Here is a 114,115-nt window from a genome sequence, read left to right on the forward strand (position 1 = left end):
TTAACCGTAGTAGTAGTAGTATTTGTTGTATTTGTTGTTGTTGTTCTTGCTGCTGCTGCTGCTGCTGCTTTTACCTCACTGCCTCATGCTACTTACTATATGTATGTTTCTTGTAGGTCTTTTTTTTTTTGCATTGTTCACCTTTTGCCTTTCTTCGTTTTGGCTTTAGTTGTATTTTTTTTTCCTTTTTTCGTTTCTTGTTTTGTTGCTTCGTTTTATTACTTGTAAATTAATAATGTTCCGGTTTTTTGTGTATTGTGTATGCTTCAGTTTTGCTCGCCTCTCTTCCAGCGCCAACGCCAACGTCACTTTGCCATTACACCATTTTTCTTTTATTTTCCGCTGACGCTCTGACCCGGCTCCTACTTGTAGCTTTCAATTGATGGCAGAACAACTTCCGTTTAAAGCAGTTAACTAACAAATAAATACATAAGTAACCGAGTTGGTCAAAACATGCACTCGAACTCTAGGAGAGGTGCAGTAATCGTCTTTTACACAGCAAGCGCTTCGAGAAATTTACAGAAAATGCGAGTAAAGAAGTATGCCTGACAACTGCAAAAACAGCAATTTTTTATTTAAGTTTCTCATCCATAAATGTCGGATTTGTCGCATGAATGTGCAATGTCCGACCTTATTAAAATAAAATTTAGAAAAACGCCTATAGACTAAAAATGACCTTAAGTATAGAAAACGTCTTATGTATGAAAGCCCTTGCTCCAAATCTTAAAAAAAAACACGTCTCTGTTAAATGTAAACAACGACAATTCTTGCATAAACTTAAGGCGATTGACCAAATTTGTTCTAGCTTTTGTGGCGTAACCTTTGGATGGATTAACATACAAATTTCCAAAATTGAGTTAATTTCACTTTGAAACCTAGGAACAATTTAAAAATGCTCTTTTCTCTGTGCAAAATCCGACGTTATTAAATGCACCTTAAACAGACATACTTTTCATTAACCTTTCGTGAAGCTCTCTACCATCATTTGCGTTTGATTTAGCTGTTCATTATTCGAAAAATATTTATACATAGCTGAGGTAAAAAAATTGCACTATTAACATATACGATTCTGTCTCTGAAACTCTTGTAATCTTCCATATAGCAAACCAAGCAACTTCTTAAAGTATCATTAAATAGAAGCGACCAATTTCAAAATGCAACAGAAAGGTATATTTATTTCAAAAGAAATAATTGAGCATAAAGGGGTACTACTTGAATTTCAAAGCCCTCGCACTTATCGTTGGTGAACCAGCCCCAGGACTTCTTAACTACGACATAAAGCTTCGTGTTGTTTCTTGGCTTTTGAAGAGAAAAATCTTTAATCGCGTCATCATACAGTTTTTATTATTGTATTCCGGTTGACTTTATAAGTGAAGTTGGCTTGTTCTCGAACCATTTAAGGGACTTCTTGCTCGTATGATTTTGATCATTATCTTGTTGGAAGTCCCATATCTTCTTCCGCATAAGATAAGTAGCATGCGTTTCTAGATCAATTTAGGGTGTACTAAAAAATTCAAAGAGTACAAATTTATAGGTTTATTAAAAATAAAACACAGAGATAAGAATTTTGCGCAGGAAGCTTGATAACAATTAATTATACTTGTAGAAAGCTTAGTTGTAGGAGGCTAAGTTGCCAATGACTAATATAATATTATATGATAAGCATTTATCACCCATCTTCCTGCAAGCAATTTAATTGTTAAGTTCCGCTGACCTCATTCCTTGCCGTAACATTAGAAAAATATTAACATTAAATACCAAATGTAGGCGCAGCAAAATTTCTTTGGAAATTCCCGCAGAGTTTACGCCGTAACTATAAATATTCAAATTAGTTTCTACACTCAACAAATAATTGCAATTTTAATTATAATATAACATGTCTATACTAATCTTTCCCAATAGATCATGCTTTAGTTATTTCACGTTTACTCATCCAAGATATTCAAAGATTCAGTGATGTACTATATGTTCCTTTAACATGTGGTATGCCTTTCTTTGCTCTTTTCTTTTCCTAAGGGAGAGAAGTGCACGAAACAGACACATTGGTAGTATATCTACTCGTCTTATCATGTTGGTCATATATATATATGTACATATATATACATAGTTTGTACTATATGTTCCAAAAAGACGTGGTCTATCATTATTTTAAATATTATATTATTATTTCCTATGGATATTAAAAACGTCTACACAAAAACCTATATATACAAGTATATATATATATATAGTTACTTGTATGTACAATACACCATATTCAGTGAAGGATATAACATAAATGATATTACTAGCAGTAATAAGCACAAACTATGTAGTAAATATTGTCAAATAATTTTTAACACTTATGTAAGTTGAAAATACATTTCCTACATCAAAGACAGACTTTAATAATTGTAGGACAGATTTAAAAATTTCCACAACATTTATTAAGAATTATTGCCGAAATATTTGAAACTCATAAATAAAATAGGTATTAAAATCCGCTTCTAAATTAATATAGCGTGTAAGAAATGAAAGCAGATCGCACTGCAAGGAAAAGATGATTTGTTATTAATCTGATTCGAAATATTGGCTAGTTATTCTTCAAGTGTAGAGTAACATTTAGTTTCTCGCTTGATGCTTCTATTGTATTGCTCCCGTTTTTGTTCCCGTTATTTGCTCAACTCTTTCGCTAGCATTTTTCTCGCACGATTTAAGCTAAAAATATTAATAATAACAACATTGTTTGATGAGCTACCTCAACACCTGAGCCCAGAGATATTGTCTTGCTTTTTGACACCACATTGTGTGAAGCTGCGCACACCTCGTACACCCTCTACTGTTGACTCTTGCGACCGCATAAGCGGTCTATTTGCCCAAGGAATTCGCACTTGTTCTCCGTAGCCATATGGCGTGTGCAAAAAGTCCCTTTTAGGCGGCGAAGTTCAAGCGAAGAGCAAAAGTCGGTGCTGCTTAATATGCACCTTTATATTAGGCGCTAAAAAGTTGTCATTTGTTTGGATTCTGATTGATTGATTGATATATTGGGCGACTCAAAGTGCACCTGCTGCCCCCTGTACTCTCTAATTCCCTCCCTCGTGCAATCTCATTTTCTCTCTATATGGCTACAAAGTAACGGATATTGCTCAAAAGCTGCCTGTGTGGCTGACGGCCTAGCATTGTAAGAGGCACATGATGTGAAAGATCGAATGGACATAAGCAGCCGCCACAGCAACTGTTGCTGGTTCGTAATGGAATGCAAAGCGTAGCATAATTTTAACAACAGAGCAACAACAACAAAATTCAATAGGAATGAACGTTGAAGCGGCAAAGATATAAAGAAAAGGCAAAACGCCATCAACAAGATACACGGAACCAAATTAAAGATGAAGAAGCTGAGGCAGAGACTAAAAACTGAACAACTGAAGAACTGAACAACTGCCACAACCGGCCACAAAGAAGCTGAGCCAGCATCAACCTCAGAGCAACCACAGCCGCAGCCGCAGCCGCAGCGACAGCCACAGCCACAGACGAGCGGCAAAATGTCTTTGTGTTTGTGAGCTCATGTCTATGTGGCTGCCACATAAATTTTCATGTAGACTCCGTCTGCATATAAGTATGCATGTAGTTATATACACGGCTCTCAATGTGTGGATGGCTCATTATCTATATATGTATATATAGTGTTTGGATGTATGTGTTCAGTGTGTACATGGGGCGGAGCTGCTTCAGGCGCTCATTTGTGAATGAACACAGTCGAGAAATCGTCGGGCCTCAAAGAAACGACCAGACGCGACTAGCAGCACCAACAAACAGATCTGAGCATTTGATGCCAAAAAAAATCGACTTAATGAGCATGAATAAATGGCAGCAGCAGCAACTATAACAACAACAATAACAAGTGCGGCATTTGTGGTCCAAACTGCGCAAGAAATCGAGTAAATAGTGTTGATCATAATGATGCTGAAATATCGCTTACGGCTCTGCCCGAACAACAACAACCATCTGGTACATATACTTCTTTTTGTTTGGCATCATTACATTTATTTTGGGTATTTTCTTTTTGGCTCTTTTTGTTTACAGCCATAGAGATAAAAAGCCTGAGATTAAATATTAATTAGATTTAGATTTAATGCTTGCTTTAACTAGCCCCATAGATTTATGCTAATATTAATGGACAGCGTTTAATGTAAGGCCATATAAAGTGTACTCTAGTTTTAATGGCGGCTGCGCCCGTTTCTGTAATACATATGCCTATGCCTCTGCCTGTGTCTGTGCCCAGTTCCAGTTCCAGTCCATCTGGCGGCTTACATCCAAGTCCAAGACCATGTTGTTGCGGCAAAATTCCAATAGAAAACCGGAAATGTTTATACCATTCGTTGGCGTCGTTGTCGTTGTCGTCGTCATCGTCCATTGTTGGCTGTGATTGGAAAACGGCAGGCCAATGTCTACATCTTCCCATCCGCCTCCCTCCCTGTCTCCGTCTCCATCATTATAGTATTTGCGCCTGCGCCTGCGCCAGCGTCGACGCCACCGAGGCACTTTGTACGCCATTTTATGTGAGCTGCGCCATGGCGCGTCCAACGTTCAACATTCAACATCCAACATCCAACGGCGTCGTCTGCTTTTAATTTCTTTTAATGGAAGTTGTTAACATGGCTGCTGGCTTCTCGCACAGCTTCCCACAAACGCCACGGGCTGCTCTCGCTCGCTCCGTTCTTGCCCCGCTGCTTTTCGCTTTTGCTGTTTCGATCATAAAACTTCGATATGAAACTTGTATTTTTGATACGCTGTCGAGTCGAGAGTACAATAAATAATTGATTAGATTGGGAATCCCAAATCTAATTTATATAGTATATGCATATTATGTATAATGCTATGTTACTGCCGATAAAGTTAACCGTTCTGTTCTGTCCGACACCTTTATTGCGTCCTAGTCGGGGGCAGCAGGAAACGAATCTCTAATCTGATCAATCAAAAAACTTTTTAACAAGGCGGTGACGTCTTTCTTATAAGGTAGTTTATTTCACATGTCTCACTCCCACCACATATTTCTAGCAGTCCTTAAATAATGATACGAAAGAATTGCAAACCTTCAAAATCAACTGTTTAATCTTTAAAATATAAATTGTAAGTATATTATAAAAAATGTAAAAATATATGTACGTACTTTCATAAGAAGAAGAAGAACCGTTTTTAAAAACATTTATTTATTTCCAATATTTTTCAAATTCTAATAATTTACAAATATGTATAATCAGTCACTTTTTTGGACACTTAGAAATTAATCGAATAGTTTTAATTGCATTTATTCTAATTTTTGATGAATTTGAACCAAACTATTCTGAACCTTTTGTATAAGCGCTTTCACTTATATAATTTACAGAATTGAAGTTGATTTTTAAGCAAAAAATGCAATATAATCGAAAACATTAATGTATGCAGTTAGATATTAAACGTTCGATAGAAAATTTTTAAATACTATTATTAAAATTTACTCCTTAAATAAAAACCAATAAAATGTATATATAAAATGTATGTATATTTTTAATATTTTAAAATTTCAAAATAAATATAAATAAAAGTACGTCTAAAGCACGTGTTATTGACCCTATACTAACCCTTATGGATCTTTGCATTAAGATTAGTACAGACTTATTGCGAAATTGTTGGGAAAATCTGTCTATTGAAACACATAATTCCGAAGGGACAAGAAATGGTTAAAATTTTGACAATTTTGTTTTTTTTGTGCTTTTGTTTTGCTTCAGACACGATTTAATGAAATTTTTGAATTATTTTTTATTTGCCTGTGATTGAACGTTTTTTGAACTGTCGACGTTATGGATGCATCGAAGCCATACAAGAAGTATGCTAAAAATTAATTCATGAAGTATTTCTTGAGGAAAATATAACTCTGAAGCATATAGTAGTCATGCAAGCTGTAGTTAAAGTGTGAAAGAGTATCTCTTTAGATTTGTAAATTTGACATTTATTGATATTTTATTAATGTGCATTTAACTATGAGCTGCCTTGTGGGCCTTTTCTGTCCAACCGACATATGAAATAACGAGAGATGCCTAGGAAAGAGTGCTTGATATTCATTAAATTATACATGTATGTATGTATTTTTAACTTGCTGTACGTATTCCCATTGTTTATATACTTAGTGCTTTATGGGAATACGCGGTGCCGTGCTTGGTTTTTTCTTTTTTTGTTTACTAAATTGTTTATTTTGACTGCCGCACGATTTGCGCGAATTGGCATTAACACTCATAAGCGGTCACATAATTAACAACTGATGGCCATAGCGCGTGTGTTAACTTGCCGTACCGGTTTTGGCAGACGTCGAATTTTTTGTTATCTCGCCGGGAAATTTGACATCTAATACTTACTAACTAATACTTTTAGTGCCTATTTAGGCGACATGCGGAATGGATTTGCCCGCAGCAGGTTGCGTTGGGCTAAAACCAACTACTGCTTGTATTTGCATAGCGTGGCAAGTGGAGGAAATGCCCAAAAGTAATTGAGAAGATGTGCGCAGTTGAATCCAAAATGTTTACAAACATTTCCCCGGGCGCAGTTCCAAGAAGCCAGCACTCAATCATGTGACTCTTTTTCCCATACCTTTGGCCGCATTTGCGGCATTTGTAGCGTGCGACAAATGCCACTAACGGCATTGCTAGTCGCTCTAATGGATGTTGACATTTACTGCCCCGGCCCGGCCCGGCCCGGCCTGGAGGAGGCTGTTGTCATTTAATTCACATAAATCTAAGTAAAATGCCATTGGGGAATTGCCGAAAGCATAGAAATTAGGCAAATGGCTGCGGCGCAGTGTTCCAAGGAATTTGCTACCACAAGGTAACACAGACAATGCTAAAAATGGGCGACAACAAAGCCACAACTGAATGGGCCATGTGAAAGGGGCAGCCGGCAGGGGCTCGGGGCATGTAACATAAACATTTACAAAAAGGGTCGCCCAAAACAGCAATCTGTATGAGTGTGTGTATAAGTGTTTGAGCCTCACAGTTGCATGTACAAACATTTGTTAACTGTGCGCCTTTTGATCCTGGCCGGCTAGAGAGACAGAAGAGTGGCGGAGTAGGCCATAGAGAGAGAGAAAGAGAGAGAGAGAGGGGCGATGTGTAAAGTCAAACAGTCGTCGTCAGCGGCATAGTTATCATTGTGCATTGGCAGGGCATTGTGTTATCAGCTGGCAGAGATCGTATCTGGCTGGCACAACTGTGGCTAAACAGCAGCTACAGTCTCAGCAGTGGCAGCAGCAGCAGCAGCAGCAGTGGTTGCACTCATGAGTAAGCACTGACAGCACCAGCCTAAGCACAGTGGAACAAATGAAGACAGATGTAGGCCAAAATTGATCAACTTAGATACTCATATATGTACAAAAATAAACTACTCCAGGTTCCTTTCTTAAATTATTTGCTTAAGTAGATCATGAACTTATATTCGAGTCAAAACTGTGACAGCGCTCTCGATCTTATAATTGAATCATGATTTCCCAATCCATTTCTACCAAAACGGCTAACAATATCATTATACAAATCCTTTTTCATAATTAATATGTTCAAAAGGGAGTAAAATATGTACTCCAGTGCATACATGACAAGAAGAGTGGAGTTGTCTGCAGGTACGTCTTAAAGATTGCCGGGATTTTGAAAAAGATTTCATCGGCAGCGATCAAACTTAGTAAGCTTAAATTGTTACAAAAGTTACTTCTCAGTACTTACAAAGTACAAAGTTACTTATTGACTCTTCGACAAACAATGTGATAATGCTTGTATGGTACAATTCTGAATTATAGTTAAATGTATTAATTAATTTTCATTACAAGCGAATTTTCTCAATTTATAATAATAGTATAATAATAGTATTATAATAATAGTCTAAGAATCCAATCAAATTTTAAATCAATACTATATTATCAGATATATATTATTTATATGTTGTTTAATTTATATACATAGCTCAGCTTAAAGTCAATCCAGTATCAGTACTGACGTTTTAAAATTGAATTGACATTTGTAGGACTCATAAATGCAACAATTTTAAAAATTAAAAAAAAAAAATAAGTAGATAAATATTATAAAATACAAACAGACCGACAAATAATCATATCTTTCTTCTTTATAGTATTAGCATAGAAGAAATAGATAAAAATAATAAAATAGTAATATTTATAATAATAATAATAATTAAAGCTAAGGCAATAGTAAAAACCTAATTGATAATTGTAATGTTCAACGTTGAATAAAACTAAATTAAATTAATTTTGTAATTAAATTAATAATTAACTGAATTAAATAGAATAATTTAAAAGTAATCTGGTACTTGTAACACAAGGATAAGTTTATAAATAAATAAATAAAAATAAATATATTTGTACATACAATTTCATGTTCTTGTCCCATAGTACAAAGCAGTTGTTGCTGTTGCTGTAGTTGTCGTTGTCGTTGTCATCCGTGCCCATTGAGACCGCACGCGGAGCGTATTTGGCAAAACAGTTTTTCCTATACTTGTCAAGACCGCAAAAATTCATTTGGCCGCGTGACATTTGCCATCGGTTGCCCGTGTTTTGTGGGCTGTGTCGCTTAGAACGCCCACGCGGCATGATTTGCAACAATTGTTGCTGCTCGTCGCAGCAGCAATGGCAGCGACAGCAGCGCCACCTAGTGCGCCAGAGCAGGCAAATTATGCAAATCAGTAAAAGCGAAATATTATTCAACACAAAAACACATGAATAACATGAAAAGTGCGCGGTCAACAGCAACAACAGCAACAACAACAACAACAACAGCAGCAGCAACAACAACGGGAGCAACATCAACAACAGCACTTACTTAAACTATTAAAGCAAGTTGAGTGCCGACGAAAATGTAAAAAAAAAGAAAAAAATCAACGCAGTCGAGAGTGCCAGCAAACATTTAAATGTGTATCATGGCGTGCTGCGGTCAAGTGAAGCGCATGCGTTGATGGATTTGAATTATATGCGACTTAAGCTTCGACTCCGATCGCGCAGCGACAGCCACTGCCATAAAAATTAAAAGTCATTATGGCCTGAAACAGCATTTAAGCCGCACCAGGCATATTCCCACAGTCAGAGTTTTGAACTGAATGGCTGCCTCGGCCTCTGCCTCTGCCTGTGCTTCTGCTTCTGATTCTGCCTGACTGCGCTCAAGTAGTGGTTGTTGTTGCTGGCTGCTGTCGCTGCAACGTCGCGCGCCTGTCAGAAAGTGCCATGAGTAGGTGCCCAGGCACCGTCAGTGGCAACGTTGACTTGGAGTGGGTTAATATTTGTTTGCTTTATAATTTTGAATTGACAGCCAAGTGGCGCTTCTTGCCTTGTTGTTGTTGCTGTTGCTGTTACTGTTGATGCTGCTGTTGCAGCTCGGGCAAGTGTTATGAGGCCCGCCCGCTGCTTTAGTGCGCTCAAGTTGTTTGTTGTCTGCGCGCCAACGATTATGGAAAGTCGCCTCAATTGTCGTCGTCATCATCCTCATCCTCATCTTGTCTGAAAGGACAGTCTGAACTTTGAAGCTTGGAAAATTTCAATTTTCTTTGCCAAAGTTTTTCCATTTTTAACATTGCATTATCTATCATATATATATGCCGCTCGTGGCAGCGTGGAATGGTGGCCACAAAAACCGCATTACGGAATGCCACAGCACTAAGGAAAGGACAGTGCCAGGCCTAGCTAAGAAAGGGCAGGCTGCCAGCAACACTTCGTTAACTTTAACTGAACGTCAACGCCTGTTTCAGGGCTCATGCCAGCTAAATAGATTTTTGGGTCTCGCTTTTTATGCTTTTGCGGCTGCCTTTGTGCTGCTGCTACTCTTAAAACTAGTGATGGGCTTATGACGTGAGCAAAACACATCTTAAAAAATTATCAGGAGAACCGCCAGAAAAACAGAAAACTTCTCAGAAGCGACCTTAAACAAGAAAATTAAGTGCAATGAGATAAACAAATCAGTCATAATTTATTACTAAAAATAATTATATACAAGTAGAAACAGCGACTAAGAAGGAAAACAACAATAACAATATTATTAGATATATATCTCTTTGTTGACATGTTACTTGCGCAGTCTCGTTAGCTCAATTGGAAAACAGTGGAAAGAAATTATGCCGGCGGGTGGAAATTTTAGTTAATACCTCATAATTATCTATATATGTATAATATACTTGTATATAAATCGAAAAGCATAAAAATCTTGCCAATACAAGTATATCCAAAATGCTTACACTGGCATTATTTGAAAATAGTAACATTCCCACACAGGAAGCTTCTACAATATGTAATTATTATTCCTATAATCATTTGGGTTTCGACCAGTGGACGTTCGTAGTTGGTTATATAGTTGTAATATTCAATAGCTATGCAATTTGATAGATGTTTCCCCATTGCAATTGAATTTTTCACGCGCCCATCTCCAGCTGTGAGCAGGAAAGCCGCCAGGCAAGGGTAACAGGAATGGAGGCTACCTGACTGGCTGCAGAAAATTGGAAATTGATTTTGCTGTTGTGTGCTTCGTCTCCTTCTGTGAGCATGTGTTTGCAGGCAAGTTCGTTGCCTAAGTCTTTCGTTTTGGATGACGCATTTTGAAGGCAAATTGAATTCCCACATAAATTGCGCGTATTGTCAAATTAAAAATGCCTAATGAGATGTTGTTCGCAGTCAGAATAGGCAGCCAGCCAGACAACCAGTCAGCCAACACGGCAAAATCAGCAGCAGCCGTGGCAGCAGCAGCAGCAGCAGCAGCAGCAGCAACAGCGGCTTTCGGAGTAGCATCGATGCAGAAGAGCAGAAAAATGCATTAGAAGTCGAGGCCCAGGCAACGGCGAGCCGCGGCAAATGTATCGTGTTACAAATCACAGGCGATCACATTGCGGGCGCAACCGAGGGCAGGCGGAGGCCGAACAAGCAAACAAGTTTCGAGTGGAAATGCGTGTTGCGTGCAGCGTGCGAAACACCAGAACATGAAAGGATGCTCTTGTACATGTCGTTGTCGTCGTCGTCGTCGTCGTCGTCGTCGCTGTAGTCTTCGTCTTAAACATCGGATCGGATCGGATCGGCATCGGTATCGGTATAGTTGCCGCTCACCCGCAAAACCTTGCGTTTTAAAAATAGTTGCATTGGGGCTGCGGCAGTTTTGCAAACATGAAAAATGGCAACACTTTTGCACTCATAAAAACTATTTATACACGCTCTAAAGCATCGCGGGCACACACAGGCGTACAAGTATACCGACCTAGGTATGCATTGTACATGATGAGTTCTACTCGCGCTCAACAGACCACAACTTCGCAGCTTCCCATGGTTGCATGCTGAAAGCCATTAAAAGCAAATAACTCCAAAGTGAGCAACAAGGCAGCAGGAGCGGCCGCAGCAACGGCAACAGCAGCAGCAACAGAAATCAATAAGCCAGGCTACCACCAAAAGCAGCCGTCAAAGCAGCAGTCACTCTGCTAATATGCCCGCTCGTTTAAGCTGCAGAGCGCTTGCAATGCGCAGCCTGACGCGCAGGCGCGTGAGATCTCCACGCAAGATCACAAGAGACACAAGGCAGGCAGTAAGCGACTGGCTGCTGCTGCTGCTGCTGCCTCTGATGACGACGCCAACAACGGCAAAGACGAAGCCAACACATCCACACGCACACGATGCTGCACACAAATGTTGTGTGCGGCTTTTGTGAACTAGTCCAGTTAACCAACAGCTTCGTGAGTCTTTAGTAAATTTCACAAAATTCCAAAGTCATTCTGTGAGACAAATAAACATCCTCTTTATTGGATTGCTTGCTGATGCAAATTTGAACCTCCACACATGACTTATTTACACATTAGTAAGCAAGTGCTCATCTATTACGCTAGTGTGAAATTCTCAGAAATTCAGGCACGCTCTGATCCATTGAAATCCCAACACTCGCCGCAGTAAAAACAAACAAACAAGCTATATGAGTATGTAAGTGGATTCATGGACGTAGGGACATTAGGGAGCACAAAAACAGAGGTGAGGTGGGCCTCACTCTCATGCTATGCTAAAGATAATCCAAAAGAAATTGGCAATCCCTAAACAAATGCTGTTCCCTTCAAGAACTCTCAATAATAGCGGGAAAGTACAATGGAGAATTTTCGTTGCAGGAGATAACTTCCTTTTTATGGTATAAAAAAATATCTGAAAATATTATTATTCCTTGAATGGTATTTTTTATTTTTATATACTGTTTAAGTTGACAGAAATAGGCTGTCGAGCTAGTTAATCAGAAATTGCTGCTCTATCTTAATAACATCAACATAACATGTCATGACATGATAACATTTGGCTGTGAATCGAGGCATATGGCGAATAAAATTCCCCCAACGTGTCGTTAATAGGCATTATTGTATAGGTATTTTGTAGGTTTTCTTAGCTTTGAGGTTGAAATTGTTAAGTAATATTTTATTTCATCATGTTTGCTATAATTGTCAATAAAACAAATACAAAATAATGCAGACGTACAGAGTATAAGTAGTGCAATGGAATACTTTAGACTCTAAAGTTTAGAGTTCACGCTGGGTACGCATGTCAACAAAACACATTTCAATAAAAAGAAAACTGAACCAAATAACGTGAAGAACCGAAACTTTGAACCAGTTCTCATTGACTTAACACAACTCAACTCACAATCAGTCCAGTTTAAAGCAAAGCCAAGCAACAAGCAGCCAAAGTTCCAGTCTCGGCAGCAGCAGTCATGTGAAGCTGTGGCCGTGGCTGATGCTTGGCTGCTGCCACTGCTGGTGTAGCTGCAACTGAAGCTGGATCTGAATCTGAGGTCCGGGACCACACAAATACAGGCACGCGTTCGCTGACAGAATAAAAATTGTTGCGCTTGTGTTTAACGCGCGAACGCGGCGATATCGCATTGGGCCTTGTTTCAAACTGGCTCCCTTGGCCGCTCTCCACGAGGAGGCTAAGGTGGCAGGCAGGCCAGACTGACTGTATGGCAGACAGTTGGACTGACGGACAGACGGTTTGGGTATTGTCGGCTTGCTTGCTATCACTGAACGATTATCGTGCATTTTAAAATTCTTACGAGTTTCTGCCGTTTCTGTCTTTTAGTCTGAGCCTGAGTCTGATGATGTAGTCTCTGGTATGGCCAGCCTTTATATATTTTTCTACTCGTATTGCCCTTTTTCTGCGCCTCTTTGTGTGTGCCATGCTTTTCAGATTGGAATCATGCATGGGAACGCTGCCAATGTAGCTAAGCGCCTTGGCTTTTGTCTCATCGACTGACTTGACTCTTGGTACTTTTGTTGTTGGCTGCTGTGCAAAAGTCGCATTCGAATGGTTCGGTTTCCGCTCCCCTTCCTCCCGCTATACTATATAGAAAACGCAGACGATTTTTATGAATTTTTATTGTAAGTTGTATTTATCAATTTGTTAATTGCATAGTTTACATAGCATAGCATAGTTACCATATCTTCACACTATCCTCAAGATTGATCGTTCAACATAAGTGTATTCTCTTTCATTTTTGTTGTTGTTGTTGTTCTATAAATGTCATTTTGGTTTCATTGTTTTAACGCTTTTGCTTTGCACTTGAACATTTTATTTCACTTTTTTATTCCATAATATATTTTTTATTGGTTATTGCCAAATAGCTACAATAACTACACAAATTAGTAAGTAATGCTAGATAATAATTATTCGTATATATACTTTCAAATACAATAAATCCATATAATTTCTGCTGTTTCTCATTCATTTTTGTTGTCATCTGTCATTGTTTGCAATGCAAAACTAGTTAAATATTGAATTTGTCGGTATTTCTATAGAAAATGCTTTTTCTGTTTTGCTAATTCCCTTCAACTGACGTCGCGCTTCTTGGGGTTTTTGTTGTCAACTAATTTTTTATTTTCATTTAAATGTGTTAATAACTAATTTTATTTACTAAAACACACACATTTGTGGGTGTTTTTCTTATGTCTCAGATAATTACTATTTTAACATTTCGTTTACACTTAGTTTTTGCCATATTAGTTGTTTTTGTTTGGGTTTAGTTTTTGGGATAAAACATACATAATTAACTACAAAACGCTTTCAATTTTAACTTTGTTCATTCAATTTAAATACTATATGTGCATACAAGCCACACACAACTGCAAGAAATTGTAAAACAAAAAATGGGAAATGAAATAAAAAATTAATTGTGAGATGAGAGATGAGCTGAGAATGCTTCAAAATGTTCAAATATCTCCATATACTGGTTGCCTGTTAAAATATTTAATGTGAAAAAGAAATTATTTCATAAAGAAAATTAAAATAATTGCAGTCTTTAAATATTCTGAAAATTATAATCATTTTTGTAGTTATACATTTAAAAGTCGAAATAATATAAATAAATCAAGATTATTTTTGGCACATTCCTAACGCATAAACAAATGCGATTTAGCAAAATGAAACATTTCAATAAAAATAACAGGCTGTTATCGTTAGTATTATATCGTATTTAGCAGAAACAAAAAAACAAAACGTGTTAACAGGACTTCAACCAAATGTCTTCCACTCCCGCTTAGCATAGACATCAACCACATGTGGGAACAGTTTCGCACAATAATGATAAAATATTCTTTTGCTTAAATAAAAAAAAAGTGAAAATTGCTTGTATTTGTGTGTGCGCTTTCTTCGCGTACGCAGCATACAATTATGTTATTGTATATATTCTATATATTTTCATATCCGCTATAGTCTAATTAAAGGTTCACATAGCAGATGTCTACGTGTTCTCAATTTTTCGGCATTTTGTTTATTATATTAATTCACATTAAAAATTGCTAATAAATTTTAATAAAGACTTCTTTTTGTTGACACATAAAAATACATGCTTTTCGTTTCTTTCATTGTTTCCTTTTGTTGCTGCTGTTTGTTTTTTGTTCAATAAAAAAAATTATTTTTAGTTTGCGGGCTGGTTAGCGCCAACTGACAAATTCGTTACATACATACAAATGTACCTAACCTCTCTGTATAAATGTGTATAATTATTAAATTTTGTTGTATTGTAGACATTTTTAGACTACGACAGTACTTTTAGTTGCAAGTTGCTCTGTATCTTATGTTTCAACAAAATTCCAGTTCGGTGTTCATGTTTGTTGGTTTTTTGTTTCGTTTGGATTTATTTTTGTAAGCAAGTTAACTTTTAGGTCTGCAGCAGTTTTTAAATGTGTGAAACAGTTTGTTTTTTTTTTTTTAACTTTGTTGATATCCGCCTGCGCTTTAGTTTATTGTTCTAGTTTAGCATTTACCTGTTTATTATTATTTTCCCTTTAATTTCTCTTTTAATGTCAATTGTTCTTTGTTTATAAAATCCTATAACTAGCTACTTGATATTTTAGACATTTAGTTGTGGCATTTGTTAAAATTAATTTCGTTTTGTTTTTTTTTTTATCAATTTCTAGTTGACTTTATTGCTTCGTGTGGTTTGCATTTGCAAACATTAAATGTGTGTTTATGTTGTTTTTTGTTGAGTTAGTTGTTTTTAGTTTTTAAATGGAGCTGGAGCTACTCGTAACATTGTTGCATGATTTTTTAATGGTTGTTGCTGTTGTACATAAAGTTAAGTTTAGTTTCAACATGGTGTATATGTTACTTGTTGTTACATTTTGTTTGTTGCTGTTGCTGTTGAGAGCTTGCATATAAATATTTTTCTTTTAAATATTTCTGGATCACATATTCAAGTAGTTTCAAAATCACATAAAAATCACTCTTACAGTAGCGTATACAAAATATACATACATTTTCTTTATATATATATATATTGTACATATATGCACGTACTACATATATAATGTACTACATTTTCGTTTTGTCAAATATTTGATTTACAAGTTGCTTTTAATTTCTTGATGGCATGAAAAGGGTTCATTCTTTGTTGTGCTTGTTTTGAGATATTTGAATAATTGCTTTCGATTGTTTTATGTACTCTTTATGATAAACATATATTATATAAGTAGGTTAACTATTAGATTAGCAGTTGTTTCATAATGTGCCCGAAATTTTATAGAGGCTTTCATCAAAATAGAGTGGGAGGTATGTATTAGCTTTTTGCAATTTCGCACTCAACAGCTCCATTTTAAAACCTTTATTAATTTCATAGTTGCGTTTTCGTATCTAGTGTAAAGTTTAAGCAATTGCTTAGCATTTTACCAATTGTTTACAGCATAAACTATTAAAGCATTTTTAATTTAACACACATACAATTATATTATTTATAACTATTACTTGTTATTGGCTACTACATACACACACACACGCACACGAATGCTTTGTCCTGCTTTACTAGTTAGCTGTAAAATGTATGTATATATATTTAATGTATGTATATAGTATTCATATCATCATTGTTTTTCAATAAATGCCTATATGCTGCTCCAACAACAATTCAAAGTTCACCATCATATGCGAAAACGATTTTAAATACATAGCTTACTATAATGCTTTTTGATTAGTCATTAACTGTTCGCCTTCATCACTATAATACCTTCGAGTTCGATCCGTTTTTCTGTATATTCAACTTTGTCATAAAGTACAATTATTTATTAATTATTTGTTGGCGCAAAATGTGTTGAAGACGGTTTTACATAACATTGGTTAACGTTCATTGACTGTTCATTACTATTCGCTGTCTTGTTTTACGTTTATTGTTTATGCTTTCACATCACACACATTAATTTGTGTCAATTGCTATATAAATATCTATATATATATAGTTCTCTATATATGCGTTCTTGTACCATATGCCAAATGCTAATTCCTTTCTCTTACATTCCTAATATTTCACGATGACTTTGTTTATATATATATATATTTATTTTTTACTTCTAGCTTTACGTTGGAAGCTTTGTTATTGACAAGTTTAAGTAAGAAAATTAAATAAAATTTAGCAGCGAAAAGTACTTAAAGCACTACCAAAATCACATAATAACCTAGCAGAGTATAAATTGTTGTATACCAGAAATTTATCAACATAATAAATTGCTAATACATACATCATTATGATTGTTATACAAAAAATAAAAAGTCTATATATCCAGTAACACAATAGTGATTCATAATTTCATTGCGCCTACCAGCATTAAATGAAATATATTTAAAGAAAGGATGAAAAAAGCAAGAACGAGCTATAAAAAATACAATCTTATATATAGACGTATAACAGAAGTGACCAGTATTTGTGATAGTGCTAGATTGAAAAACTATTGTCCATCACAAACAATGGTCACATCAGCGATTATTTTGTGCGGTAAATGTGTAAATAAAAGTTTCTGATGTGCCTTGGTGGACTCGTTGCTTGCCCTTGCGCTCAGACTCTTATTTGTGTTTAACATATCTATATAGCCCTATATAGTAGTACTTAGTCATGTTGAAAATCGGTTTATATAAAATCACTGGTGGTGTTTGTTGTTTTTTGTTGCCATATGCAACAATAAAATTCTCATCCTTTGTGTTACAAAAGTGTGTCAAGTATTTAGAGTACAATTTGTTGTGGCTAATAATTTGTTAAGTTGATTAGGTCAATTACTAAAATGTGGCTACATGAAATCTTTTTCTTAACAATAATACTAGTGAGGGTGCATACGCATTTTTGAATACCATATTTAGAGAGATACAGAAATTTATATATATATAAAAAAAAAGATATATTCAAAATTGCATATTAAAAAACAAAAAGTAAAACAAAATGAACAAGTTAAATTGAATTAAAACAAATGAAATGAGTTTTCTGAAAGTAAACAAAATAAAAACATGAAACGCATTTTACAATTACAAAATTAATTTAAGCTGCGTATACATATGTTAAAATGCAGAGCATCAAGTAATTGTTTTCCTTCTATATCCGTCTGATATCCTAATATATATAATAATGAAATAGTGTTTAAATGTAAATCATAATCATGTTTTGCCTCAACCTATGCGGTAGTTGAACAATTTCTAACATTTCCCTTAAGTCTAAATTTAGTTTGTATTCAAAGAAGCCAAAATGTTGTCATTACTGTAGATTACAGGCCACTCGTACTCCTAGGTGTGCGTCGTCATTACAGGTACCTGGCAATACGGGCACTCAGTGACGGAGCCGGCGCATGTGTTACAAATGGACAAATGATTGCAGGGCTCCAGTGTGACCGTGCGATTGTTTTCTTCACAGTTCATGCACTTTTTGGCATTCTCTGTATATAATACTTTTTCCACCTCCTCCAGATCGGTGCGCAGCTTTGACTAAAATTGGTTTGCCATTAGACATTTTTTAATAAATGCTAGCTCTTTACTTACTTGCAATTGCTTTAGTTTTTGTATGGAAAGATCGCGTAGTTCATTGGGCAAGTTTAATTGTATTTGCGCTAGATCATAACGATCCTTCCATTCTTGAGCATCTTTCTGGGCCTTCTCACGATGCAGCTCGGCGTATTTATACTGAATATAAAATAATGATTGATAGTTCATTTAAGTTTTTTCAGCTTCACACATTTATTCAGGCCTACCTTGCAGACCAGCTCGTCACATCGACTGGATAGTTTTTGTATTTGTGCATTCTTCGTCAGGAGTTCGTTCGTGAGGCGACCCAAGTCGTTATTGCTCTGAGATTGCAACGATTGTAGGCTGTATGCATTCTTGGCTGTATTCAGATTATTTTCAAAGATATTGTTGCCCACAGAACTGCTGTTGATGTCATCACGTATGGTATTCATTTCCGATATTCGAACTGAAGGGCTTATGGACAAACCGTCGCCATAGCCGGGCGATATGATGCGCGATGGAAAGAATATATTGTTGCTATCATTTTGGGTGGCTGCCGATAGCGAATTGCTTAGCTTATTGGAATTGGAACCATAGTTGAAGTCAGATACGCCGAAGAGATTTGTGGGACTGTAGGTGAGCGAACTGGGAATGTTGACAGAAAACCCACTAGAGTTGAAATCTGTAAAAAAAAAAGAACAGAAAACACACATTAGCTTTTTTGTCTGACGAATAGATAAAGTTTCACGACTTACCGTTAATTGAGTTATTTAATGGCGTATTAGGAATGTTAATTGGCGCCGAGGAACGTGTTAATAAACTAGTATTGGCTAGGCTTGCCGACAATGAGTTCTCGCGTGGATCCTCCAACGAGCAGGCTGTGCATTATAGAAAATATATGTTTTATATGATACTACAATTATGAACGAAGAGGGCGTATCGCGTTTGCTGTTTGGTTTGTCCACAACCATTGTTCTAAACATATGGCATATTTTTGCGACTAAGACTCTTATAATACTCACAAAGTCTATCCAGGGGTAGTGTGAAATTTAAAAATTTGCTCGAAAGTGTAGCATTTTCCAAAGCATCTACCAACATTTTATTTGCATTATTACCATCAATATTTAATAACTATGGAGAAATAAAGAACAAACAAAGAAAAACGAAAAACTGAATGAGAGTAAAGCTGCTTAGCTAGCCGCCTTTGTAAACTGTCATCAAAAGGTTAATGCATGCACAGGGATCAGACTATTTGGGTGTTAGGCTTGATTAAAGGATGTATAAATATGCACGTAGAGAAGGGCACACATATATGCAATAAAATCTTCCGAATAGGTCTAGGATTCTCTTTTGCGATTCTCACACCAATCACAGTGATTTGTGTTATTCGATTTTAGAACTGAAGGATTTTCATCGTGCCCGTCTCTAAATTAGAGTAAATTTGGGTGATGGGCGTGAAAGGCAATATATTCGTTATTTGTTGGGTGATAGGCGATAGTTAGTTGAATACACACACGTAAGAGGATGCACACATTTATGAACTATGTTTGTTTCTGCTCTGTAGTTGTTGTTGTAATACGTACGTTGTCGTTGATATGCATTAATCCCGGCGGCAGCTTCGTTTGGCCGACCACTTCCCTCGCCTTATTGGGCAAAACACTGGCAATGAGTTCGCCGAGTGACAGGTCATGATCCCGTGCCTTCTCTTCGGCCTCTGCATGATCTTTGGTTTGATGGTAAATAAGCAGCGGCAGCAGCAGAGCAAATATTAAATGTGGTTTTATGCACGAATTTTAGGCACACAATTATTATAATTATTTTGTTTTTATCATTTTGATTGATGAGCACCCATAATGCAGATATTTTTTTGTTTTGTTTTTGATTGTAGTCGAGCAGTGAGTAAGAAACATAAAGTTAAAAAACGTGTAAAACAAAACGAAACCAAAAAAGAACAAGGCGAATAATATGTGTACGTATTTATGTAAGTTTTAAAGAGACAGCAGCATTGCCCTACATGGTTGTGGATAACAGCACTCAAAGCACTTTGGCAAATGTCGGACCCACTTTTGAAATCTTGTAACTTTCAACTTACGTTCTACGTGCGCGAAGGCGCAGAAGACGCTACGTGGGCAGTAGCCAGCCTGTTGGACATCGTTGCATTTGGTGGACTTATAAATTTCCGGATGAAACTGCTGTTCCGTTCGAGTGTGGCAATATTGGCAATTGTCGCCAGCCTCGCAATTGCCTGGCTCGCCCCACTCCTCGCCGTGCTTCACATTGGGACAGGGCGTTGATCTGCAACATCCAAGAGGAAATAAGTTAGCTAAGAAAATAATAGGGTTAAAATGTTTCAGCGTACCTGTATTTGTACTTTCTTGGCGATCGGCGCTTGTCCTTGCTATTGTGATATTGTGGGCACGCATAGCCTTGACGACACAAACGGGGCGGACGCTTGCAGGGCTCAGTTTTGTAGTTAGCCAGTACATAGTTGGTATCCTGCCACTTGGGATCCTCGTTCATTAGATTACGCTCCTTATCAAGGGCATTTTGTGCATTGGTGCCGTCCAGTGTGATGTCTGCGTTCTGCAGTGTCTCCAACTCCTTGATGTCATAAACCGGAGGACGCTGATCCTGCATGCCATGCGCAAAAGCGCAGTGCAGGCCATTTTTAACACAATAGCCCCGGCTGTCCGTGTCATGGACGCACATGCATGTCTTGTAGTAGCGCAAGTGATAGCGACGTTCCGTGTCCCCGGCTGTGCGATGTAGAAAGGGACATCTGCGAAGCAAGAGTAGGAACAGAGTGTCAAACAAAGCAGTGACGTTTATAGATACATATGTTAAGTACGCGGGCTTTAGCTGTGACGCTATAAATAGCAACACAACATCACCAATACATGCATACAAATTCTTCTTCGCTTAGAACTGCTATGTGAATGCGTCTACTGTCGTTTTAAGATACAATATTCTTAACCTAATACCTACAACGATTGGACAACTTTTATTATCTTTATGCACAAACATTTACAATATTATTATTTGCGGTGGATAAAAATGGGAGAAAGTCCATACATACATGTGTAGAATAAGCCTGAACTTTAATTTCTTTTTCTTGTTATACAAATTTGAGTTGCAGAAACAATGCAATACGTTTCAAATTAACGTACGAAATCATATAAATACATACGTAAGTATACATACATATAGATTGTATTTCCATACATATATATGTATGTGCATGTGTGTATATGGGGCTAGCATAAGGACAAAGGGCAAGAACATTTGCCTGGGAGACAAAAATTTGTTGCTGCACTGCTAAAAAGTAATTGCGTATTATTTTTTGCCGCCTTCTGCCTCCCACGGTCGTTCGCAGCGCTCATGAGAGCTTTGGTGAAAAGCTCATAATAACTGTACATATTCAAGCTGCACTACCCGCTCTCCCAGCTTGGCAGGAAAACCAAAATAAAACGAATGAAACGCGCAAAAGTGAAACGCAATAAAAACAATGACGCACACACTTGTAGCAGCCTGTTAATACATGTGCGTGTGTGTGTGTTGAATTAACAACCACCACCACCACACCCGACTGACTTGAGCTTCCGATTAGAATTGTGCGCACTAATTTAAAACACAGCAACAAATTCACTTTCACTTTCCATAGAATCTTTTACGTTGTAGCCGACTTGGCGTAGGGCATGGTGTGGCCGCCCATGTAGTTACAAACACACAACTAAAATGTAGCTAGACGCTGTTCCCCCCTGTTCGCCCGCACCAAAGTTTTTGTTTGTAAACACGAAGCCAAGAGATACACACACATCGCAAAGAAACAAAACCCAAAAGCAAAACGAAAAAATACTACGCCGTTGTTGTCGTCGCAGCAAGCGACTACTACCTTATGCGGACAGACACAAATGAATTTTCACGATTTTCACCAGGCCCCCAAAATACTTACTCATCGCCTTCTGGACAGATACCCGTGGTCTCGTCATATTTTGTGCAATAATTATCAGCACTGTAGTTAAAAGTACCGTCCCTCTTGCGTACTGGTCGCCGACGACGCTGGTTTTGAAAGTGCCAATTAAAGCATACAAATGGCCGGTGCTGGTTGCATTTGTGCTGGAGGAATGACTGGCACTGCTCTACACGGAATTCCTTCAGGTATCTGTGCAAACGCGAATCGGAGATTTACTTAGAATTTGGCGAGTTGGAAAAAAAATGCATTTGGTTGGAATTAAGATTGGTTTGGCTATTTACGTGTAATGATTGGGCTTTTCTGGCTGCGAGGACAAGGACAGCACCGCAGTCATTGAACTCATGGTGCGTGTTTTGGTCGCTGTTTATTTTGATGTTTTGTTTTTGTTTAATTTGCGTAAAAATAAAAAGTTGGTTTCTTCTCTTTGCTTGCGTTTCTTGACAGACTGGCGGCCATTTTGCATCCCAAGAAGAGTGTGACCACAAGCGGTTGCGGAAAAACTCCCAAAAACACCACAAATTGTATATGTGCGTCAAAATAGTACCGATGAATACAAACGGGAAACGTTACTAAAAAGGCTTAGCAGTGTTAAATATTTCCGATTTGTTGATTTTGCTTGACTGTATGTATTTAATGTAGCGAATGAACGAGGGTCTTCGATATACGTGAATTTTTCTTTTTTAAACTGGTACAGAAGAATATAATATATGTAAGAGACAATTAAGGGCGTAACATATCCCCAAAATATATAAAAGTATAGACAGGCTAAGAAATAGGCAAGTTAAGGTATTTTTAAGTTGTACTACTGTGTGAGAGGATATGTATATTGAATTTATTTCCCCTCCATCGTACGAATCAATTGCTATCAATCGTTGCTAACTTGACCTACTGCTATCGAATATCATTTAAGTATGCGAGGTTGTTCGATAGTATCGGTAGATTATTCGGTGGTTTTCCAGCTCCAGTATCGAACGGGACCGCCCAAGAAATCAGCTGCGGGATTTATAATTGTGAAATAGCGTGGATTATGGAATACCTGTCGTACTTGCAAGTGAGGTGTCATTATTTGATCCCGTTTTGCATTTATATTATGAAGTATTTTGTTTACAGAATTCCGAAAATGACAATGTTACAATTGCGGAAGCACATGATTTACTTAAAAAACTGGTCTCCCTGATCCATGCGGAGTCAAGCAAAACAGAGCTTTCAAGCATCAATCAGGCTACATTAAATGCTGGATTTCGAATATATTATCATATTCAGGAGAAGTTTGAGTTACCCGACGACTTCGCAGATCTGCCACAGCAGTTGACTGAACCAAATGCGTTCCTTCAGCTGTTCGCAGTTCTCCTGACCTCTCAGCATGCTCGCCTGGATGCGGAATTGTTAGAGACGAAGTGCGTCGAGGCTATCCTAAGAGCCCTCCAGCAAAACAGCTTGAGTTTGGTACCCGTTCTGAAGGCCACTAGCCAGTTGGTGCAGAAGTTTCCCAAACTTAAACTGCAGCCGCTGAAGCTGGAGCATTTCTATCATTGCCTACAGTTACAGAGTCAGACGGGATCGCGTGAAGAAACCCTCACTCTATTCAGTCATTGCTGCAAGCAGCGGGACCGCGCCTTCTTCTACTTTCGCGTCATTGTCGAGTTTTGGCCTTGGACTAATCGCAATAAGTATTACCTGCTAAGTGGCATTCTTAAGTCGCACTCCTTGGCCGATTTATTAGCAGTCAGTGGACAGAGTGAAAGCGAATTCTTTGCCGGACTGAGGCTTAGTCTGAGCTATAAAGGTTTGTTGGCGGCCAGTCAGTATCCGGTGAAGAGTCTAAGCAGTCAATCGTCATCTGGTCTACTCGCCTTAGCCGCAGACTTGCTCTCTAATGGCAGTGTCGCAGAGATCCAAAATTTCTACTCGCAATGGTTTCTTCGAATTAAACAGCGCGATGAGCTGTTCATGCTGGTGGCAAAGCCGGAGATTGTGGAATTTTTGCAGAACACAGATGCGACGCGAGGCATAGACGAACAATATCGCCTCATACTTATCTTCAGCATGTTTGCCAAGGAGATTTATGCCGTCTCCAAGCTGCACTTTTTTAAAATCAGCACCGAACTTCTCACCAATTGCAGTTCTTTCGAAACAGACGCTCAACTACTGATTTTCAAGTTTCTGGTAAACAATTTGCCCAACTTTGCTGTCGAGGATTGTCTGGAGTTCTTTTATAACTTTATCGAGCGGCATCGCAGCGTAGAAAGCAGTGAGTTTCGCAACACGCTGCTAGGCAAGATGCCCACGATAATCAACCATACTGCCAAACACTTTAATAAGGCTGTAAAAGGTAGGGACAGCGCGGGCAGCGATGCTCTGGCTCATAACATTGAACGCTTCTTTCGACAGCTGCAACTTCTTGTAGAGCAAGATGTTCAATCCGACCTCTACCAGCCCAAAATTTTTGCACTGAAAATGCTGGATATTTTAAATAAGTCGCTGTATGCTGAGAATGTATCAAAGAATGCTAAAATGTGCAGCACCGAGCAAAATAAGCAGCTCGGCCGTTTTCTCCTCGACCAGAAAGTGTTTCAACCGGAATTGGTTGCAGCTCAACTCTTTAAATTGCTCCTAGACCCACAGGGCTTCGACGATGCACTAGAGCTAAACGTGGAGCTGTTGCTCCAACTGGGACATGTGAACACTGATGATTGTGTGGACCGTCTACTGACACTGTGCGCCAGCCATGAAGTGGATGAGTGCGCACTTGCCACTTTCTATGCCCAACTGGCTGTGCGTAATTTTAATAAGGAGCAAGCGAGTGCATTGTATGATAAGTGCTTCAACGATTTGTCTGCAAAGCTAAATGATTTTGCAAAGGATCCACTGCAAACGGCAAAAACTTCATCTGGCCATCTTTTTGGCCATCTATGTGTGCTGGAGCACCTCGTGAGCTCGGGTTATGATGTCCACTTGCCGGGCTCTGAACTGTTGACACTGCTAGAGCGCATACTCAATCTGGTACTGGACTTTCTCAATGTGGCCAACGCCAGGAAGGCTGAGGAAGCCCCAGCGATAGGCACTGTCGCTAGTTTTCAGGACATGGACGAGAGCTTGCAATTGCTAGTGCAGGAGAGCTCGTATAAGACGTTGCCTGAGGAGGCCGAGGAGTATCGCAAGTATTTGCTCTTGAGCTTCTGGCTGACGTTGAAGGTAAGTGTCCTTTTATTTTGCAAACATTGAGTGCGGAATTAAATAGTACTCCTGTTTATAGGGATGTTGCGACTTGGCCACAAGCGTGGGTTGTACTTTACTTTGGCAGGCTGGAGCTTCTAATGCTGTGCCGCTACAGCGATGCCTGCAAATAAATGTGGCTGTGCTTACACGTTGCCGTCACAAGGGCGCCATTGAAGCCGCAGGTCTCAGCATCGGTAAGGGTTCACCTTCATTAGCTGTGTGAATAATGCTCTTCATAACTTTCTTTGTCTGTGTTGTAGGAAAGTTGACGCGCGCCATCACAAACGGTGTGTCCAGCGACGCATCCGCTATCCAGATGCTCCACGACTGCCTGGAAAGTGAACTGCTCTCTGGAAGGCGTCAGGTGAGCACCACCAGACGTGGTGCCGGATTTTCCATCATGTTTCTGCATGTGGTCAAGAACGAGAATCCACACGATCGGCGGCTGCTTAAGCGAGTAATGGAGTTGATTCTACATCGTTTGAATTCGAATCAAGCCTTCATCGGCAGCGATGAGTCGAGCTTCAATCTAGATCGTTGGGAAGCCTTGATGCTGCATTACCTTTGTGTGCTGGTGCGGGACACGGAACTGCGCGTTGCCATGTCGAAATACTACAACGAAATTATGCTACTAGCCATGGCTCATATCGAGCACACCGAGTGGACAATTTCCAATGCTGCCCTACAGCTTTTTGGAGCACTTGTGCCGAAACTGGTGGGACAGCGTCAGGCCACACAGTTCGACACTCGTCCACCTTGGGAGCCGAGCGAGCTCAATTACGAAGAGCTGTCCTGCCTCTTGCCTAAGGCTTGTGAGCACATGCTTCGCTATTGCAACGAAAGGCAGGCAACCTCATCTATCATACTCTTCCTCGGCTTCCTGTCCAAAGTGGAGCACTTGCGAATGAGCGCCCAGTCCCAAGGAGTTAAGGAACAGCTGCTGTCACGCTTTCGCAAGCTCAGCTGGAAACATTTGCAGCATAAATGCGAGGAAGTGCGACAACTAGCAGCTACTTGCTTTGTACGTGCCCACGAATTTCGTTGCGATCTGCCGGCAGCATTGCTGAACATTGCCAAGCTGGCTGCTCAAGTAACGGATGACAACTTCTACGAAGGCCTCATCTACACACTACACGCCGGCGTGCTCAAGCTGGAGCATGAGGCACGACATGTGTGGCCAGCAACGCGTTTATCCAGTTTTAAGGAACAGTTGCTGGTCGCTTTACGAGTCACACAAGATGGGATCAAGCATTTAAAAGATTACACTCTGCGTGTATTGCTGGAACTTTTGGAACTGCTGCAGGCTGAAAAGGAGTTGGAAATTGTGCATCAAGTGCTGAGCAGCAGCAATCTTGAGGCGGAGGAGCATGCCATGCAGGCCATCACAATTAAGTAGAATATAAGATTGACAGCCAGACAGCCTTTGTGCCTACTGATAGGCAATTCGGTTTGTAAAGGAAACTTGCCCTCGCCAAAGTTTATTTATGTGCACAGAAATTGACTAAGTAGTGTAATTCTAACAATTTAAACCAATTAAGTAATTAAAGTTTTTAGTTTATACTACTTACGGTAGCATTAAACACAACATTTAATTATTCTTTGCATTATAAGAATGAACTGAAGATCTCAAAAACAAAACTTTATACATAGGGTAATATTTTATATAAACATACTCTAAGAGATAACCAAACCAAAAAGTAATCTGTAGTTAATGTTCTTACGAACGGATTTACGATTTACAACTGTTTAAATGGCGCATTTAATATTTGTACGTGAAAAAACCGATGGCATTTACCTAGTAAATGGAACAAGAGTTTAAAATGAATCAACTAAATCCCTCTGTTGTCTCCTGATCCATGGCCTGCTGCTGTTGCTTGTCCAGCACCTCCTGCGACATTTGTTGGAGCGTGCGACTTAAAATGTTGCGCAGAATGTGTGGCTTGCAGTGCTCCTCTAGCCAAGGTATGACACCACCGGTCAACTGCTTGAAGTTGTCCATCGGTATGTGCTGGAATGTGTCAAACATTTCCTGCATTATCGCTTGAAACTTGAGAACACAATGAGTGGAAAATGGTGTGTATTAGCTTGACATTCACTTAATTTTGTTAATTGCATTCTTACCACTTGAAATTTGGCCTCGTCTGTAAGCCGTTCCTCCTCAGGCCCGGGATTCGCCTGCTGATGCTGCAGCATGTTTTCATAGCCGTTTTGTATTATCCGTAGAGCCGTTACTTCCTTCTGCAGTGCGGAACTCTCCTCTTCCTGTTTCATTTTCTGCTGATTCAGATAGACAATGTACTCGATGGACTTTTGCAATATCAGCGCTTTGCTGAGCTTGTAGCCGGAGGAGTCGTTGGGCTGGCAACGTGGCACGAGCTCCTGAAGGCTATCGTAGCCCTTTTTGATGGCATCTCGTCTTTTCTGCTCTGCTTGTGTGTGCGCCTCACGACGTCGCTCTTTATAACTTAAAACGTCTGGCTTGCCGCGACCCGCATCGCCGCTATCATCGTCATCGTCTGGCCATAAAATTGTCGTTATGATAACGAACTCAAACAAAACACCTCATGGCACAATGCCATAATAATAATTACGTGTATATGTATATATTTACCTGAATTGTGAGCTGAGGAATTCGGCGTGTGTGTGCTGCCCGCGCTGCTACAGCGGGAATAATGTTTATTGCCCAGCTCCTGGTCGTGCTCCATTTCAAATACTTCCTCTTTGGTTATTGCGTTGTCGCTCATTGGACAAGTTTTCTTTGCTTTTGTTATGCGTTATTATTTGTGCAAAGCTTGGGGTCACACTGTTCGATGCCTGAGTAGTCGTGGCAGGTTATGAGTCCGAGTACTTTATGTAGCGTACACGAACCAATCTTACAAATATACATTTTTTTTATTATCAATTTAAGGTAAAGCAGCCATTTAAAAATTAATAGCTATTGCTTTGTTACGCGAATACTCAGGCTTTTGGGCACTACTGAATATTAAACATATTGCTTCAGACATATGTACATTAGCTTACGATATTGGCTTGAACGTTCTGCGGCCTCCCTAGAAGTGATTGCAGCTCTGAGCCGGTGCGATGACTTTTTGTTTTAGTTTTTGTTGAGGTTGACACGTCTTTGGATTTTGGGCTGTGCCGTGGTTTCTTCATATTTATTAAATTGTTAAATTGTTCATGTTAGTTAGTTTAATTAAAGCAGCACTATGGGTCTGTTGCGCGCGATACGTGTCAGGATCATGAGTTTCATGGTTTTCTTTCTGATTATTATCCTACTACCCGGTTTGCCTCCTCGTTCCACCTTCCCATTTAAGGAATTTATGTAAGTTCAACTCAGTTTCTAATACATATCTTCTATTTGGATACAAAAGCTTGTCTCCGAATAAAGGTAATGGTCCTATCTCAGTGCTATTTCTATTGTAAATGCAAACGACAATTTGGCAACGCATAAATATTAGGCTATTATCATAAATTGTATACATATGCATACATGTATTAAACTAAACTATTCCCACCCCCTTAGTGTTAAACCGCCCAATGAGCTGAAAGGTGCCCTGGAACCCAACCAGCACCTGGAGGGTGCGGAGCGTTTGCTGGATGGGCGTGTCTATGGCCCTGAGTGCCTTATTGTACGAAACAATGAAATATATGCTGGAATTCATGGCGGTGAAGTCATTAAAATAACGTCTAACCATGTAACACATGTGACTAAATTCGGCCAGCCTTGTGGTAAGCCCGTTTAAAAATGCATATCATAGTGACTTGTTTTTACATGTTATCTATTTGCGATATCTATTTGCAGAAGAGATATTCGAAGAGTCACGGTGTGGTCGACCCCTTGGCCTGGCTTTCGATACGAAGGGCAATAATTTAATCGTTGCCGATGCCTATTACGGTTTGTGGATGGTAGATCTGACGACGCATAAAAAGACTTTGCTGGTTTCGGCAGCGCAGGAGCTTGCGGGCAAGGAAATTGCGCGTCCAGCTAAGATTTTCAATAGCGTTGCCGTTTCCAAGCAAGGCGAAATCTATTGGACTGACTCTTCCTCGGACTTCGACATTCAAAATTTGGTGTTCACATCGTTTACAAATCCATCGGGCCGGTGAGTTCATTTCTAATTTACGTTGAGCTCTTAAACCGGTTTTCTACTTCAGCTAACAAGCTTTCCTCTTGTTTACGCTTTGTCTATTACTGTGTTTACTAACGGGTTTCAATTTCTGCCTTTTCTTCACAGTCTCTTCAAATACAACCGTGCCGAGAATGTCAGCGAAGTGCTGTTGGACGAGCTGGCCTTTGCAAACGGACTTGCGCTCAGTCCCAATGAGGACTTCATTGTAGTGGCCGAAACGGGAGCTGCACGCCTTACCAAATATCATTTGAAGGGCCCCAATGCCGGCAAACATGAAGTTTTTGTTGATGGGTTGCCTGGTATTCCCGATAATCTAACACCCGACGACGATGGCATTTGGGTACCCCTCCCACTCACAGCCGATAGCGAGAATCCCAATGCATTCGCAATGTTCTCACGATTCCCCAGCATTCGTCTTTTCTTCGCTCGTATGCTCTCGCTCTTTGAGTTGCCCTTCCGCTACATTTCGGCCATATATCCAAACAAATTTACGCAGCCTATTGTGCACTTCATTGGACATGGAGAGAGTATCATGCTATTGGCGCCCAAACGCGCCACGGTGTTGCGAGTGGACTGGAATGGTAAAATTGTTGGCTCTCTGCATGGCTTCGATCGCTCTGTTGGTGGAATTTCGCATGTGTTGGAGTTCCAAGATCATTTGTACCTGGGCTCGCCCTTCAATCGTTATTTGGGACGCGTCAAGTCTCCCAAAGCGGCCAAGCCACCAACCGTAAAGGTCCGAAATGTGCGTGTTGAGGGCGCTGGACTGGAACCGGCTGTTAAAGCCCCACCGCCAGCCGCAACCGCTACCAAGCCGACGGCAGCACCTACAACAACTACTGCAAGACCTACAACAACAACCACCACTACAACGACACCTAAACCGACAACAACAACTACCCCAAGACCAACAGCTGCTCCAACCGCTGCTCGAACTGCTGATCCAACAACAACCACACCCCCCACTGCAAGGCCGACCGTTCAACCTACGCCTAAAGCAACTGCAGTTCCAGCCACACCTAAAGCAACGGCAGTACCGCCACCGCCTCAAGCAACGGCTGCACCACCCACGCCAAAGCCAGCAGCAGCAACACCCCCCAAGCCTGCGGCAACAGCCCCACCTCGAACGGTGCCCCAAAATCCGGCACCAATTAAGGAGAATATTCCCGGTGACACCCAACCGCCCAAGACTGAGAAGCTGAAGGTCATCAGCCAAAAGGGCGAGCATCTTGAGCTCTAAAATAGAGGTGTGCAGAGCTGTGAAGCTTAACCAGCGTTAGGTTTAACACGGCATTCCTGTCATTTCAATACATTCCTTGCATTTGCATTTGTCGAGCACATTTGGCAGCTTTTTATATGACATTGTAATTCATATAATTCAGTTTTGTCCATAATTTTGATTGTAACGATACATTCCTTTTCCCTCGAAAATTTTCGTTAAGCTTAAAGTTTCCGCACATTCCACATAGTGTACTAAAAAAAAAATAACCAATCGTTTAGAACAATGCGCAAATTGTTAAGCAAACGAAAGAAAAGCAAAAAAAAAGGAGCTAACACATCGAAACATTTCATTTAGTACTGAACCATTGAATGTTGCTCGTTTCGTTTCATTAAAAGCGTATAAGATTAATTTTTGTAAAAATAATAACGTAACTTTTATGAAGAACGCTTGTTTATGACTAAACTGCATATCAATGCAAGAATGACTTAGAGATTACACATTAGGTTAAACTTATATAAAGGGAGTGAGTGAGTGAGTGACTTTGAGTCACAGTGGATGGATTTAACACTTGGGCCGGCTTGGTGGTTCCTTGAAGTCCGTCCAGTTCCATTCTGTGTAGTGCACACAGCGTCCCAGCTCCTCGCTATATAACTGCGATTGTGGACAGCGCTGGAGACGCGCCCGCGTGCCCTGCTTGTCGCATACCCAATAGGCCGTCGGATCCCAGAAATTGCGGAACATTCGATTCACTTCCTCCAGACCTTGGCAGCCTGGCTCGCCATTGTGGTCGTGGTATTTCGATTTTTGTACTGACATCTGTGTACTAGCCATTGTGTGTGTGTGTGTGTGCGGGAGTAACTGTAAAAAGAAAAGGCGGAAATGATGAACTACTGTTCGAGCATATTTAGACTAGCGAAGGCCCTGGCACAGTTTATAGATGTCGGAAAATATTTGAGCTAATTAGACACATTTCTTTTTGACTTACCTTAAATTTGTGATTTTTATAGATCAGCACGTCGCGAAATATCTTTATATTATAAGTCGCTTTGTCGGACTCTATATATTTTATTTTGCAATGAAATTTTTGCTTCTGCTGCCGTTTGTTGCCTCTTTCACAATTATTTCGTTTCTGATTTGTCATACCGAATCATTTCGCGTTTAAATACTTTTTGACGAGCACCGCCAACAACAACAAAAAAAAAAATGCGCGCACACACACACAAGCGTAAGATTAGCGCCGACGACGACGACAACAACAAACATTGCTTGCTGATTTCTATTAGTAATGTCTGGCTAAAGCGAATTTTTATCTGAAATTGTTTAATGTTCGGCCCGCCGCTGCCTTGATCTTGTATATAGCCAGCCGTTGGACGCCCGCTGCTCACGTGTAAGGCCCGTGTTCGGGGAATACGCTTATACACGCTAATAAGCGGAACGAAGTGGCGGGGAAAAGGCGCCTGGCAACAGAAGCAAATGCAAAAACGACTAACAGTTGGTTGTTGGATCAGTCAACAAACAGCAGCTCCAAGTCTGGTCTGGCTTCAGACACACGCGTGCACAGACACACACATACATATACATACATATATACATACATCTGCGCCTCTAACGTCATGCCCACATCATCATCGAGAACATCGCATATTATCAGCAACATGCGGTTCTAGCAACCGCGAGTACTGTCTGAGCCAGAGATGTTGGTGAGACGTAAACAATTCCATTCTGATCGCAGATCACGTCACAAGCAAGTGCGAGCCGGCGAGCCCCCGATTTTTTGTTATGGTGTGTGCTTTTTATACCCTGTACCCAAAGGGTACAAGGGTATATTAGTTTTGTGCGAGTGCACATGGAACACACAGAAGGAGGCTTGGTAGACCCCACAAAGTATATATATTCTTGATCAGCATGACAAGCCGAGTCGATATAGCCATGTCCGTCTGTCCGTCTGTCCGTCTGTCCGTCTGTCTGTCTGTCTGTCTGTCTGTATGAACGCAAGGATCTCCGAAAGTATAAGAGCTAGAATAACCAAACTTGGTATACAGATTCTCCTGAGACCGAGAAAGGACGAGTTTGTTCATTTTTTCTGATCCACCCCCCCACTCCCCCCCTATTAACGATTTTCTATAACTCCCGTAATTCTTGGAATTTTGAACTAAAATTTGGTAGACACATCCAGTTAGTAATTGTATATCCGTATACCAAGTTTCATTATGATAGAATGATCGGAAAGAAAGTTATAGCCATATAACCAGGCCCAATGCACACATACATACATATGTACAAGTACACAAACACGCATAAGGCACGATTCTGATGTAAATGTAAATGTATCTATGCATGCATGGAATATTTAGTTAATTAATTAAATTAATTTAGTTAATTAATTAAATTATTTTAGTTAATTAATTAATTAAATTAATTAAATTAATTAATTTAATTAAATTAATTAATTAATTTAATTAAATTAATTTAATTACTTTTTTGTGGGGTGGTACAGGGTATTTAAGAGTTGAGCCTGCTCGACTTTAGCATTCCTTTCTTGTTATTGTTACTTTGGTCGCAAAAATTTTCCCCTCTGAGAAGTTCCGCCGGCTTATCAGTTGACACTCGAAGCTAATGAAGTGGAAGGCGTACATTATTCTGGCCGGCGATTTTTAGCTCACGTGATCAGCAAATGGCACAGCAGTGTTCGCCGTCTATGGGGCCTATCTATTGGGCCCAGTCTGACGGCTTATTAGGAGAAACTGTAAGTCTGTCAGTTGTGTATGTGTGCGAATAATTAGAAACCCGTGCCATAGCACACGCAAGTAACACGTGTCGTTTACGCAAGATACTTACAAGTACATATGTACATATGTACATACATACATACATATGTCTTGTGTATATATAGCTGATCACCTTTGCCTTCTTGTGGGGCCACTGTGGGGCAGACTAACATTTGTCTGGCAGCGATTAAACAATAATATTTGAATATTTTGTAGCCAAATATAATTAAAACTAATTAGATGTCGGTAAATAATTTTTTATAGCCCATTTATATTGCTTTCCCTGTCAAATGACTTACAACATATGCACATATTATAACCCTTTACTTCAGTGCATTTTTAAGAAAAACCACGTGCTTGTCTATCCGACTGTTTGTTTCAATTTTTAATTGTGACATTATCTGTCTGTCTACTTATTAATTGGTTCTATACCCTTCACCGTAACGTATAGGGGTGTTGGTTTCTATACCCTGTACCCAAAGGGTACAAGGGTATATTAGTTTTGTGCGAGTGTACATGTAACACACAGAAGGAGGCGTGGTAGACCCCACAAAGTATATATATTCTTGATCAGCATGACGAGACGAGTCGATCTAGCCCTGTCTGTCCGTCTGTCCGTCCGTATGAACACCTGGATCTCAGAGACTATAAGAGATAGAGACACCAAATTTTGCACAAAGATGCCTTATGTGTGTATTCTATACGAGTTTGTTATATTTTTTTGATTTTCCCCCCCACTTCCCCCCTATGGGGGTTTTCCCGATTTTCCATTCGTATAATCGCCTATATCTCGGAGACTATAATACTTAGGAACACCAAATTTTAGTCCCAGATGCCTTATGTGAATACGCAGAAAATGTATATTTTGGAATTTCCCTCCCTCCCCCCTCTCGATCAATTTTTTTTTTTCTCCTACTTTTTATAGCCTGTACCCAAAGGGTGAAAGGCTATACTAGTTTTGTGCGCATGTATGTAACACACAGAAGGAGGCGTGGCAGACCCCACAAAGTATATATATTCTTGATCAGGATGAGAAGACGAGTCGATATAGCCATGTCCGTCTGTCCGTCTGACCGTCTGTCCGTCTGTCTGTATGAGCGCAAGGATCTCAGTAAGTACAAGAGCTAGGATAACCAAAATTGGTATCAAGGTTCCTATAAGCCCTAGGCAGAACGAGTTTGTTTATTTTTTCTGATACACCCCCCACTCCCCCGCAATTCGTATTTTTTCTTATAACTTCCGTAATTCTAGGAATTTTAAAATCAATTTTGGTAGGTACATCCAGTTAGTACTAATGTGTCCGTGTGCCAAATTTCATCATGATAGGTCAATTCTGAAGAAAGTTATATCCATAAGTAAAATCGCTGCTCATGCGCTGCCTGCAGCTCTGTCGGCAGCGCTGCTCGCAGCTGTTGTTGTTGTTGCTACTTTGGTTCCACTTTGTGCTGCATACATACACGCATATAAACACGCATAGGTACGTGATGTAAATGTATGCTGTTTAAACTGAACATAAACATGTATTCTAATTTAATTTAATTAATTATTTTAATTTATTAATTCATTCATTTTTTTAAATTTTTTAATTTTTTTTTTTTATTTTTCTTTTTTGTGGAGAGTACAGGCTATTTTACTGTCGGGCTTGCTCGACTGTAGCGTTCTATCTTGTTTAGTTTCTATAATTATTCTAAACATATGTACAGAGTATTTCAAAGTCGGGACACCCGACTTTAGCTTTTTTACTTGTTAATTGTGACATTATCTGTCTGTCTACTTATTAATTGGTTTTATACCCTTCACCGTAACGTGTAGGGGTGTTGGTTTTTGTAATTAACTTTGTTTTATTTTATTTTATTTTTATACCCTGTACCCGTAGGGTAAAAAGGGTATATTAGGTTTGTGCAAAGTATGTAACATACAGAAGGAAGCATCTCCAACCCCATAAAGTATATATATTCTTGATCAGCATGACGAGAGAAATCGATCTAGACATGTCCGTCCGTCCGTCTGTCCGTCTGTCCGTCCGTCTGGATGAACGCAAGGATCTCAGAAACTATAAAAGCTGGAATAACCAAAGTTGGCATCCAGATTCTCCTAGGTCCGAGTAAGGACGAGTTTATTTTATTTTTTTTAATTTTCCCCCCCTTCCCCCGCTACAGAATTTCGTCAATAGCGTCCACATTTCAAATGCTACCTAAACCAAACTTTGCACACATAATATATATATAATTGTCTACTGTTGTTCAAAATTCAAAATTTATTCAATTCGGTCAATTCTAAATAAAGTTATTAGCAAAACAAATTTTCGCCAGTACAACCCCACCAAACTGCAGCAACAAGATCGCTCTTCTTCTTCCTCTTTTTGCTGCTGCTATGGGCGCATATAACTCAGTGACGCAAGTTTACATGGGTACAGGGTATTACACTGTCGGGCTTGCTCGACTGTAGCGTTCTCTCTTGTTTTATTTTATTTTATTTAAATCAATAAGTGGATCTGTCGATTTATTCAATAACAATATATAAGTATTAACATTTTATATATATATTAAGATTTAAAATTACAAATTCAAATATGATTAATATAACATAGTCTCAACTTAAAAGATAAGAAAGCCTACGAAAAAGCTGTACAATAACGTCTATAAATGCCCCCGACACGTTGGGGGAATTTTATTTGCCAGTTGGCCAGCTATGCCCCGATTCACAGCCATATGTGGTCAGAGACATTATAGACCTGATGTAGTATGTAGAAGATGAAAATTAATTCTACGTAGGAGCTAATTAGAAAAAGTAAGGAGTAGAAGGAGACAGAGGTAAAGAGGGAGAGAAAGGAAGATAAAGAGAAAGGGAAGAGACAAACAGGGAAAGAGAAAGATGGAACAAGAAAGACAAAGGGAGAAAGAGGGAAATCTCCAACCCGGTGGGGGAAAGTTTAAAGCCAGTCCGGCCAGCTATGCCCCGACTCACAGCAGTATGTGGTCAGAGATTTCCACGGAGATAACTATAAAGAAGAAGCTTGTTACAAACATAAACAACAATTATAGATTGAGTGTTATAGGAACACAAGCACGACGAGAGCATTCCAAAAAACGCTAGAGCTGTCGCTTTATAATGAATGAGTACAGATACACTATGACATATGTATAATGAATGAGTACAGACACACTATGATATATAGAACTACATATGTATATGCATAGTTCGCGAATCATGCCAAAAGTAGAATAATTATTTATTTGTAAGGCACAACGAGGGGAATAAATGACCATCTGGTTGTACCCTACTCTCAACACTAAGAGCCATCGCACTGAAACGTTGTCCCGAGGCTAATTTCTGAAATACATTGATAATATCTCGAAATAGTCCATTGTTATCACGGCCATATCACTTGTCATAAAAACGATGTGAAAGACATTTCGTGTACAAATAAGATAGTAATAAAATTATAGAGTCTAACATGTATTTCATAGTTCCGCACTCTCATAATTACTTAACATGTTTTCGAATTATTTCAATAGAACCGATTTAGTCGAAATACGCTCGGAACTGATAGCAAATTTATTTTTGTTAGGAAACCTACAAACGTGCTGACTCATTATGATTCCGGTATAGAAAGTCTTATCGTTTGTGTTCGTTGCCCGTCTATGATTAATTTGTATTGAGAAATTGCTCTGTGTTCCCCATATCCAGTACGTCAAAATATCGTTAAGTTTGTACCGTGAGTCACAGTTCAAGTAAAAGCACTATGAATATACATTTATTTCTCAATAATTTGAGCACAAAGTTGTGCTTTTTATTGGCTGCTAGTCCTAAACGTAACCGATACACAATGGAAGCAGCCAAACACAATGCGAGGTGCAGGTGCAGGTGCAAGCTTCTAAGGTTTGGGCGGCCATTTTCTTTTATTTATGGCTGCAACAAGAGTGCAACGCCACCCAGAATCCAACGGGCTGGGCGTTCGCGCGTTTTTAGATTGAAAGTCCACACATAGGTGTTGCCACGCGACCTGAGGGTGAACATATATTGAAAAGTCAAAGTGAGAACATATATGAGTATAGGAATATTCCTTTCTATGTACCTGGTCTTGTAAAGTGGACACTCATAGCTGCGTTGTGATTCTTGTTTCTCCTGAACAATCGACTTAATGTAAACTACTGGCATGGCACAAAGCAACTCCTTGGGTCGTAGGGCCACAATGGAATTAAGCTGGGTATCCCAGCTGGCGCCATCCAAGTACAGTTCATGGACAAAGGCGCCTTCGATTGGTGGCAAGCTTTTAATAATTGAAAATAATTGAAAAAGTTCAATGTGTGTAAGTGAGGTTAGAAATAGGGTCCCTTAAACCAGGGAACATAATTAAAGAAGAGGAAGAGAAATAAGAGCAAATCTTACGTCACATCGTCCTTCTCTTTTTTGGTCACATCGCAGTTAAGACACATGCGGTCCAACGGCAGATCATGCTTTCTTGCACTCTCCTGCATAATGGCGGTGAGAAAACTTTGGGGATTGAAGAGTCCTCCTAGCCAAATGGCGCAGGGCAGCTTGAAATCATTTAGCCAGCCCGCCAGCTCCTTAATGCGATGAAGCAAGTCTGCAAACCAACCCTGAAGTCCCAACATACTGGGATAAGCCAACATAGCCCACGCAGCCGGCACATGATCATAGAAAATTGCATGATCAAGGCGCTCCATTTCCTGTGTAATGGTAAGTTCGCCTCTCAAGCCGAGCATCAGTTCGCGTAGGGAGCGCTTAATCTCGCGAATGAGTGCATTCATGCGCTCGCACTCCTGGAGCGCTACGACAACGAATGGCGTTTTTCTTTCTACACGATTAAGGAGAGCCTGAAGATTGAACTCGTCTTGTAGCTTGTCCAGAAAATCGTCGATCATTATCTTGACCAGTTCTTCGCGTGGAGCACCACAGTGGGTACTCAGTTCAGACTCGCGAGGTTGCAGTTCGAAAATAGTTCGCAGCAATTGCTCTGAAGCAGTGGTCAGAAACCCGATCTCAGCATTCGGATGCAGTCCATACAGCATAGGAGATTCATCGGGCAGCATTTCGTTAATGTAGCTGTGATAGCCCTCAAAGTCTAAGTTAGGTGGTGCAGGAAAACCCGGACAAAGCTCGAAGTCCCCATCAATGAGATCCTGTTGCAAAAGTTCCTCTAGATAGGTCTGGCAAAGTCGCCGATCCCAGTCGTCCGTAATATGACCCCCATACATGATCTCGCCAAAGAGATAACGCAGGTCTTCCCACGGTATGCGATTGCTGCCCTCTAGATAATTATGCAGCACATTGGCCGAGATACTGAGATCACCAATGTTGAAAGGATAAACCTTGTTCCAACCCTGCGGCTCGAACTTCCGGCGTTCCCCGGCAACAGCATGGAAATAACAGAGCGCAAACAGTATAGACTTGAACTCAGCTTCCTGGGTGCACGTTTCAAGTATGTCTTGCGAGAAGTTGTCCCAGGCCTTGTGTAAGTTAGCTGCCATGCCAGCCGGTGGTTCGTTTACCACCTTAAGTGAGGACTCAAGAATGCCTTGAGGTATGATATGGTATTGGGGATCAGGTGCCGGTTCGGCGCTGATGAAAAGCCGAAAGTTAGAGTTGCCTTGTGACTCAGCTTCGAGCACAATGCGCTCGATGAGTTTGTCGAGTGTGGGCAGCCAATTGACGACCAAATGAATGTTTTGAAGTACGACCCACTGTTGGCCCGATAGCAGTGCCTGCTGTATGGCTTGTTCTGCCAGCACCTCCTGACCTTGTCCCAACGAGATATTGATAAGTGTGCCGGCCTCCGTATGGTAACCCTGCTGCTGTCCAAAGCGCTCCACATCGCGTATGGGATCCACACCCGGTGAGAGGATAAAAAAGGCGGGCGTGGCTGCATTTAGTTCCTTAAAAATGGCTACAAAAGGAAATGTTTGCACCTCCGCATAGGCGCGTCCCATGGTCTGCTCGACAAACTGGCGCATTGCGTAGCTGAGGCGATCCGGTCGGAGTGCACGCACAATGCACAATTTCTGGAGAGGTGTGCGATGCTTCCATTCGCCTGGAAACTGTTCCCGCTCTGGGGCATCACTGGCCATAAATTTCCGCCATCGTTTTGTATAGTTCTCCATATCCTTGTCCAGACCATAGAAATGCTCGATCAACGTCAGAGATTTGATGCCACCCCATGCACTGCGATCTACAAAATCTAGTGGTGACAGAGTATTGGGATCATGTGGATAGCGCAGCAGAAAGTCTGTTTCGTCCTTGGCCACCTGCTCGGCGGCAATCAAAATGCGCAACGTCATGTGTGACGTGAAGGTAAGCTTATCAGCCTCAAAGAGGCCGCGCAAGGTGTAACGATAAGTTTGCAGCGTTATGGACTCGACTAAATGCAGGACTCGCTTCTCATAGTTTTTTGAATCCGGTGCCAACGAAATGGCCTGGCGGAAAACGTGCATAAACGATTTGAGCGAAAATTTGTAGATAGGATTAATTCGATTAAGATCTGTGAGTACAAAATATAAAATAGCTGCGCGCTTCGCAGCCGCTCTATAAATATTCCGTGTATCGTCGATTTGTAGCGTCGTGACACGAGCCTCACGCACCTTGGCTTCTATCTCATCCACCGTGCGTTTCGTGTTTTCTAAATTCAAGACCAATGCGTGATCGTCCAGCACGTTTTCACCGGCCGATGCCAGACGGGCCAACAGCTCGTCCTCAAGAGCTTTTAGCTCGATCTTGAACTTATTCTGCTGCACTGTGACGTCCGTTTTCATTTTCTCCAAATCCGGTCGCTCAATCTTAACCACTTCGGCCAGTAACTGCTCCTCCAACCCATCTGGCGTTACCGTAAAATTGATAAGTGTCGTTTGCGCTTGCATTTCCGGCTTGTAGTGCGGATTGGCCAGCTTGGTGTGTAAAATGAGCCGGAAGTTAGGATTGAACTCAATTTCCTTGTCGCCAATACGCAGGTAACGTCCCTTTTTGATGAGTGCACGGCTCAGCAGCGGCTCCAGTACTGTGTCCATAGTCTCCTCAATTTGTTCAATGAGCACCGTGCTGCCCTGTGAGATACATTTCTCTAGTGCCTCCAGCAGGCCACGCTGTGACAGTCTGACTACGACCAGAGCGTCGCCAAAACGATTCTTTATCCACTTGATGCCTTGACTGCAAGAAAAAGTGAAAGCAATTATTAATTATTATTACAAGTAGTACCTGGTTATTTGGCTGATCTCATATTTTAGGAAATGCCTGATAAAGCTCTGATTTGAAACACAACTTATTGTGAGAAAGTTGGGACAAACTAGCTGGGCTGTGAGACGGGGCATAGCTATAGCCGAAAGGCAAATAATATTCCCCCACCGCGGCGGAGGCGTTTATTAGATATTATTGTACTTAGGCTTTCCTAGCTTATAATTCTTTTTCTATGTTTGTTGACATAAATTTAAATAAATAAATAAAATTTAATTAAATATCTGGATCCAAAATAAAATATAGAATATAATTTAATTAAAACTAATGTGCTTTGGACAAAATAGGCATTTATGTAAAAACTCGTGAGCATCTAAATGAAAAGCCTCGTGCTCAGTTTAAACAGCCTTCACTCCTAAAAATATAAGGAAGGTCAACAAAATAAAAATATTATTCGAAAATGAATTTACTTGACGGCTTACAGTTGTGGGTCAATCATTAGGGGCCAGCGCGTCGAGTGCTCCAGTATAGTGGCATTCTCTGTGGACATGCGGTCCATCGGCAAGCCCTCATTATTCCAAGTGGCTATTTTTGCATCGTCCGAGAATAGCGCCAACGTGTCCACGCCTTCCGTGTGCGGTATGAGTGGCTATGGGTGGCCGATATATGTAGAGCAGAATTTTAGTTAAAGCCTTGATCCTGGGGCCAGTGGCACTTACATCGATTTTGCGAAAGTTCGGCAGCCACATCTTATGTTGCAGCTCCTCACGATATCGGCGCGTAAAGCAACCCACGTACGACAGGAATGAGGAAATTAAGAGTATATCGCCAGGCAGAGTGCCAATCTTTGCCTGCAAGCTTTAGACAAAAGAGAACACGCGAAAACTGAACGTCAGTGGTTGGTGAAAGGCTGGGCAGGGGGGTGGGTGTGTTGCCTGCAGGACCAAATCGTATAAATTACAAGTGAGGGAAGCCAAAGGTTGTAGGACCTATGGCCGTTGTCTGCAGCCTCAGATGGTGCTCGACGAGTAGCTGCTGCATTTAAATAACGGGAAATTGAAAAAATAATGATGTCGGCGATGATGTTGTTGCCATTGCTGATGACGATGCGGCATCTCCAGCATCAGCAGCATCCGAAGGCTTGACAGCAAGAACAGCAGCAACAACAACAACAACAGCTTGTGTTTTTGAGCTCTTCATCGCACAGAAACAGCCACTTGTATAGATTATTAGAAACTGCTGCATGCCAACTATTATTGAAATATTTGAGCTTATAATAAGCACCGACAGTGACTTCGCTGGAAAGGAGGTGAAGGAGCAGTGGCAGCTGCTGCTCCAGCTTTGGATAAGTGCATTGGCAGGATGTCTGCTTTTGGCACGGACTTGATAAGGGGAACCATGTTAAATTGCCAAGCTGGAAACGCGTATTACAACCAATTACAAGACCAATTAACTTATTTTATTCTCGCACAGAGTGCATTGCGTTTGCTCTAATATTTGTGCGGGACAGGAAAGGAACCGTCAAAGAACCAATATTATACTTGTACTTGTATGTAAATATATCAGTATGATACGACGAATCAATCCATCTGCTTGCAAATCAATTGATTAGTCTTATCGTACTGATGCATTTCAACTTATTCCACCAGCAAGCAGATAATTTATCAAAATGGGCCACAATTCATATATTATATCTATCTATTATATATATATCAACCGAAGTGTAGATATTTTATAAAATATACGTATTATAAAATATCTTAAAGACGCCATGAGAGGATCAGGTTTTTAAGAATGTTTCTTTGTGGCGTGAAATAATATTTTTTCTGATCAGTACAGATGTGTCGATATTGCTAACGAAGGGTGTTCCATTTCAAATATATTCATCGTTTAAAATTCTTTTCTTTTTCCTTTTTTTTAGGTTTAAAATATAAACAATGAATATGTTCTAGTTAATTGTTTCGTTCGAAAATATTTTGTTAAATTTTTTAATTATATTTTCTTAAGTTTTATTTGCTTTATTTCACTTGAAGTCTATAGATAATATTATTAAGTTTTAATTAAGTTTTTGTTAAAATATGTTGAACGGTTCAGTTGTTATACTATGGAACGTAGTGTAATTATTTGGCGCACCTTATGAGGTGTACATAGTCTGTGACGCTTCTTCATGGGTGTAACAAACTTACACACCAAAAACAATTATCAGTATATTCTGCATAAGAAAGGGGCAGAGAAGTCAACTCACGAAAAAATCTCAAAACTGAAAGAGCAACGAACTTGTCCATCCGTCGACACTTTGCCAATTATTTTGCATGTTGAATTTTTCATATATATAGTAGCTTACGCTTAAATGTCGCATGATTTATGCCAGAACATTTATATGAATTTCTATATTTCTATATTCAAACAAATGTTTGTAGGAGCTGAGCACCTGTGCTTAATTGAATAAGCCAAGCTCAACACCAGCCACAACCAGAACAAAACAACAACAACAACACAAGCAACAAATACCAAAATCACCAAAATTGCAGCAGCATGATATAAAAGCCGCAATTGTGCCTCAATGTGGGTTCCTGCACGTGCTTATGTGTGTGTGTGTGTGTGTGACACGTGTTATTAAATGTGTAATAATTGTTTTTGAAGAAATATGCTGTTAAATGTGGGAAAATACCTGTCAAGTGGCATAAGAGCATTCTCTCGAGCAATACGGACACATTTTTCAAAACAGCAGCTTCACTGCAACTACATATTGAAACAACAACAGCTCGCACACACTAACCCACACCCACACACACAACCAACAACCCCACCCACGCACAAGACTTGCGCAAAATATACAAATATTGCATAGACATGAGTGCGTAAATGTTGGCATATAATGCCATGGCCAAATATAAATTTATATGCAAGTCATATCACACACATAGCCATATACATGCGAGTACACACACACATACACACATATATGTCTACCACAATCATACACTTCTGTGTACGCTGCTGTTGTTGTGCGCAAATTATATTTTCATAAATATCTGAAAAGAGTTTCGATGCTGCATTTGTTGCTCCTCCCTAACGTCCTGCTTGGCTGTTGCTCCTTTGGCAGCACATTGTAGGAATCACACACACACACACACACACACCCAACCAGCAACAACAGATATAGTTGCGTCTGCCAGTTGGCACATACAGTCCGACATTTTTCATTTTTCATAATTCAATACGTTTTTCATATTCATTTATGTTCATGCGTTCCCTTTCGCTTTAGCTGCTGACGTTGGCCCCCAAAGTGCCTCAGTGGCTGAATGCCTGACTAGTTGGTCGGATGTTGGTCTGGTTGGCTTGGCTGTGTGTGGATTTTTCAGTTATTTAGGTGCGAAAAATTTACCATGCTGTGGATTTTTCAGCTTGGCACGTGCATTCAATTGAATTGAAATGCACAGGTGTTTTTGAATATCGCAAGAAATACTCGTTTGATGAACATACATAAGTCAAAAGTGTCTAGGGGCAACTCATTCAATGAAATGCCATTGACAGTTATATTAATTCAATTCGTTTGTATTTTTACGAATACTTGCTTTGCAACTATCCTGCACTGATTACATTAAACGTGGCATTGAACAAATTTACAAATACCCCAATTGAACACAGAATATAATCGTAATAAAAACTATTAAGGACAAAAGAAACGATTTTGCAAAGTTTGAATGCGAAATTTAAATAATAGCAATTAGACACAGAGCGAACATACAATGACAAGTTTCTTGGCGCTAGTAGCTTGATTCCAGATTCCAAGCAATATAATTGACTTGCGACGCAGATAAAATAATGGTGCTTAATGCAACATAACGTTCTGATGCGGGTGAAGTGCTTATCATAAACTCCTACTGAAAACGTTCTTTTTTTTATCGAAAAAAAAAAATTTCTTAGCGTTAGCTGCTGGTCACTTGATATCAGACATTGCCCTCACATTTTGGATAGCGACAAAGCTCAAGTAACTAAATGAAATATTATTGAAATATTTTTCTCCTTTCCAACTTCGTTAGAAATTGTCACACATCGATGGCAGAATATTAGCTCAGCTGTGTAAATGTTTGAATAAGATACTTATTACACAAAGGGAATTTTTTTAGATAACAAAATGTCTGACACTATCCGGGGAAAGCCAGCAGTAACTAACCAAAAATAAAATATTAAGTTTCCGGATATTTTGTTTAAACTTATTAGCACTGGCTTTGGCAGAAAAATTTTAAATTCTGACAAGAACTGTAATCTACGTAACTAAATCTACAACTTTGCGTTCAAGGATTTTCAAAATATGTACACATCTATGTATGTATGTATGTTCATTCGTCTTGCACTGACAGAGCAGGAAATGTTAATTAATTAAAAATTCTTTAACATTTTTAAAAGTAATTTTTTCTTTGTTTAGTACATTTGGCATGTATGTATGTATGTATGTATGTATGCATGCATGTATGTATGTATGTATGTATGTATGTATACATTGGACAGTCGAGCACTGTTGTTTGATTGTAATAAATAATGTTCTATGGTTTTAAATCAAATTTTTAAAACGAAAAACAACAACAACTGCAAGTCATTGGCTCGCGCTTCTTCTTTCGTTTTGATCATTTACGCCTGTTAATTTAAAAGGCAAAATGCCAAAAGTATGTATGTTGTATGTATGTTTGTATATGATTTGTTGTAATTGATCTCAATAAATTATAAGATGTTATTATTTAAATTTTCTGTTAATTGCATTCAAACTTCAATGGAATTATTGATTGTATCGACGGATTCAACGATGCTCTAGTACATAGAGCATCCGACACATTCCCATCTCTAGCATCTCAGCTGATCGCATTGTTAGCTAACAACGCTACAAATGTATTCTGAACAAATCTAAGAGCCATTTAGCCTGTTAAGCCTATTTTGTGAGTGTATTCATGCGATTTACGAAAGCAGAAACACGCCTTTTACAATAATATTTGGAATTGAAGACACAAATTAATGTTGAATTAAAAAATTTAATACATACTTATATATGTATGTATATAGGCGGAAAAAGCCTGCATGAAAAAATTATGTATGAATGTATGTACATATCAGCGTTGCCGAACGCTCAATTTTGGCGGGACGTCCTGATAATTAAAAATTTAATGTCCCGCGTTGGACTTTTCGGGGATAACTCGATCGTGCGTACAACGTGCTGAGGAAGTACACAGTTAAGTCAGGACTGGCATTCCGCCCGGTGCGTAACGAAGATATGTATGTACATATGTATAACCATATATAGTACTTATTGTACTATATTTGCTATTTCGAATATAAACTCTTTAAAAAACTTTAGAGAACGTCGAAAGAAGAATAGCATATAGTAAATAAACTTATAATTATAAGCACATTTTACTTAGCCCAGCAAAGACGGGCAAGACCTGCTAGTAATTCATAATAAGAGAAGAAATTAATTGGCATATCTGAATCACAGGAGGCATATCATATCAAGTCACTTAAATAACAACTAAAGGTAAAATTTTAAGTGAAATGAAATGTTTTATCAAAAAGTTATTGTTATTTATAACAACAGCCTAAAAGTATGCAGCGGAATTTTTTCACAATTACTTTTCCCTACTTGGAAGTAGACGAAAAAGCGCTTAAGCTTTTTTGTTATCATCAGAATCGCTGTTTGTTATTTTTATACCCTGTACCCAAAGGGTAAAAGGGTATATTAGTTTTGTGCGAGTGTACATGTAACACACAGAAGGAGGCGTGGCAGACCCCACAAAGTATATATATTCTTGATCAGCATGACTAGCCGAGTCGATATAGCCATGTCCGCCTGTCTGTCAGTTCGAACGCAAGGATATCAGAAAGTACAAGAGCTGGAATAACCAAACTTAAAAACTATAACTCCCGTTATTCTTGGAATTTCCAACTAAAATGTGGTAGTAACATCCAGTTAATTATATATCCGTGTCCCAAGTTTTATTAAGATAGATTGATTAGAAAGAAAGTTATAGTATATAACCAAGACCAAGCTCGGTCCGCAGTTGTATTTGTTGCTGCTTTCACATAATTATGTAATGCACACATACATACATATGTACAAGTACACAAATACGCATAGACACGATTCTGATGTAAATTTAAATGTACAAGTATGTATGCATGTATGGAATATTTTATATTTAATTTAATTAATTAATTAAATTAAATACATTTTTTTTGTGGTGTGGTACAGGGTATTTAAGAGTTGAGCCTGCTCGACTTTAGCATTTCTTCCTTTTTTTGTTTGTTTCTGTGGTTGCTGTTATCTGCTATTCTGTTTCAAAGTGTTTTGGCAACTTTCGCACTTGTCAACTGCAATTTTTGGCTTGTTAGGCGACACTTGCACGCTAACAGCGCCGGCGCCACACAATGTTGCAATTTTCATGCTTCATGCTTCGACCCACAGCTCACACCTTACACTTCACAACTCGTCGAACACACGGACGATGGCAAGTTTTTGTGGCTGCAGCTTGCTGCTGTTGCCTGCCCGAGTCGGGCCAAGTTAGCTGTATCAACACGTCGCAGTTGATGTCGCACTTGATGAGCTTAGTCGGCACTTGGGGACGAGTCTTCTTCAGAGCCTGTTTGGCATATTTTGTCTGTGTGCTGCACTTTAAAGCGGAACAGCATCGGTTTTTTTATTCTCTGTCTGTACCGTGTGTGCCGCTGGTGAAAGTTCAAAGTGCACAGCTCGCGCACTAGGGAGCGTTGCTTAATTATTTGCTGTCGCAATAAATAGCTGGTAGTTCATTGGCTGCGACATTGCGCCATTTATACAATTCGCACACTGAGAAAATTTACTACAATGGGACTTGAATAAAATAAGTTTAATGTGTTTAAAACGTTGTCTACAAACTGTTCATGTACTATATAGAGAGCCAATTAGCTTTTGCATGCTTCTATAGAATACATTTGGGAAAAATTATTTCAAAAGTGATGAGAATCCGAAAATGCAACAAGTTGTATTGATAAGTTTATAGAAATGATTTGCCGTTTACTATAAATATCATTTTTGTCTAATTCAATGTTTCAACCCAGAGAAAAAAACACTAGCATTTCGTGTACATTTTGCAATTTTTTTGCCTTAATGCCCATTTTTTTGAGTGCAATTGGAAAATGGAAGGTGGCAGCTTTGTAGAGTTGTTTGTGTAAGGCTCGCACTGCGCCAAATGAGCGCAAGTAAATAAAATTTACGGCCTTTTGTTGTGTGGTCGCCCACAAGTGTGCGAAATTCTGGCTTAGTTCGTTCAACTGCGAGCACAGAACTGTGTAAAAAAGAGGCTGGGCAATTAAAGCGATTTCGCGCTTACAGAAAATGTAAATTAAATTTAATAATTGATGGAATATAAATGTTGTAGACTTGCCTCTGCACCGACTCCCTCCAACGGACATTCTCGTTGGCCAGCCCGTTGACCAGACGATGGGCTAAATCGATGGTAAAGGCAGTTTTGTCTGCTTCGCGTTGGCATTTTTGCTTCTCAGCAACGGCTTCCTCAAATTCAGCTTGAATGTCGGCCAGCTTAGCCTCCAGATTATTGATTTTTGATTTAAGATACTGTAAACGCTCACGCGCTTCGAGCAGCTCTTGCTGAGAGTCCTGTAGAGCCTGCTGCTTGGGCCCTACAATAAGAAATACCTGATGATACCGATACAAATTGATAACCCAGGCACAAAGACCGGCAGCTGCCACAGATTTTTGCACCACCTTGTCCGGATTGAATTCGGGATCCTGAAAACGGTAGTGATATATTTTTTATATACTAAAAAGTTAATTGCTTACTTTTAAGTACTCCTGCAGCGTTTCAATTATGTTCGGATGAATGTTGTCCTTGCCGTAGTTGGTCAAATCGTTCAGAAACTGATCGACGCGCACCATCATCAATTTGGCCGCTTTCCAGCTGCGATCGCGTGGAATTTTTCCATTGGTGGCGAGCAGAACCATAACGGCGGCACACACATTAATCACGGCCTTGGGTGGCGAACCGAAGGATTTCAGCTCCGTCAAATTATTTTTATTTAGCGTATTGAGTGCTGCCTGTGCGGCTACTAGCGCCGGCTCAGCCTGTCGTAGGTCCTCTTCGCACATTTTGGTTTTGATGGACACATCCTCCTCAATGATGCGCACACGTGACTCTTCATCCGAGGCTATGGAACGCTCACGCTTGACCTTTTCACTCTCGGCACCCACAATGACGATAAGTTTGTCAGCAGCTTCATTTTTCGCTGCCAGTTGCACTTCTTGTATGGCCAATTGATGCTGAAGTTGAAGCAAAGGTTAAGACCGTAATTAAAAATTTGAAATAATGGCTACAAAAAGGATAAAAGCAACTGAAAGAGTTTGTTTGAAAATTAATTAAATTAAAATTAATTAAATTAATTAATTAATTGTAGTTTCACTTAATTTTACTTTCGCTGCTTAATGAACATTTTGCTGAGCGCATAAAAGTATGCAATGCTTCTGTACCACAAGTGTGAGCGACACCGGAAACCGGAAGCGGCGCTCTGAAAAAGCAAAGAATGGTGTTACCTATTCGCCTACACCATGTTGGGAAATGTGCAGCAGATTTGCTGCAACAACAGTTCAATTAAGCTCACTAATTGAATGCCGGCCATGTCGTTCGCAAGAAAAAAAAGGCGCACTCAAAGTCAACACGTTGTGTGCTTCGTACTACATATTTATGTAGTAGTGTCTGTATGTCATGAACTGGCCGCCGCCACATGCATTTCATTTGCTTTTGGACACTCGCTGGTATTTGTATTTGGACAGGCAGAACAAGCTGGTTCTTAAAAGTTAAATTACAAGTTCAGTCCGAAAGTTTATTAATAGTTTTTTAATCGAATTTATTCCGTATTTTAAGAAATTTCTGAAGAGCATTGCAAAATCATTGAAAATAGGGCAAGAAACAAGCTCCCTTTTTTCATATTTAGGATTTAGTTCATTGATATTACCGACAATTGTTCCTGTTGATGTATAATCCCTCGTATTTCTAAAATATGCGGCGCAATATTCCGGCGAATCGGAAACCAATCGAGTATAAATTGTTTGTTGTTTATAGGCCATAAGGAAATATATCGTTTTCCTTAGTAAGATCGTATAATATTATTATATCTGCAGCATTTACTGTACAGAGCTAATGCGATTTATGTTTGGGCTCCAACTCACCTTCAGCATATCAACCTGACGAGCACACTCCGCCAACTTTGCCATTCCGCTCTGGAGGCGTGAAATGCGTTGGGAAAACTCACCGGTTTTGTCCACCAACAGTTTGCGGTAGAGAAAAATATATTCGAGAAATGTTTTGGGGGTCGTGTAGTTGTAGCGTTTTTCATTTTGAAGATAAATTTTCGATATCTGATTCACAGTGCCGTGTACAAAGGCCATAAAGCAGCCAATGGGAGGTATCAGTGTGAGCTAAGCGTTGATAAAGGGTGCCAGATACAGAGTTGTAGTTGTTGTTATTATTATTTAAATCGTGAAATGTTGTACATACTAACCGGAAAAATGTCGCTGATTTCAGTAAGAAACTTTTGCGAGACCGATTCTAGTGCACTTTTCGGCCACTCATGGAACCAATCGATGGCCGTCCGACTGATGATTGCTGGGAATTTACGAGCTCGTACGCGTAGCGTTTGGCCAACGGGCGAAAAGCAGAGCACAACTTTTAAAAGGCGTCGCACCTTCTCTACAAAGAAACGCCAGCAATTTTCCTTAGTGTCCAATGTGCCGCTTTGCTTGACCTCATTGCGTATGCCATTGACAATGCTGTCTAGCTGATCGTCATTAAAGAGCTCGGGTATTTCACCAGAAGCCAATAAATCATTGATGAGCATTAGTATAGACTCATCGGGTATTTGCGCATCCGATATGAGGAAAACTGAGGCGACATTTTTCAGGCCCACCTTCATAAACAGGCCAGCTATTTCTTCCTTCATGTCTAGCAGCCCAAATCCGCGTTTAATTTGGATTTGTGAAACACTCAGCGAAGAAATGAAAGCGGCAAGGCGTGCCAGTGTTTGTTTTCCCGAGCCCCCGACGCCAATGAGCAGGGCATTCCCCCGTGGATTTTCCAGAATGCGATTAATACTGTGGAGAAAAAATGTAAAGATTTATCAAATTGTAGAGTTATTAGGTGGAGATGTCCTACCGACACACATGTATCATGGCATCTTCGAAGAGCACAAGATTCATATAACCCACAACCTCATTGTAACTGGCCTGGGCCTCCAGAAGCAGTTGATAGAGTGTTTCCCAGTTCTTAAGCGGCATATATTTTTGATCAACCAGCGACTGAGCAAAGTGGCTGTAGATCAGTGGCTCGGCAAACACAAAGTCTTCATCAAAGTCTTCAAAGTCTTTCTTAAATATATCGCGTATGGACGACTTAAACGACTTGATGTCATACTGATCCATCAAACGATCGTGGTAAACACGAAAAGCCTCATGGACATATAGACGCATCAGTTCGGCGGGCTTGCTGCAAACGGTCCCGCTATAGTTGCTGGCAGCAGCGCCTGCCGAGACCGGAGCACCCGCACTATTCATCAGACCCTGATAAATGTTGGTAAGGTCACGCAAGTTGAAAACGTAGTGGAATTTCAAAGCTGTGGGTAGGAATGCATATTCTACCCGTCGATGTAGAGCAATGCCCACGCGTACCAACAGACTGCCCATAGAACGTATTTCTTTGCTAAATCCCTGAGCCGGATGCTCAAGATGACTACTTAATATGCTGCTATAGATAAAGTGTAGGGTATCTTCGGCTGGCGGGGCCACGGAGAACACGCAAAAGTGTCGCTGTAGACGGGGGTCTATGGTGAAGGAGCCAGCGGTTGGATTCATGCACGCCGCAAACTGACAGTGGTGTATGTCCTTTAGCTGCAGGCGCTGGCGATCGTACCTATGAACAAGTAATTAACATTTCATCCTCACTGACTTCCTCGCAACCCAGTCCCTTCCTCTCCGCAACTCACCACTGCCTGTAGTCCATGAACTGTCGCATAATAGTGTGTGGTTGCACGGTGCCATAGGCATCAACCTCTGGCATGTTCAGGTCGTTGACAAAGTAGATGAGTCGTCGCTTTGGGCCGCTAGGCGCATAGCAACGCCCCGACTTCTTCTCCAGTGGACGGTCGAGCATTTTCTGGAATATCTCCGATGTAGTATAGTAGTTAAAGTGTGTCGTCTGCACAGTTGTCAGAAGCGGCGTAGGCGAGGACGATTTGCGTAGCACAGCAGCGGGGGATGGCGACTGGTTGCCAACTGAGTTCGGTGCTTCGGCATTGTTGCTGACAGGTGTCACAGCGATTTCGAGCAGCTCCTGTGCCCTGGCATATGTGCTGAATAGCTCACGAAAGATGGCACCTTTGCCACAGCCAGAAGTGCCGACCAGCATGCAGGCCAGATTTCGGTCAATGAGCAGCTTGAGAAAATAGACAAGGCGTGTGGTTTCTGCAGTTGAAATTAGAACATTCTGAGGAGAAGAAGAATGCTTTAGTTCCCAAATGCGCTTTAACAGTAACTATTGGGCAGGCGCACCTGAAGTGGCAGTTCCGGATCAATGTTGTCTACTTGTTCGAGCGCGGCTAACTCAGACCAGCGCTGAAACTTCAGTGTCTGCACATTAAGCTGATAGTCAAAGACGGTGCCCTGAGCAGGCAACTTAATGTCCTTGAATTCGCCCACCCACCATTTATGGAACTCGCGGTGCCAATCAATAATCTGGTCCTGATGCAGTGCTGAGCCGAAGCTCCACATAGTGACGTACACAAATATAGTCTCAAGTGCTAGCTCAGCGGATTCATGAGAACGTTCTCCATGATGAAGAGTGTGCGGATTGGAAGCTCCAGGTCCGCCACGAGCATCGGTGGCACAGCCAGTATCTAGAAGACACTCGAGCAGATGACAAGTCATCTGTATCATGGCCATGTCGCTAATGGGAGTAATGCGGCGAAACTCCCGATGACGCACTATGATGGTTGGAAAGTACTTTTCAAATAATGTGGTCAAAATACCGCGCTCGATAATATCGACGCGTGTTTCCAGCCACGAAGATACGTAGCTGAGAGTAATAGGAATAAACAAATATTTATTAGAAAATGGAAAGGTGAGATCAGAAGTTATGTTATGATTATGTGTTATTCACAACGAAGCTATACACCTTTTATTCTGCCATTATCATGTACTCTACAGTGTCTCTACTATCTAGTTCATCATGCATTATATGGCACCCTTAAAATATATTCTTTTCAATTTTAACATTTTTTATTCAAAAGCCTGTGAGCCACATATGGATGAACGGACAGACAGACACGCCGACAATCATGGTGATTATACCATACAATGTGCTCTTCCCTTTTTCCTTATGGCTGTTTTAAACATAAGCATTTAATAGTTTGAAATTGTGGAAAAGAATTGAAGAAATATAATAGTTTGTGCGAAGCGAGCTGAATAGGATTGCCTTAAGTAACACGGATTTATTATAAAAACAGATACAAATGAAAGAATAGCCAACAAATTAATAATTTTTACTTACGGGGACCAACCAAGATCAAGTGGATTGATATATAAAATACCCGCCCGTGAGACCGTAGCAGGCGTGGCCGCCTTCAGATGCCCCACCTCGAATAGTAATCGCATTTCACGCTTCAGCGAGATCCGTTCGTTGCTCGCCAGAGTCAGTATCTTATTGTCGTCCATTAGTGTGTTCAAGCTCTCTATCCACATGGGATCGATGTCACCATCTAAAACTATCCACTTTGGATTGCCCGGTGGCATATTAGCCTGCTCTCGCATTATGGATGAGAAGAGCCCATCTTTCCATTCACGTGTTGTCGGATTAACAATGCCGAAAAGATCATCACTGGTCAGAGCCTTTGGATTGAGCACATGACAGACTGGGTTCAGCTTTTGTATGCGATAAGTTTCGCGCAGTGTTTGCCAAATTTTCGTCTTGCCCGTTCCGGCATTGCCCACAATGAACACGGAATGACGCACATCCAGCAGCTCCTGCAGTTGCACCACCTTCATGAGGAAGCTTTCCTCCGGCTGCAACTTAATCTCATTTACCGCTCGCCGGATTGTCTTCTCGAACTCGAAGACACGCTTACGTGGCACATCCAGTGCGGGAAACAGGTCCCCAATAAGTCCCATAAATATGGGCACATCCTCAGTGACTATCTTGGGTATGTTAAAGTCACGCAAGGCACGCATTAGCACCTGATCCTCTGGCCGGCTGTGGTCATCCCGTTTCAGCGTACCCGCGACCACAAGCACAGACTTAATCGCTCTCAGGCCCCAGTCGTAGTGATCCTGTTTGGAGAGCAGCTCCTTGCACAGAGTGTACAGTGTGATAAATTTGCGTGCCAGCAGACGTGCCTCCTGGAAGCCCTCGGCCATTAACATAATCTCACAAATCAAAGCAAAGTCCGGTACAATCATGGCGCATGGACGAAACAATGTTTTCAAGTTCTCCGGCAGCTCCGTTCGGCCGGCATAGCCCGGATTCATGGTGATAAAAATGCCAACCGACGGCTCCAACGAAATGCGCTCGCCCATAAAGATAAATTGGGTTTTATGCATCTGTAAACAGTAGCCCCCCAATGCCAGCGACCACAACACGGACATCGCGGGCGACAAGGACGAAGAAGCCAGAGGTACAACAGCAAACACGGCAGACGATGCGAGAAAAGTAATCAATGTGCAACATGGAAGCAAAGAGGAGCTCGGTAAAATCAATTTGCAAGCAGCGGCAACCTGCCGTCAACGTCATGCTCACCTTTATCGCCTCCTGTATGGTCTTCACCTGAACAGCGACCACCGACAGCACCTCGACACAGATGCGATTGAACTCGTCAAAGCAGCCCCATGCACCCGTTTGGGCCAGTCCTTTGTAAATGTTTCCACAAGATTTGTAGTCCATTTGCTCCGAGCAGTTGAAGACATAAACCATTACGCCCAGTGCGCGGCCCAGATCCTTAGTAGTTTCCGTTTTCCCAGTGCCAGCCGGCCCTGAGGGGGCACCTCCCAGTGATAGATGCAGCGACTAGTAGGTGTAGGAGTGGAGAAGTGGTTGAGTGCATATGTAAATTACAAGCGGCATTATTTTTGCCCTAACGAGTTGTTTAATTTACAGGCAGCGCACGAATTTATGCAAGAACCACAAGTCGGGGGCGAAGGTCCCTCTTTGCTTACATAACAATGTCTTCAGTGCGAAAATTAAAGTTGCATTTAATATTACATTTCATATTTAGAGTGGGACCCCCAAGGAGGCGGCCATAATTGCACGTAAAAGCGTAGAAGTGATTTTTTTTATTGAATTTCCGGTCCTTTGAATAATTAACGCATGTACGATTTAGCCGTAAGCCAGGTCCTTTAATTATTTAAATTGTGAGTAGTTGCAAGAAGCATAATGTAACGGACAGTTGAATTATCTCACTAAAGAATTGTCTGAGGATGTGATATAGGAGAAGGCCATATACACCAGATGACCTCCAAAGTCAGAAGTATTCTTGATAAATGGTTTACATTTTATATTATTTTTTATAAAACAGCGTTGAAAAATGGTAAACTTTATTTATGGAAAATGGTTATCTCGTGGTAGAGTTAAGCAATGTAATGGAAATAAGATAATATTGAAAAATGCATTCAAATAATAAATATAATAATAAATAACAAAAATAATAATAAATAATTTTGCTTGTTATCCTGCATCCAAGTGGAAGTATAGTATATTTATCAATGAAGTCTTTTTAAAATTCGCCCAACATGACTGGCATTTTATTGTTCTTCCTATTAAAAAAAATGTATTTACAAACAAGATAGAAGTTCCAGCCGTATAGTGTTTTGAATCATTTGAAATTAAATTTGAAATAGTAAATAATGAGATGAGTCGATGTTCGGCTGCTCGTCTGTTTTGGGGAACTCCTGAATTATGGTAGTGGTTATGATCTACAGCAACAAAAGTTATTATGTAAACTCTCATAGTCCATAGCCTACTCGTGCTTATTTCATATTTTTGATGCTCCTCCCCCTCTTCCACCTCATAATTTCAATGTCAATGCTTCCAATAAGAAAAAATAAATAAAATTCATGCACTTGTAAATTGTAAACATTTTATGGCATCATTTTAAAGTTAAAATCTTTTTAAAATAAGAAGCCTTCAAGCCTGCAAATCGACACGCTTTTTGCTCCGTTTACCTGCGTTAAAGTTATGTAGCAGCGGTCTGTCAGCGGAGTAATGACCAGACGCGATGTATTCCCTAGATACTCATAGGCATATCGAAACTCGGCATCGCATATGTTGGCAAAGCAATCCTCCTCGCCGCTTCCAGCACCACCGACACCACCACCACCACTTTGAGCGCCACTAGAGCTGCCCATCTGGTCATCGTCCCAGCGATGGCGCAATTGACTTTGCCACTGAAAGGCCAAAGAATTGTCCACCTTGGACGCTATAATCTTACCAATAACATCTCGGGAATGCACATCAATAGTGCAGATAGTCATTATCTTTTGGCGGTCACCGGGCGATAGCTCGCCTAGAAGCAAATTTATGAGTGCATTAAGCTGCGCTATTTGTCGTTTATGCAACTCTTTCATGGCGCCCTCGTATCCCTCCTCCATCAAGGCAAAAGCGCGGTTCACATCCGCCGTCCAGCTTATCTGACTGCAACAGAGGGCCACTTGTGCTGGCCAATCGTACAGCCAGAGATCTCGCGATTTATCTGTGAACGCATGTAAGGCTCGGCGAAACAGCTCGTGCAGAGTGCTGCGCATTTGTTGGATGATCGCACGTAGCCAGAGCTCCACACGTCCGCTGCACTCGATGTAGGCAGATTGTCGATCCTCACCTGCAGCTGGCACAAATCGAACATACTCATCGTTCTCCTTTGAGTGCATGCCGAGAGCACGCGTGGTGTTCGTCTCATACTCCAGACGCAAAATCGAATCAAACAGTTTGATCAGATGCCTGTCAATGATCTGAGGATTGTTGCCGTTGGAGAGTATGTCAAGCAAATCGGCAGACGAAATGAAATAGAAGCGTGGAAAAGCCAAACGTTTCGTCTCCAGATAATCATTCAGCGCTTTCTCACACACGGCCAATCGCTGTTGCAACTGCAAAAGCTGGCCGAGTACATCGTCATGTTGCAACACCACTTGCATCACCACCCGCACCTTGGCCACTCGGCCCAATAAGTTCGTAAAGTCTTTGTCTATACCTTCAAAATTAGCCGCATCTGTGGGCAGCTGGGCGCGTATGTCCGCTGACCCTATGAATATGCACTCAAGATAAATCCATTTACGTTGCACCTCAAACCAATTCCCAATAACGGTGTCAATGCCACTGAGAACCCGTTGCCAGTACGACAGTTTGTCGAGCAGATACTCAATGTGCTTCGATGTGGAAATGTTCTGCAGCTGCATTTGATTATCGTCAAGAGTCTCGATGAGCTCCTCGGACACCTTAAGCAGCTGAATGTGTGGACGTGTTTGATGGTTTTCCAGCTCGAATTCCAAGTGCGCCCATGTAGCCTTAATCTCGTCCAGAACTTTCGTCACGGTCGCCTCCTTAATTGCGCGATCAACAGTGTTCTTTATGTCCTCCTCGTGCTGTTGCAGTTGCAATTTGAGCAGCTCTGCCAGCGTAGTGGATTTGTTGCTCTTATAGGAGACCTATGGAATGGAAGGGTGGGGCTTAGTATTAATATTGCTATTGTATAATGATTTCATTACCCTGCCAACCTCTTTCTACTACGAGCATAATGGTTGGACAGCTTGTTTGGCTTCATGTTAATTAAATTGCATTGTCTAGCCATAAAATTTGATTCGTGTAAGCTTTGCATTCAAATGTCGTCGCCGTCGTTGCTCACGTATGCACATAAACTATTGTTCTGTCTGCGTACAAACATACGAGTATAGCAAGAGCCGAAAATGGAATTATTTAATTGCACATTTGAAGAGGAAACCATTAAATTGCCCTGCCCTGTCAGCTCGTCGACTCGTCTGTATCATTAATGTGTTAATTAATTTCACAAAATGTGCTGCCAAGTGTCGGACGAATTGTCGGAGAATATTCAATTTCCATACAGCAGGCCGTATGGTTGTGTTTTTGCTTTTGCTATTGTTAATGTTGCTGTTGTTGTTGCTGTTGCTGCCTCCTCATTTTGAAAGCCAAACATGACGTATGCCTAATAGCTATCTGTGTAGTATGCTGCCCGTTTCAATTACAGTGAAATTGGCCGCCTTGTGGAAATTATCAAAATTATGCAGCAAACTGATGCATTTCAGCATTGGTTTAGACTTTTCCCTAACGTCTACCAGACAGCTAGAACTATACAGTTTCCACTATTAAGATGCGCTGAGCCCATTAAATGGCGGTAAGAGTAGAAACAATGGCAGCTGCTGCCTCAACAGTAAGCACATATCATACTCAGGCTTCCTCTACCTTCCTTTTGTTGAATTTTAATGAACCAATTAAATTACTAAACTTATATGGCTTGTTTAACCATTCAATGTGGCAGGCGTAGACATTTTGCAGCTTACACACACAGAAAAAAAGCACGTGGACATCTTCAAATCAAAAAAATAAAGAAAATCGTTTTTCTACAAACAAGGGAAATTACAAATTAGTGAAAAATATCTAAAAATCAATGTATGTTCTAATTTCTGTAAACTGTCATTCACGATAGAAGTTAATATATAAGTGGTATTGTAATTTTCCAAGCTTTATTTTTTGCTGTTCGTTTTAAAAGTATAGAAAGCGAATTTTTCTTTTATAGTAGTTCTATACAGGTATTAAATTTCATATATCATGAGAAGAAAACTACTAAATACCTATTTCATTTCTAAGGGTTTTTTTTTATTTATTTCGTTTTATTTAGTTTAAGTTCTCTATTGTATTGTTTTTTTTTGTTGTTTTCTTTTTTCTTTTACATCGACTGCATTGTTTGTCGATGAAATAAATAAATAATCATCTTAATAAGTATGTATGAAGAATGCGCAAAAAAAAAACACAAAAAAAATGAAAACAAAAGCACTAGAATAGTTACGAATTTTTCACTCTTATTTGAATTAAGAAATGCTTTTAAGAAATTGATCTTCTAGATCCAACTTATTATTTCACAGTCAAAACTTTAAAAATGCATTAATTTTCTAAAATTGATTTTGATTCATTTTGATTTAAGAGAAATACAAGTATTAACAAAAATTAAACACTTTGAAAGCTTTTCCAATTAAAGATGGATTTTCTTACCTAAATCTACATCATTCGTTTTTTGAGTGTATAAATACGGTTATGTTTGGTATTGTAAGCACTAGTCATTATGATTATTTAACAATTTCTATTGTTGTTCCTAATCTGCAAATGTTGCAACGAAGCTTAAAGGCATATCTATATAAAGCTTCGTCAGATTTGAGTTCTGCATTGATAATAACAATAGCACTTTGTGGAACATATGTAAGAGTTCACACATGTATATAGAATGTAGTATACATCTGTATGTTTCTATTGAAAGTTTATACAAAATTGGTTAAGAATTTACGGTAATCAGAGCTGAAGATGTAAGATGAGGAAAAGAGGCGGAAATACACTTAAACTTCCTAAATCTTCCATTCTATTTGAGGCTATTATCGCTACTGAATTAACAAACTCGAACGAGTATGCTGTTTTTAAATCAGTCCAGTATTTGGTGGTTTTAACCAGATTGCCATGGGAAATATTGACTGTACAATATTTGCGGTTTGCGTTTACTTACTAGCTGTTCCATAGGATGCTGCTGACTGAGCTGTGAATTGAGTAAATGGTAAATTCGTTTAGTTTCACGTCCAACAAGCATTTGTCTGCGGCCGTCTGTCAATGGGGTGTGCTGAATGCCCGCTTGCCGAACGTCAGCTGCTAATGTGTTTGTCAAATGTTCGCCATTGTGTAGAGTTTGACATGTGCACACACACACACATATATACACTTGTGCCTTGGTATCTGTGTGTGTGCCTGTGTATGACACATTGTTGTGCAATGCAAGCATTTGGAAAGGCATACACTGAAGCGTCACTTGCAGGATGCCAGTAATCAGTCAGATAGTTCGCTCGCTTGATCATGCATCCCAACACAACCCACAATCGCAAACCTTCCCGCATCGATTGCTCATTATGCTCACCTTTGTCAGCTGCATAAGCTCCAGCCAATGTCGTTCTGTAATTGCTGGATTTTGGAGCTCGGTAATGGCGCGTAGCGAGGCCACGAGCTCACGCAACACACCCACAATGTATACGTAGGGCGCCCAGTCCCGGATGGACTTGTCCAGTGTGCGGAGATCACGTGTAAACTTCTTGCACTCATGCTCCATGTCATCCGTATCGATGTGCAGCCAAGGGGTAGCATGCCAGTCCACAATGCAGGACTCGATGACGCGTACGAAGTCCCACAATTGCTGTCAGCAGTAGGAAGGCAGACATTGCATCATAACAAAGATATTGGTTTACCATACCCTAACAAAAGGTCCCTCATCTAAGCTTTTTTGATAGGACGGAAAAAAGATAAGCGCCTGTTCTAAGTTCTGCTTACCCTCAAGATTTAAATTTATATTCATTACAATTTCCGTAAGCATTTAGAAATAAATAAAGTTAGATTATGTTCGAAATTCCAAAATATGTGGAAAATTACTTATGCTCTTTGGAAATAAAATGCCAAAGGGATCGCTTTTCTAGCTAAAATATTTATCAATTAATTTGTAGAATCAGAGCTGCGATATATTTTTATACCTGTATATTTAATAAATTAAGCAATTCAGTTTCTCTCTAGTATCTGAAGTTGTGGAACTAGACGATTATTTCGCCAAAGTGTATATTTTAAACAAAACATACCCTTCCAGTGTTTGGGGTTTGGTTAAAGGTTAATAAATTCTATTTTCTAAGGGTATTATAGCTTCGATCTTCCTTCCATTCTACCTCACCTTAACGCGCTTAAGAACGGTGTCACAATAGAGCAATGTAGCTGCTTCGGGTTTGGCAATGTCCAGCAGCTGGGCCCAACGCGTATAACGACGCTGTTCGATTCTGAACACATGCAGACGCTTATAGACTGCATCGCAATAATCATACACTTGAGGGCAGGGTATGTTGAAAAACTGGAATTGCCGGCATCAAAATCGATTAAGTTCATCTCGTTCTTCGCTTGGGACCGTTGGCCACTCACCGGCATGCGTTCGAGCTGCCTTGAATAGTGTTGTAGATGGCAGGAGTGCAGAGCTATGAGAGCGGACACGCGCTGTTGCTGATGGAAACGCGTTTCCTGCAGCGCTTCCTGCTTGGCCAGGCCTTGGTCCTTCAGGTGCTTCCACTGGAGAGGCAGCTGCTCAATGCTGCGCAACAGCTGAGCCTCGAACTCCACGTTGTAGGTCTTCAGAAGTGTGGTAATGTCCTTGAGTGGTTTGAAGATATTGTCCGCATAGGGCTCGCACTTTCGAATCTGGGCTATGATTGCAAGGACACGCAACAGTGCATGAAAGTCCTGGCGCGGAATATGTAACTGCAGAGTCTCGTGGCCGCGAGCAATGAATGCATTCAGTTCCTTTAAAGAGCTTCGTATTATACCGATTTTGATATCACTTAATTGGGTATACAGGTACCTGCAATGTTTGCTTCACATAGTTTAGCATCATTTGCTTGTAGAGATGAGACCACTTGCAGCTAAGATTTAGCAGCGCATATTTCAGGGGCTTGAGGTCCAATGCTAACCAACCATTTATACAATGCCGTATTTCGTGCTGATCAATGGTGTCGTGCAGCTCATTGTAGCGCTCAATCTGTGGCGGGGTGTTGACAACTTCATTTGGGCAAACCTAACTAAATTTATATGCTAATTTTGTGCAAACACACATGTGGGCCGTCTAAGAGTGTGCCATTTTTATAGATGTGCTTTCTTGTGAGATGGGCTATACACAGCTTTTTGCTTTTATTAAGCGCACCAGCTGCGCCAGAGTCGCCTCAATGGCCACTCATAAATAAAATGCTGGCCAGTGATTTTCTTATTTTATTTGAACGCACCCAAACCCTGTGCTCTATGCATGCCTAGAGCAGGAAAAGCAGAATGCGTGATGAGTTTGTGATTAAGCATTGACTTACATTTTGGAGTAATACCAAAAGTGTATACCTTGAATTCAAACCAATAGATACGAGTATTCGTGAACAAGAAACCAATATAATAATAATATCTATATGTCGGTCACTAATTATTTAAGAAATGTGAACATGATCTGAAGGAAATTTATTGTCCAGCTAATTTTTTTCAAGTAAGTCTGAAAACTGTTTCAGTTGTCCCTTATATTGTTTAAAGCTTTAGGCAAATTTAACCCAACAGCTTAACTTTGGAATTTCGTTTTTGGTATTCATTTGTTAACAGTCAGTCTAGTAGGAAAAGCACCACCATATACCTACACTAACATTACAGTTAACTTTCAAGTCTATTCAGTATCTGCAGATTATGTTTTCAGATTAAAATCCGTTTACCATAATGAAGCTATGACTACTTGTATTTAAATGTCTTTTTAAAAAATCTACTTATTCATTTGTTTCCACTCCAAGCACAAACGACAATCGAACTCTGTAATCATATCACTTCATGTAGGGAGTTGACATACAATATATATCTCGTTGGAAAGGTCGTTTTGGCTTCCATAAAAAAATGTAATCCTCAATAATCAGTTTTTGGGGGCCTGGCATATAGGCCCATAGCTCGTTCGTTTGAAGATATGGCTCAGTTCTAATCACGTCGCTGCCATCATCGCATACAGCATGGCTTAAAAAATTACTTGCAGTTTCAAAAATTAAGTATGAGTGGTTTCACGAATAAAAAATTCCAAAACTGTCGCGTTATAATAATATACTAATATACATAAAAAATTAATAAATAAACAAAAATTGTATAAAAAAATTGATTGCAAAATTGTTGGCTAAAAACATCGTCTGTAGGTACTTATCTACAAGTGTAACGTATTTTAAACGATTTGATTACCGTGACAACTCACGCACGCATCTTTGGATTTGACCATGATTTGTTGTTGCTTTTGCTGCTGCTGTTGTTGTTTGCTTATTTGTTTGTCTGCTGTGCCGTTTTATGTGTGTGAGAAACGCCTTAGTGTTATTTATTGCATACTTTTCGGGGCGTTTGATAATTGTTTAAAGAAAATATTACGCATACGCCAGCGTTTTGGTTGTGCCTGCATGCGTCAGTCGTGTGTGTGGTTTAGCAAAATTTTGTCTACAGATTTTGACCAACTTGAAATGTAGAAACGGCGCCGCTGGTGATGGCATTGGCAGCAACTGCTGGCCACACATTTGACCCTAAATGGTCGACATTTATCAAGCGTTATTGGTCTCAGGGGTTACACTACGTAAATTGTGTGGTTGCCAATTGACCGACCCGTCGCGTCTGGGCGAGGGCGTACATGAGTCTGCCTGTGTGTGGGTGTGTGAGCACTTCTGCGTGTGATTGCCCAGTGTGCGCTTTTGTGCTTTGGGAGGCACGTTGGGCCTAAGTGTACTCTGCATGTTTTCGTTTCGAATCGTTTCGCAAATCCTGCTTACCTCCTTTTTGAACGCCTCCATGATGGCATAGCCACAGCCACCGGCTGCCGCCTGTTCGTCCCACGCTCGTTGCATGCAGGCGCCTAGCACATCACCAGCCTGTTGTGTCCAAAGGAATGCATAGGCGTTGAATTTGGCAGCATAGGCTAGAGCCTTCTGCATCGTGTCAGCCATGGCATTGCGTATGGCAGAACGCAGCATATCCAAGTCATCGGCTTAAATGAATAGAGGAGGGACGAGAGTGGAGTGGAGTTGGAGAACTAAATGAAAAAATTCGGTTCTTCTTGTTCTTTTTTGCATATCGCTTACCTTTTGTGCTCGTTGCACATTCCATTTTTTCTCCGTATGCTTTGGCGGTTGCCAACAAGTTGCCTGGCAAGGCCGCGTTAAGGTGCATGAATGGTATTTTCTCCTTGCCCCATTGCCTGCTTTTCTGCTGCTGTTGCAGTTCGTTATCATCGTCGTTGTCGGCGGCGTCCTCCTCGTCGTCTTCGCACTCTGACAGCGCATTGTCAGCCACAATTCTTGGCATGCAGTCGCATGTCTGTTTTATATCCAGCAACAGCTGCTCGACAATTTGTTGAAAATTATATTCCACACTTTCGTCAAAGGCTGGTGAAAAACGTATTTCCGCTTCCGTCAGCTCCACTTTTACTTCAAAGAGCGCACCATTGCCTACTGCTGTTGTTGTTGTTGCTGCTGTTGCTGTCGGTGTTGTTATTGGCAATACCGGTGCCATAGTAGTTGTTGTTATTGTTTGTGCTGTGATTTGTTGTTGCACTAACCGTGCCATGCTTGGCAAGGGCGTCATTGTGGGCGTTGTCGTTGAAGTTGCGGCTGCTTTCACATTCGTTGCTGCTTCTGCTCGTTCTAAAGCTGCCGCTTTTGTTGCTTTTGCTGTCATTTCTTTGTACAAATACTCTAAACTGAATTACACGTCGTATGAGTAATGTGAAAATTAAATTTAGTGTTGAATTTATTTTGCGTTTATTTCGTTTGCGTTTCGTGGGATCGTTCGTTGCCTGCATGCAATCACGAAAAGTGCCGTTAAGTGAAACATGCAATTGACGCATGAATGCGCTGGTGAAAAGTTGTTGTAATTTCTGTTGTTGCTGTTGTTGTTGTTGTTATGGCTGTTGCCTCAGGTAGAGGTGTCTTTCGTTTTGCGGTTGTATGTTGGTGTGTATGAGCGTGCAATTTATACGTTTTCATTTACTTGATTAGTTTTGATGAGACATGAAAGGCCCTGCCAAAATGTAATGAAGTTGTGGGGCCGCCCCATATGCCAACCCACTTAGAGTTTTTCAGTCTGTTTCTGTTTCTTTATCTGTTTCTGTATCGGGTATGTTTGCGTGTACACTGCTTAACAATTCCAAAGGGATATGCTTGAGTGCTCGCTAAGTTATGCGTTTGCCCCACTTTATGACCAAACAGGTGCAAATGATTAGCGCTGTGGGTTTTTCTTAGACATTTGTATTCTTGCAAATGTGCACGTGCCATTGAAAAAATGGTGCCAAGCATGACTATGCAGATGTTAAATATAATGATGGGAAGCTGAGAGAGGAATGACGATGATGAAAATGCTGTTTGATCTCTTATTCGAACGTGTTGGCTAAATACTGCTTGCTAAACCTGATTCTCATCGCCTCCCGCACTTCCCGGCAAATCAGCTCATCAACACTAGCCAAATATTTATTGTATTGCCGCCGCTGTTCATCTGGAAATTCTCGCAAAAACTGCAAGAGTAAGCAAAAAGTGTACTCGTCTAAATCTGATATAGGCAATTGAGTGTGTTTGCTTACCTCCTGAACGCTAAGATCTCGGGAATAGACTTGAAATTGCTGTGTCTCGTAGTTGAAGAACAAACAGAAGTTGGCAATCAGGAGACGGTTTAATAAAACCTTCGTCTCATCGCATTGGAGGAGCCGCAGACGCACTCTCTCCTGTTGGTGGCGCAGATCCAGCATATTCCGGCCGTACAGACTGCGCTGATGCAACGGTTCGCGACTCCAACGACGAATGCTGGACAAAATTGTCTCCAAGTTCTCATGCGATTGTTGCATACGCACGAAGAGCTCGCGGGACTTATCGTATATCTCAGCAATGAGCAACTCGTCTGGAGAGAATTGAAAAAGCTCATTTGTAACATTATGATTAGGGTGAAATTTTGTTAGCAGTAGCAAGTAGTTGTCGAGATTATGCCACCCATTTCATCACCTTCTTTCTGCAATTATTTATATATACTTTAATGTATAAAGTAATCATAGTCTGTAGTCATGCTATTGGAAAGTTTCAAACAAAAGGATCTTAGTAAACACCATTGCTTCAATGGTTATTCCTGATTAAAAAGTTCGAAAGGATCGAGGAAGTTATAAAAAATAGCTGCCCGACTATCTCTTTTCGCTACGCCCATGAATGCTATTATTTGTTTTTGTACGCAGTCCAACTGTCACTTACCATAGCTATGCCATGTCAGCTGTTCACAAGCGACGCAGACGCGCCCATCAATGTCCTTCAACTCGCTAGCAATCAGCTGCAGCTCGGCCGCGGCACATTCGCCAGAACGAATGCCATTGTAGTACTCACCAATTTTGATAAGCTTGATGCGGCGCTGCCAATAGGCATCGCGCTCCGCATAGAGGGATAGCAGAGTGGGAGAAAGTTGAAAGAGTGTACCCGTCAAGCTACCAATGCCCTGCATAGCCAGCAAATATTTGGTTTCCCTGAGTAGAGTGAAGAGGGCATGCGAAAAGTTCAACTGCAAATGATAGTCTTCTGCTAGCTGCATCAAAACCGGCTGCTGCAGACCCTGTGCTATGAGCTTTTCTATCGTCTGCTGCCAATTATGCCAGATCTTCAACTGTAGGGTGCTTAATTTTGTGGTCAAAATATTGCGACGTGCCCGTAGCTGTTGCCATTTCTCGGGCAGTGTGTCTGGCGTTGATTTTTCAGCTAATCTGAAATTAAACCTCATGTTAGATTCATGAAATTTGTCAAATAACAATGACTTACAGCCTGGCTATGTAGGAATTTAGCTCGGGGTCACCAAATTCATCACAGCAGCGCATATGTTGCTCAATCCACATCATAGCCCCGGCAATAGGCGGAAAGTTCCAGAGTGTGGGCAGTGCAGCCAGGCCATGAAACTCGTAGGCCATCAGCACATCAGCTACACTCAGCTCCAACTGCTGTAGCTCTGAATCGTAAATGTGAAGCATGTGCGGTAGCACTCGGGTCAGTTCCGGTTGCACGGCTGCCCGCCTCAGAATGGTGCCAAACATAAGCGTCAGCTTCAGCAGCTGCGCCCAATTGTGGCACTGTTCGTAGGCCTGCTGCAGGACAGTGGACAGCTTCTGCTCCAGCAGTTCCATGCGAGCAAAGAAAAGTGCCTGCTCACGCTTAAAGCGCTTCCATTTATGCTGTTGGGTGCCACCGCTACCGGATGGAGCTGGTGGTGCTGTTAAGTCGATTTCAATGTTAGACCATTGCTCGAAGAGCAACTTAAATTCGGCATATATCTGTGAGGGTTGTATGGATAAAGATTCGGAATTTAAATATTCAAAGTAAACTTAAATTAACAATTAACAACAAGAAGAAGGCGTTATATCGTATTTGCTTTCTTATATGGCAGCATCTGTGAGTCGGTTACGTTTTAGTTACTCTTCCCAAATATAGTATGTAATAACAGAACTAATTTATATCTGAGCTCCTCTGGCATTAGCCGGAGTTTCTACTGATTATTGATTAATTTGCTGAGAAAAAGGATAAGCCTAAAGTGGATGCTCATTTTTTATGAACTACACACATCTCACCTCGCGAACACGCTCTGTGAGCAGCTTCCCCCGCAGTCCGCCAATTTCGAGCTTCTCTAGACTTTGGAACTGCACAGCAGCTACGAAAACTTGACGGAGCTCGGCCAGTTGAGAGAGAAAGCCGTCAAGTGTTTGACCGAACACGTCGTCACTGGAGAAGCGCCAGAGCTGCTGGAGATCGTCAGGTGTGCCCGAGGCGGCTGGTGGCGTGGCTGAACTTGTATGAGGCAAGGACGGCAGCACTATTTGGTTGTTGGAGTAGCGCTCTTTGTACTCGAGCATGCGTTGTCTGCATATTAATTAAGAATGCTTTGTAATTAATCTTGAATCTGAGCTTGTCAGCAATTGCAGTCATTTACTTGAAAAATTCCAGCACTTCGCATGTTTTATTGATTTTTTGCAAACCTTCGTCTGCATCGCCTTGAAAAAGCATTGGGAATTCCAGATCTTCGGCGGCACGATGCACCAACAAGTTACAAACGCTGCGCACTAAGACACACATCCTCTGGGTGCTGCGGTAGTATCGGGCATTACTCCAAACTAGATGGATGAGGTGCACCAGCGGCACTATTAGCTCCTGCGAGTTGCTGAACTGCACCGAATTGAAGGCTGCCGTCTGACGTAAGAGGGGTTGTAGCCAGAGCGAGATATCCTGTGCTTCCATCCAAGCATCGACGAGCTTGGAAAAGGCCTTAGAGTAGGGTTGGAGATAGACGGACTCGATGCGCTCAAGTATGTGAGCAAGTGTCTTATGTGTGGGTGCGCGCAGCTGCTCGTAGATGTTTTGCAAGTTGAGCTTGCGATTAGTCCAAAAGGCTATTTCCTGAGCCGGTAGCATAATAGGATGTAGATGCTTGGGTGCTTGTGTGCATGTCATTGGTGCTGTTGTCGCCAAGCTCATGGGCAGGCACTCGGAACGCTCCATCACAATGTCTTGCATCTGCGTGGTCCAATTGATGAACATTTCCTCAAGCAGATTCCGGAATTTTGCATCCAGAGCGGGCGTTAGGTTACTGTATGTAGGAGTATTTGAATTTCAATTGCTTGCAGTAATTGGTATTGGGCTCTTAAAAAAATCTGCAATGTTTTTAATTTCTAATGAAGCTAATTTTGTTCTGTCATTAGCAATCTTACTCATTCCTTGTCATTCATTCTTTAATGACCAAAAATACTTCTCGACCCACTTAATTGCGAAAACAAAATCAAACAAAATTTACATTCTACTTCGCTTGTGTTTGTGAGTGTGTTTTTGATTTGCAATCTGCCTCTATATATATATATTGTCGTCTATCTTTTCTCTTTTACTATTGTTTCTTGCTTGGGAGAAATATTTCATAAAAAGTTGACCTCAATTGATTTGATTTAGCTTACGTTCTTTATGCCAATGGTAATTTTTGACTTTTAATGAAGCAGTTTTTATTTGAACAATTATTTTGTTGTAACTTAATTCTGCAAAAAGAAAACAAATATGCAGTTGCACAGACAAAAAATATTTTGTGAAAATTGCTTCTAAATGCATTTAATTACCGCCTATATATTTCTTGTCTAGAGCTATCACTTGGACAACAGTTTTTGTTGAATGCTTCTCTAGTAAGTTCAATTTAATTAAAAGCAATCAAAAATGTCTTTGATGCTGCCGTACACAAACGTACACAAGTAGGCTACAAAATTTGTCAAAAAAGTCCGCACACATACCCTCTCGAGCTAATTACAAGTCTTACTTGTATTGTGTGGCAATAAATTTGTGCCAATTCATGTGCAAAAACTTTTGCCCAAATTCGATTACAAGCCATCGTGCAGGCTTTATAAGAGTTTCCCCAATGCCGCCGACAAGATGGCTGGACAATCACATACATACATAGCCCCACACACACATCCTGTTCGGTGCCGTTTACTGTTGGTAAAGGCCTTTGTCTCGCACTGTCTGTTTGTGTGTGAGTGTGCGCGTGGAATTTGTCGCCGAGACAATGGGCCAACGAGAATGAGCAAAGTTGTGCCAACTTACCCCTGGTCCACGTGGGCGGCAACTTCCTCGACGATTGTTGGCGAAACTAATAACGATAAAATTGTGCGATTGTTGGTCTTGCCCTTAATCTGTAAGGATAACAATAAAGTATAAATAGCAGATACAAGCACACGCATACGAACTGGCCAAACTTTTACCAATTAAGACAAATACTTTGAGGAAAATGAGCGCAACATACTCCAACCACAACCCCTCCAGACGCCCATAGCATTCTGCACTCAATTAGATTAATATACAATGATACTGAAATCACTGTTTTCCAGTTTATAAGATTCATCTGACTAAATAAATACGCCGCTCAGATGCTTTAATATATTTAAAACAAGAGTCAGGAATTTGGTAGACCATTTGAAGCTTGAATATAATGGTATACAGAACTGAACCTTTTTCGAGTTGATTTCAAACAGCTCCGTTTAATTTCAAGAGATTATTGTTTTCAAATTGTTTCGCCTATGAGTTGAAAAAGTTGCAGAAATGCACGTACCTCAAGATAAACATTGTTTCACATTTTTCTACTCGGTCCAAATTCCCGGGGTACAAAAATTCAAATACTTACAACATATTATATTTATATGTGAATTGTAAACAAATGCCTTGTGTGGACATTACATTTATATAAATGCATTCATATTTTCATTTCCAACTAAATGGATATCTAAGATTAGCCTGTGCACGAAAAGTTTCGGGTAATTAAATTTTTGATGTGGTTTCTTTCTTTTTTATGCGAGTGTACATGGAACACACAGATGGAGGCGTGGCAGACCCCACAAAGTATATATATTCTTGATCAGCATGACAAGACGAGTCGATATAGCCATGTCCGTCTGTCCGCCTGACCGTCTGTCTGTCTGTATGAACGCAAGGATCTCAGAAAGTATAAGAGCTAGAATAACGAAACTCGGTGTCCAGATTCCCATAAGCCCTAGGCAGGTCAAGTTTATTTTATTATTCTGATACCACCCCCCCCCCCACTCCCACGCAATTCGTATTTTTGTTTATGAATTCCGTAATTCTTGGAATTTTGAAATCAATTTTGGTAGTTACATCCAGTTAGTACTTATGTGTCCGTGTGCCAAGTTTCATCACGATGGGTCAATTCTGAAGAAATCGCTGCCCATGCGCTGCCTGCAGCTCTGCCCGCAGCTGTTATTGTTGCTGCTGCTTTGGTTTAACTTTGTGCTGCATACATACACGTATATAAACAAGCACAGACACTTGATGTAAATGTAAAACTGTACATAAAGATGTCTTCTATGTATGTATTAAATAAATCTTCTTAATTAATTTAATAAATTAATTAATTTTTTTTAAATATTAAATTTTTTATAATTTTTATTTTTTGTGGAGCGTACAGGCTAATTTACTGTCGGGCTCGACTGTAGCGTTCTCTCTTGTTTTGATTTCGCACAGAACCATTCAGAGCTCAAAGATTTTTAAGTGTTAAGCACCAATGGGTAACGGTGAAATGGGTTATATTTTTTTGTAAAAAAAATAAAAACCCCAGATTAATGAAAATAATCGCAACGTGAGTTTGATTTTCTTATTTGTTAAGTGTTACAGATAACATGTATTTTTATTTCAAAATGTGCTATACGCGAAAGGTAAAAAATACGAAATGGTTGTCTTCACAATAATGTGTTTAATGTCTGTTCCACACCTACCTCGATCAGCGTGTTGCGGACTTCCTTGATACGCGCCTGCAGATCTTTGCTAACCACAGCGGGCCACCGTTTTTGATTTAACGGACATTCAAGCAGCGGCTGCAGGACCTCGTCGAACAGTAGCGACAAAGTTTCGATTTTGCTATGCACTGGAAAGTCGCCATAAAGCACAGCCATTTCGAAGTTGCTGTCATTGAGCAGGACATCCTCATCGCGTCGCACAAAATAGGCGCATTTACCTCGCGGTACGCCGTCCAGTGTTGTAAAGGACGATGAAGCGGGTGGCATGGGCACCAGCAACGCACTGCTGGCTGCTAAAGCTGCCGACACCGCGACCGTGGCGGTGGCGATTGCATCCACCAGTTCGCTTTTGTTGTTGCTGTTGTTGGTACCAGTATTGGGGGCCCGTGCGCTGCTCTGCACTGCATAGTTCTGATACAAATCGCTCAAGCTGCTTCGCGGTATCAGTTCACCGCCTGGACTCAAAGTCAGGACGAGTACACGAGTTTGTCGCTGCTCCAGCCAGTCCAGAACGACGCGCTGCAATTGCATTGTGTATACTTACTCATTTACATATAGTGAAGCCTCGTTAAAAACAATTCTAGTTAATGCATAACAAGTATTGAAGTGGTGCAGCTTTATGCGGAATCAGAGCACAGATATATATTTCAGTTCCAACGTGATGAAACCCTATTGATGGAATATATTTTTATAGGCTGTACCCAACGGGTAAAAGGCTATACTAGTTTTGTGCGAATGTATGTAACACACAGAAGGAGGCGTGGCAGACCCCACAAAGTATATATATTCTTGATCAGGGTGACAAGTCGAGTCGAAATAGCCATGTCCGTCTGTCTGTCTGTATGAGCGCAAGGATCTCAGAAAGTATAAGAGCTAGAATAACCAAACTTGGTATCTAGATTCTCCTGAGCCCGAGAAAGGACGAGTTTGTTCATTTTTGCCGATGCACCCCCCACTTTCCCGCTGTTTGCAATTTTCTATAACTCCCGTTATTCTTGGAATTTCAAACTAAAATGTGGTATTAACATCCAGTTAATTATATATCCGTGTCCCAAGTTTTATTAAGATAGTTTGATTAGAAAGAAAGTTATAGCCATATAATCAAGACCAAGCTCTGTCCGCAGCTGTATTTGTTGCTGCTTTGACATAATTATGTAATGCACACATACATATGTACAAGTACACAAACACGCATAGACAGTTGAGCCCGCTCGACTTTAGCATTCCTTCTTGTTTTAAACTTATTTTTCAACAAGCAATATGTAGTATCAATAGTAGACCTACAATACCCATGACTATGCTATTTAATATATTTCGCAAATTTCATTAAAATTAAGGCTTTTTAAAAAACTTATTATCGCCTTTGCCCCATCTATAATTTTAAGGCCTAGATTTTTAGTGGCTTAGTGGTTCATACATACCCGAAACTCGTCACTGGCCATCATTTTGGTCCACTTGTCCGGTTTCAGACGCATTGTGGCCGTTGTGTAGGCGGCCACACGCTCCAGGCGCGGATCGGTGTACTCGCGCAGGGCGCGTTGGTTCGTGGCTGGTATGTCCTCATCGCTGCTGGCCAGCGCTCCGGCATCATGCATCATGTTGTTTAATGGCATGCACAAACGACAATGGCCGCCCACCCGCACATATCCCCGTCCGCCCTTATTCTCTTTACCATCGGCCGCAAATCAAACGAATCAGCTGAGGCTGTGCTTGCTGCTGGCAAATCCACACGCGTCACTTAACGAACTAAACCGAACTGAACCCAAACGAATTGAACTGAATTGTACGCACGGCTCGAAATCCGCGCCATGCGAATGGGCGAGCGTTTGGCGTGCAAATGATGATGACCTCTAATACCGGGTATGGATGGGTTGCAATTGCCTCAGCTCACCACAGAACCAGAGACCCGTGGAGCCACCATGGCACACACACCCAATTTATCGATCAAACTTCAAATTCGAATTAAGAAAAACACTTTAAAGTGTGTGTGAGAGTGTTTTGTTTTAATGCATGCACAGCCGCCCTCTCTCTCTAATGCAATGGGCAAACTTTAATGGCAGTTTTCAGCCCGGCAGGCAGCTTGGCATTAATTGCGACTTTTCACTCACGGCAAGCGAAATGTAATTTCCGCCTTTCGCGCAAACTTTTTGTTAGATATACGCCGCCCCCATGCACATAAGTCAACATCAGATGACGCTGTCCACTGACAAGGTGGCAAGCGAGAACATTAGTGGCGCCTGATGGACTGCATAAATCTGTAGAGGCTATGCATAGCAATGGCGATGTTACTGTTGCTGTTGCTGCTCTACAATGTAGAACTCATGAAAATTTGTACATTTGGCAAGCATACGCTGCGTATGCGTAATATTTGACTTTCTCCTTTCATGGCCGCAATGCGTCAAACGTTGACGCTTGACCACTCCATAAAGCTGCACAATAAACACCATACACACACACACACATGCCGTCACATTAAAAATTTTGATATTGCCGTTGTCAGCCACAACAACAGCAGCAGCAACAACAACAGCTACAAAAAGGCAACAGCAACATGCTCAACTTAATTTTATGTTTCGCACACTCTCAAAGCAACATTTATGCCAAATGCACGATGCAGCCCCCACATCCCTAAAGCTTCTTTTGTTTCGCTGCGCAAAAGCCAAGCGCAGCGACTGACTGGCTGACTGACTGACATGTGTCAAGTAACAGCAGAAGCCGCAGAAGTTGCGGAGACAGCAGCACCAGCACCAGCAACAGCACCCGCAGCAAAAAACAGCAGCGGCAGCAACACAAATAGTAGTCAGCGAGTGTTGCCAGCATGCTTAAAGTGCTACGCAATTACTGCAAGTACACATAAACACAAGCCGGAACGCTTTGGTGCACACGACCGACCGCAGGGTGCCCTACTTGCCAGTGGAAAGCCGTCAGAAGTGATGCATGTCGGCTTCTGCACAGCTTCAAATGTAGTGCATGTGAGTTGGTTCCAATTTCCACAGCCCACGTTTTTGAAAAATCACCTGAGATCTACTATTTCAATGATTTCGAAACGATGTTTTAACAATTACAATTTGAAGTAGATTTGATTCGATTTGAAATAGAGAGCAGCGTTCTAACAGATTTTATATTTAGTTTGGCACCATAGACATTGTTTATAAGCCTGCAATTTTATTTAAAACGTGCTGCAAAGCTAAATACCCTTTATTGTATTTTGAATTATTTTCATTCTTTCAATTTGATATTCTTACTACACACTCGTATATTATTTTATATATATTTATTTAACGACAAATAATTCTGTTGATGTCACAAAAACCAAGAAAACAGATAACTTAGAACCTTTGGTAAAAGCTGGCTACGCCCTTGTGTATATCCGTCAACGAAAAGCTTCGATGCAAAAATTTCACTGCGATAGTTTTAAAACGGTGGCAGACAGGCAGACAACGCATTTTGAATTCGTATAGTTTTACTGATCAACTACTATATGGAACTATAACTTTTTGCTTACCATTCTTTCTTCTAAGTGTAACTTATTTATTTATTTTATTCTAGTATAATAAAATGTATGGCAACCAGAGGACAAGTAGAATACTTATATTAAAAAGGGATTCGATGTTTTCCGAAATTTTTTTTACCCTGTATAGGAAGGGTAAAAATCCATCTCCGAACAAAAATATAAATTTTATATGTATATTTATATCTATTTGTATGATGTAAGAAATAAGGTGGCAACAGGAGGAGCTTTCTGTCTTACTGCTTATAATTTCGTTGTGATTCAGAGTTTGAAGTTGTCGTCAAAGCAACGGACAATTAAGTTGTTTGTGAAACTGGTGCATTAAGCTTATTATAATTGTTTATTACTTTACAAAATAATATTACTTAATAGGCATTCCTACAAAATCACGGTACAATGAGACAAATTGATCTAGTCCATCCATCTGAATGAACGCTTGGACTTAGTAATCGTCAGAGCCCACATGGCCAAACTATTTTTGTAGACCTTCCTAATCCAAACGCAACATGAGTTTATTTACCTTTTGATTTGTTTTGAATTCGTTCACATTGTAGGGTATTTCAGTGCAAATAATGACAATGTCGTTGTCCTGAGCGAGCTGTGGAACTTTGAGGGAACTCTACTTTGAAATATCAGCGTTACTCAAAAAAAAGAAGCGCATGGCAGGCCGCAAAACCAAAACCCGCGGGACAAATGCATTGCCCTCATCTGTGTTGACACCACCAGCAGTTGCGGTTTGTTGTTTTTGGTAGGAATACATATTAAGATAGCAGTAAGCTGCAACTGTTAATGAATTTGCTTAAGCTGAGCAAATTTACTTGACCAAAATCAACGAGAGCTGATGGGGCGCCAGATGAGTTCAATGACCCTAAAGCGACGTAGGGACTGAAATCCAAATGCATTTGTTAGCGTCCATCAATTGAAAATGTATTTAAATAAACACTTTGACAATAAGACAGATCATTTTACATATTGGTCTGCTTTTTGGCGGCGGCAGCTTTTAAGTCTGCAATAGCAGACACACGCCCGCTAATGTCCATTTGCTGGCACGTTCCTTGCTTCTCAGATTAAATGTCCAAACGAAAGTGGGTCCGCGCAGCCTGCAAAACAGAAGAAGAGTATTATGTACATAGCATGGAGTCCAGTCCAGTCCGGTCCAATCCGGTCCAAGTCAAACAGAAGAGCAGAAGTGAAAGCCAAAAAACGAAAGAAAACGGGAAGTCGGGCCAAGCCGCAAGAAAAATAAATGCCAAATTGATTTTAAAAGGAATTTCTTCTTGATGGCCGACGCTCTTCAAATTAAGTAAATCGCACAAAAGTTGGCGACAGGCGCATGAAGCGCGAGGCGGGAGGCGAGGTGGCTCGCACTGAGCCATGAAAAATGAAGCTGTAAAATGCTTTTACTATATTTTCGCTTTCCCGCTGCCATTGCTGCTGATGTTGCCCGCTTAAGTGGCTGCACTTGTTTTTTGAATTTATGCCAACCCGATCCTCAACCAAATGGTGCTGGCCACAGGCGTTGATTTTCAACTGCGCTTCGCTCACTTTATGAGTGCCATGTGCCGGACGAATGACTGCAAGTAGCTGTAGCTGTTGATGAGTTTCATTATGTGCGAACAAATCATCACATGCCAGCGACAGGGACAGCGATGGCAGACTGCACGGCGTCCCGGTCCTGGCTGAGCTCGTTTAAAAGCAATTTCGTGCGTTTGTTAAGGACTGCTCGTGCGGGTGTGTGTGAGTCTGTGTGTGTGCTTATGTGGAAAAAAGTCAACATTATTTTATTTGAACAAAAGCCATTTGGCTGAGTTGATGTGAGCATTAGGTAGGTATACTTGAAACGGCTACAGTGTGTATTAGTAATAATACCAGGCGGTGAAAAATAGACAAGACCAGAACTGGACCAAATCGATTATTGCACAATTTCCTATTCAATTGAAAATGCGCAAAACAGAGGGAGCGAGCGAAAGCAAGCAAGTTGTGTAAACAAAGTTTAGTGGTTTTGTTTAGTGTGGTGCATCAGCCGAAATTTGAAACAAAGCTACAGCACGTGCTAGCAGCCGAAAATAGTTAGATAAAGGAGAGAGAAAAGAGAGTGAAAGAGGGGGTGGGGAGAGGAGTGGTTAGTCTGTTCGGCAAGCACACAGACCGAAGCTCAAATTGGCACAAAACTTCAACGACAACATTCAATAAACAATTCACTATTGATTGACAAACGCAGAGCCTTGTTATGTGAATGCACTGACGATTGAACAGACAGACGACCGTGACTGGTGGGTGGTCATGAATTGACGATGACGTTGAGGATGAGGACGAGGACGAGTATGGCGACAAGTCAGCGGAAGGAAGTTAGTTCGAGTGAATGAGGAAATTGAAAAGGGAATGCTGACAGACACCAAACTCGCATAGATTGTGATAGAGAAAGGGAGTAGAAAAAACAAAAGACTATTTAACTGAAAACAATGAAAGCAAATTTCAGCACGGAATTCCGTCAGCGATTAGACGACAGCAGTCCATGGTTTTTACGAGTCACTTGCCGAATTTTGTAGACTGGACAGTCGTAAATATTCTTCGTATCCTGTTTGTCTTGTGTTACAGCCTTTATAAATATCACTGGCATAGCCGGAAACAGTTCCTTGTTGAACGCATCAGTTATGGTGCCTAGTTTCATATCCCAACGAGCGCCCTCCATAAACAAGCCATTTACATAGGCACCCTCACGTGGTGGTGATCTGTAAATGCAAAAATTTAATAATTAAAGTGCTGGGATGAAGTGTGATTGCGTACGTGATTTCTTCCTTAAATTTCTTGGTAACATCGCAATTTAGACACATGCGATCTAACGGCCATTCGTTTTTGCGCGCTGTCTGCTGCATAATGGCCGTGAGTAAGGATTGCGGATTAAAGAAGCCTGCTAGCCAAATGGATGAGGGCATGCGGAAGTCAGCAACCCAGCCTTCGAGTTCACGTAAGCGCAGCATCAGATCAGAGAACCAAGACTGTAGGCCTAACAAACTGGGATAAGCCAGTTTTGTCCAGGACTCGGGCACTTGGTCCATGTAAAGAGACTGCATTAGGTCCTCCATTATTGACGAAATGGTAAGTTCTCCTTTAAGGCCCAAATCTAGCTCGTTCAGCGAGCGCCGTAGCTCAGACATAAGTATATTCATACGTTCGCACTCCTGGAATGCCACTATAATGTAAGGATTTCGATCCTCGACTCGACCCATAAGCTCGAGTATATTAAATGGCGTGGGTATTTTGTCCAACAAGTCTTCAATAATGCCCTTGATGATGTCCTCTTGTGACACTGTTTCACCGCCACCACTGGCCGAGCCGCTGGACATTCGAGGTTGCAGCTCAAAAACAATGCGAAACAGTCGTTCCGAGACTGTGGTGAGGAATCCAATTTCGGCATTTGAATGCAAACCATATAGCGCTGGACTCTCAGATGGCAAATTGTCATCAATATACTGATGGTAGCCATCATATTTAAGAATACCCGGTGCTGGAAAGCCCGGACAATATTCCAGCTCGCCATCAATAAGCTCTGGCTGCATGAACTCCTCTAGATACGTGCGGCATAGTCGACGATCCCAGTCGTCCGTAATATGGCCACCATACATGATTTCGCCAAAGAGATACCGCAGATCCTCCCACGGTACTCGCGTGTTAGCTTCCAGATAGTTGAAAAGCACATAAACGGAAATTGTCAAATCGCCAACGTTGAAGGGATAGCCACGATTCCAGCCTTGCGGTCCGAACTTGCGTCGCTCGGCTACAACAGCATGGAAGTAACAAAGCGAAAATAGAATGGCTTTGAACTCGGTTTCTTTGGAGCACATCTCGAGCGTTTCATCGCTGAAATTGTCCAAAGCTTTGTGAATATTTGCCATCATTCCCGTGGGCGGTTCATTCGTTATTTTAATTGCAGACTCAAGAATGCCTTGTGGCAATATGTGCATAGATGGATCACCCGCTGGCTCTGCACTGAGGAATAGTCGATAATTGGGATGCACATCTCTTAGCGATGCCTCCATTTTCTTCTCTAAACTAGGCAGCCAGCGCGCCACTAAATGAATGTTTTGTAAGATGACCCAATGCCCATTTTGAGAAGCTGTTGCAATAGCATTCTCGGCCACAATTTCCTGACCCTGGCCCAGTGAAACGCTGTGAAAGTTTTCATGATCAAAGCTAAATCCTAGCACTTTTCCTAACTTCTCCACATCTTTAAGTGGGTCCACACCAGGGGATAGCACAAAGAACATGTGTGTTTCGGGGCTGCTTTCCTCAAATGTTTTACCGAATTCTACAGAACGAGCATCAATGTACTTTGATCCAAGTTTCTCATCGATGAAGGTTTGCATAGCATAGGACATACGATCGGGGCGTATACAGCGCATAATGCATAAGCGCTGTATGGCGGACTTGCCCTTCCATTCGCCAGGGAACTTTTCATTCTCAGGGCTTTCCGAGTCGACAAACTTTTTCCAACGCTTGTGCGATCCCTCAATGTCTTTTTCAAGACCCTTGAAAGCCACCATGTTATTCAAGGCGCGTATGCCTCCCCAGCCAACATGCGTCATCCAAGGGAAGTTAGAGGTCTGATTAGGCATATAAGGAAAACGGAGCAAAAAGTCCAGTTCACTGGGCTCCACTTCTCCGGCATTCACCAAGATTTGAATGCACATTTGCGTGAGGAAAATCAACTTATCCTGCTCGAAGAGACCACGTGAAGTATATATATAGCTACAGTACGTTATTGAATCGATAAGATTCTCGACACGTTCCTTGAGCTTATCTGATGGAGTTGCCTTTAGCATTGCATTGTTGAATACTACGGTGAATGCTTTGAGAGAAAATTGATATATGGGGTTGATTTTGAACAGATCATTGAGTATGAAATATATAATGGAGGCACGTTCAGATGCGGGTCGATAGGCCTCACGGGCCGAGTCGATTTGGACGGCAGTTATTTTCGCTTCGGCCACCTTCACCTCAATTTCGTCTGCCGTCTTTTTCGTCTTCTCCAAGTTCATGACCAGAGTAACATCTTCCAGCACATTATCGCCGGCTGACGACAATCGTGCGAGCAGATCATCTTCCAGAAACTTTAGCGTAATCTTGAAGTGGTTCTGTTGTTGTGTGAGACGTGAGCGCATGGTCTCCAGATCGGGCCTTTCTACCTTCACCACTTCGGCCAGCAACTGATCTTCTAGACCATCACGTGTTACTGTGAAATTTATAAGTGTGGTTTGAGCTTGCATTTCGGGTTTGTAATGTGGATTGGCTAGCTTGGTGTGCAAGATCAATCTAAATTTCGGATTGTAATCGATCTCACGATCACCAATCTTCAATATTGTGCCCTTTTTAATTAACATGCGCCCAAGTAGGGGATTGAGAACAGCATCAACACTTTCCCCAATGTTTTCTATTAATAGTGTACTGCCATTACTGACCGCCTTTTCCACCTGATCCAAATAACTGCGCTGGGCAAGGCGCAGCACAATTAGTCCAGCACCGTACTTGGTTTTCACCCATTTAATGCCTTGCCTGTTTATTATAATGAGTTATTTCATGCAGATATTCATGGTCTTAACACTTACAGTTGAGGATCGATCATGAGCGGGTAGCGCTCAGATTGCACCAATATTGCAGCATTCTCGGCCGACATGCGATCACTCGGTAGACCCTGATTATTCCATTCAGCAATTTGTGCATCATCACAGATCATATCGAAGGGATCGACGCCTTCGGTAGATGGTATTGGTGGCTATGAATGGATTGCGTTAAGTTGAAGGTACTAGAAATACAGAGAGGGTCTTACCTGTATACTCTTGAAGGTTGGCATCCACATTTTCTGCTGTAATTCCGTGCGATAGGCGCGTGTAAAACAACCCACGTACGATATGAAGCAGGATATAAGCAATATATCTCCGGGTAGCTGTATCACGCCCGATTGCAAGCTTCATTTTTGGTGGGTCATGTAATGCAGGTTAGGAAATTGTGTTATATACTTACTTTTTAACAGACTCCGTCCAACGTACTTTTTCGGTGGCCAGGCCGCCAATCAGCCGATTGGCAATGTCGATGGTAAAGGCCGTTTTATCGGCTTCATCTTGGCATTTTTGCTTTTTGGCCAATGCCTCGTCATACTCCAACTGTAGAACATTCAGCTGTTCTTCAAGCTCGGTAAGACGCTGATTGAGAGCAGTTAGCTTGTCGCGTGCATCCTTCAGCTCCTTCTCGGCATCAGCCAGTGCCCGCTCTTTGGGCTCGACTATTAGATATACATCATAAAATCGGTTAATGTTTATCACCCATGAGCAAAGACCGGCCGCAGCAGAAGACTTTGACATGATTTTTTCTGGATTGAATTCAGGATCCTGAATATATGGCTGCAATGCCTTAATGATGTCGGGATGTATGTGCTTCTTATCATAGTTGACAAGATTGTCCAGAAACTTGTCGACATTGCCCATTAAGACACGTGACGCCTTCCAGCTGCGGTCCTTGGGTAGTTTGCCCTTGGAAGCGAATAGCACAAGCACCGCTGCGCATACACTGACTACTGCCTCAGGAGGGGAACCAAAGGATTTCAATTCAGTTAGATTGTTTTTGTTGAGAGTGTTGAGGGCTTCTTGGGCGGCAATGAGCGCAGGTTGTGCCTTTCGGAAATCTTCCTCGCACAATTTGGCCTTGGCTGTGACATCTTCCTCGATTTGACGTACATTCTTCTCCTCTTTAGATGCAAATGCTCGTTCTTTCGACACCTTTTCGTTCTCCGAACTGACAACCACAATGAGGTCGTCCGCATCCTTGTTCTTTATTTTCAGTTCCACTTCTTGCACCTTAAGCACATCTTGCAGCGCATCCACCTCTTTTGAGCAGCTTGCCAGCTTAATTAGCCCATTTTCCAATCGTGTTCTCCGATCCATGTTGGCTTTAACCTTTTCGTGCAACAGCTTTGAATAAAGAGCGATCAGCTCAAGGAAGGACTTCGGAGTCGTGTAATTGTAGCGTTTAGCATTACTTAGGTACACTTGCGAGATGTCGTTAACGGTTTTATGTACGTAGGCCATGAATTTGGATACGGGCGGTCCCAGGGATTTGGGCAGCACTGAAATTTCCGAAAGGAAACGCAACGATACAGACTCCAGCGCTTGTTGCGGCCACTCATGAAACCAGTCAATGGTTGTGCAGTTCACCAGTGCTGGGAATTTACGCGAGCGAACTCGTAATGTTGCGCCTACTGGTGAGAAGCAAAGGACCACCTTTAGAAGACTGCGTACCTTTTCGATAAAGTACTTCCAACAATTCTCTCGACTATCCATTATACCAAGCTGCTTCACCTCATTTCGGACGGCGTTCACAACGTTTTCTATCTCGTCGTCTGGATACAGCTCGTGTATGTCGCCTGAGGCTAGCAGGTCGTTGACTAGCACAAGGAACTGCTCTCGTGCCACTTCAGAATCGGTCATGAGGAAGCAACAGGCTGTACTCTTCACTCCAGCTTTCGTATATAGTAAAGCTATATTTGCTTTTAAGTCGTTAACACTATAGTCTTTTGTCAATTGTATTTGGAACACATCTAGAGAGGAAATGAAGGCCGCTAGACGAGTTAGTGATTGCTTGCCTGAACCGCCAACGCCAATTAACAGTGCGTAGCCACGGGATGATTCAATTATGCGGCTAATGCGGCACACATGAGACATGGCATCGTCGAATAGCACTAGGTTCATGGCACCCACATAGTCGTTGTAGCGGTCCTGTGCCTCTTCAAGCAGATTTTTCAAACGGTCCCAATTGGGTATGGGCATGTACTTTATGTCTGTCAAGCCTTTGGCGAAGTGGCAGTAGATATGCGGCTGTGCATAGACAATTTCATCGCTAATGCCTTCAATGCCCTTGCGTACCACCTCTGCAACGATCTTCTTAAAGTTCCCAATGTCGGTGTAATCCACAAGTTTGTCTCCATAGACACGATTGCACTCGTGAATCCATAAGCGCATCATTTGGTTGATGTTGGGACAAGTTTCGTTGTTAGCATAAAGTATTCCCTACATGTCGGTGATAGCATTATTGTCTATTTCATCCAATTATTTACTTACCGTGAATATATTGGCTATGTCCCGCAGATTGAAATTATAGTGGAACTTAATGGCAGTTGGCAAAAACGAGGATGCCACTTTCTGATGCAGTGTGATGGCCGCTTGGACTAATGGTTGACAGAGTTTAATCACATGTTTATCAAACTTATGCTGTGGCATGGCAAGATGCTGTGACAGTATGGAATTTAATATGTGAAACAGTGCATCGGCACTTGGTTGGCTAATAGGAGGAGCAAGTTAGGCCAACAGTTACAATTAAAAACGCAAACCACTTACTTGACGGCGAAGGAACAGAAGTGACGCTGCAGTCGTGGATCTATGGTAAACGAGCCGGCCGAAGGGTTCATGCAGCTTACGAAGTTGCACTTGTGTATATCCTTTAGCGTTAGTTTCAATCGATCGTACCAATGATGATAATCCATAAATTGACGAATCAGCGTGTGTGGCTGCACCGTAAAGTACTTGTCGACTTCTGGCATATTCATATCGTCCACAAAGTAGATCATCCGTTTGTTGCCGATAGGTCCAAAATTGCGGCCTGCCTTCTTCTCCAGTGGCTTTTCGAGAATACGTTGCAGCATCTCAGAAGTGGTATAAAAGTTAAACGGCACATTCGTTACAGCATATTTTTCGGTGGGTAAAGCATTTAGCTTGGCATTCATAAGAATTGTTTTTCCCGATCCGGATGGACCGATGAGCATAACTGGATGGTCTGCCTCAATCAGCGTATCCATAAAGAACCGAAGACGCGTCGTTTCCGAAGTGTTCACCAAATTCGATTGCAATGGCAGATCGGGGTCCAGCTCAAATTCGGGAACAAGGTTTGTCCAAGGCAAAAACTTCTTCGTTTCGTTGTCAATATAGAAGGCAAAAATATTGCCGGAAGAGGGAAATTTGACAGCTTTGAACTCGTTGAGGAACCATTTGCTAAACTCATTACGCCAGTCGATGATTTGATCTTGGAAGAGCGTTGAACCAAAGCCCCACACAATAGAAAACACAAAGTAAATTTCATACCAGTCTTTGGGACAATCGTTGGGCACATTCTGTGGCGTTAGCATGCTGTCCAGCAAAAAGCAGGTCATTTGAAGACGTGCAATGTCAGATATTGGTGTAATACTCTTCAGGCGGGTCTTAAATGCATCAAGCAGTTGAGGTACATATTTGTCGAATAACACATTCAATGTTGCCACCTCACTGCTATTTGTGCGTGTGCCCAGCCACGATTGTATGAATGGGGTCCAGCCCAAGTCTTGCGGATTTATGTATAAAATGCCAGCTCGCGATACTGTTGCAGGTGTGGCCGTGCGAAGCGAAGCGATTTCGAAAAGCAAACGCATCTCTTTTGTTAAAGCAATCCGTTCGTTGCTGGCTAATGTCAACACTTTATTGTCATCCATTACTGTGTTTAGGCTCTCGATCCACATGGGATCTATGTCACCTGCAAGCAAGGGAATAGTTGTAATTAGTTCTCAAGCAACTAAATAAATTGGGCAAAATAGTCAATTCACCGTCTTTGGTAACAACTAATGAGCTTGGTGTTTAATTTTGGGAATATCTTACCATCTAGAACAATCCATTTGGGCCCAGTGCCACCTAAATTGGCCTGATCACGCATCAATATAGAAAATAGTCCATCTTTCCATTCACGCGTTGCTGGATTAACTATGCCGAACAGTTCGTCGTTGGTCACAGCTTTCGGATTCAGATCGTTGTAGTGGGGCTTGCGTTTTTGATTTTGGTAAGTCTTGTTCAATGTCTTCCACACCTCCGATTTTCCTGTGCCGGCAAAGCCAATGATAAACACTGAATGTCGTACTGCAAACAGCTCCTCCAGCTGAACAATTTTTAATATAAATCCTTCCTCTGGCTGCAGCTTTAAGTCTATCGCTGAACGCTTGATAACTGCTTCGAATTCAGGATTGCGTTTACGGGGCACGTCAAGCGCCGGAAATAGATCGCCAATAAGTCCCATGAATACGGGCACGTCATCTGTGACAATCTTTGGAATGTTAAAATCACGCAACGCCCGCATTAGAACCTGGTCCTCTGGCCTCTGGCGATCGTCACGCTATTAGATACCAAAAAAAAAAAAAAGGGAAAAAGGTTGTGTTCAATTCTAACGAGATCCTAAGTAAATGTAAATTAATTGATAAGCTAGATTTGCTCTGTCTAGACCACGAAGGGTACATTATCATATTGTTATAGATAAAACCTCGATAAACAGACATGCTCTCTTATACAGATAATAATGAGTTCGGCCTTAGATGCCGAACATAGCACCAACATTTTCGTAGCTGGCAGGCGCCAGCTTAATAGATAAGGATGTGTAAGTACACAAATCATTAGCTCAGGCTCGCCACCGCGCTGGATGAGCATGCTGCGGCTGGCTAACATGAGCTACCTGATAAAGTACGCACACATGGTAGAAGATAAGGAATCGATGATAGTATGTAGGCGATAGCATAAGAACTAGGATAAGAATTTATATATAAATAAAGCAGTCGAGCTATCGACGTTGTTCATTCATCCACAAAACTTTGTCGCGTATTATTATCCTCCCACCAATCCTGCTCCGCTCAATACATTGGTGACCCCTCGAAAAGTACACGCGAGTTAAATAGTGTTGTGTTGTGCTGTGTTAATATATTGTCCTTAAAAAATAAAAAGGACACAAGTGTAAGAAGTGCTGCGTTGTGTCCCTAGAAATAAAAATAGTGGACTAAAACATCCAGCTCTCAAAGAAAATTAAAAAGTGTTATGTTGTGTTGTGCTGCGTTGTGTCCCTAAAAATTAAAATAGTGGACTAAAACATCCAGCTCTCAAAGAAAATTAAAAAGTGTTGTGTTGTGTTGTGCGGTGTGTATTTATATTGTCCTTAAAAATCAAAAGAAGGACTTATAAGCCCAGCACCCGTGCGAATTTCAGCCAAAAAATTAAAAAGTGTTGTGTTGTGTTGTGCTGCCGTGTGTCCCTAAAAAGTAAATAGTGGACTTAAACACCCAGCACCCGTACCAACAGCAACCAAATATATATATAAAAATAATAATAAAATCATTTATACCAATATAAAATTATTAAATATTGTGCGGAAATTTAAAAGTACTGCACTAAAAATCAATATGGCAAACGAAGCCCAAATAATAAAAGAGCAAGAGGGCATTGGAAGAGTTTTGGAGGCCATTTACAATGCAGCGGCAAAGTGGGATGGATCGGGTCAGCAGCTGGACCAGTGGAACCGCAAGGTAGAAGAGCTGAGGATCCAGTTCGAGGCAAATAAAATCGGACTGCAAAATCCTTCAGCGACAATATTGAAATCACCATATTTTAAAGAAAAATTTGGAGAAAAGGTAAGTGAACTTTTTACAGTTACTTACTCATTATTGGGGCAAATGAATAAACAGATAAATAGGAATGCTGATTTGCTAGAATCGCAGTCATTAGTAGGCCCAGATAATACAAAAAGTACGGCTGTTAGAAAGATAGAACATGCATTAAAATGTTTTAAGATGTCCTTAAAAAGATATGATGGAAAAGATTTAAGTGAAATCAAAACAGCTAAAACCCGTGCAGATGATCTTTATTATCAATATTCAAATGAATGGGGTATAGGAGAGTTAGAAGAAAAGTTTGAGAGGTTAACAGACCAATATTACGAATTGGATATGAATCCGGAATTAAAAAAGGAAAATATGAACTTCGACTTGCCAAAAATTGAAATACCGTGTTTTTATGGAAGCTATACAGAGTGGAATACGTTCAAGGAACTTTTTATGCAGTTGATTGGCTCAGCAAACATTTCGAACACACAAAAAATGTGTGCCTTGAAAACCAAAGTAAAGGGCGATGCTGCAGCAACAATAGAAAATTTGCCGTCAACAGAGAACAATTTTGATTTAGCATGGTCCCTGTTAGATAGCAAGTTTACCAACCCTAGAGCAACATTGGCTATTTATTTGAACAACATAATTGAAGCTCCCTCGGTTAGTGAGTCCGTAAACAGCGTAAAGCAATTTTTATGCATAATTAACAAAAATATTCAGGCTATAAAAGCAATGAAGTTGTCTGAAGAACTCATCCTACAAAGCCTTTTTAACACATTACTAGTAAAAAAAATGAACGAAAATCTTAGAACTAGATATGAAAAATCCCTGGAAAACCCTAAAACTGTTCAAAAAATTGACCCCCTGTTAAAATTCTTAGAGCATGAATGTTCTGCATTAGAAGCTTGCCAAATGGATGGTAACAGCAATGCGCAGAAGAATAAAAATGAAAAGCCAAGTTTATATCACAAAATAGAAAAAAAGACTTGTGTTTTGGAATGCAATTATAGTCACCCCGTATATAAGTGTCAGAAATTTAAAAAACTAACAATAAGAGAAAGATGGCAAATAATAAAAAAGAACCAAATTTGTGGAAAATGCTTGCAGATGGGACATTCCTTTGCTACCTGTAATTGGGTTTGTCGCACATGCAGCGGTCCACATCATATGCTTTTACACATAGACAATTCAGTAGTGACTAGCTCAAAATGTTTCAAAAAGGAGAAAAAATGTGTTTTGCTATCAACAGCAGTCGTTGAAGTATTAGATGGAGAAGGCAAATGGCAAAACTGTAGAGTATTATTAGACAGTGGCTCAGAAGTAAATTTCATCACTACAGAGTTTAAGCGAAAATTAAAATTAAAGGCAGAAAAGGTACAGGAAACAATTGAAGGGTTTTCAGATAACTTTTCTCAAATAAACGAAGGTATGAGTGTTCAGATTAGATCAAAAACCACAGAATTCAACACCGAAATTGAGGTATTAATTAGTAAAAAAATTGTATCTAATATGCCAAAGAAAAGGTTTGAAATTGGAAATATTCAACATCACATAGAGTTAGCGGATCCACAGTTCAACATTCCACAAGGTATTGATATGCTTCTCGGTATAGATCTGGTGCATGAAACGGAAAAATCCGGAAAGATTCAATTGAACGAAGGAAGATTGCGTTTACGAGAAACGCTTTTTGGTTGGGCTGCTTACGGTAAAATAGAGTTAGAGAGTCCTTCAAAAGAAGGTCGAGTAGTGACCTATTCTGGAGTTGGAATTGAACATCAACTTAAAAGGTTTTGGGAAATTGAAGAAAAAATGACAGAAAACATTACATTATCAAAGGAGGAGGTAGAATGTGAACAGGAATTTGAACAAAATGTGTCAAGAGGAGCGGATGGACGATATATTGTTGCTCTGCCATTTAAAAATACACCGAAAAACTTAGGATATTCTGAATCTCAAGCAAAAAGACGTTTTTCGGCATTAGAAAGAAAATTCAATAAAGACCCAAGCCTAAAGGAACACAAATTCACAAAAATTCACACAAATTTCATAAAAGAATATATCGAATTAGGGCATATGAAGATAATTGCAAATGCGGAAAAGTTGGAATCAAAATATTATCTCCCTCATCACGCTATTTTACGGCCGGAAAGCACTACTACCAAGCTGAGAGTCGTGTTTGATGCATCATGCAAAACGTCTAATGGTATAGCATTAAACGACGTATTGCATGCAGGTCCAAGACTGCAAGAAGATTTGTTTAACATATTACTTCGGTTCCGAAAACACACTTATGTCATTACAGCAGACATAGAAAAAATGTATAGACAAATTTGGATTAAGCCAGAGGATCAAAAGTATCAGCTTATATATTGGAGATGGGAACAGGGAATGCCTTTAAATACATACGCTTTGCAAACAGTAACGTATGGAACAAAAGCTGCGCCATATTTAGCAGTAAAATGTTTGAAAAAATCCGCAGAAAAAATAAAAAATAAATGGGCTAAGGCGGCTGAAGCAATTGAAAATGACTTCTACATGGACGATTTAATGACTGGGGCAAATACAATAAAAGAACTAAAAGAAGTACAAAAACAAATAACTGGCACTCTTAAAAAAGATGGATTTCATTTAAGGAAATGGTGTTCAAATAGCGTAGACCTTTTAAAATCAATGTCAGTAGCAGATAGAGGGATGAAAGTAGAATTTAATATAGAGCAAGCTAATCCCATTAAAGCATTAGGAGTTGCCTGGTTACCAGAAACGGATGACTTCTCGATTAAATGCAACTGGGAATGTGATAGTAAGGTAACCAAACGCAGCATTCTGTCAGACATTTCGAAAATATTTGATCCCTTAGGTTTAATAAGTCCAGTGACAGTGACAACGAAAATTCTGATGCAAGATCTATGGAAATCCAAGTTAGACTGGGACCAAGCGCCTTCAGAAGAAAGTGTAAAGGCATGGGAAAAAATAAAAAAAGAACTCCCAATACTAAATGAAATGAAAATACCCAGAATGTTAATTGGAAACAACGCCAAAACAATAGAGTTGCATGGTTTCGGTGATGCATCTGAGAAAGCATATGGTGCAGTAATCTATATTAAATCAATAGATTGTAACAATAAAATTAGAATTAACATAGCCGCGTCCAAATCCAGAGTAGCGCCAATTAAACTTTTAACAATACCAAGGCTGGAATTATGCGCCGCAGTACTTTTAGTTGAGTTAACGAAAAAGGTTAGAGATAGTTTGAAAATCAAATTCAGCAAAATTTTCTACTACAGCGATTCACAGATTGTGCTTAGCTGGTTAAAACTTGACCCAGCGTCATTAAAAACATTTGTGGCAAATAGAGTTAACTTTATTCAAACAGAAACAAAAATTGCATGTTGGCAGTTTGTTGAGTCAGAGCAGAATCCAGCGGACATCGTGGCTAGAGGTAAATACCCATCGGAGTTAATAGGAAACCAGCTGTGGTTTCAAGGGCCATTATTTTTAAAAAGTAATAATCACCAGGTTCGACATAATTCAGTTACATTAAAGGAAATCCCGGAAATAAAAAAAATTACATATAATGCGTTACTTGTTAAAACAGGATCCATATTTCATGAGATCAACCACAAAAACAACTTTGATTTTTTACAAAATGTGCTGGCAATGATAATAATGTTTACAGAGAAGTGCAGAAAAACAGAAGTAAAAACATGGATAAGCTATAAAAAGGAAGCGCTAACACTAATAATTAAAATTGTGCAGAAAAACCACTTTCCAAAGGAGTTATCTCTTCTGCAGAATAAAAAGGAGTTGCCAGGAAAGTCAAATATCAAGTCCTTGGCTCCATTCGTAGATAACAAAGGGATAATAAGAGTAGGGGGACGAATTCAAAATTCGCAGTTGTGTTTTGAAGCCAAGCATCCAGTTCTTTTGCCGTATGCAGATAAATGGGTGGAGCTCCTAGGAACTAAACTTCATAAAAAACATTTGCACATAGGACCTCAAGGGTTACTTGCAATAATCAGGCAGCGGTTTTGGCCCTTGAGAGGGAAGCAAATAGTCAGCAAAATTACAAAAAATTGTATCCGCTGTTTTAAGGCACACCCAAGACAGATACATCAGTTTATGGGAAACCTGCCCGAAGATCGAGTAATTCGAACACGTCCGTTTTTGAATATTGGAATAGATTTTCTCGGGCCCATAGCCATTCATCATAAAATCAGAGGAAAACGAGTTGACAAAGCCTATGTGTGTGTATTTGTTTGTTTTGCTACGAAGGCAGTGCATTTAGAAGTTGTGTCAGATATGACTTCTGCAGCCTTCATAGGGGCTCTGAAAAGATTTGTAGGTAGAAGGAGCTGTCCACAAAAAATTTACTGCGATAATGGAACGAATTTTATAGGCGCAGCAAATAGTCTGAATGAAATATATAAATTATTCAAAGACCAAATTCAGATAGATACAATAGACAAGTTTTGTGTGGAGCGGCAAATTGAATGGGTAAATATTCCTGCTAAATCTCCCCACATTGGGGGACTCTGGGAAGCATGCGTGAAGTCCGTTAAAAAACATTTTACGCGTTCTATAGAAGGAATAATGACCTTTGACGAAATGACCACACTAATGATAGAAATAGAAGCGATACTAAATTCAAGACCATTAACTCCGCTGTCAGAAGATCCAAATGATCTTCAGGTTCTAACCCCAGGACATTTTATATTGGGAGAGTCTTTTTCTACAATAGTAGACTCAGTAGACAGTAAAAGTTATAAAGGGTTGCGAGACCACTGGAAGGCAGTTCAAGAAAACAAAGAACAGTTTTGGAAAAGGTGGTCGTTAGAATATCTGTCCGAATTGCAAAAGCGTTACAAGTGGGATAAAGTAATGCCAAATTTAAAACCGGGAACCCTTGTATTATTAAAGGAAGAAAATCTGGCCCAAATGCATTGGAAGAGGGGCAGGGTCACAAAGACCATTGTAGGTAAAGATGGCCTTTGTAGAATGGTAGAAGTAAGGACAAGCAATGGAATATCGCTGAGGTCGGTGCACAATGTTTGTCCTTTTCCTGCCGAAGACGAGGATAACTCGTCAACTGCGGTAGTTACAACCGCAATACAAACAAGTAACCCAAATAAAATACAAAATAGTTATGAAAATGAACAGTATAAACCCAAGCCTGTAAAGTTAAAAAATAAGAATGTAATTTTATATATTTTAACATTTTTGTCGATATTTAACAATGTTAAGAGTCAAAAAATAGAATATTTAGAAAATAAGGCAGGGATATTTTTTGAGAACGTTGGCGACGTGGGATTAACGCGGACATCATGGAATATAATTATTCACGCAGATCTGGATGAGTATTGGGCATTTAAGCATCGAATAGAAGCATCTTGGTCCGTATTACTACATCTTAAGGAGAAGATTCAAAAAGACACAACTCTAGACTCAACGATGAAGCTGTTAGAAAACAAATTCAATAGGCTAGAACAAAATAATGACATTATTGTTCAAAATCAGAGGAGCAAGAAAGAACGACAACCTCGAGCGCCGCTCAGTTTCATGGGCAACGTTTTCCACGCCGTATTTGGATTAATGGATGAAGACCATGCGGACGTATTGCTCAACAAAATCAACCAGAGCAGAGACAACGAGGAGTATCTCCGGGACCTAATTCGTAACCAGTCATCAGTGCAGGATTCTACAATAACCATTATGCGGAAACAGAATGAAGTCATTTGGGACAATTTCAAAGTTATTAACAACACGATGTATACGTTGTCAAGTGCTATAAATAAGAAACTAGACAACGATAACATTCTTTCCGCATTAGAAAGCTTTTCAATTGGAATGGATGCCTTCGAAGAGTTGCAGCGGGACATCATCGCAGTAGTCTGGAACACTAAGGGGAATTTTCTGGGGAGCTTGATGCCGTTGAAGCAATTTGAGCAGCAGATTCAAGTCATGGCTCTAAATATGCCTGAGGGCGTCCAATTACCAGATACGGATCCCGTCGAGCTGGGTAAAATTGCAAAAATAACGACGAGGGCTACAAGTACCTCACTGTTATTTAACATAAGAATCCCATTAATAAATCACAATAAAATGAGAGCTTATGTAATCTATCCATATCCCACATTACACGATGGAAAATTCGTCAGTATTCAGCCCGAATTTACTCAAATACTCGTCGATGACAACTCAGCCAGTTTCTATGGACTAACAGAAGGAAATCTGAATTACTGCCAAAAGATGGAAAGGCTGCTATTATGTCCGCAAATCCACCCAATATACAACGTTAACGCTGCTACAAATTGCGACATATTACTTTTACAAAAAACAAAAACGCTACCGCCTACCTGCCAGGTAAACGTGATGAACCCGCGAAATTATTGGGCTCAACTTCACAAGGCTAACTCCTGGATATTTTCACTGCCAAATAAAATAACAGCGGAAATGCATTGCAAGGAAAATATCACAAGCCTCACCATATTTGGTCAAGGGATCCTTCAACTTAATACAGGATGCTTCCTACAAACTGAAGAAGCCAACTTGTGGGCATACGAGGATACTACTACGGATGTTAACTTCCGTCTACCAACAGTAAATCTGTCCAGCCATTTGCCTGAAATAAGCCATATGCAGGTAGAGGGTGAAATCAAAACATATAAGGTACGCGATATCCCAAGGATCAAAACAATCTTCGATTTCCCGATTCATCTCGATACGCATCAAATGGCACTTTACGGTATCAGCATCACCTCCTGGATTGTCGGATTTTGTCTCATCGTGGCGATCGTTATCATCTTTAAAAAGATGTGCCAACTTTCTACCCAATTTCTACCCGTAACATTTGCCTTACCACGTTTATCCTAAAAACTAAGAAAATATATGTAATCGTGTATAATTAAAATTAAACTTAAGAAACAATACTAGTTGAAAGGGAGTCCTTTCAAGGTGGGGAGCATGTTCAATTCTAACGAGATCCTAAGTAAATGTAAATTAATTGATAAGCTAGATTTGCTCTGTCTAGACCACGAAGGGTACATTATCATATTGTTATAGATAAAACCTCGATAAACAGACATGCTCTCTTATACAGATAATAATGAGTTCGGCCTTAGATGCCGAACATAGCACCAACATTTTCGTAGCTGGCAGGCGCCAGCTTAATAGATAAGGATGTGTAAGTACACAAATCATTAGCTCAGGCTCGCCACCGCGCTGGATGAGCATGCTGCGGCTGGCTAACATGAGCTACCTGATAAAGTACGCACACATGGTAGAAGATAAGGAATCGATGATAGTATGTAGGCGATAGCATAAGAACTAGGATAAGAATTTATATATAAATAAAGCAGTCGAGCTATCGACGTTGTTCATTCATCCACAAAACTTTGTCGCGTATTATTATCCTCCCACCAATCCTGCTCCGCTCAATACAGGTTGTCTTAATTAAAACACATCCAGCTTAATTTTGCACGTGACGTTTGCAGCTCATTAACTTGGCGCACGTTACGTGGCTAAGGAGTTGCATCGACTTGGGCAAAGTTTTACTGCTAGTTGTTGTTGTTGTTGTTGTATAATAAAAAATGGAGGTCAGCACAGCGTTGTGTAAGGCTCAAGTTTTTGCAAATCCGTTCGGCAATTAGATACTTGCAGCCAATAATCAGGACAAAGTTGCGCGGCAAAGGCAGCGACGCAGATTACAGGGGCACCCACAAAAATTGCAAACGAACGTACAGTTCCAGTCCATCCCCAGTATACCCGTCGCATCCCGTCTCGCCCTGCGTCGCACGCATCCGCATTTCGTAGTGCAAATATCCCATTACTCGAATGAAACTTTTAATTAAAAAGTTGCCAATGACAAACGAGGGATGGAAACTGCGGAAGCGGCAGCGAAAGCGACAGCGGCATCGGCATTGGCATCGTGAGCAATGTGGTATAGTTTTAATATTTAGCCCTATACCGCCTCTGTGTCTTCTCCAAGTGGGCTAATCGTAGCCGTCGTAGTCGTCTTCGTCGTCGTCGTCGTCGTTCACGCGCCAGAGAAGCTGCCACGCACGTAATTGAGACAAACTTTGAGTCAGTAAAACATTCGTGCAATGCCTTAGGTGGCCATTGCAAGAAGTTTCGAGCATGTCGCGTTTTGGCCAGAAACGGACGAATGGACGACCGGACGTTGCCAGAGCGGGTGAGACGATATTAGACTGGGTTGTGCGAATGAGAAAATTACGACCTTTAAACCCAGAGGTAACATGTACGTGAAATATTAAGTTCAGTTGCATAAGAGCACATTAAATCTTATGGCAGGTCAATTTGGCGCTGCCTGTTGTGGATGTTCAACACAAGGACATACGAGTAGTATACTATTTCAGCAACATGCAGAACAAAGCTGAAAAGTGAATAATGTAATTGAAAGACAAGTGCGCGTGCGTTCCACATGCGGTTCATTCGTTATAAATGCAAATGCACTCTAGTTTTTAATTACACACAACTGTATCGTTGCAGCTTAATGATAAAGAAGTCCGATTGGAGGAACCATTTTTTAAAGTGATTTATTAACTAATTCTCTTTGTTCAATTGTTGTGCGGGGCGTATTTTAAATATGCTCTCAACTAGACTCTACAAGTAATAAAATGCTTGTAAGCCATATTATAGAAGGAGAGCATATGCTAACAAATAGAAAGTTCCATTAAATAAAGCAATACTGGAGTACTACTATATTTGACACAGAAGTGCCGGCATGATGAGCAATCAGATTTCCTCATTTGTGGTATATATTGTTGTCAATGCAAAACCGCATTTCAGTTTCAGCATTCTATATGTATATCGGCTATAAAAATAGAGTGTATGAAGAAACGTATGCACAATATAAAAATGATGTGAGTCAATATAAGTATATTACCAATATATAAGCTGGAATATTTAAAAAAACACCTTCAAAATGAAGTACTTTAGGTGCAATAGATAATAATTGTTAGTTTTTCTATATACAAGTAGTCCACCAATTTCAGTCGAATTAGGCCATATTCTAAATTATTAAAATGCTACATGTTAACAGAAGCGCCATGTTACTCAATTGGTTAAACTTTAATGCAACAAAACAGTTGGCTTAGTTTGGATAGAAGAGCTTTGAGGAACTAGAGTGCGCGACAGTTTGAATAACCCATTTCTTGGATTCACAAAAAAAAGACATATAATCTGCTAATCATATATACTCGTAAGCGTAAGAGACCTCTTAAGTCAGTGATAACAACATCTGCGGCTATAATTAACACTTACCCTCAAGGCGCCAGCTACTACCAGCACTGACTTAATTGCGCGTAAGCCCCAATCGTAGTGATCTTGTTTGGAAAGTAACTCTTTGCATAGTGTGTACAATGTTATGAATTTTCGGGCCAGCAAACGCGCTTCCTGGAAACCCTCGGCTACCAGCATGATTTCACTAATCAATGCAAAGTCGGGAACCACCATGGCGCATGGTCGATATAGAGCCTTCAAATTCTCCGGCAGCTCGGCTCGGCCAGCATAGCCAGGATTCATGGTGATGAACACACCTACAGTCGGGCGTAGCGAGATGATTTCACCAAGGAAGTTGAACGTTGTTTTCTTCGCTTTAATGGCGTCCTGAATGCACTTTACTTGCACGGCTACGACAGACAACACTTCTACGGATATACGATTGAACTCGTCGAAGCAGCCCCATGCGCCTGTTTGTGCCAGTCCCTTGTGTATATTGCCAATAGACTTGTAGTCCATTTGTTCGGAACAATTAAACACGTACACCATCATGCCCAGCGCACGACCTAAATCCTAAAAGGGAAAACGAAAAGAATTAGAGAATATTGAAAAGAACGGAAATTAAAAATAAAGATAAAGTTTCTGAAAATTGCGATAAACCAACCTTAGTGGTTTCCGTTTTACCAGTACCTGTGAACCAGAAGGCGTAAAATATTAGTCAGCTGAACTAGTGGTAGACATTTCTCGTAATATATTTGATACATAAGTTGTTTACCTGCTGGTCCTGCTGGCGCACCTCCCATCACTAAATGTAAACTCTATTGATGATTGAAGTGCGATTGCAGAAGTGGATTTACGCATATAAAGAAATGAGAAGGAAGAAAGCTAATTATTGAAGTTCAGCATTAAATAGCGTGGACTCACCTGCGTTAATGTTATATAGCAACGATCTGTGAGGGGGGTAATCACAAGGCGCGGCGTGTTGCCCAGATACTCATAGTCGTAGCGGAACTGTGCATCACAAATGTTGGCAAAGCAATCATCGATTTTGTTATCCCACCGATGACGCAGCTGGCTTTGCCATTGAAAAGCTGTCGCATTCTCCACCTTGGCCGATATAATTTTGCTGACGACATCGCGTGAGTGCACATCGATAGTACACACGGTCATGACTTTTTGGCGCTCGGCAGCTGTCAAATCTCCCAGAAGCAGCATTATCAGATTGTTTAGCTGAGTCACCTGCTTTTTGTTGTAATCTTTCAGGGCATTCTCATAGCGCTGTTGCACCTTAGCAAAGGCGTCGTTGGTTTCGGTCGTCCACATGATTTGTGTGCCCACCAGGGCTGGCTGTGCCGGCCATTCGAAGATCCATACGTGGCGCGGCTTGTGGTCGTAGGTGGAGAGCGACTTTTTCAGCTGATCGCGCAATGTGTCCCTCATTTTGTCCGTAACGCGATTAAGCCACACCTCCACTTTGCCGCTGCAATCGCAGTTGTCGAGAAAAGGCACGTATTCCTCCAGTTCCTTCGCAACCATACCAGCTGCTTGCTTGGTTCCAGCAATGAGGTTCAGCTTGCCCATTGAATCGTAGAGCTTGGTCAAGTGACGGGCTACCATAGCGGGATTGTTGCCGTTGGATAGGATGTCCAGTAAATCGGCTGAGGAGACGAAGTAGAAGCGCGGATAGGCCAAGCGCTTCGTTTCAAGGTAGTCATTAAGCGCCTTCTCACACAACATGAGCATTTTAAGCAGCTGTTCCAGATGCTCGTATAGCTTGCTGCCAGAGCGATTAGTTGACCGCACAACATTGCGGTCAGCATTCATTTGGGCCAGCAGGGCTTTAAATTCGCGATCAATGTAGTCGAAACGCTTAGAGTCTTCGGGCAATTGGGATCGTATGTCCTCAGAGCCAATGAATATGCTTTCAAGATACTGCCACTTACGCTGCACCTCAAACCACGAGCCTATGATTTGATCGGCATTGGAGAGTTTTTGCTGCCATGACGTTACTTCGTGCTGAAAGTAGCCAATATACTTGGACGATGCCATATTCTGCAGTTGGACTTGGTGCTCCTCAAGGGTTTCGATCATTTCCTCTGACGCCTTCAGCAATTTCAGCCCCGTACGCTCATGTATTTCAGTCCCGAATTCCATAACAGCCCAAACCGCAGCAATGTCTTTCAGCGTTTTTTCCATAGCCATTTCCTTTACGGATTTATCAACTATGTTCTTCACTTCCTCTTCGTATTCGTGCAGGTTTAGGTCTAGCAAATCCTTAAGCGTAGTCGAGTCATCCATGTTGAACTTGACATGAGTGGTCTGCATTAGCTCCACCCAGTGACGATCGCGTATCGCGGGATTTTGAAGCTCCGTGACGGCGCGCAAAGATGTCATTAAGTTCTTGAGTGATGCCTCCATAAAAATAAATGGCTCCCATGTGCGCATAGTTTTGTCTAAGCCACGCAGCTCGCGTCCAAATTTCTTGCACTCCTGATCCATATTCTCAATGTCGATTTTCTTCCAGGGTGTTTTCTTCCAGTCATTAATGGTTGACTCAATGGTAATAGCAAAGTCCCACATAATCTTGACTAGCTTGATGTCGCTGCGACAAAGCTCTATTTTTCCTGGATCCGGTCCCTGTAACTCGAACAAGACAGCCGACTCAGCGAGAGTTTTCTGACGTTCTTCAAGCGCACAAATCTCCAAATCTGCCTCATCGATTAACTCGTAGACATTGCGGCAGGGCACGTTAAAGAATTTTTTTGCCAAGAATTTCCTACGGTAAGTGCTAGCCATGTTATCGCACAGCATAATGCGTTTCTCTATTAAGTCGACTTGGTAGCTCTGTATGGGTGCAATTAGTTGCTTGGTGCTGGCCGCTTGCCGTTTCACTTTTTGCCAGGCGTCTGGTAGCTCATTAAGCATAGTCAGCTCGTTATCGTCGAACTCATAATTATACTGTTTAAGGAGCTCAACAATTTCCTTAAGAGGCTCAAACATGGAGTCGTACAAATACTGCTTCTCGTTGATTTGGTTTAGTACGGAAAGAATTTTAACCAATCCTTCGAAATCGTCTTTTTGCAGCTCCATTTTGAGTACGATGTTTGCTTCATCCACAAAGTCTTGCAGTTCCTGCAAGGAAAGATTGTATGAAAACTTTTTTTTCGCATAGATTTGTGTCTAACCTTAAGCGAATTCTTCACACGATTTATAAGATCCATTTTGAACAAACTTATCCATTGACCCACTTGATTGAGTACCGACTTTTTGAAGCCCTCCATGTTCAATCGGAGAAAAACAAAGAAGTCTTCGTAGAGGTCCCATTTTCGAATTTGCTCTTGTAGCTCAATAAACTTGTCCAATTGCTCTTTATATATAGTGAGTGGTGGGTATTCATCGGTGCCCAATATCTTAAGACCAGAGCTGCCCTCTTGTTCAGTCTCGGCTTCGCGTTCAGCCAATGTCAGAGCGCGTCCGTATTTTTTCACCTCGTTCAAGTAATTTGTTTTATTCCATAGCCAAAGATAGGAATACTCCATGAAGCCTTTTCCATGCACCCGTATGGCCTGCAGTGCCATCTTCACCTTATTCAGTATATCAGTGCGTTGTCTGACAAGATCTGGCTTGTCCTCAAGCTCATCTGCGGATGGTATTGGGTATTAGTCTATACATGTTATTGATGAATCTACAATACCGGTAAATCTTTCCATTTCACCCTCATTTATTTCGGGAGGATCTTGAGCAACGCGATAGAGAAGACTCGTCATTTCGTTGATATTGTCGATCAGACCTTCTATCCAGAAAACAAAGCCCGTTTTGGCGGTTGGATCTATGCCGAGAAAGTAAACTACGTTTGGTTCCTGTAGCTCCATTAGTATTTGGAAGATAGGTGAGTTATTTTCATATCGGTTATCGACCTCCATGCGTAAGTATGTGGTGCTGGTGATAACAGCGTCCAGCAAGCATGCACCGATAATGGTGTCAACATACTTTTCGTATTCGCGAAACAATTCGCGCTCCTCATCAGAGACGCCTTTGAGTACCTCGTAGCGATGAAGTGGTGTTATTGTCTGAAATATTTGAAAAGTTAGTACTCGTGAAGAAAATTCCTTTTCCTAGAATACTTCTTCTTCGCTTTCCGACTGCTCTTCTTCGTCTTCCGCAAATTCCTCATCTTCGCCACCAGACTGACGTTTCTTTTTAATTTTTTCCACAGTTGTCATGGTCGTTAGACTCAAAATTGGTGGCCAAATGCCATCTCCTTGATCTTCTTCTTCACCCGCTTCGCCCGGTGGCAGGGTGTAACGACGGGGTATGTCGAAGAACAGCTTCAGATTAATGTACATTAACAGATCGATGAGACGTTGCGTGATATCAGCCTGATCGGAGCGTTCCTGCAAGATCACAGGTCGTGGCTCTGTGCGCAACATCGCTTGGGTATTCATGTCTTTGCGCTGGAACAGAGGAACCTTGCCCCAAGAGTTTATGCTTTCTCTGATGGCGTCTAGATTCTCTTGAGCAGCCACGAGGCGGTCGTGCAAATACTTGATCATTTTAAAAATGATGACAATGAACTTCTGACCTGTATATGTATGAATGTATAAGAAGTATACGAGTAATACTCTTAAGAAATGTAACAGAGCATCATTAACTTACTGAATTGGTTCCATGTTATATGTTTTACAATTGGGTCCATGTGCTCCTCGATCATTGTCATTTCAGCTGCAATCAGTGCCTTTTCGGTAGCATGTGCTCGGGTATTTATGTCATTGTACCACTCAGCAATGCGCATGAGCTTAATGCGTGCTTGCTGTAATATAGAATATGGATTTAATTATGTCAGACAGTTTCTACGGTTGACCTACCCAAAGTTTCTCCTCTAGGCTAAAGAAGTCCAACAGCTGTGGTGATATTTCACAGCCCAATAGACGTATGACCTTGATGTCTTTCAGGGCCGCCTTAAGAGTGTCGCTAAAATTGACCGAAAGCACGCCCTTGTCATCTTTTGCTAACAACGTCAAGTTCATGCTCTCTTGAATGCCAGCCAAGCACTCAACAGTCCATTTTTCAAGAATCTCTGTAGTAAAGCCATCAATTTCTTGCAGCATCTGATGATAGTTCTCTAAAACAGTATGCCCGTGATCATTGTCAAAAAGTCTGAAATTGAAGATCATATTAATGATTTGCATGCGATTCAATGAAAGAGATAAACTTACGGATACTCATACATTTCTGTGTCCGTATGCATAGATGAAATTCTATATCTCAATTTTTTCAGAAATGAAATGGCGCCCGAAACTTTCGGAAAACAATCATCCGTGGGCAGTTCCTGTTGGTTTTAAAAAGTATAGTTTCTACATACATTTAGGTATTGGCGACTTACATCCATGCCTTTCTCTACATAAATGGATTTGAATTCATTAAAGTCCACCTTTACATCCGCGATCTCCTCTTCAAAATCATCGACTATGATATGCATGAAGGGATCCATGTGTGCCTTGATGATGGGTCGCATAAGCAACTGGCCACCCAGCAGCAAATCATGTGAGTCCTCCAAAGCCTTTTCAAACTGAAACGCAATCATACGCTCCAATATGTCCGTTTTGGCTTGAAACTTCAAGCGATCCGATTCAAAGTTGGAGTTCTCCGCATCAGGATCTAACGGATTGTACTGTATGTTTGTCCATTCGCGATAATTGTTGTTGTATTCCTCCAGAATTTTCTCTAAGGCAGATGTTATCTGCCGTCCTTTTAGACCTCCAATGATAATTTTCTCCAACTTAATAAAGTCACGTCCAGTGTTAAACAGCTCCTTGAGTTGATGGAGACGTTCCGTAAATGCGTCAAGACGATGAAATATCTTTTCCGGATGCCAGGTCCAGTCTTGTGAGTTAAATGTGGTGCCTATTTTAAATTTCTTTAACGAATTGCGGCATTCCGTGTACACTTTTCTAGAGTACAGAAAATTGCATCATCATTGAGTATTAAATGCGTAATTTATTTCCATCTTACTTGTAGTGCTCTAAGTGTTGTATATTCATCTCAATTTTCTTGTGCGCCTCATCAATATCTCCTTGGAATATCGAGTCTGGCTCTATGGTCCTCATGACGCATTCGATGACTGAGTTGTGAAAGAGTTTGAGAAAAAGGGACATGTTACTGAGAGTATGGAAATAGCGCGAATGACCCCAGACTAGTCCCAATGTTAGCATAAGAGGGCGTATTTCCGGTAAATTATCATCCATGTCATTTGCTTCAAATTTATCAATTTTCTTTTTCTGCAGAATGTTGCTTTAATAGATTTTTGACAGAATATTTGCTACCCCGCTTACAAGCGCTGCCAGACATTTCGTTATGTCTCGTGCCTCAGCCAAGGCCTCCAGCACCAACTCCACAATTCGGCGATAGGAGTGCTCGAAAACAGAGTGAATTTTCTCTAGGACGAACCCAATCGTCTTGATGCGTTTGTCACCCAATTGGTCGGCTAGGTTTTCAAGATTTTCGAGGCGTGACTCCCAGAATGAGAAAACTGCTTCGGGCAATGGGAATCGCTCCTTGGCGTAGATTTTTTCGGCCGGCTTCACATTTACAAGATCTTCGACTGAGTCCAGCCATTTCACGACCATAAATTCAAGTGAATGTTTCATTAGCGGCGTTACTACAACAAGATCACTGGAGAGAGATATTTTAGTAAAAAAAAAGGAAGCTGCGAAAAACTCACGAACCCGGCGGCAATGCGCGGAGCTGCCTCCATGACTTCGTCTATGCAAATTGGCAATGGAAATATTGTTCGATTGATAACCAGACCCTTCATCTGAGCAATGCCATTTCGCATTTCCTGTGATTCTGTCTTCATATCATTTACAATTACCGAGGTCCAGCCCTTTTGATTTTTTACATTGTTTAGCAGCGGAAAGAAAACATCATCGCAAAGTACAGAGAGATTGGCCAGCGGATTAGGAAGTAGATCGCCATACATAAGGGACTAAAGAGAAGAAATGCAATTAATTTTCATTCCCTGATCAGACTTTAACATAAATCTTCAACTAACTTTCATCATGTTTTCCTCCGTTAGCTCCGACGGCGTCTTGTTGCGTATAAAATACACTACTTTGGCCCGAGGCTTGGCCGGAAAATTGTACATTGGATATAGCAGGCCGCCAGTGTTCATGGTAAAAATAATGCGTGGCTTTTCGGGGTCCTTTAGGAATTCCATGACAATGTCCTGTTCGAAAGATAAAAACCATTTCATTGTGCAGTATGTGAATTGACCAAATTGCATAAAGCAGAAGGATTAAATGCCAACATGAACTGCAGGCAGTGGTGCGGATTTTGGGCTAATTAACGGTAATCGTTTCGATTTTGCAAAATAATCAGAAAATGCTCTCAACATGTTGCGTGAAGCGACAATGTACAGCAAAATGCAATGCTCAATGAGAGGGCGGCATATAAGTAAAATGTCCAGCTAGGCGCAACGCCTATCCATTTCTGCCTGCATTGCAATCGCATCTGGGCTGGTCGAGTCGAGTCGAGTCTTTCCGGGTCTGGCGTGTGCTGGTGAGCCGGTAGCCGGAAGAGCTGCGGTCGCTATGCTGCTGTTTCGTAGCGTTATCTAATTACAAAGGAATTGTGTTGCCCAGCGCCTACCCGGCCACACAAAATATTATTTCCCTACAAATGCAAAGGCAACAAAAATAACGACAAAACCAGACCAAACCGAACCAAACCAAAAAATTGCTGCGGGCTACCCATTGATATATGTAGCCGAGTTGCGATAGTCATGTTTGGGTGGATGGGTGGCGGAAATGGCGATGGCGATGGCCGTGGCCTATGCCTAGCGGCTGATGGAGTTGACCCGAAACACGTAAACGCAAAACCCAAAAACGCATCGCTCGCAGTTATTTACAGGCACATGCCCATGGAACGATGCACATATGCGCTAGATACACTTGTGTCTAATAAGTTTTAGGCAAAATAACCAGAAATACACACAGGCGAAGCGAACACCCACATCCACATCGACACTCGACTATACATACTAGGGGGGCTTGTCGATTGGGGGTCTCAGCTGCATGAGCGCCATATATGAGTGCGTATGGACACAAATTGTTAAAATGCCGCCTGGCAAACTTGGCCAGAATACGAGTAGACGCAATCGCATTCTGCACGCCTATCTCCACGCATTTAAATTGTCAAAATATTTGGTTGCTCGTCGTTAACTGTATATTGACGTTGACAGTTTGTCGCACACAAAAATCAGCGTTCAGGCATTAGGCCAAAAGCAACATGCAGAGTAACGCCAAACAACACAACAATGCCAGGCAAAAGAAATGGGAACAACGCATAAAGTATTCAAGTGCTAATTGCGTCCTTGTCAACACTCGAAATAAAAATAATATTTGCAACAATTAAAGCAGCAAACAATTAAAAGCACGCGCACATTGACCAACATAACAAAAGGTCTAACTAAACATTTTTGTTTTGCTTACTTTTGTTGTCCTCGTCATATTTTTTTTCCAGGGGTTTATGTCAAATGAAAATGGAAAAGTAAAAAGGACTGGTCTACATAAAGGTGGCGCAGCCTGGTAAGCGCCGCTGGTAATTTGGCGCATAATTTGAAAATATTATAAAATGTTGGCACGCAAATTAAAAGGGCAACACGTTTAGCAGATTTGCTGGGCACGCCTGCCGACCGCGTCTGCAGATTGCCGCCTGCCTTGGGTAGTCGTGCAACACATTATGCAAATTAAAGACGCGCCAAAATACAAAAAAAAGAAAGATGAGTAAAAAAATATGTGGCCATGGCAAACATGGGGGGCGTTGGCGTGAAATGCGCCGCAGGCCCATGGTACTAAATAAAAAGGGACGGCAAGGCCGCTCGGACTACACATTGTCGCAATCGTACCCCACTGCCTGCCACCTCCCGTTGTCCAATGATGCCAGAAGTGGAGCACTTACCTTGAACTCATTGGTGGTAATCATTTTGGTCCATTTCTCCTGTTTCAGACGCATAGTTTTGCTTATATAATTCCAAAAGAATTCCGGCCTATTGTCGACCTATACGCATTCGAATTAAATTTCGGCCAATTTGTTGTTGTTGATAACAATAGAGCTTACCACTTCTTTTTTCTTTTCTCCCTCGTCAGCCATTTTGTGTATAGTACTGGACTGGCGGTTAAAGTTGGCGCTACTGTGGTCTTCTTAATGGATGGATTGATTAGGTGACTGCAGTAATACTGCACGACCTAATTCTGGGTTGATTTGAAAGTTGTTTAAAAAATATAAACTTGAGCTTCTGCTCCAAGCATTGTTTGTTTAAAGTAGCAACGCAAACAAAGCATTCGATGTTTAACCGACTTCACAAAAAGAAGGAGCTTCTAAATCAGACTGGGTGAACCGATGTTAATGATTCTTTTTTATTTCAATTTGGTCCAGCTCTGACAATGGCATCTATGTGAAAATCATATAAGTTCTAAATTTAAATTGTCGTGGATATGCAAAGACGGAATCGAACAATATTTTTGTTTATTTCCAACAACCTTTTTTACAGAATTTTAAAACTACCTTAAACATACCTTATTTTATCCAAATCAATGAAAATTCTATTCTTGAACAGGATGCTGTTACTTCCAAATCATCCGCGAAGCATTATGGCACTTTAAATGTCAAGGTATAACCTTGTTAATTAATTAAAATTACCATTTACGATTTAATTTATCTCGAGGTAAGCAATGCACTGGAATAGCTGCTGTTGTTTGCGCAGCTTTCATTGAATTAGATCCGTACTTGATTTCTGTTTAGTACTATAAAATAAGGGAGACAATGATTTTCGGCCAATTTCCATTCTACCATTTCTGTCGAAAGCATTTGAACAGCTAATGGCCAACCACATTACTAACTTCTTGGTAGGAAACTCATTATTAACTGACAAACAATCGGGAAGCTGTATAACATCACTGTTAAAATGTACAGAGGGCATTCGCAAAAAAGTCGACAACAGTATGGTAACTTTTCTTACACTTCTTGACTATTCTAAAGCTTTTGACACGGTAAAGCATACCATACTTTGCACAAAACTAAAAAGACTCTTCAACTTCTCTGACTCCGCAATAAGCTCCATCAAGCAGTTGTCACCTCGTGTAGTTTTTCGTCTTTTATGTCAATAAAACGTGGTGTCCCACAAATTGCGAGATTCACTTGTACGCAGATGATGTCCAGCTATATGTTAGTCGTCCGTTAAATAGAATAAAAGAATGTGTTAGTGTCTGTAATGACGATCTGTTATAGATCAGTGAATGGGCGAGAATGAATGGTCTATAGTTAAATCCGCAAAAAATATAAATGCTTGGTATTATATAAAAAGAAAATTAACCCACTCAATCTAGATAAATTGAAACTCAGCAATGAGCATATCGATTACGTAAAGAAGGCAAACAATTTAGGGATAACCCTCAATGAGACTCTATCCTGGCATAATCACTTTAATAATGCAGTAGGAAGAACTTATAGTGCACTAAGCCGCGGGCAGCGCTTGAGCAGCGCTGCAACAGCAAATATATTATATTATTATGGATATAAATTCTTGTTAAATCGGTCTATCATAGCGAAACGGACACACAACAACTAACTGGGGGTATTTGCTAAATTTTAGTTCGAAATTCCAAGAATTACGGGAGTTAGAGAAAATCGCAATTACGGGGGAGAGGGGGAGGGAGGGAAATTCAAAAATATACATTTTCTGCGTATTTACACAAGGCATCTTGGACTAAAATTTGGTGTTCCTAGGTCTCATAGTCTCCGAGATATAGGCGATTATACGAATGGAAAATCGGGAAAACCCCCATAGGGGGGAAGTGGGGGAGGCATCTTTGTGTAAAATTTGGTGTCTCTAGCTCTTATAGTCTCTGAGATCTAGGTGATCATACGGACGGACAGACAGACAGACAGACAGCGCTAGATCGACTCGTAGTAGGTAAGTAGTAGGTTAAGTAGGTACTAGGAATTAATAAACAAACAAACAAAAATAAATAAATCCTAGGTATAAGCGGCACTTGATCGTATAACATTTTAAATGTTTCTCAACATAATATTCTCCTAAGGTCAAAATTATTTGTATTGAAATACTTTATCTATTTTTTCGAGCTATTTACATACTTAATACTAAAAGTTGGGTTTTGATGTTTCGTTTTGGTACAAAATAACTTTTCGCTCCATGTCCCTATTTTTCTGTTTCTTAGATTCTTCTTAGATGCTTCCAATACCTCCGACTAATAGCGAAAGTTGTGCGAAATTACTATAAAATACTAGACGAACGTGCTCTACCGTTTCATATATTTGTCGTCCATTAAGGTAAGCGATGGGGCTGGATCGATAATACAGCTGTCCACATGTTAAAGTTTAATGGTTTTTGGTGGTGTACTTAAAGAATTTGAATTGTTAGTAGTATAATTAATAGTGAAGTGGATGATGGGAATGAAAGATATTCAGAAATCCAGGCGACGAGTCGTCATGCCTTTCAAGAAATTAGTGTTTAGTGGGGAGTATGAGGGAATGGGTTTCAATCAATTGATTCTGAATTAAATGAACGTCTTTATTTTTATTATCTGTTTTCTTTGATGTTTCATATCACTGAGAATTTAGTTAACAAATATATATTGTATGTGTGTTTGAATTTGTCGCCCATCTGTTTTTTGGTACTTCTCTGCTAGCCAAGACTCCTCAGTGAACAGTTATTGTCACTAGTTAGTGGCTGTTGTCTTGCGCTTTGGCATATTTTTCTTCAGCAAGCCCCAGGGTATAGATGGACTGGTTTTATTTACCTGTTTCTTCTGCTTTTTAGCCTTGTTGGCCAATTTGGAGCGCATTGCCCGCAAGTTTTGATATTGACTGGCGCTACGCACCACCTTGCTCAGCTGCTTGCTCAATTGGGCCGTCTTGGATCTGTACTTGTTCTTCAGCATCATTTTGCTGCCGGGGGTAATGCCGCCGCCAGAGCTTCGTTTTTTGGTGCCCGATTTGGACTTGCTTTTGCGTAGACTCTTTCCGGACTTTGACGCCTTTACAGACTTTTTCGATTTATTAGTCTTGGGTTTGTTAGATTTTTTCGCCTTTTGCTCAGAGTTAGTCGCACCACCTTTTGCACGAGTCGGTGTCGGCTTTGGCTGCGGCGGCCTGACTGAGTACTTGGGTAGGATGGGCGCTTGGGTGGCAAAGGCTTTAGCTGCCTGCACGATCGTGTCAAAGTTTCCAAAGACCGACATGATGTTGCGATTGACGTACTGGAGAAATTTCAGCGACGAGTTGCATAAGGTGCATTCCTGTTTCTTGTCCAAGTTGTTTCGTATCAGACTCTCTAAATATAGAAAGTTCTTGGCCATGTTCTCGCAGTGCTTACATCTGTTGGTCTTCGACTCATCGCACTTATTCTCGGTCATATTGGCGACGAAGTCGATCCCAACCGGCTTTTGCTGAAGAGTCATAGCAGAGTTATTGGGCACTACGTATTGTTTAGCTCCGACCCTTTTATCCAAACCGATCATTTTTCGTTAAACCAAAATTTTGTTAACCTTTTCAGGCAGCAACTGGTACTGAAATAAATATGTATACTGACTTTTGTATTGGGTATGCCAAATTGAGTGCGTTTTCAAGGCCTGTTGGTTAGCCAGCCTGAGGTTGACACAATTCCAGTGAATGCCAATCTGGGTTTGTACGTATAGTTGGGCGAGAGGTCGGTGCCTACCTCAATATTTCCGAATCCATTATTTCTTGTCGCTCTTCATCACTTGACCCTGGGGCGCACTCAATTATCGATGAAAGAAATTGCAGCGCATGAGCTTGACAAAGATTTACAAAAGCAAAAAAGCGTACCCTAAATTAATTTGAAAGCAGGCGTTCGGACCACATCAAAATGTTTCATTGGCCCCAACCAACCAACCAGCGGCCGGTCGTTTAATTTCTATTTCCTTGGGCACAATTAGCGATAATCAGCTGGCAATGGTAGCCTGATGTCCCTCGTCCTCTACTCGACAATTGTTCATCGCCGCCGTCGTTGCCATTTCGCTTTTATCTGGGTCAGCCCGTTCCGATGTGCGCAATAATTTATTTCGCTTCAAGATTTAATCGCAAAATTTTAGTTTGTCGTGTCGTTTGTTTTGTTCAGCTAACACATTTTTAAATGTCCCACAAATTTGTTTTGTATGCGTGCGTGAGTGAGTGGTGTGGGGTGGTGCTGTGGTGCTGACCTTGAGCGCTGATTGCCAAAAATTATGTAAGTTGATAGCGAAGTGCGTGTCGCATATTTGTGGTCGATACCCAAATGGGCAATTACATTGAGCTACAACATAGTTGTGGCTTTCAAATAAATTTAATTTAATGCGCCATTATGCGGAGGCGTGGCCCAAAGCTTAGTGCGGATTGCTATGAACTTGACACAATATGGCAGCGGAAGATTTGCAGTGCTAAGATAGGAAATATACTGGCATGATGATAAATATTTTAGTTTCAGAAACTCTAGAAAATGTATTCACACTATATCATTTAGCCCGCTGCCAGAATAAGATGGTTACTGATTCCGCAACTTCCAAGATCAGATGCGGTTCGGACTCGCAAATAAAAAGCCCAAGTGGCTGCTGATTTAAACTAATTTGGAACAAGTTTTTTTCTAGACACATTCTAGAATAGTTTAATAGCTAAATACGTCGATATCTGTTATCCTTATTTTTTATTTTTCCAAACTAAATTTTTCATTGGTTTTTTGGGAGTCTGCATAGAACACGGTATACAAAGAAGTAGTAGTAATGGGTGGCATTATTTACGAATATTACTTATCACGCCGACGGTTTCCAATATGTTAGTTAAGAGCATTGAGAACTACATGTCCTTTTAATGTTTAACGCCAGCAATCATTAATTAAATCGATTGCAAACGATATATATTCTTTCTAAGGCAATTGAAATAAAAAATAATCCATAGAAAGCTTAATAATTGTATCACTATAATAATTAAACTATTATTTAGTTAACACATTGCCAATTTATAAAGAATACACCCCTAATTTTGCACCGAGTTGATTCCATTGTGACTTTTACAAAGTTTTTCAATAGCTAGTAACACATTTAAGTCCACACCGATACATAAATCCTTTTAGCACCAGTGAGATGAGGTAAACAACATACTAAACAGTCCCATAACTTCGATTTAAAAATATCTAGAAAATGTTAAGGACAAGCGCAAATGCCAATAAAAATAAATAGCGCAGACATTTCCACATACTCTCCAAATCCAAAACAGAGTTAAGTGTACACAAGACGCAGACAGTGTGGCCATAAAGTTGATTGTTCATAAATGTACGGGGCGTATACGTAATGCCACATTGCAAGCAAACCAATGCATAGTGAGTGAGTGTTGCACTTGGGTGTGGCATGGCCATAAAGTGCCTTAGTAATGAATTTATTAAAATGACATTTTGTTTGCAAAAGAAGAGTTGAGTGCATTGCATGTTGGCCAAGAGCACCTAAATAGATCCCAGTTATGTGTGTTATGCATGCGAATTACTTAAACGACAGCAAGCGAAGGCAAACAATGAAAAAATGTGAGTGTTAATGGATTTGTGCCAAGTTCTTGTTGCTCACTGATTTATTCGTGGTCAAAGCAAAGTAAGCAGAGTGTTGGAATAGTTGGAGTTGCAGGGGGGGCTGTGTGTGGACTTTATATACGCCTGACTAGTGGCACAGTTCCGAGTTCGCCGTATATTTTCAAGTATGTTATGTTATGTTACCGCTAACATTTGACCCACTAAACCTGCACTGCATAAGGTTCGCTCTTTGCCGCCTTAATGGTTGGTTCTTTTTGCTGTGCGCCCTCTGTAACGACTTCCTGCTACTTCGCGTCGACTGTGGCAGCGAATGAAGTCTGAAAACTTGCACCTTAAAGATTATATAGCACTCTCTACATGGTCCGTATTACTTATTTAAAACTCTAACTATTTTCATAGATACAATATTGAAATGGAAAATAAGCTCCTTTGCAAAAAATGTCTGCAATAAGAGGTGCATCAGGTACATTAAGTTAAAGTGCAAATGATAATCCGATCAGGATTTGATCTCGACATATCTCGTGATTTGGGAAATTCTTTCGTTTCAATTAATATAATAAGGAAGACGTACCTTTGTAGTTTTGCTTTGTTTCTTATTTATTATACCTATATAAAGCTATTACGGAAACAATTGAAAAACAGCACTATTCCCTTAGCTGAAAAACGTTTTTATTATTTTGACTTGAGTTATATGGGCGGATCTATATAACAACGCAAATAACAGAATTGCTAGGGTTCGAGGGTTTTTCATTTTCAGGCTTGCGTGACTATAATATTTTTCTTGTTATATTTAGTTTTTCTTTAAAAAATCAATTCGTATTCATTTAATATTAATATTCATATAGCTTGCGGCCCCCATGACTTTTTCTTAAACAGAATGTATTTTCTAAATAGGTAGGGTATACAAATCGGGTATGCTGTGGCAGGTTGTCTTAATGGTAACATTTGCATACTGACGTCGCTGCGCTGTTGCTGCTCTGCTGCTATTGTCCTTTCCAGCTGGAGCTGCTTGGGCCATATTCTTTTTTTTTAGCCTTTGACCGACCATCAACCCAAGAGTCTGCCTTCTTTATTTTTACATGCTGCCTTACCTGCCTTACGTGTTTATCGCTTGCTAATGGCGGGTGACTTCAACGAAAGTGAAACTCTGAGCAGGTGGGCAAATGGGAGGCGTGGCGGCTAGGGCCGCGGCAGGTGTTGGATTGTCGAGTTCAACTTGGCGGCATTTCAATATCAACAGTGCCATGCATAATTTCTTGCCTGCGCCTATGTAAATTTGTTGTGTCCCAGTTTAGGACGCGTTAGCCGACTTAAAGCGCGACGGCAAAAAAGCAGGTCAACTTCATTTTTCGTGCTGACCGACAGCCGCAGTAGCAGCAACAACAAAAACAACAAGCAACTAAAGCGGCATTCATTTGCCCTTTTCATGCATTCAAATGTGCGTTGTTGCTGTTGCTCTGTGTTGGATTTGCCCATGACTGGCTGGCCCGCTGGCTAGCTGGCTGGCTAGCTGGCTGGGTGGCTGTTCAAAAGCCGCAAACACAAATTAGCACAACAGCAACAATAGTAATAATAGCAACAATAGCTGCTGTAACAGGAGAGCTAGAACACACATCGATAGGATATACATACTCGTATAGTACTCGAGCACATATTTGTGCCTCACACCTAATACTTGCATTGACTTGGACGCTTTGAATTCACGTTTTTGGACTTTTACGAGCTGTGTGTTTATTGTTATTATTTTAGCTGCTTGCGTCAAAGTCGTCGTCGCCATCGCCGTCGCCTTTGCTGTCAACGTCGTCGTCGTCGTCGCTGTCGCAGTCAACGTTGTGGTGGTCGGGAACGTCTCGACATAAAGTCCAAAGTGAAAATGTTTTGCGGTCAGTTTGGAATTGAAGTTGGCAAGCCACGCGACGCGTCGTCGCACCTGAGAGCGGCAAACAAACAAGCAAACAGGCCAACAAAAAATTAACAAGCGACCATTTCGGACACATTAAAACGTATTCATAGCTTGGGGCCAATTCGCATGTGTTGCGGTTTTACGAATTTCCCAATTTTGCGGTCCGCTCGAGCTCATTCGCTTGAGAACATTTGTGCAGTTGGCGCGCGAGTGTTTATATTGTAGTTTGTTCTGCAACCTCTTTGAATATTTAAATGTTGCTCTCTAGTAACAAAATAGCCATAGCACAGTAATTGTCGCTTTGGTATACAAAACAAAGAAGCGGAAAAGCTAATTGCTTTTCGGTTTAAAATTACATACAAATTTAGACCGATTTGACGACAAATTGTTGCTCAGCAAACGCATGCATACGTAACAAGAATAAGAGTGAAAGGTAGCAGCTGTATATCCCTTTAAATACTGCGTGCGAATTGTGGTAAGTTAATATATAAAAACTGGTATTAATTGGTGGTACCAGGAAAATATTACGTATACGTTAAGCGGATTTGCCCAAAAGCAAATGCAAATATGTTAAATAACTTTCGTATGAAAATATGGTGTCAACAATATCAGCTTAAGCTGTCAAGATTGCCGAGATTGTCAATCAGTCAATCACTTATTTAAACAATTTTCAAATAGGCTGACCGTTTTGAGATATATTGCGGCTTGAATGACGGTTTTTGAAAATCGATTTACTTAATGTGAGAATGATTACCGCTGGACCTATGAAGTTTAGATTCGGTGTCTAACAACAAGTAGAACGCAGAAATCTGGACATCATATCAAACATAAGCAAGTATGAGAAATTAGTAGCATGTTTTTTTTTTATTCGAAGAAATAAGACATAAAATGTAATTTTATGCCTTTGTATGTGTCTATTTTGTAAAATCGAAAGTAGACCGAAAATAAGGAAATGTTTGTGCTTGGATAAGTTCACCACAAAACTAAGCTCATTACAGATAATCGAAAAATCCGAATAAAACACGGCACACATAAGCATTCAAAAATGTTATTACTTTTATTTATTTGTAATCAAAATAGAATCTCCACCTACTCATTAACATGACAAACACTTATTTAAGCAATTTGTGGTGATTCCTCTGCTATTCCTGTATGCAATACATTAGTTTGTGTGGCTTTCCTGGAAAACTGAAGCCTCTATTGCCTGAGCCAATGTGGGCGTTTCTTTGTTTCCTCCATCTGTTTCCTCGTTTTCTCGGAATTTGAATGAAACTCATTCTCTCGGCTTGGTGAACTTTGCCTACGATTTCACCTTCATATATAAATAATAGGTCTAGAATCAATCATAAACAATAGATTTATTAATTAGGTCTGCGAATGACTTTAAGCACCAGATACTTATATACATATCCGCATATATGTATTTACATTCACAGTACTTAGACACTATTTGACGTACATTTGTTTAATTAGCTGACTCATTTGAATAATACCAGTATTCTAATTTGAAATAGTAGAACACAACTGGTAATTTGTAACATTCTATAAAACTTCATTTATGTAGATAGTTTGGTTTGAATGTATGCATCTGAGTACGCTAGATAATTTCTGGAATTATCGTGCATCAACAAATATAATTCCTAACATTCTTCATACAAGTACATAACGTCTGTAACTCATAACGTCTACAAAGCATAATGATCAAAATAGATGAATAATTTTCGTGAGTTGCAGACTTACTTTCGGCACTAAGTTTCTTACCTCATTAAGAGATTTTATGTTTCGATATTCATTTGTGCGTTAGTCTTGAGAAGACTTGAGAATATTATTTTCTTGTTGTTAAAAAGATCTTGCAACTCTTAAAATACATTGTTTATGTTGAAATACAATTACTATTCTTACCATCGCTTGATTTTTTCATTAGAAATAAAATAGTAGTTGGGGTGCATATATTGTAAATACAAATATTTGTTTAATTTGGCTTATTTTATTAATTATTTTAGATGTAGATAAAAATTTACTTTAGATGTTCTCATTAAAAAAATAGGTTTTGGTCCTCTTGATTTTTTAAAGCTCTACGCCGAAATTAATTCCCCGCTTCCAAGGGGAAATTAAATATGACAAAGTAATCACAATCGATGCTGATGATGGTATAACTTTTATCCATATGGGATCGTGAATACCTGTTTCTGCTTCTATGATTTAGTGAAAGCAGAACGCAAAATAAATATATTTATGAAATGCTACAATTTAAGCTCTAATTATCTGCGTTCTTTAAACAGCACTTTAAACAGTTTTTTGAAACGCGGACCGTGCTTCGGTAGGGCATCAAACATTCTTTATTCACAAAACTTTTGCATACATTTTGTGTTCTAGGTATTTTATGCTAAACTGCCGACGGCTGAATATCTTCGGAAAGCACTTCAGAATTTTATGCAAATAAAATGAAGGCAGAACAAAGCACGTAAATATATAATTTAGTTTCATTTTGCTGCATTGCTAAATAAAATTGTTCACAATTC

The 114,115-nt window shown here is 40.6% G+C and overlaps 8 protein-coding genes across 9 annotated transcripts; 2 read left to right on the forward strand and 6 right to left on the reverse strand.

The window, feature by feature from the left end:
* Window positions 1-17,752: 17,752 nt before the first annotated feature.
* On the reverse strand, window positions 17,753-22,673 carry LOC115620672 (RING finger protein unkempt). 2 transcript variants are annotated; one of them, XM_030514033.1, is made up of 10 exons: window positions 22,517-22,673; window positions 22,215-22,424; window positions 20,622-21,041; window positions 20,355-20,557; window positions 19,846-19,985; window positions 19,285-19,393; window positions 19,018-19,140; window positions 18,508-18,944; window positions 18,299-18,439; window positions 17,753-18,244 (listed from the first exon to the last, which is right to left on the reverse strand). In XM_030514033.1, the coding sequence occupies exons 1-10, from the start codon at window positions 22,576-22,578 to the stop codon at window positions 18,047-18,049; spliced, it is 2,043 nt and encodes a 680-aa protein (XP_030369893.1). In that variant the 5' UTR covers window positions 22,579-22,673; the 3' UTR covers window positions 17,753-18,046. The 2 variants fall into 2 exon arrangements, with proteins under 2 accessions (XP_030369893.1, XP_030369894.1); XM_030514034.1 differs by lacking the exons at window positions 19,285-19,393; window positions 19,846-19,985 and having other exon boundaries at window positions 17,756-18,244.
* A 532-nt stretch (window positions 22,674-23,205) lies between these two features.
* Window positions 23,206-27,041, forward strand: LOC115621216. The gene is made up of 4 exons (XM_030514799.1): window positions 23,206-23,286; window positions 23,346-25,430; window positions 25,492-25,648; window positions 25,715-27,041. Exons 1-4 carry the CDS (start codon window positions 23,263-23,265, stop codon window positions 26,848-26,850), a joined length of 3,402 nt encoding a protein of 1,133 aa, XP_030370659.1. The 5' UTR covers window positions 23,206-23,262; the 3' UTR covers window positions 26,851-27,041.
* Window positions 27,042-27,093: 52 nt separating this feature from the next.
* Window positions 27,094-28,239, reverse strand: LOC115621217 (max-like protein X). The gene is made up of 3 exons (XM_030514800.1): window positions 28,066-28,239; window positions 27,576-27,970; window positions 27,094-27,501 (listed from the first exon to the last, which is right to left on the reverse strand). Exons 1-3 carry the CDS (start codon window positions 28,196-28,198, stop codon window positions 27,280-27,282), a joined length of 750 nt encoding a protein of 249 aa, XP_030370660.1. The 5' UTR covers window positions 28,199-28,239; the 3' UTR covers window positions 27,094-27,279.
* A 332-nt stretch (window positions 28,240-28,571) lies between these two features.
* Window positions 28,572-31,247, forward strand: LOC115621118 (adipocyte plasma membrane-associated protein). The gene is made up of 4 exons (XM_030514662.1): window positions 28,572-28,776; window positions 28,978-29,183; window positions 29,257-29,557; window positions 29,690-31,247. The coding sequence occupies exons 1-4, from the start codon at window positions 28,661-28,663 to the stop codon at window positions 30,822-30,824; spliced, it is 1,758 nt and encodes a 585-aa protein (XP_030370522.1). The 5' UTR covers window positions 28,572-28,660; the 3' UTR covers window positions 30,825-31,247.
* On the reverse strand, window positions 31,211-31,928 carry LOC115621119. The gene is made up of 2 exons (XM_030514663.1): window positions 31,792-31,928; window positions 31,211-31,664 (listed from the first exon to the last, which is right to left on the reverse strand). Exon 2 carries the CDS (start codon window positions 31,635-31,637, stop codon window positions 31,368-31,370), a length of 270 nt encoding a protein of 89 aa, XP_030370523.1. The 5' UTR covers window positions 31,638-31,664; window positions 31,792-31,928; the 3' UTR covers window positions 31,211-31,367.
* A 5,513-nt stretch (window positions 31,929-37,441) lies between these two features.
* LOC115620323 (dynein beta chain, ciliary) lies at window positions 37,442-72,510 on the reverse strand. The gene is made up of 31 exons (XM_030513516.1): window positions 72,337-72,510; window positions 70,895-71,434; window positions 69,213-69,301; window positions 67,567-68,220; window positions 67,208-67,496; window positions 66,408-66,913; window positions 65,853-66,352; window positions 65,198-65,511; window positions 65,028-65,131; window positions 64,191-64,321; window positions 63,705-64,094; window positions 63,396-63,610; window positions 61,439-61,615; window positions 61,006-61,380; window positions 60,764-60,937; window positions 59,969-60,241; window positions 56,010-57,485; window positions 54,589-54,855; window positions 53,347-54,392; window positions 52,350-52,872; window positions 51,785-52,284; window positions 50,959-51,711; window positions 50,309-50,897; window positions 49,977-50,225; window positions 48,594-49,070; window positions 48,178-48,542; window positions 41,482-41,620; window positions 41,245-41,411; window positions 37,967-40,738; window positions 37,653-37,847; window positions 37,442-37,580 (listed from the first exon to the last, which is right to left on the reverse strand). Exons 1-31 carry the CDS (start codon window positions 72,508-72,510, stop codon window positions 37,481-37,483), a joined length of 14,523 nt encoding a protein of 4,840 aa, XP_030369376.1. The 3' UTR covers window positions 37,442-37,480.
* Window positions 72,511-75,397: 2,887 nt separating this feature from the next.
* LOC115621978 (dynein beta chain, ciliary) lies at window positions 75,398-104,352 on the reverse strand. Its single transcript, XM_030515829.1, has 26 exons — window positions 104,215-104,352; window positions 104,056-104,154; window positions 102,149-102,322; window positions 101,823-102,082; window positions 101,430-101,769; window positions 101,110-101,375; window positions 100,481-101,048; window positions 100,314-100,426; window positions 99,963-100,254; window positions 99,754-99,907; window positions 99,222-99,679; window positions 98,792-99,167; window positions 98,283-98,737; window positions 96,022-98,229; window positions 95,873-95,915; window positions 95,762-95,787; window positions 95,140-95,670; window positions 84,101-84,608; window positions 82,814-83,978; window positions 82,538-82,757; window positions 80,448-82,486; window positions 80,254-80,392; window positions 80,033-80,199; window positions 77,214-79,979; window positions 76,964-77,158; window positions 75,398-75,526 (listed from the first exon to the last, which is right to left on the reverse strand). Exons 1-26 carry the CDS (start codon window positions 104,245-104,247, stop codon window positions 75,427-75,429), a joined length of 13,695 nt encoding a protein of 4,564 aa, XP_030371689.1. The 5' UTR covers window positions 104,248-104,352; the 3' UTR covers window positions 75,398-75,426.
* Window positions 104,353-106,662: 2,310 nt separating this feature from the next.
* LOC115621423 lies at window positions 106,663-107,665 on the reverse strand. Its single transcript, XM_030515075.1, has one exon. It carries the CDS (start codon window positions 107,634-107,636, stop codon window positions 106,836-106,838), a length of 801 nt encoding a protein of 266 aa, XP_030370935.1. The 5' UTR covers window positions 107,637-107,665; the 3' UTR covers window positions 106,663-106,835.
* Between the last annotated feature and the right edge of the window lie 6,450 nt (window positions 107,666-114,115).

The sequence above is a fragment of the Scaptodrosophila lebanonensis genome, unplaced genomic scaffold, assembly GCF_003285725.1.
Source record: "Scaptodrosophila lebanonensis strain 11010-0011.00,11010-0021.00 unplaced genomic scaffold, SlebRS2 tig00000024-arrow-pilon, whole genome shotgun sequence".
Lineage (NCBI taxonomy): Eukaryota > Metazoa > Arthropoda > Insecta > Diptera > Drosophilidae > Scaptodrosophila > Scaptodrosophila lebanonensis.

What these genes read in the sequence shown, in the direction of transcription:
- LOC115620672 (XM_030514033.1), bottom strand. Translation starts at nt 22,578, where the DNA reads ATGAGTTCAATGACTGCGGTGCTGTCCTTGTCCTCGCAGCCAGAAAAG. An exon ending in CGCCTTCGCGCACGTAGAAC is followed by an intron (nt 19,986 to 20,354) that starts GTAAGTTGAAAG and finishes ATCAAACCAAAG; the next exon opens with ATCATGCAGAGGCCGAAGAG. An exon ending in ACTACCCCTGGATAGACTTT is followed by an intron (nt 19,141 to 19,284) that starts GTGAGTATTATA and finishes TATAATGCACAG; the next exon opens with CCTGCTCGTTGGAGGATCCA.
- LOC115621216 (XM_030514799.1), top strand. Translation starts at nt 23,263, where the DNA reads ATGGAATACCTGTCGTACTTGCAA. An exon ending in GCTTCTGGCTGACGTTGAAG is followed by an intron (nt 25,431 to 25,491) that starts GTAAGTGTCCTT and finishes TCCTGTTTATAG; the next exon opens with GGATGTTGCGACTTGGCCAC. An exon ending in AGCCGCAGGTCTCAGCATCG is followed by an intron (nt 25,649 to 25,714) that starts GTAAGGGTTCAC and finishes TCTGTGTTGTAG; the next exon opens with GAAAGTTGACGCGCGCCATC.
- LOC115621217 (XM_030514800.1), bottom strand. Translation starts at nt 28,198, where the DNA reads ATGAGCGACAACGCAATAACCAAAGAGGAAGTATTTGAAATGGAGCAC. An exon ending in TTCCTCAGCTCACAATTCAG is followed by an intron (nt 27,971 to 28,065) that starts GTAAATATATAC and finishes TTTTATGGCCAG; the next exon opens with ACGATGACGATGATAGCGGC. An exon ending in ACGAGGCCAAATTTCAAGTG is followed by an intron (nt 27,502 to 27,575) that starts GTAAGAATGCAA and finishes TGTGTTCTCAAG; the next exon opens with TTTCAAGCGATAATGCAGGA.
- LOC115621118 (XM_030514662.1), top strand. Translation starts at nt 28,661, where the DNA reads ATGGGTCTGTTGCGCGCGATACGTGTCAGGATCATGAGTTTCATGGTT. An exon ending in TTCCCATTTAAGGAATTTAT is followed by an intron (nt 28,777 to 28,977) that starts GTAAGTTCAACT and finishes CCACCCCCTTAG; the next exon opens with TGTTAAACCGCCCAATGAGC. An exon ending in TTTACAAATCCATCGGGCCG is followed by an intron (nt 29,558 to 29,689) that starts GTGAGTTCATTT and finishes TTTTCTTCACAG; the next exon opens with TCTCTTCAAATACAACCGTG.
- LOC115621119 (XM_030514663.1), bottom strand. Translation starts at nt 31,637, where the DNA reads ATGGCTAGTACACAGATGTCAGTACAAAAATCGAAATACCACGACCAC.
- LOC115620323 (XM_030513516.1), bottom strand. Translation starts at nt 72,510, where the DNA reads ATGCATGATGCCGGAGCGCTGGCCAGCAGCGATGAGGACATACCAGCC. An exon ending in CGCTGCAGGAGTACTTAAAA is followed by an intron (nt 48,543 to 48,593) that starts GTAAGCAATTAA and finishes TACCGTTTTCAG; the next exon opens with GATCCCGAATTCAATCCGGA. An exon ending in TGGAGGGAGTCGGTGCAGAG is followed by an intron (nt 41,621 to 48,177) that starts GCAAGTCTACAA and finishes TTTTGTCTAAAG; the next exon opens with CTTGCAGGCAAAGATTGGCA.
- LOC115621978 (XM_030515829.1), bottom strand. Translation starts at nt 104,247, where the DNA reads ATGGCTGACGAGGGAGAAAAGAAAAAAGAAGTG. An exon ending in GCTATATAACATTAACGCAG is followed by an intron (nt 95,916 to 96,021) that starts GTGAGTCCACGC and finishes AATCATCAATAG; the next exon opens with AGTTTACATTTAGTGATGGG. An exon ending in TTCTGTTCCTTCGCCGTCAA is followed by an intron (nt 82,758 to 82,813) that starts GTAAGTGGTTTG and finishes TCCTCCTATTAG; the next exon opens with CCAACCAAGTGCCGATGCAC.
- LOC115621423 (XM_030515075.1), bottom strand. Translation starts at nt 107,636, where the DNA reads ATGATCGGTTTGGATAAAAGGGTCGGAGCTAAACAATACGTAGTGCCC.